Below are 133,869 nucleotides of genomic sequence, written 5' to 3'. Positions count from 1 at the left end.
CAAATGTACGCGACTCCAGTTCGGAGTTAGTGTGGCCCCAGGGCTCTTCCAGAACCTAATGGAGCGATTATTACAGGGCCTACCAGGAGTGGTACCATACTTCAACGATGTATTGGTATCAGCTGAAAACTTAGAGGAACTCAGGGTAAAACTAAGGAAGGTGTTGGGCATTTTTAGGTCTGCTGGGCTTAAAGTTAAGCTCAACAAATGCCACATTGGGATGAAATCTGTAGAATTCCTAGGATACCAAATAGATAGGGAAGGGATCCACCCCACGGAGAGCAAGGTACGGGCCATTAGAAAGGCCCCAGCCCCCAAAAATAAAACAGAATTACAGGCATTCTTGGGGCTTGTTAATTTTTATGCGGTATTCTTGAAGAATAAAGCAACAGTAGCTGAGCCGCTACATAAGTTGCTAGCAAAGAAAGCTGTGTGGTCCTGGGGCAGAGAAGAGGCTAGGGCATTTGAGGGGGTAAAAAACCTTTTGTCCAGCGATAGCCTCCTCATCCAGTACAATGGCACGTTGCCACTAGTGCTAGTTTGCGATGCTTCACCATATGGGGTGGGGCCGGTGCTCAGCCATAGGTTACCGAATGGAACAGAAGCCCCTATAGCGTATTATTCCCGGACAATGTCCTCTGCAGAAAGGAACTACAGCCAGTTAGATAGGGAAGCGTTGGCCATAGTCTCCGGGGTTAAGAAATTCCACGAATACTTGTTCGGGCGAGATTTCGAGATAGTCATGGACCACAGACCCCTTCTAGGGCTTTTAGCGGGTGACCACCCAACACCCATGGCACTTTCTCCCAGGCTGACCCGATGGACTATTTTCCTAGCGGCATACTCATACAAATTGCTCCACCGCCCAGGAAAAGACTTAGGGCATGCGGACACTCTGAGCAGATGCCCTTTACCAGAGACAATTGAGGACCCCACCCTGGGGACACCCATCTTACTAATTGACTCTTTGGACTCTGGCCCAGTCACATCCAAGCAGGTGGCTAGGGCATCTTATAGAGGCATTACAATACGGACTGTAATCGGTTGGGTGCAAAGGGGTTGGCCCGCTGCGCCGGGCGAGCGTTTCAAAGACTTTGCGAAAAAACAATCAGAACTGTCTGTTCAAGGGGGGTGTCTGTTATGGGGGGATAGGGTAGTTATCCCAGAAAAATTACGCGAAAATGTGTTGGAACTGTTGCATGTGGGCCACCCAGGGATTGTGTGGATGAAGAGTTTAGCGAGGAGTTATGTATGGTGGCCCTTAATGGATAAGGACATCAGTGACAGGGTAGGGAAATGCCAATCCTGCCAAGAGTCAAGGTCGCTACCCCCTACAGCCCCAGTTAGAGAGTGGGAGAAACCCCACGGGCCTTGGTCCAGGATTCACATAGATTTTGCGGGGCCGTTCCATGGGCAGACCTTTTTAATTGTAGTAGATGCCTACTCAAAATGGTTGGAAATAATCCTCATGAAAAGCACAACGGCCGAAGCAGTAATCACAGTCCTAAGGCATCTATTCGTAACACACAGCCTGCCCAACACCCTAGTCTCTGACAACGGCCCGCAATTCACGGCAAACCAGTTTGAGGGGTATTTAGCGAGAGAGGGCATCAGACATGTCCTCTCGGGGCCTTTCCACCCAGCGACGAACGGCCTTGCAGAACGTTTTGTTCGGAGCACCAAGGAAGCGCAATCTAGGATAAGTCCAGGCGACTGGCAAACGAAAATAGACACTTTCCTGGCCGACCAACATAGGACCCGTTGTGTCACAACTGGCCGCAGCCCAGCAGAACTCTTAATGGGCAGGAAACTCAGGTGCCCGTTAGACCGACTAAACCCAACTTATACCCCAGACGGGTACAAGGGTATTCAAGGAAAAACCAGGGAAATGACAGTGGGTGACCAAGTATGGGCACACAACTATAGCGAGGGCCCAACATGGTTAAAGGGGGAAATTCTGGGCATAACCGGACCCAAATCATACGTAGTAGACATGGAGGACGGCTGGGTATGGAAACGCCACATAGATCAGTTAAGAAAACGTATACCAAACAAACTAGAAACCAAACAACCAGGCCCTGACTACCAATTGTGTGAATCTGCAGCTGACTCAAACCCGAGGCGAGCGGAGGACTTATCTGATTCTGATGAAGTCCAGCGACGCCAACCAGTTCCTCCTGAAGGCAACAGGAACGACTCAGCCAATAATCCAGGGCCGGACGGCCTAGAGGAGGAGATGGGAGGAACAAACAGTCCCTCCGACCAGCTCGACTCTCTCCCAGAGAATGAACTGCGCAGGTCAGAAAGAGTTAGGAGACGCCCTGTCTACCTGCGTGACTACGTAGAGAAATAGCATGTAAATATTATGTAAATAGAGGTACAAAGCGTTCTGGGAGGGAAGGAGTGTAATGTATTTTGAACTTTGAGAGGGAATTTTGGGCGGGAAAATTGCACATTGCTGATTGGTTGAAACCTCGACCAAAAGAGTATTTAAAGAGGGGGTTTTGCCGGTTGTGCTTGCTGGAGTCACAATAAACTAAAGAACTGTTGTCACTCACTGGTCTCCTGCCTCTTCATTGCCGAAACCTAACAGCCTCCATATGTCTAAGCAGACAACATGAATATAAACTGAGAGCTTTTGCAGATGACCTGGTGATTACTTTAACAAACCCTTTAAATTCTACTATATGTTTGTTGGAAATAATTGATCGATATGGGAAGGTTTCAGGGTTTAAGGTAAATCAGAAAAAGACAAAAGTGATAATAAAAAATATGGCCAGACAACAGAAAGAAAAATTAGAGGAAATAACAGGATTTGAAATTGTAAAGAAGGTTAAATATTTAGGGGTTTATATTAAATCATCAAATGTGAAATTGTATAAGAATAACTATGAGGTTTTATGGCAAAAAGTTCAGAAGGAATTGATTGTTTGGAAAAAATTGCAATTATCATTGCTGGGGAGAATAGCTGCTATTAAAATGAATGTTTTACCTAGATTTTTATTCCTCTTTCAGATGATACCAATAATTAAGAAAGATAAGAATCTTGAGGAATGGCAGATGGGAATTAACAAATTTATATGGGAAGGTAAAAAAGCTAGGGTTAAAATGAAAATAATTCAAGATTCTTGGGAAAGGGGAGGTTTAAAAATGCCCAATTTTAAATTATACTATGAAGCAGCTGCTCTCTCTGCAATAAGTGATTGGTTTAATTTAATGGAGGAAAGAATTTTGAATATAGAAGGTTATGACTTGCTATATGGATGGCATGCATATTTAATTTATAACAAAAAAGTGGATAAGGCCTTTAAAAATCATGTGTTAAGAACTGCTCTTCTGCATGTTTGGAAAAAATACTCTTATAAACTAAATTATAAGGTTCCTATATGGGCAAGTCCTAGACATACAATAGAGAATATAAATATAGAACAGAATCAGGAAATGATTACATATAAAGATCTTTTGTATACTGAAAGAGGTAATTTGCAATTAAAATCTTTGCACGTACTAAAGAAGAAGGAAAAATTATACTTGGTTTCAATATGAGCAACTACGTGCTAGATGGAAGGAAGATCAGAAAATTGGTATAGAGCAGAACGAGGGAAATTTGGTAAAGCAAATTAGAAATCAGTCTCAGGAGCATATAAAGAGATTGTATAATGTGTTACTTGAAATAGATTCTGAAAGGGACTTGGTAAAGGACTGTATGATAAAGTGGGCACAAAATTTTCAGGAGCCAATATTATTGGAAAGTTGGGAAAAAATTTGGGTTAGAAATGTTAAATTCATGCAGACACAGAATTTGAGGGAAAATTTTTATAAAATGTTTTATAGATGGCATTTAGATCCTAAGAAATTATCGTGTATGTATCCAGATATGCAAGCAAAATGTTGGAGATGTAATTGTGAGGACGCTACATATTTTCATATTTGGTGGACTTGTAAGGATATAAAGGCCTTTTGGATAAAAATTTGGTGGATTTTACAAAATGTTTTGGAAAAAGAAGATAAAGTTCCTGCTGCAATTTTTCCTGTTGGGAATTATTACGGACTGTACAGTAATTGAGACTAAACTGATTTTAAATCTAATAACAGCAGCAAGATTACTAATAGGACAGTATTGGAAGAAAAAAGAAGTACCTACAATAGAAGAATGGATATTGAAAGTTGCCAATTTGACTGAGATGGCGAAAATATCAGCCTTTTTGAAAGATAATATGCAAGAAAGATACTTAAAGGAATGGAAAAAATGGATTGACTATATTCAAAGTAGATATCAGTCTAAGAATTATCAGACTGCTTTTGAATGATTATTTTGTATTATTCTTGATTGTTTTCGGGGGAAGTTAGGAACTGATGAGAATTGTAGGAGTATAATTAAGTTGGGATGAAAAATTTTTAGCATATGTTTGTTTTATTTTTAACTATACCTTGTGCTCGTTCCGGGAAGTCGAGGGGAGGGGGGTTGTGAAGGGAGGGGGGAGGGGAGGGGGTGGAAAGGGGGGGGGGAGAAATTTTCTGTAAAACTTTTTGAATAAAAAGAAAACTTTATCAACTGAGAAAAGGAAACATGGCTGATTTCTATATGCATTCAATATTTTTTTCAATAACTTTTGGAATATGTACTCTTCTACTTTGCAGGTCTCATTGTGGCCTCCATATGTCTAAGCAGATAGTAGTAATGAGAATGACCTGAACTTCCACAAAATTAGGCATAAATGGACTTATTCTTTCCATATATCCTAATGGGATTCTGGAAATACAAGTATCAAATGTCCTCATGGGGGGAGCTTGATGAGGAAGTGAGGAAATATTTGTTTTGATTTAGAGATGCAAACTACTACATAAAAGGAAAGGCTTTGGTTTTATTAGTCACAATGTCTGCAACTGGTCCAATGAAAAACTGTACAAAAGAGATGGATTGCATCCATCAAAGAAAGGGACTGAGTTACTTAACAATAAATTCACAGATTTTCTGGATAAACATTTAAACTGAACAGTGGACAGAGAATTAATTGATACAGAAAATTTTTCTCCCCAGCAATTCAAAATTAAAAGGGTTATCAGTGCATGTAACATAGATATCTGTGTAGGTAAGCAGCCCTGCTATCAAGCAAAACCAAGCATTTAATAGTGAATGCTATACCATGTGCACTAAACCAACAGGTGGCAAGAAAGTAGGGGCAGTCAGGCACAACACAGGTTATGTAGACAGTAAACACAAAGTCAATCCAAATGGACTCAAATGTCTATACACCAATGCACAGAGTATGAGGAATAAACAGGGTGAATTAGAAATTCAAGTAAATGAGGGCAGATATGATATTGTTGCCATTACAGAAACTTGGTGGGATGAAACCCACAAATGGAAATACAGCTAGAGGGATATAAATTATTTAAAAGAAATAGACCAAATAAAAGATAAAATCTAGTCGATCTTAGTTCATGTTGTTCTCTATCTTCCACCTTGTCACCCACTGCACCTTCTTCTTTTTCAATCATCACTAACAGTTCTCCTTCTTGTAGTTCAACCAGTGTAACTTCTCTGCTTGTCTCTATTTCTTTCTCTTTGAAATGTTCTGCACAAAATGCTCTGGCTTTATCAATTGAATCTATCCTATATTTTTGTAGTTGCCATGTGAACACCAAGCCTTCTGGTATCAGCTATCTGTAATTCACACCTTTCTGCAGTAGTATTTTAGTCAAAAAATGGTATTCTCTTCTCATCTCTTTCACTCTTCTCAGAACTTGTGTCAAAACCACAATTTCCTTATCCTTATATTTCAATGTTTTGTATGTTGCAAACTGCAATATTTGCGCTTTGATCAACTTTTTTGGTAAATCTTATGTGGACTTCTCTTTGGATTATCTCTGTAGATTATTTCTCCTTGCATATCTTGTGTATACTCGAAGTACCTCATCCATGCTGTCCATCATCTTTTCTTTTCTTATTTCTAAAGCTTTTGCTAGGATTTCTACCATTTTTTTTCTGCCAAATTTTCTCCCTTCTCTTCTTTTATATTTTGGAATCTTAGATAAAATTCTGCTCTGTCTATCTCCCATCCCAGTATTCCACTCTTATATCATTCAACCTCATCTAATCTACTATCGATATCTCTGATTTTTTTTATCTCTTTGTTCTTTTTCCTCAATTTTTTGAAGTCTATCCTCATATTTTTTTCCACCTTTGGAAAATATTTGTATATTTTCCACCTTTTCATCATTTTTTTTTGTTCTTTGCTCATTTTTTTCTGATTTCTGTTCAATATTTTCCACTTCTGTTTGTAATTTTTGAATTCCTTGCCAAATCATCTGTAGTATGACTTCCTTTTCCTTCTCTCGTTCCTTGTCCTTTTCCTATTGTAGCATCGTCTGAATTGATCTTTGTCCTCCTGATGGAGACAACATGGGAGTTGATGTGGCAAGACCAAATGTTGTTGCTTTTTTGTTCATTTTAACATAATCTTCAGGTTCTTCTCTATTTTAATCCACTTATATGCAGAGAGAGAAAAATTCTCCCAAGTAGCAATAAAAAAAGGTAAAGCCAAAAAAAGCAACAGGAAAAATAGAAAGGAAAAGAGGAACAAAAGGAACAAAAAAGAAGTTCTTTACATTCTTATATGTCTTAATCCAATTAATCCAATTAATCAAAAATGTATTTGCCACTTTCACAATTTTCAATCAAAAGGGAAGTGGAAAAAAGAAAAGGAAAAAGAGAAAAAAGAGAGGAAAGAGAAAAAGAAAGGAGAAAGAAAAGCTAAGGAGGGAAAGGAGAAAGTTCCTTTTGTAAATTCTCCCATATTGTTTGCCACTCTCTTTCCAGAGTCACTGTTATCTTCTCCTTTTTAATTTCAGACTCCTATTACTTACAATTCTCAGAAGAGCACCTGAATAAACAAACTTACAAAGTGTCTTTGATGCTCTCCCCACTATCTTGTCTGGAATAAACACAGAGTCCTTGAAAGATACACAACTGCAACTTTTTTGCACCAGAAAAAAAAAGGAAACAATATTTCCAATCCACTAGATGGCAGTGTTGCTTACTTTTTTTCTACTTTCCCTCCTTTAATCTTCAATACACAATACAGAGATGTATAAAAAACAAAGGAAAAAAAGAATTAAATTCAATACAAAACCTAAAAAATATATTCTAAAAAGGCACTGAGAATGTTAAAATTTAAAAAGGTAAGGACGGAGGTTTTCAGTTCAGTCCAGGTTAACAAGTAAAATTGCCAAAGGCATCCACATAAAAAAGAAAAAATTTAAAGGGCAAGGGAAAAAAAACTACCTTTAACACAGTCTTAATTCCGCTGCCTAACTTCTTCTATCATCAGTTTTAACCTTCTTTTTTGTCTCAGGGTGCTCTCTATTAATAATTATTTTAAAAAGAAATCTCTCACCATACCGGCACACTTTCTTTCATTCTCTTTCACTCCGGAGCTGTCCCAACTTCAGCAACTTTAATGGCCGTTTCTTCTCCACCAAAAAAAAGGGGGGGGCTTCTCCTGGATCAACCAGGGACTTTATGGTGTCCCTGGATCATCAGGATGTGCCCTTCTCAATCACTGTCTCTACGGGATGGTGAAATCCAAAAAGGACCATCCAGCAGAGGAGATATCGATGGTGATCTTGGAGCTCCAAGTTTGCCCGTCGTATCGTCATGACAACAGCTCCGCCCCTGATGGTACTATAATCTTAAACCTCTCTAGAGCTATGTCAGGCATCTCCGATCTGTTCTCAGAACTGTACCTGAAACCCTTATAAATAATCTACTTGATTCCTGATCATGTGAAGACAATCTGATCCAATTTCATTTCTGGTCCATTCATTACTGAGTAAAAAAAGAGCTTTAAGGTAATGTTTCAAGATTCCCAATGATTCCCCCATTACCCCAACTTTGGCATTCCTCTCACCCTTAGTGGTGTGTGAAGCTAGATGCTTGCATTGCTGGGATAGTTAGAAATGCACAAACATAAACAGAGTTTGTCTGTAAGTGATCAACAGAAAGAAGGTGAGGAGGGCAAACAGAAAAACAGCAGCACAGTAAATATGTCCCCTATGTATAAAACTTTAATGAACTGAAGAAAAGGAAACAAATTGCTGTTCTCTATATGTATTCAAGAAGTAGTTTCAAGAAATTTTGAAATGTTTACTCCTCTAATTAACCCTAGATAGTCAATCAATTAAATGATTATATTAATTAATCTAATTAATGCAGTCCTGGGTCGCATTAACAGAGGGACAGAATTAAGATCACACGAAGATCTAGTACCAATTTATAAAGCCTTAGTAAGACCAAATTTACAATACTGTATCCAGTTTTGGTCACCATATTATAAAAAAGATATTAAAACTCTGGAAAGAGTGTGGAAAAAAGCAATAAAGATGATTAGGGGACTGGAGGCTAAAACATATGAGGAACAGTTCCTGGAATTGGGTATGTCTAATCTAATGAATTGGGTATGTCTAATCCCATGATTATCTAATGAAAAAAAGGACTAGAGATGTCCTCTAATATTTGAGGGACTCCTAGAAAGAAGAGAGGGTCAACCTATTTCCCAAAACATCAGAAGGCAAGACAAAAAGCAATGGATAGAAACTAATCCAGGAGAGAACAACTTAGAACTAAGAAGAAATTTCCTAATTGAGAATAATTAACCTATGATTTCAGAAGTTGTGTGTGCTCCATAACTAGATGTTTTTAAGAAGAGATTGGATAGCCACTTCCCTGGAATGGTATATGGTCTCCTGCTATCAGGAGGAGACCATATACCTCCTCAAGGTCCCTTCCAACTCTGTTATTCTGTTTCTAGTTAGCAAGTCTCTTTCTGACCTTCATATGCAACTTTCTAACTTTCTTTTACAAATTTGGTCATAAATGGACCTATTCTTTCCAAACATCCCAGTGGGATGGTATGCTATGGAGATACAGTCATAGAAATGTCCTTCTTGGGGAAGCATGAGAGGAAAATGAGGAAATAGGTTTTGTGATGTGGGGATACAAACTCTACCACTAATGTACTCATGCTGCATATTTTGTTATCATTGTGGTTTGAAACACAGTTACCAATACATATGGACCATCTGTTAGGTCACATAGTCTAGTCTGCTGGTGAATGACATTATTTTTCTGCCAGGATAAAAAATTCTATTATACTATTATTGTATTGTTATTATCTATTATGACTTTGGAGAAGGAGTTACTCCTCTATTCATCACCAAAGATCTTGCAATGCAGAAATGCTAAGTCAAAATCATGGTAAAGGAGAGAGAGAGAAAAGCAATACATGTCTTGCTGGGAACCATTTTTATTTATTTCTTTATATATTTATATGTTGATGTGTATGAATGCATAGGGAGCAACAGATTAAAACTGCGTATAAGTGCTCATGTGCACCAGATATATCATTGGACCCAAACCAGTTAGTTCCTTCTGTTCTATTTTTCTGAGCAAACTCTCTTGAGGCGACCAGTTGTGTAATGCTCATGAATGAGGAAAGGGGATACCTGCTCAACAGGAATATTTCCTGGGGCACTAATTAACAGACCCATAAATACATGTTTATAAACAAAAAGCCATTATTGTTTGGCTGAACTAGAAAACTTGGACTGGAAAACGCACAAACTTTTGAATATGTACCACGCTTTACATCCATGAAGTGACATCGACAGGTTGTACCTGCCAAGAAAAATAGGAGGCAGAGGGCTAATGCAAATCCATCAAACTTTGGAAGAAGAAAAATGAAGTTTGAATGATTATGTGAACCAAAGTACAGCAAAATTGCTGCAGGCTGTGCAAACAGAGAACATTATAAAAACAATAGAAATAAAGGCAGAATTTAAGGAAAAACATCTGGATGACAGATTAAATAGATGGAAAACCAAAGCTTTGCATGGACAGCACTTGAAAAACATTGAAGGAAAATGTGATGACAACTTTACATGGGCATGGCTTAAGATGGGAACCATCACGAAAGAAATTCTGAAACCAAAGCATATAATTTATTGACATCGCAGTACCAGGAGATGCCAGAGTCGAAGAAAAAGAACTGGAAAAAATCATGAAATATCACAACCTGGCCATCAAAACTACACGGCTATGGATGAAACATGTAACACTGATACTTATTGTCATCGGGGCACTTGGTATCATGTCCAAGAATTTTATAAGATACATCAACAAATTGCAGTTTCCTGCAATAACACCAGCGGAACTGCAAAAAACTGTGCTACTTGGAACATTGTATATCTTAAGTATTGATATACATGGTAGTTTAAGAGTAGTTATTCAATATTTCAGTGTTCCATTTTTCAACCTCTAATCTTTCCATCTAATTATTACTTATATGAAAATTATATCTGCTAATATCCCCCCATTTCTTATTTCTACATCTATTCTAGCTTCTAGTCAGCCAACATTACTAATCCTAGCGTTAATACACACGTTTATATAATCTTTCATTATTCATTATTCATTCATTATTTTTTTTCAAACCAAAAAGCTAAAGGCTTCCCAAATCTATGGCAAAGAATTGATATTACTGTGTAGTAGATTACACAGCACATACACAGTTTAAAGGATAAAATAAAGTTTAGACACACAATTAAAAAAAAAACCCTAACTCCCAGCAAAGAGCCTTCTTTCCAGACTTTTTAAAAAAAATATGAAAGCTGTATTGCTATTCATTCCTTGCCCTGGAGACAGCACTGCCTCATCTCACTTACATAGAAAATAACATCCGTATCCAGTGCTAGCTGATATTTAATATGCAGGATTCCTCATCTTATATTTGTGCATCTGATTTCTCTTTCCTAAGTGAAGAGCCTTGCATTTGTCTCTATTAAATTTTATTTTGTTGTTATTAGCACATTTCTCAAACCTTCCAAATATTATTAATTTCCTTTTTTTTTCCTACAGCACTGGCTATTCCAGGATTTTGCATTATCTGTGTGAAATTGGTATCCTTTTCTGTTTCACAGTTCTAAAACTGGACGATTATTTCCTGAAATCGATGGAAATATTCATAATGTGAATCCAAATGTTGTTTCAGATTGCTAAAGCTATCCTAAATTGAAAGATTTTTGCTGGGGACTGGTGTTTTGGTAGCATTATCATATTGTATCATGCCAAGAACTGCAAACAGATAATTCCAGAATCAGTCAGGATCAGGTTTATGTCTTAGTTTGTGGGGATTTTGTTTCCATTTTTTTGTAATGTGTAATTTGCTTTTGCTTTTTAATATTAACTTGCTTACTTAGACTTTTATGGTGACAAATTACTGTAGGCAAATCTTCCATGTCTTCACAATCCTTTAGAATGAATCCATGAATATCCAAAACAAAGAATAACCTGATGATCCTTTCTGAAGTCCTTCTGACTTCGTCTTTTCTTTCCTCAACCACCTTACCTATTTTGAAATGTTACTAAGAGTATTTTCCTCTTCCAAACATATTATGCTATTTTTCCATATTGTTAATGTTGAGAGAGAAAGCAAAAAGAAAATGCTTTCAATTTAGTTCAGCCTTCTCCAGACTATCGTCCTCACAGTCACAATGACCACAATTTATAACAGTGGTCACAATTTGTACCAATACAGATTGCAGGCAGTTGGTTTAATCATTATACATTTATAGTCAGAGAAATATGTTAGGGTTAAATGTGATATTTTCTTTTGTATCAATTATCATTTCAAAGTATTTCCATAACAAAACTGCAAAAGAGAGGTCATTTGCATGAATAACCCTTAGCTGCAAGACTTGCTTTTCAACATGCTCAACAGTCCTCTTCTCAAATGTTGCATCTGTATAGATTATAGATAAATCTATAGAAAAACATCTCATATTAGCAGTGGAATGTGAAAAACTATGTTTCAGAAAGAATACCTTGTAATTTGAATGCTTGCAAAATGCCACAGCCATTCTGGATTTTTTGAAATGACTTAGCATTTAATGTGCACTTTGCTCTTAAAAAAGCCTTTATAATAATAATTTGCTTGAGCCAAATGAAACCAAATGTTTTTCAACACACAAGACTTAACAATATTACCTAGTTAATTACCCTGTAAGGCCTTTTAGATTTTTATTCAGATAGACAAAGAAATTGTGCCATGGAGATGATGTGATTTTTTTTTTCTTGAATCAAAGAGGCCTCATGATCTCCTTTGATGAAGTCAAAGCTAACTGACTTTGATGAAGTCAAAGCTAACAGCTTTTTGTCTGTTACTTGCTCTGTAAAGCTGCATCTAAGCAGAAACCTCTGTCCTGCCAAAGTAGGTGACAGGCGCATTCTCCTGTCAGGGTTCCAAGTAATACACCATAGCAAACAGAACTCTGAGGCAAGCAGGTTCCTCAAAGAACAGGTTTCTTGGACATATCATATTGGCACAGACTGGTGAAAACAAACTCTAAAGGTTCCCATGGTTTTCACCTAATTCAAAGTAAAGGGGTTTTTTTTCCTCTTTTCCAAACAATCAGTCAAATGGTTCAATCAAAGTGCTGTCCTGTTGCTTGGAAACTTCACTCCTCCTCTTTTCAGCCATCTGGGGGAATGTCTTTGGTTCTCAGGGGAAACCATTTTGTTTTGGCTACAAAACCCCAGCTATCTTTATTCCCCTCTCCCTATCCCTCAGCACCATTGTGACAACACTGAAGTCTCCAAGATGGCCTCAGTCAGGCCAGCTTCAGATTGACATTTCCCACACCACCTGCCAAAGGTTTTCAAGAACAGTTTCAGGAGAAACTGCTGCTGGAGAAACTATTCAAAAGAGATGCTGTGAAACAAATTAAAGCCATGCCAAGCAACATTTTCTTAAGGAGAAATAAGAAGGCTATGTGGCATCATGAAATCATTTGGAGACAGGCTGATTGAAACCACTTTGATGGCTGGACATAAGAAAGACTTAAAGAAACTCTTATTGAAGGGCCACCTACAGAGTGCAAAACCTACTCTGCTGTTTAGTTGTTGTAACCCAGGTCATTGTAATGCAGAAGCTTCCTCTATCTTCAGTTACCTGAGGAACTGTCTCTCCCAATAGGATTAACCTACCCAACAGCCTTGGCAAAACAGGTATGTTCTGGAACTATCGGTCAACGAAAATTTCCTTGTTTCCCAACTAATAGTCCCTTTAAAGTCATGTTTATCTCAAAAAGCCATTGATGTTTGTTTCATGGTCCTGTAATCTTAAACTTCTGTATATTTTCTAGAGCTATGTCAAGCCTATCCAATCTGTCCTAAGGACTGGACCTGAAGCCCTGTAAACAATCTGTTCCTGATACAATTTCATTTCTGGGTCTACTCATTATTTAGTTTAAAAAAACACAAGTAGCTCTAATATTTGCTGATGTTTTTGGGAAATAGATGGAGTTCCAACTAGAAAATAGATGGATTACCAAAAGAGTACACCCGGCAAATTTCATAGATCTCAAAGGGGTTTTAAGCGGGACACTTTTGACAATCTGAAAAGTGTGGTTTTTATTTTATTTTATTTTTTTGCTTTTTTATTTGGATGGTGTAACATTTGCATGAAAAATAAGTTTATATTTAATTGCTACAGTGTCTGAAGTAAATTAATATGTTTCAGTTGTATATATTGTCAAACAATTATTATAGTTCAGTCATATACAAGACACAGTTTATCAGTCTTTAAAACAATCATTAGACACCAACTGATTTAATATAACGTGACCCAACGGAGAGGATGCGCAACTTGGGTGTTCTCTTGGATGGGTGGCTGTCGTTTGACGATCATTTGGCGGCCGTCTCCAAGAGGGCCTTCCACCAAGTACGCTTGGTGCGCCAGTTGCGCCCTTCCTTGACCGGGATGCCTTATGCACGGTCACTCATGCCCTCGTAACTTCCCGCCTCGATTATTGCAATGCTCTCTACATGGGGCTGCCCTTGAAGTGCACCCGGAGGCTGCAGTTAGTCCAGAATGCAGCTGCGCGGGTAATAGTGGGAGCAACTCTTTGCTCCCATGTAACACCACTCCTGCGCAGTCTGCACTGGCTTCCTGTGGTCTTCCGGGTGTGCTTTAAGATTTTGTTCACCACCTTTAAAGCGCTCCATGGCTTAGGACCCGGGTACTTACGGGACCGCCTGCTGTTACCGTTTGCCTCCCACCGACCCGTACGCTCTCACAGAGAGGGCCTTCTCAGGGTGCCGTCCGCCAAACAATGTTGGCTGGCGGCCCCCAGGGGCAGGGCCTTCTCTGTGGGAGCTCCCACGCTCTGGAATGAGCTTCCCCCTGGTTTACGTCAAGTGCCTGATCTTCGGACCTTTCGCCGTGAGCTGAAAACACACTTATTTATTCAAGCGGGACTGGCCTAAAATTTTATTGGGTTAAAATTTTATTGGGTTATTTATATTTTAATATTTTAATTCGTTTTAAATTTGGCCACTTTATAATATGTTGTTTTAATTTCTTTTAATATTGATACTGTGATTTTTATTTGGCTGTACACCGCCCTGAGTCCTTCGGGAGAAGGGCGGTATAAAAATTGAATAAAATAAATAAATAAATAAATAAATTTTGTATTTAGCCCAAGCATATTGAATCAGTAAAAGATCATCCTTGTTTTTTTCAAATATAAGTCCACAAACCCAGTTTCTCATACGGTAGTACTTCTAAGAATATTGTATAAAGTTAAAATCTCCAGTACAAGTTATATATTGCGAGCTTGCAGAATATAGCTTAGAGAAAATTCTATGAAATATTTCTTAATTGAGGCAAAACATGTAGTCAGATCATAGGTAAAAGTAGCTGTCTTTGCTATAAAAATTACTGTATTTGTATTCCACATCAATTTTAAGATTGCCTTCAAATGTAATAGGTACCCCACATGCTTTATTTGTTACTTTCTCCTAATTATTGGACACAAGATTCCATTGAACTTTTAATGGCTTGTATAAGAGGGTAATGATTCTTTTTTTTGAAGTCCGTGTACAAAGATATTACATCCGTGTCTTTGGTGTCCCTAAACAGATGGAAGGTAAACTTCTGCAGTAGACTGCTAAAGAACAGGAAGAGCTCCATCCTAGCCAGGGCTTCCCCTGGACAGGCCTTCTTCCCTGCAATAGCAAACAGGAAAACAAAGCTTATTTAGGAAGTACAGCTTCTGGAATTGTCTCTGATAAAAGACTAATGTGGATCAGGTAAGCATATAAATTTGCAATAAAATCTGTTCCAGAGGCTTGTACCTACTGAGAATCGCATGAAAGCATCTCTTTTCCTGAACTGGCCCTTTTCATCCAAAAAATGATCTGGACTGAACTTCTCTGGAGTTTCCCACTGGAGAGGTTCCAAATGTATAGAGCAGAGGATTGGCACAACAGCCATGTTCTAGAGAGAGAGGAAGAAACAGGTGACATTATGGATAGTACTTCAAGTGGAGAGAAAGTCTTTGGTTCCCATTTACCTAAAATAAAATAGGACAGTTGGGAGCCCTCTATAAACGTTTTGTGAACATGGAGGGAAGGACACTACATTAGTTTAATACATATTTATTCAAACTGCCTTGGATGTGAAAGATTTCTTGATACATAAGTCATTTTTTTTTTTATTCCCCAGAATATCTTGACAAATAGCTATATCACCACACCTTGGGAATGGTATAACTATGGAATTTTATGTCACAAATTGTTGCCCATGGAAGGTTCTCAACACTCATTTTATGATAACGTTGAGCCTCGTGGATCATGCCATTTGTGAAAGGCATCTTCAACCGGTCCTCCATGCTTGGAGAGTGGTTTGCACCCTCCATCTCATCAATTTCCTGTTGCACCTTAGCTGTGAGAGAAAAATAAAATAGTAATCAGGAGAAAAAAAATACTGTTCTAAATTAATTTCTTAAATCATTATATCTACATGTTATTTAGTATTTCTTATCAGTAGAAACAAGCATTTATTCCCCTAAAATCTTCATAGCCCCCCCCACACATACACACAAAAAAAAACCCTAGCTGTTCAAGCTACAGCCAGTTGAGCAATTTTGGGCAGTTTCATAGATTAAGTTTAATTATATTCTGTAATTCTTTATCATTGTTTTCATCTATGTCCATAATTATACATTCCTGTGCAAAACCATTTTATCATTGCTTGAAGCAGTATGGGTCAAAATGTTAGAGATGTTATCTTAAGCTAAAAGGGATGTTACATGATCTGCAAGAAAAGGTTAGGTCAATATACTAAAGGTTTATTATACTATACTGAATGCACTAATTCATACTAGGATTTCATAAAGCAATTATTCAGTTAATGTAATTGGTTAATCTGCTGTATGACTGTATGGGGGAAAATGATAGCTGTTGTTAATGCATTCAATCACAGTTGCCTCTTCATGATCTAATGGATCATGAAGAGGCAACTGTTCACCAGAATTGTCTTCATGAAACCTCAAGATCTGATGCAAGACCCATTTGTTCCAAGGGTACATTAGCTGGATTAGGAAATGTAAAAACAAAACAAAACAAAAAACATTCTAGAAGATGATGTTGGCAAAACTTTTCCCAAGAGTTCTCAGCAAAACTGCAGAAATGCAGCTGCATTGAGTTTAATTTACTCAATAACATCTTTACTTTCTTTTTCCTAGCATTAGTAGTGACGGTCCTAAGAGTACTGACATATTTATGTGTTTGGGGATATTTCTGTACCTTGAATGTGTGGCAATTTAGTCATTGTTAGGAGGGTGCAAAACAAAGCCTGGCTTGTGGTTATTGCCACAGCAGTAAAGAGTCCATACACATTCTTCACAAGACCTTTAGGAGTGTAGATACCCTCAGATGAGTTCTGCTCCTAAAAAGAGCATAGACAGATAATCAGAAGAATAAAAATTCTACTTGGAATTTTTTATTTATTTTATTTATTTATTTGTCGAGTATGTATTAGATAATATATATAAGTATAAGCATGAATTGAAAACATAAAATGAATACAATTATAGGAACATTAGGACAGGGACAGTAGGCACACTGGTGCTCTTATGCACTCCCCTTACAGATCTCTTAGGAATGGGGGGAGGTCAACGGTAGCCAGTCTAAGGTTAAAATTTTAGGGGTTTTGGGATGAAACCATAGAGTCTGGTAGTGCATTCCAGGCATTTCATTTCATTTTATTTATTTATTTATTTATTTATTTATTTTATTTTGTCACAATGGTATATATAAGCATAAGCATGAAATAACTATATGACATATAAGCGTATATATAGATATAAGCATGAAATAATTATACGAGTTGGATACAATCAAGGGGAACATTAGGACAGGAACGGTAGGCACGTTGGTGCTCTTATGCACGCCCCTTACAGACCTCTTAGGAATGGGGTGAAGTCAATAGTAGATAGTCTTTGGTTAAAGCTTTGGGGATTTTGGGAAGAGACCACAAGAGGTAATGCATTCCAGGCATTAACAACTCTGTTACTGAAGTCATATTTTCTGCAATCAAGATTGGAGCGGTTGACAATCGGTTGACGGCACAGCTGATTGTCATACTTTTTAAAGCATTTTTTTACTACCTGTTCAGGAGAATGGTAGCAAATATTATCAGCATTTCACCCCTGGATGGATGTCATCTTTTAAAACAACAAGGAATTGTGTATGAGAACTAAAAACAACTTTTCAGTCAAGAGATTAAAAAAAATGCAGTGAAACACTAATATTAGGAGACATATCCCCTCCAGTGAAATTCCATGTTTGGACTTCCCTGACTAGTTAAGAAATCAGTGAGTTCTAGAAACAAGCAGGTCAGGAACCAAAGGAGTTATGAAAGAAGGAAATGGTTCTTTCTTTTCTTTTTTCCTAGGAAAAAAGCCCAGCCAGGAAAGGTTTGCTGAGAATCGATTTATATTTGAATAGCTCAGTCTAGATTTGAATGTCTAGATTTGGTATCTCATGCTTAGTAGCTCATCACATGTAGTCTTCACATTTCTGATTTGGCATTTGCACACCCAGAGACCCATTAGGAAAAATGGGGTTTTAGGAGGGGTATCAGAGAGGAAAAACATACCATTCCTTGGAAATAGTAAGAAATCTTATTTGAGATTCCACAATCTGCTGATTCTTTATGAAGGCTGTATCTTTGTAATCAAATCGATTGCCAAAGATCACTGCACAGATCACATTAGAAACAGTACTTGCACAACTTCTTATTGGGTCAAAAGGCTGCCCTGCAACAAAGGCCACAGAAATTTGAATGTGATTAGTGAATGTAAACCTTCCCTTCCATGATTCTCACTACAAACTTTCAACAAAAAGTAGTTCAGACCAAAGACGTTGAGATGATTATTTTTTAACTCTTATCTAAAAATGGAATATGAATGCAATATTAAAACACTACAACCACTTTAATCAAGATACCATTTCCATGTTTCACTTTGAAATCCACCAAGTTTTCCTTTCTACCCTTAGATCACCTATCTCATTCATCCATAAGGTCCTTTGCTAGTTGCTGATTTTGCCTGGTGTTTGATTTGGCACTATATTCAAAGTATTTTAAGCAACTTTTTTCCTTCTCCTTCCAATTTTAACTAAGCACTCTGTTCCCTCCATCCCTCTCTCCTTCTAATCTATCCAACACTTTTTTTAAAAAAATAATCCCATACACTTTTTTCTATTTCTTTTCCTATTTCCTTCCAGAAGAGTTTTGTCCACTGAAGACGGTTTTCCAAAGAGCTCTAACTCCCTGAATAAATTCTATTTCTACCCATTTAATTCAATCCCTGCTACAGTTCTCTATGTCTCATACAGCCTATTCTTATCCCTGTTTTCCTTATATCCCTTAGTTTACCTCTCTCAATTATCCATAAAGTGTTTTGCTGGTTAATGAATTTGCTTGATGTGTGATATGACATGTGTGTTCTCTTGGATAATGCATCCAGCATAACATTTCACTACTTTTGAGCAAACTTGTAATTTTATGAAGCCAAATACTGATATTGGATAGAAAAGAGGGAGAAACAGCTCGAAAGCTTCCTCTGTGTACTTTTCCTTTTGCTTCTGAACAATATTTTAAAAATTAAAGAGAGAGGGGCACTCACTCCCTATCTAATTTTTCCTTATTTTGTGCACGTAAGTGCAGAGTATTTGAGATTCAGTGTAGAATCTAGTTTTCTTACAAATTCACATAATACCACAAACCCTTTCCATATTTTTTAACCTTTTGTGGCATCCATTTCCTCCACCAGACAAAGGGCTTCCTCCTGCACCCTCTCAGATATTCTTTTCTTCCCCAACCCAAAATCTCGCAAAGTGGACAGTGTGAACTATTGCAGCTCCTTCCATTTCTTCTCATCAGTATTGGCCATAACTGAAACCAAAGACACAGGAAACAGATCACAATGTTCTCAAATTTTGCAGAATGGCAAAAAAAATATGCATTACACTTTTTTCCTGTCCACTTTTAAAGTAAACAAGCCTTCATGCTTGAGTTACTAGTTAGCTGAACTGCACAATTTTCGTCTTTCCATTCTTGATTTCTGCCATATTAAAAAAACAATGAATGAAGTTGTGGAATTAATGTCAAAGGTTTCTGTAAGTGTGGTATGGTGTAGGAACAAATCCCTACACCAGACATAGAGAGAATTGTATACTGAAATGCAATTTTCAGTGAGCCAAAAAAAATTTGAGTCACCTCAGTTCAGGTATTTTTGTGCATAATAAAAAGAACACAGTCTCAAGCTGTATTTGCTAGGGTATGAGCCAATATGTCACTTCCAAATATTAGAAGCCTCATAGATCTTCTCCAAAGCAATCTGGCCCCAACACAGTATTTGCAACCATTGTAATTGAGTCCATTGTCTTCTTCTTTTCATCTTTCTCACCATTACAACCCTCACTAGAGAGTTAGGCCTTTGCACAAAGTGTCTGAAATAAGAGAAATTGGTCATTTGCGCTTCAATGAGAACTCTGAGGGTATATGAAATTAACTTTCAACATTAGTCCACATAACAGGACCCAAAGTATCTTTTTTAAAAAATGTTTTGTGAGATTTAAGGTGAGATTATATTTTCTTGGAAGTAAATAACAACCTGGGCAGACTTCAGGAGTGAAAGGAAAATGGTAAAAAAAAAATTCCTCCCACTTCATGAAGCATAACAAAACCAACATCTTTACAAAATCTCATTTCAAGTGAAACATTCATAGCTACAAGTAATATAATTGGCAAATAAATAATTTCAAATTACTTATTGAAACTTCAAGAAAAAGAAAAATAAGAAAATGAAAGAGAATGAACCTTTATTTTGGAATAGTCGTCTCTTCAAAGGCATTTCAGTTCGCCCACTAAATTCTTCTGCATGATCTGTCAAAGCATCTTTTACAATCTCTTATCCATAAAGAGCAACCATTGGTTTTGACCTGATCCAGACAGTAAATATAGGTCCATATTTTGCAGCAAGCTAAAGATAGAATTAGATGAAATTTCAGTTAATTAGGTAATAAAGCATTTTTGTGTGAAATATTCTAAAGTATGCTTGAAATACTTCTTAAATTTGCTAGAGAGAAACCTTCAACGTGTTCAAGCAAAAGTTGAATAACTTTTAATGCCCAAAAAATATAAAAATATGATTATGTTCCATTACATGGCATATATCTCCTAGTTAATGAGTGACAGAAAATATTATGTTGGCCTTCATGGATATCTGTGGATTAGTGAACCTATCTTGCAGATAATAGTATGAACTGCTACCGGTAAAACTTTGCTTTAGTTGCATTTCTGATCTGCTAGCCCCAAAGTAATAAAATGCAGCAGTTCTGTTTTTACCAATAGCATGAAATGTTATATTTTACAAAGGAAAAACTAAGCCTGATTCAATCTAGTCTTTCTTTAGCTTACTAAAAATCTATGTGAAATTAAGAAACGTACCAAAGACCCATAAATGACTCAAATGCCTATATACTAATGCTCAAAGTTTAAGGAAGAAACAAGAGGAACTTGAAGTATTCGTACATGAAGATGGTTATGATATAGTTGCCCTCACTGAAACTTGGTGGGATGAAACTCATGACTGGAATGTACTAATGGAAGGATACAAACTATTCAAAAGAAACAAACCTAACAAAAGAGGAGGTACAGTTGCATTATATATAAAAGATCACTACATCTCTGCAGAAATACACAAAACCAAGGATTAAAAACCTCCTAGAATCCATATGGGTCAATGTAAAATGGAAAAAGAATGACATTGGTATAGGCATATACTACAGGCCAACCAACCAAGCAGAAGAAATAGAAGAATTCTTTGTTAATCAATTAACAAATATTAACATACCACAGTAATAATTGGAGAGTTTAACTATTGTACTTTTTGGAGTATAAGACGCACTGCCGCCCCCCCTAAAACTGGGTGGAAAACATGATGCGTCTTATACAGGAAGAAGGAGGGGACAAAGTTCCCCCTCGGTGGATCAGTGGCAAAAAGAAAGTCAAGGCATAGAAGGGTGTACTGCAACATGGTGGATTATATTGGCTGTTGAAGAAAAAAGATTAAGGGTGGTTTTCTTTTCCTTTCTGCAAAAAACTTAAAAATAAGAAGTCGAAAAATCAGAAAGTGGGAAAGTGAAAAGTGCTGACGAAGCCGAGGAGGTGGAATCTTGAATAAGGATTGACTGTCGAGTATCACAGAGAGAGGCAAGTGAGACATCTGCTGGCCAAGGAGAAAATTGACACAGACAAAAGTATAGAAAGAAGGGAATCCTGTAGTCTAAGACTTGCCTGACTATAAGAACAATATAAATCATTAAATAAGAATGTGTGAACTTAAAGGACCGAAAGAATTTACTTAAAAAAAACAAAAACACTTGATTGTATTGCGAGGGTTAGAGACAACCTACTCCTATTGATTTTGTCGCATAGATTTATATATGTATTAATGAGGAGCGTAATTTCAAATTAACCAGTGGCCACTTCAGTGGGAAGTAATCATTAATATTAAGTGACACTATAATATCTCATTCCCCCAGCAATCTATTCTAGCTTTGGATTGTTGTATGATATAGGTACTCAAGAACTACTGTATGATATAGGTATTTAAGAATTACAAGATACTATTTCTGTGAAAATTGCTTTATATTCATTTATATTTACTATAGCATGTATTATAAGATACAATAACTGTTACTTTGAAAAACTTAGTTATATCAAACTTTGATATAACTAAGCATGAAATAGATAACTTGTTAGCTCTGGTGTGGTGGAGGGAAATCGAAGAGTGGAAAGCAAGTGGGAGGGCTGGATCAAGATGTTGTTAAAGATAACAACTATCCCTAATCTAATGAAAATTGGCACAGGAAGGAAACAAACAGCCCACACCACAGCAGTTGACTCATGTCTGGCTAGACAAATATCTTTATAGAGGAAATGATGCAATGAGAAAGAGTCAATTCATTCAAAGATTTACAATTAATGTTACAATCAATGCAAGACATGATGTTGAAAAACCATGAAGACTTGAAAAAAGAGATAGGGGAAGTAAGGAGTGATACTGGAGAACTAAAAGAAAAAATGAAGTCAATGGATGGGAAGTTTGAATGTTTCCAGCAACAAATTATGAAGAATGAACAAAAATTGCAAGAGATGGAAGAGAGAATGGGAAAGGAGGAAAAAAGAGTAGCTGAATGAACAAAAGATTAATACAAGTGAATAAAGAGTTAGAGATGACCATTATCTTCCTGGAAACAGAAAAAGCAGCTCACTTCCTACGTTTCCAAACTGTAAGAAAAGGAAAAGGCAAAGATTTACCGGAGATGTTGGGAATTGGAAAAGAAGAGATGGATGAGATTTATAGGATCCACATCAATTACACGAGATAGCACAACCTCCCCAAAGAAGTTCACATTAGATTTGTAAAAAAAATCAATTCGATATGAGATATTGCATAGAACCAGACACGACCCATTAGAGAATAGAGGAAGACAATTAGTAGTACTCAGACAAGTGCCTAGAAGGGTGGGAGACTTAAGAAGGCCTTACCAATATTTGACATCTAAACTGACTAGATAATATAATATAATATAATATAATAATATAATATAATATAATATAATATAATATAATATAATATAATATAATATAATATAATATAATATAATATAATATAATATAATAACAACAGAGTTGGAAGGGACCTTGGAGGCCTTCTAGTCCAACCCCCTGCCCCAGTAGGAAACCCTACACCATCTCAGTCAGATGGTTATCCAACATTTTCTTAAAAATTTCCAGTGTTGGAGCATTCACAACTTCTGCAGGCAAGTCGTTCCACTTATTAATTGTTCTAACTGTCAGGAAATTTCTCCTTAGTTCTAAGTTGCTTCTTTCTTTGATCAGTTTCCACCCATTGCTTCTTGTTCTACCCTCAGGTGCTTTGGAGAACAGCCCGACTCCCTCTTCTCTGTGGCAACCCCTGAGATATTGGAACACAGCTATCATGTCTCCCCTAGTCCTTCTTTTTATTAAATTAGACATACCCAGTTCCTGCAACCATTCTTCATATGTTTTAGTCTCCAGTCCCCTAATCATCTTTGTTGCTCTATATAAAAATTGTTGCTCTCTATATAAATTTTAGATGGTTGATGCCGGAAGGAATCATGGTTTCATTGCAAGAAAAAGATATAGACTAGACACGATAGACAAAGCAGAAGAATTTTACAGGCAGAACTTTGGTATTGAAGGAGAAAGAGAAGTAAGAAAAGTCAGTGATAAAAGAGCGCAAACCACGGAAGTGAAGGAACCACAAATTAGAGAAAAGGAAAGCGAGAGAGGAGACAAAATAGATAATGGAAAATATGATGAGGGTAGATTCAAAGAAATCAAAGAGGCCAGATCAACAAGGGTGACAAGACCAAGATATATAGGTAGACACTGGCAGGAAGAGGTAGCGATTCTATCCCTGAATGTGAATGGTCTAAATTCCCCCTCAAAAAGGAAAAAATTCTTTAATAAACTTAGTAAGATGAATTTGGGTATAACGATATTACAAGAAGCACATATAAAGAAATAGCATCAATATTTATTAGTCTACCCTAAGTTTGCATCACTATCACAACAGAAAAAGGGAGGAATTGTGGCATATATCAAAGAAGGAATTCTGGCAAAACAAATTTATAAAGATGAGGAAGGCAGGATACTAATAGTAGAGGTAATTCTGAACCAAAAAAGAGTAGTTCTTGTGGGAATTTATGCCCCGAATGAGGGGCGAAAACAATTCTATAAGAAGTTACATAATGTTATTGGAGAAATAGAAAATGATAATATTTGTATTTGGGGGGACTTCAGCACAATAGTGGACAGACATTTAGATTATAAAAGTGACAAAATAAGAAAAGGAATTAGAAAAATACTACCCAATACTTTTTTCAAAATGGCAGAGGAATTGAACACTCAGGATAGTTGGAGAGAGAGAAACTTGGGGGAAAAGCAATACACATACTACTCGGATCGACACTTATTGTGGTCTAGAATTGACTTAGTGGAAGAAGTAATTGACAAAAACTTCTGGGCCAACCACAATCCCATTAAAATTAGATGGAAAGGACAAAAGAAAACAAAGAGGTGGACACTGAAAAGAGCAATTTTAAAACATAAAAAATTAAATTAAAGATGGAAGAGCAAATGCATTTGCTCTTCAAAGAAAATAAGAAAGAAGACACAAATAATCAATATTTATAGAACATGGCAAATCTTATATGAGAGGTATTGCAATTGCCTACATGGCAAAAGAAAAGAAAAAAACAGCAGCAAAGAAGTCTCCAGGAAGAATTTAGTAGATTAGAGGTAGAATTGCAAAAGAAACCATGAAGATGGGAATTGAAGCAATAAACATAAGCTGAATGTTACTGAGAAAGAAGATCTAGTGCAGCAAATAAAATGTACGGAACAGAACTTCTTCGAAATCTTAATAAACTGGGACGATGGCTATCCTATAGCCTGAAGAAACAAACGAAGAGATTTATGTAGCTGGATTTTGATACAAAGGTATATATGGAATATGAATTGTAGTTGTAAAAAGGAAAATGTGATGGAAATGTTGGAACCAGAAAAGTCACACTATGTCCAATGTTTTAATTGTATATTTAATAAAAAACTTTTTAAAAAAAACCAAATGTGACTGGGTGGACTTTGGAAATCTCTTCAAGGTTGGTTACATTTTAATGTTTATAAAACGGCAGAACCCAACATTAACTCAGTCTTTTACTTTGAAACATATTCTGATGCGCCTCCATAATTTTTATTTAACACCCATTTGACAAACTGTATTTTCCTGGCTCTATTGTTGGTTAAGCTACTCTCTATTTAGTGCCTGTTTGATCCAGCCAAGTCAAATACTCCAATTCCCCATCATATTAATATCATTTACACGGTCCATTATGAGGAAGAAATGGGCCTTCTTTTACAAACCAGAGATAATCTTCTGCTTGTTTTATGAAGAATTTTCTCTCATGGATGTTATGTGTCGTATGCCAAGAGTTACATACAAGATCAGTAAAAGTATTTGGTCCTTAGGAAGAGGCCAAAGTGTATCTCCAATAGTCACATTCATTGTTTGGATATGGCCAGCTTTAGTGATGGTCAAAAAAGACTTGTTTATGTAATAACTGATTTAGCCACAGCAGCACGTTCCTTAATTTCTTTCAGAAGGATCAGAACAACCAATTTAATAGTACTTGGAAGTTTCAGGCAGCCCAAAATATTGAAAGAATATTCTGAAAGGTCTAAGACTACAAAATCAGCTGATATTTATGGTGCTTACTACTGACATTTGATAGCAGAGAAACTCAGCAGAAAATTTGCTGTTCAGTATTCTGAACAGTCACTCTGGATCAATGAAGTAAAGCTCTTTCCATTGATTATTCTCATTTGTTACACTGTAATCTGAATATTTCCAGAGAGAATGAGGTAGAAATCAGGATAAAGATACATCACAGAATCTGCTATCTTTCTGCCTTTCTCCCATTCCCGCTTGTGCCATTTCCCCCCCATTTGGATCGCTTTGTCTGAGAATATGGCATGATAGTTCTGCATTGCAAAAAAAAAAAATTCTAAAAGAATTTTGGTTAGCAGTTCTCTTTTCCCTTCTAGATTTTTATTAAGTTTATTTAAACAATACATTTTTCATTTTGAAATGGAAATTCTTCAAGATTCCCAACAGAAGCTTCTTTTTCCACTGCCTGGATATACTTAGGCAAAATCCAGATCAGATTTTTCACATGTTTACAACTAGACAGATTTTTGAAATCATCCTTCCAGATTTTGCTGTATTTTTGCAAAAGGTGAGAAAAACAGCAGAAGACTACGTTTAACAGATTAACAGATTAACAGAGTTGGAAGGGACCTTTTAGGTCATCTAGCCCAACCCTCCCCCAACACACACAAAAGCATTTCTGACAAATAGCAATCCAATCCAATCTCTTCTTGAAAGCCTCCAGTGATGAAGTTGCCATAACTTCCAAAGGCAAGCTGTTCCATTGTTGATTGTTCTCACTGTCAGAAAATTTCTCCTTATTTCTAGGTTGAATCTCTCCTTGATCAGTTTCCATCCATTATTCCTTGTCTGGCCTTCAGGTTCCTTGGAAAATAGCTTGACCCCTTCCTCTCTATGGCAGCCCCTCAAATATTGGAACATTGCTATCATGTCTCCCCTAGTCCTTCACTTCACTAGACTAGCCATGCCCAGTTCCTGTAACCATTCTTCATATGTTTTAGTCTCCCTAATCATCCTGATTGCTCTTCTCTGCACTTTTTCTAGAGTCTCAACATCTTTTTTTATAGTGTGGTGACCAAAACTGGATGCAGTATTCTAGGTGTGGTCTTACTAAATCTTTATAGAGTGGTATTAGTACCTCCCTTGATCTTGATTTTATCCCTCTGTTAATGCAGTTTAGGATTACGTTGGCTATTTTTACTGCCACTGCATGCTGCTGCCTCACATTAAACTGGTTGTCAAGACTCCAAGATCCCTCCCACAGTTACTGCTATTAAGCCTGGTTTAGATTTGTACTTTTAGCTTAAGTGTAAGACTTTATTTTTCTCTACATTGAATTTTATTTTGTTAAATAGGGCCTGGTGCTCAAGTCTGTCAAGATCCATCTGGATCTTGAGCCTATCATCTAGGGTGTTTGCTATTCCTGCTAGCATAATATCATCCTCAAATTTGTTTAAGTTCCCCTTCTATTCCCTCATCTAAGTCATTTATGAAGATATTGAAGAATACTGGGCCTAAGACGGAACTTTGTGGTACCCCACTGCTTACTTCCCTCTATGTAGACGTACACTCATTAAGGACTACTCATTGAGTATGGTTTCTCAGCCAGTTACAAATCCATCTGGTGGTGATGCCATCTATCCCACTTTTTTCTAGCTTACCAAGAAGTAGGTTGTGGTCTACTTTGTTGAATGCCTCGCTCTAAGTATATTATGTCCACACTATGTCGCTGGTCTACTAATTTAGTCACTATGTTGAAGGATGAAATAAGATTGGTTTGGCATGATTTGTTTTGCTTTGTTGCAGTTCTATGAGCAGCAACAACAACACAAATTATGTTTCTATGGTTCAATGTCAATTTTTCATTGGGACTTACATCTGCAGTGCTCACACTAGTCATTTGATTTATCTAGAAAAAAAGCTAGTCACTTTGATCTTTTGTTATTTGCATTTCTCTGGATTTTTCCTGCCATGTAGAAAAAACTCTACATGTACACAGTATGAATGTGAATTGCTAACTAACAGAATGCATATATGTTGTAAAATGGATATTTGTTCAGGAAGAACATGGCTAAAGATTCTCTATCAGGGAAGACACATCATCTTTATCTATTTTTTAAACATAAATTGGGATTTCTGTTAAATTGTTTTTAATTTATATTTTCTTACATTGATCCACCCATCCACCCATCCACCTCCCCCCAAAAATACTGGGAACTGGGATCCAAATGCTGGATAAGGAACAGATCTGAAGTCAGATAGTTGTTTTCCAGTAGAAGTCCAAAGACCAGGAAACATCAGTTCAATACCCCACTGATGCTGGGATGGCTAAATTAGGGACATTGGTGCTTTTTCTTTTTGAGCAGGCATCTTGATCATCTTTGCTCTGGCCTGAGTTGCTGTTGGCATGGTTCTTGAGCTATGTGCCCACTATAATCTGGCCCACCCATGAACTGAGTTAGTTAGACACTCACTCACACACACACACACACACACATTGTTCTGCTCATTGTCATCTAGAACAATCTCAAATGTTTAATTGCTGGCCAGATCCTCAGATCAACAGCACATTTCATCTGCCTCTTCAGCTTCTGCCTCAGAGAATTTAGAGAGGATCACAACAGTCCAGGGGGGTCATCACTTAATTACCAAGTGCCTACACCAAAGCAAATGTGTGATGGTATGGTGGGTAAACTGTGGTTTCTGGAAGGAGAAGTCGAGACCCTCAAACATTCGATATATGGGCTTCATGCAGTTGGTCTCTGGTTCAATTCAAATAATTTCAAATTTTAAACAGCTAGCAGAAACGAATAAAAGAAGATCAAAAATCATTTTGATCAAAGAATCAAACTGAATTTGAAATATTTTTGAAGGGTGTTTGTTTTATTTTGGTCACTAAAACGGTTTTGATCATCATCAAATTCTATAATCACAACAAGGATATCCTTGAAGGCATTCTGCATCATATATCTGTGTAAGATTCATGTAATTGGGTTGCTGATTAATTCCATTTTGTAGACAGAAACTTCTTGAGTCAATTTATTTCCCTTTTGACAGGAGATTTTATCAGTAGAGGACAAAAAAAGAACAAGAACCCTTTGAGGAATCCAGTAAACGTGAAACAATATTTTCTGAGGAATGGCTTCCATTTTGAAATCCTAAGATGTATTTTTGCATTTTGTACATCTGGAACTATATTTTTTTAGAACAAGTTTTTATTGATTTTTTAGTTTCCCCCTCTACACACATACATGATTTATGAACAGAGTATTGACCATATTATATCTTATACAATTCAATATATTCAAATACATTTTACTTAGTTACAGTTTTTGCAAAAATATTTGTTTTTCATAGTTTTTATTCATTTCCTAATATTCCCTTGCTCATTTTATTAAGTCACATCTTCTTTCGCCCTCAAGTTCTAATTTCTCCATTTTTATTCATGTTCATTCTCTTTCATTCTTTTTTTTAAAAAACTACATCTGGAACCATTGATTTTCTGAAATTATATATTTTAATTCTTTATTATCTACAATAATGAAGTTATTTATCAGAGTTTAGATATAGCAAATATTATAGTTCAATTATATATAATACTCAGTCTGTCAGTCTTTAAAACATTAGATTACCATTAGATATCAACAAAAGATGACTCGATCTTGCATTTAGCCAAAGTGTACCAATACAAGATCTTCCTGTTACCTTAAAATATAGATTAGTCCACAACATCAATTTGCAATAAAACTTCTGAGAGCCTTGTATGGTTAAATATCCAGTAGGGATTATATATTGAAAGTTTGATGAGTATAGCTTGGGGGGGAAAGTTATTATTTCAGAAGGATTGTTAATTGTGCCAAAATATATAACAGATAATAAAACAGAAAACAGATAAGAAACAGAAAAGAGATAAGAGGTCAGAGTAGCTACCTTTGCTATAAATATTATATTTGTATTCCACATCATTATTAAGATTGCCTTTAAATGTAATAGCCATCCCACATGCTTTATTTGAGTATCTATTAAGGTAGGTTCTTTCTCCTAATTATTTACTACAAGTGTCCACTGAACGTTTAACAGCTCGTATAAGGGGGTATTGATTATTTATGAAGTCCGTATACAAAGACATTACATCCGCATCTTTAGTGTCCCCAACCAGAGAGAAGGTGAAATTCTGGAGCAGGGCACTGAAGAACAGGAAAAGCTCCATCCTAGCCAGGGCCTCCCCTGGACAGGCCCTCTTCCCTACAAGAGCAATGAAGAAAACAGAGGTTATTTAGGAAGTACTTGCTGGAATTGTCTCTGATAAAAGACTCACATAGATCAGGTAAACATATGAATTAGTAATACAATCTGTTCCAGAGGCTTGTACCTGCTGAGAATGGCATGAAAGGATCTCTCTTCCTGAACTGGCCATTTTCATCCAAAAAATGGTTGGGATTGAACTTCTCTGGAGTCTCCCAATGAAGAGGGTCAAAATGTACAGAGGAGAAGACTGGCACAATAGCCACGCTCTAGAAGGAGAGGAAGAAACAGATGTCATTAGATGATACTATTTCATAAGGAGAAGAAAGTGCCTTTGCTTTCCACTTGCCTAAAATAAAAACAGGCAGTGACTAGCTATCTGCTGAACCTTGAAGAATGAGGAGGGAAGGAATAGATATTTATTTCAATACATATTTCTCTAAATTGCTCTTTTATTCAAACTGCCTAGCATATCAAGGATCTAAGTCATTCTTCCCTTTCTTCCCTAGAGAACCTTTATAAATACTTGTATCACCATACCTTGGGAATGATGTAACCACGAAACTTTGTGTCACAAGTTGTTGCCCGTGGAAAGGTTTCAAGGCTCCCTTTCTGATATCGCTGAACCTCGTGAATAACAGCATTTGTGAAAGGCATCTTCAACCTATCTTCCATGCTTGGAGTGCGATTTGAACCCACCACCTCATCAATTTCCTGTTGCACCTTAGCTGTGAGAAGAACAGATTGAGATGAGATTGACAGCCTTGGCCATGCTGAGTACCTGCAGTCCTTTGAATAGAAATATGTGTTCCAAAGCACATTCAGGGAAGATGATTCTAGTCAAGACAATGGCTCCTTCTCAGAGTCATTTCTCAGCAGAGATCATTTCAACTTTTCTAGTCCAAGATGAGATTCATATTATTTATATCTCTGTTCCTTTACTAGATATCTTGAGAGGCAGTAAGCATGAAACATTTCTGTGTGGGCTTTCTGAAGATTAAAATCTCCACCCAAAATGGGATAAACAGTAGTCAGGAGAAAAGATACAGCTCTTAAACTAATTTCCTAAACTGTTTTTATATGTATGCATTAATATTTATGCCAGCAGCAAACAAGCATTCATTCCTCCAAAAATCATGAGCCCCATTTCCAAAAAGCTAGTGGTTCAATCTATAACTAATCAAGCAATTTTAGAAGGTATCATAAATTAAGATTAATTACATTATGTAACAATCTTTATTATTTTTCATCTATGTCATAATTAGACATTTCTGTGGAAAACCATTTTACCATTGTCTGAAGTAGTGCAGTTCAAAAAGTTGGAGATGGTACCTTGAGTTAAAATGAATGTTCATTTAAATTATTGCAAAAATGATCCTCAAGAAAAATTATACTATACTAATTTCAGTCATTCATACTAGGATTCCATAAAGCAAGTATTAAATTTATGTAATTGGTTGATTGGCCTATGGCTGTATTGGGGTGGGGGAAGAGATTGTTGTTAGAGCATTCAATCACTTGCCCCAAAGGTGTTTTTTCAGGAGGCAACTGGACTTTCTTGTTTTTTTTTGGAAGACATTTCTCTTCTCACCCAAGAAGCTTCTTCAGCTCTGACTGAATGGTGGGGAATGGAAGGATTTATATTCCTTGCAGACAGCTGGTCATTTGCATCCTTTTAGAGAGTCATTGAGGCACTTGGAGGTTTATCTGTGTCCTCGGGGTCACCTGAGTAGTGCAAATGATTCCTGTAGTCTGCAATTTTTTCTGAATTCTAGATGAATGGATACCAATTGACTAGAATTGTCTTCATAAAATCTCAACATTTGATGGGAAACTCATTTGTTCTAAGGGCAGGTTAGCTAGATTGGGAATCTAAAAAAAAAATTCTATAAGAAAACAGTGGGAAAATACTTCCCAAATGTTCCTAGGAAAAATGCAAAAATCCAGCTGCAATGAGTTTACTTTAGTCAATTCCATTTTACTTTCTTTTTTTTAAAAAAAAATATGTTTTCTTTAAACACCATCATTACTTTCTTAGCATTAATAGTGGCAATCCTAGAAGTACCAACATCTTTATATATCTGTGGGTATTTTTATACCTTGAATGTGTGGCAATTTACCCATCGCTAGAAGGCTGCAAAGCAAAGTGTGGCTTGTGGTTACTGTCCCAGCAAGAAAGAGTCCAAACACAATAATCACAAGATCTTCAAGAGTGTATATACCCTCAGATGGTTTCTCTTCCTAAAAAGAAAATGGAAAGAGAAACAGATGAACAAAAAAATTTTATTTGGAATTGAAATAAAGTCATTCATAAAACTCTTCCTAGTGACTCTTTCAATTAAAGGAAATATAATTCAACCAGAGTGACTTTAGAACATATTTTATTTATTTATTTTATTTATTTATTTTGTCAAATACATATTAAATAATATATATAAGTATAAGCATGAATGGAATACATAAAATGAATACAACTAAAGGGAACATTAGAACAGGGACGGTAGGCACCCTGGTGCTCTTATACATGCTCTTTACAGACCTCTTAGGAATGGGGTGAGGTCAACAGTAGACAGTCTTAGGTTAAAGTTTTGAGGATTTTGGGATGAGACCACGGAGTCTGGTAGTGCATTCTAGGCATTGACCACTCTGTTACTGAAGTCATATTTTCTGCAAACGAGATTGGAGCGGTTCACATTAAGTTTGAATCTATTGTATGCTCGTGTATTGTTGTGGTTAAAGCTGAAGTAGTCATTGATGGGAAGGAAATTGTAGCAGATGATTTTATGAGCTATGCTCAGGTCATACCGAAGGCGGCGTATTCTTGTGAAATATTTCTGGACGCGCTCAATTGTATTAATGTCCGATATGCAGTGTGGGTTCCAGATAGATAAGCTCTTCAATTCTAAAATATTTTGGGGATCATTATTTCACACAGAGAAAGAAACAGCTTGCCTGTCTGATCTACTCATCAAATATTTACCATAAGAATTAATACTCTGGTTTTGACTAACATTGTTGGAGCTGGCCTAAACAATTCCCAAGGTGCATGCTTGGAAAAGAATCTGTTCCATAGAAATTTACTTGTTACATCTGACAGACTAATCCTAATAGAGATTGCTTCTGCAAGGTGATTCTAGAAAATGCTACTTAATTATCTTTGTATCACCTATTGTGATTGTAGATTTCTCAAGAAACACCTTCTAAAATTTAAATCAGTATGGGAAGAAAGTATTTATGCATACTCATTTTTTGAAGGAAAATTCTGCTTTCTTAAAGTTAACAGAGTTCATTTTTATTGTTTCACCTAATTTTCAGAACTGAATGGCTACCTTTAGCAACAATTATGCCTGGAATTGTAATATATGCCAACTAATGGCAATGAATGGTTTGTCCAAAAGTAAACAAAAAAGGGGGGAATAAATATTTCTATAGTTCTTCATTTAGAATGAACTAGTTCCATCTTAGATGCATAATAGAGATATTTAAACGATTATGCAGATATGATATCTATACCTACCTTCTCCAGTCTAAGAAGGAAGCAATCGATATAATCACGCAGGTTCTGGGGGTCCAATGTCTTTTTGTGCAAATCCACATTCTCACGGACATAATCAAGGACACTGTCAATCTCACCAAAAATTTTTCTGTGTGGTCCAGGAAAGAATTCCACTATTTTTGGAAATGTATTGTATACCTGTTATAGAGTTCACATTAAATACTATAGCTTATTAGACCATTATGGTGGAGGATTAATGCCCCAAATATTCAAAAAATAGCTTTTACTCTGATATTGCTACTCTGACACTCTGTCAAGGGATTCCCCCACTGCTTTCTTAGCCTCCCACATCTCTTCCACAAAGGGATAATTGTAAAAATGGCCAAAATCCTCCAAGAGACGAAGATAGAAGCTGGCTGTGTACATAAAGATAGGCGAGCTGTCTAACAATTCCATGATAAGAAGAGATATATCTGTCCAGAATCTGACATGGCCCAAAGGAGTTACGAGAGAAGGAAATGGTTCCCTATGAAATAAGCCCAGCCAAGAGATATTTTGCTGAGAACCAATTTATGCTTGGATGTCTTGATTTCAGGAGTGAAATGCTCCCTGTTCGGACCGGATCGCCTGAAGCTCCACCCACCCATCCGGTTGTCGCTACTTCCTGGTTTTAACCAGGAAGTAATGTGTTTTTTACCCTCTGCGTATACGCAGAAGGTTTTGCGCATGCACCTGCACTTCTGAACCAGTAAGGAAGGTAAGTAGATTTCATTCATGCTAGATTTGCCTTCTCCTGCTTAGTAGCTCATCAAATCTAATCTTACATTTCTGACACACCTGCTAATTAAAATGGGGGTTCATGACAAAAAAAGGATCAGGTGGATTAACATACCAGTCCTAAGAAACTAACAGAGTGTCTTAGTTGAGACTCAAAAATCTTCTGGTTCTGTATGAAGGTTTTATCTTTGTAATCAAATCGATTGCCAAAGACAACTGCACAGATCACATTAGAAACAGCACTTGCAAAAATTCTTCTTGGATCGAAAGGCTGCCCTGAGGGGAAAAAAACGTTTATGAGTGGGATCGGTGAATGTGGATCTTCCCTTTCTCAAATCTCACCTCAAAACCACAATAGAAAGTGATTCAGGTCTGAGAAATTGGAATTATTATTCTTTCCCACTTTCCTAAGAATGGAATATAAACACAATATTAAAATCCTGTTTTATTGCTGTCTTCTTCAGTCAAGAATTGTTTTCTCACTCCTCCCTTTGCCTTTTTCTGCTCATGGCAGGTTTTTCCACCTTGTCCCTTCCTGTCTTCATCTCTTCAAAGGTTCTGCCTCCTGTTTTAACTGAGCTCTCCTGCCTTACCCTCCCTTCCTCCTTCTAAACTCTCTCTTATCCTGTTTTCTTTCTATATTTCTTTAAATAGTATCATTTACTAGTCATTCCATTATTTCTCCCTTCTCATTCCAGAGGTTTGTCCATTAAAGATTATATTCAAAGGTGCCACAATTCACTAAAGCGGGGTGTCAAACAGAAGGCCCGGGGACCGAAGCCAGCTTGCAAAGAGCTTAGATGTGGCTCGTGGGGCCACTCTGGAAACAGCGAAGGACTTCCCATTGTGCCTCTGCCAGTGAAAACGGAGCTCAAAAAGGTTGCTGGCAGAGGGTTGCAGGAGACCGTCCCAGCCAAAAACGGAGCTTGGGAGCATGTTTTCACTGGCAGAGCACTCAGGCTACCACAGGCATCCCCAACACAAGTGACATCATGCTGGTCACACCCACCCTGGCCACGCCCCACCCCACCCCACCCCCAAGTTCAAACATAACCCTGATGCGGCCTCAGTGAAATCAAGTCTGATACCCCTGCACTAAAGGACTACTGTTTGTGACCCCTTAATTCAGATCCATAGTGCCTTTTAGTTCTCCTCATGCAAACTGCCCATAAAAGCAAATCATTATCCATGGTTTCATTTCTGCCTTTAAATTACTATCTATCTTTGCTGGCTGCTGATTTTGCCTGGTTTTTAATATAACATTATGTTTAAGTGGTTTTTTAAAGAAACTTTTTGCTTCTTTTTCAAGTTTTAACCAAGCACTCTGTTACTTCTATCCTTCTCTCCTTCTAACATACCAATTTAAAAAAAAAAAAAGAAATCACTTTTTTTCCTATTTCTTTTTATCTCCTTCCAGAAGTGACATGACCACAAGGATGGCTTTCAAAGCTGCTTCAACTTCCTGAATAAATTCTATTTCTGGCCATTTAATTCAAATCCATGTTGCCTATTCTTATACATGTGTTCCTAACCTCACTTAGTTTACCTGTTCATAAAGTTTTTTTGCTGGTTTCTGAATGTGCTTAATGTGTGTTACTGCATCCAGCCTAACATTTCACTAGTTTGGGCAAAGTTGTAATTTTATAAAGCCATAATTGCCCCATTAAATAACTTCCTAGTATTTCTGATCTGTCAGTGCTTCAGCCACAGTAAGATTTCAGTAATTCTGTGCAAGGTTGTAGTTTTATCAAGCCAAAAGGTAACACTAGATAAAAAAGAGGGGGAAACAGTTCTATTACTTTTCCCTTTGCTTCTGAACAATACCATGAAAATAAAAAGGAGGGGGGCATTTACTACCTATATAAATTTTTCTTTATTTTGTGCACGTAAGTGCAGAGGATTTGAGATTCAGTGTAGAATCTAGTTTTCTTGCAACTTCACATAATACAACAAATCCTTTCCAGATTCTTTTCTTTTTTTAACCTTTTGTGGTAGCCATTTCCTCCACCAGACAAAGGGCTTCCTCCTGCACCCTCTCAGACATTCTTTTCTTCCCCATCCCAAAATCTCGCAAAGTGGACAATGTGAACCGTCGTAGCTCCTTCCATTTCTTCTCATCAGTAGTGGTCAGACCTGAAACCAAAGACACAGGAAACAGATCACAATGTGATATCAGTTCTCAACTTTTGCAGAAGGGAAAAAAATTATACATTACAAATTTCCCCTCCCCACTTTTAAAGTAAACAAGCCTTTATGCTTGAATTACTAATTAGATGAACTGCACAGTTTTCATCTATTCATTCTTGAGTGCTCTCATATTAAGAGAAGAATGAATGAGGTTGTGGAAATCATGTCACAAGTTACTGTAAGTGTGATATGGATAGGAACAGATCCCTAGACCAGTCATGGACAGAATTCTATACTAAGTTGCACACTTCTCAGTAAGCAGAGGAAAATGGGAGTTGCTTTAGTTCAGGTATTTTTGTATAGTAGAGGTATTGTTCACAAAAAGAAGTCACTTCCAATTGCTCCCTCACTTGGTTGCTTCATTATGTACCATCAAGCCACTGTCAATTATAAGCAACCACATAGATTTTGTCCATTACAGCCTCTCTCCAACCTAGTTCTTGAGGATTTTGATATACTTGTCATCATTGTAACTAATTCCATCATCTCTCCTTCCTACCACATTTCCCACAATTACAACTCTCTCTAGAGAGCTAAGCAATCTTTGCACAATCTTTCTGAAATATGATCATTTGAGTCTAGTCATTTGTGATTTGAGTGCAAATTTTGGACTGATTTGTTCAATGATTTGTTGTCTTGGGTATCCATGATTTCTCAGGAATCTTATCTGGAATCTTCTCCAGCATCAAAGCTTAAAGGCATTCAATATTTTCCCTATCCTGCTTCTTCAAAATGTAAATTATTTTGAAGGTAAATGAAATTGATATTCAACATTAATTCAGATAACATAAGCCAAAAAGTGTCTTCGTTGGTAAACCATTTTGTATGTCTTCCCAAAGGACAATTTAGAGGTCAAATTATTGTTATTGTTATTTGTTGTTGTTGTTTTGCATGTAAGTGACAATCTGAGCAGACTTGAGAAGTGACTAGTGGAAAGGAAATGGTGAAAAAACATTTCCTTCCTTTTTCAAGAAGCATGATCAAATCTACATCTTTACAAGACATTTCAAGTGAATCTTTCACAACTATCAATATTACTAATGGCATTCAGATAATTTGTACAGAAAATTAAAGAAAAACAATAACTAATAAGAAAATGAAAGAGGATCAACCTTTATTTTGGAACATTCGCCTATTAGCAGGCATTTCAGTTCGCCCACCAAATTCTTCTGAATGATCTACCAAAGCATCTTTTACCACCTCGTACCCACAAAGAGCAACCATTGGTTTTGATCCATTCCAGACAGTAAATACAGGTCCATATTTATCAGCAAGCTAAGGGTAGAATTAAATGAAAATTCAGTTAATTAGGTGACAAAGCATTTTTGGTTAAATTATTATAAAGTAGTTTTGAAATACTTCTTAAATTTGCCAGAGCTTCGATAATTTTTAATACCTACAAAATACGTCAATATGATTATGATCCAATGCATGGCATTTATTTCCTAGTTGGTGATTGACCGGCCATGTTATGTAGGCCTTCATGGGTATCTGTGCATTAGAGAACCTAGCTTGCAGAGAATAGCTTGAACTGATCCAGATAAAACTGTGCTTTGGTTATACTTCTAGCACAAAAGGACTAAAATGCAGAAGTTTTATTTTTACCATTAACAAAAAAAAATATGTGTTGCAAAGGTAAAACTAAGCCTGAAAACTATTTTGATGAGAGCTTCTTAAAGTTGGTCAAGTGATTATTTGCTGTGTCAAGGAGAGGCCTTGGGACTTATGGTGAAGATTTTTATAGTAACAGTAACAGAGTTAGAAGGGACCTTGGAAGTCATCTAGTCTGACTCCCTGCTCACGCAGGAGACCTGTATTAGGGATTCGAACCACTGAACTGCCGACCTTTCTGATCAACAAGCTCAGTGTCTTAGCCACTGAACCACCTAGTCAGGATCAAGATAACCAACACACCCAGGGAGAGATCATTCTCTCTGAGAAGAGTTTTTTTCTAGACTGTTGTTTTTTCAACTTTCCAACAGAAGGAACCAGCATTCCTTTAGTTTATATGACTCTCCTAGGTTAGGGAAAGTTCTAGAATCATCTCTACTCAGCAATGGTCTGCAATCAGCTTCAGGAGCTGTGCTTAAGAGCACTAGTGAGTCGGCGGCTGGGGGGGCAAGGCTTCAATCACTTTGTCATTTGAAAAGCAGCAATTTCGGAATTTATTTTTCAAATGGAAATCAAGTTGTGACTTTCATTTCTTAATCACTTTTAAGGACTATTAATCTTTATTAAGCTAGAAGAGACTTTCTTTAGTCACAGCCTGTTATTCCTTTTTGAAGATCTGTGCCATTTTGGAGATTTCTTTATTGTTAAACAGCAAGGAAGAAAAATACTGAAGGCAAGCTAAAATAAGGAAGTGTGGAGTGTTTTTTTAAAAACTTTGAAGACCTTAGGTCTTCAAATGCTATTAAACACTTCTATAGAGGCAGAGGACAATTAGTCTCCGCTGCCTTAAAACTCTTTGAGGCTAAAACATTTGTGCAAATTCTTTATGGGGCACAAGCAGGAATCTTCGCAAAGAAAGACTCACTAGAAATCATACAAACTAAATTCCTGTGAGCCATTTTAGCTGCACCCAAAGGAACACCAAACACACAGTTAAAGATTGAAACAGGTATGCCTCAAATTCAGGTAAGAGCCTGGAAGCTGATGATTACCTATTGGCTAAGAATTAATTTCTTTCCAGAAGGACTGACCTTCTGTACTGACCTTCTAGTATTGACTGATAAATTCCCCTCCCTCTGGAAACAGGTGATAGACCATAAGCTAGGCTGTTATGGGCTCTCCCAGTATTTTTAATAACCCTAGGCTTTGACCAAGCTAAACAAGTAGTCATTAATAGAATAAAAGACATGGAATTCCATTCAGAAAGAAATAGTATGCCTCTCCACAGTATTAAACAGAATTAAACAGGATGTGTGTGAATCATCAAGATATTTAACATAACATAACGTAATAACAGAGTTGGAAGGGACCTTGGAGGTCTTCTAGTCCAACCCCCTGCCCAGACAGGAAACCCTACACCATTTCAGACAAATGGCTATCCAACATTTTCTTAAAAATTTCCAATGTTGGAGCATTCACAACTTCTGGAGGCAAGTTGTTCCACTTATTGATTGTTCTAACTGTCAGGAAATTTCTCCTTAGTTCTAAGTTGCTTCTCTCCTTGATTAGTTTCCACCCATTGCTTCTTGTCCTGCCTTCAAGTGCTTTGGAGAATAGCTTGACTCCCTCTTCTTTGTGGCAGCCCCTGAGATATTGGAACACTGCTATCATGTCTCCCCTTATCCTTCTTTTCATTAAACTAGACATACCCAGTTCCTGCAACCGTTCTTCATATGTTTCATATTTAAAGGACCTGATTTTCCCGATTTTCCCAAAATATAGAATAGCATTCTCCAGAGCCAGATTTAATATCCTCCCTTCAGGGCAGATATAATAAGACCCCAATAGCAGAACGAGTATGTATATGTGGTAAAGAAGAAGTCACACATGTCTTACTGCATTGTGAGTTATACCGTGCTTTTAGGTCAATGCATATTCTCTCCTTACTAGAGAGATTACCAGGGAGGGCAGACAATTTTTATGTAGACTATTTCCTCTGGGACACAAACCCAGCTACTATGCTTGCAATAGCAAAATTCTGTGCTGCTGCAATGACCACAAGGAAAAATTCAGTTACAGGACTAAAGACTTGTACCAATTTTTCGTAGATATCTCAAACAATTTTTAGAGAATCTATATTTATACACATACTTATCCACTTAGGTACATGTGGGCACATCAGGTACATGTGGGCATAATCCATACTGTATGATACAATGGATGTTATTATTTGGATGTTATTATTTACTATTATTATTGGTATTATCTTTTAATATTATTGTAAATAGATTCTTGTCTTTTGCTGGTCTATGACCATAATAAATTTTATATATATTCTAACTTTGATGGCGAAATATAAGAGTAGAAAGTTGTGGTTCTAGGTTCCCATTTTTAAGTGATTTGTAGCTGTTTTGCTGTAGGTGGTTAAAACTGTCTGATTTTTATGAATCCTGATTGGCCAGCAATTTTTAAGTGACATAAAAAGAAACCCTACTCTTTGACTAAAGAAGAAGTTAAGAAGATGGAGAAACAAATTATTAGAGATGTATTTGAAAAATTCTTAAATAAAACAGACCAGCTATGTTCCAAGGATGTTAAAATAAAACTATTTAAACTACTTCAGAGATGCAATTATATGCAGAAAGTTATCAAACCATGCAGGCAATTTCACAAGTAGCTGACAATGTCAAGGAGTCAATTGCAATTTTGGAATATAAATCTGACACCAATCTTTATCATGATGATATACATATAAACCTCCCAACACAACTGAAAGAAGAGTTTCAAGAAAACCTGCAATTTTCAAGAGGACAAGTTTGTGACTTTTTCTTCATTGATATTAACAAGGTTGAAAAATCCTTGAGAAAAAGAGAAGTTTATAATTACTTGATTAACATTCCAGAGAAGAAAAAATATTTTATTCTATGAAGATAAGCTGGAAGGAGTGATTTAAACTTAATGAGTCTATTGGAATCAGGATGGATTTTTATCTGTTTGATATTTGTAACTGAAAGAACACTTCAATGTAAATTGTGTTTGAAAATGCATTTTTTTTCTTTATATATAATGCTTATAGTTATTCCTATAGATTGTAAAATATTACTGTTAGTGTATTGGAAAGTATCTATGTTAAGAGGCAGTTAAATAAAAATATGTATTTTCTTAAAGAAAAGTTTAGCCTCTGAAAATGGATGAATACAAAAAGAAATAAATTATTTTATGAGGATAAGTTGGAGCGAGTGATTTAAATTTAATGAGTTAGTTGGTGTTAGTTGGATTTTTATTGGTTTGATCTATGTAATTGAAAGAAAGCTCTAATGCAGCTTGTGCTTTGTATTTATAAAATGACTTTGAAAATTGTTTTTTCTTTTATATATAATTTTTGAGTAATATTTAAAGCTTGTGAAATATTACTGAAAGCAAATTTTAAACTATGTATGTTAAGAGGAAATTTTTAAAAAGATGTATTAGAACTTACTGATTTTAGAAATGTTTTTAAAGAAAAGTTTAATGTTTTAAAATGAATGGGAAAAAGTGCTTTTTTTCCCTTTAAAAGTTAAAGAATTAGAAAGGATATAATGAATTTTGTTAATCAAAATGGTGGTAGTTTATAAAGTGCAAACAGAAATATTACTAAACAGAATAACAGAGTTGGAAGGGACTTTTTATTTATTTATTTATTTATTTATTTATTTATTAAATTTTTATACCGCCCTTCTCCCAAAGGACTCAGGGCGGTGTACAGCCAGAATAAAAACAAAGATATATACAATTTAAAACAACATTTAAAAAGAGCAAATTTTAAAGGCTGATTATTAAAATTTAAGTTAAAAAGTTAAAAGTATTAAAAAACCCAATTAAAATACATCACTAATTATGCCAGTCCCGCTTTAATGAATAAATATGTTTTGAGCTCACGACGGAAGGTCCGAAGATCAGGCACTTGACGCAGGCCGGGGGGAAGTTCGTTCCAGAGCGTCACTGCCCCCACAGAGAAGGCCCTACTCCTGGGGGCCGCCAGCCGACACTGTTTGGCGGACGGCACCCTGAGGAGACCCTCTCTGTGCGAGCGTACGGGTCGGTGGGAGGCAAAGGGTAACAGCAGGCAGTCTCGTAAGTACCCGGGTCCTAAGCCATGGAGCGCTTTAAAGATAGTTACCAAAATCTTGAAGCGCACCCGAAAGACCACAGGAAGCCAGTGCAAGCTACGGAGCAGCGATGTCACGTGGGAGCCACGAGCGGCTCCCGTTACTACTCGCGCAGCCGCATTCTGGACTAACTGCAGCCTCCGGGTGCACCTCAAGGGCAGCCCCATGTAGAGAGCATTGCAATAATCCAGCCTAGACGTAACCAGAGCGTGAGTGACCGTGCATAAGGCATCCCGGTCAAGGAAGGGACGCAACTGGCGAACCAGGCGAACCTGGTAAAAGGCCCTCCTGGCGACGGCCGCCAGGTGTTCATCAAAAGACAGCCGTCCATCCAGGAGGACGCCCAAGTTGCGAACCACCTCCTTTGGGGCCACTAACTCGCCCCCAACAGTCAGCTGCGGATGCAGCTGACTGTACCGGGATGCCGGCATCCACAGCCACTCCGTCTTGGAGGGATTGAGCTTGAGTCTGTTTCTCCCCATCCAGACCCGTACAGCTTCCAGGCACCGGGACAGCACTTCGACCGCTTCGTTGGGGTGGTCCGGGGTGGAGAAGTACAGCTGAGTATCATCAGCGTACAGATGATAACTCACCCCGAAACCACTGATGACCTCACCCAGCGGCTTCATATAGATGTTGAACAGGGTAGGCGAGAGAATCGACCCCTGAGGCACCCCACAAGTGAGGCGCCTCGAGGACGACCTCTGCCCCCCTGTCAACACCGTCTGCGACCGGTCAGAGAGATAGGAGGAGAACCACCGATAAATGGTGCCCCCCACTCCCAATCCCTCCAACCGGCGCAGCAGGATACCATGGTCGATGGTATCGAAAGCCGCTGAGAGATCTAATAGGACCAAGGCAGAGGAGCAACCTCTGTCCCTGGCCCTCCAGAGGTCATCCACCAACGCGACCAAAGCCGTCTCCGTGCTATAACCGGGTCGGAAGCCGGACTGGAACGGGTCTAGATAGACAGTTTTCTCCAGGTGCCGGGGAGCTGCCATGCAACCACATTTCTACAACCTTCGCCACAAAGCGAAGGTTGAGACTGGACGATAATTACCCAAAATAGCTGGGTCCAGGAAGGCTTCTTGAGGAGAGGTCTCACCACCGCCTCCTTCAAGGCGGCGGGAAAACCCTTCCATCAAAGAAGCATTTATAATCCCTGAGCCAGCCTCGTGTCACTTCCTGAGCAGCCAGCACTAACCAGGAAGGGCACGGGTCCAGTAAACATGTAGTTGCATGTAACCTCCCCAGCAACCTGTCCATGTCCTCGGGAGCCACAGAATCGAACTCATCCCAAATAACCTCAACAAGACGTGTCTCTGTCATCTCAGCTGGATCCTCGCAATCTTGGTCCAAACTATCCCGAAGTTGAACGATTTTATCGTATAGATAACCATTAAACTCCTCGGCTCGTCCCTGTAAGGGGTCATCCCGTCCCTCTTGATGGAGGAGGGAACGGGTCACCCGAAACAGGGCGGCCGGGCGGTTATCTGCCGATGCAATGAGAGTGGAAACGTAGGAACGCTTCGCCTCCTTCATTGCCACTAGGTAGGTCCTAGTAAAGGACCTCACTAGTGTCCGATCAGCCTCGGAACGGCTAGACCTCCAAATACTCTCTAGGCGTCTTCTTCTCCAAAGAACTTCTTTGGAGTTCTTCTAGTCCAAACCTCTGCTCAGGCAGGAAACCCTATACCAGTGTTGTTAAACTCGTGGGCCACGGGCCAGATGATCATGTGCAGGCCACACCCATCCCCAGTTTAGCAAAGGGGGGGAAGTTGTGATATGTCATATAATGACAATGTGTCATCGCAAGTTTGACACCACTGCCCTATACCATTTCAGACAAACTTCCAGTGTTGAAGTATTCACAACTTTTGGAGGCAAGTTTTTCCACTGATTAATTGTTCTAACTCTCAGGAAATTTCTCCTTAACTTCTTGGTTGCTTCTCTCCTTGATTAGTTTCCATCCGTTGTTTCTTATCCTGCCTTCAGTGCATTGAAGAATAGATTGACTCCCTCTTCTTTGTGGCAGCCCCTGAGATATCGGAACACTGCTATCATGTCTCCCCCGTCCTTCTTTTCATCAAATTAGACATACCCAGTTCCTGCAACTGTTTTTTATATGTTTTAGCCTCCAGTCCCCTGCTCATCTGTGTTGCTCTTCTCTGCACTCTGCACTATTTCCACAGCAAGGAAGAAAAAGCAGAGATGGTTAAATTGATTGCTTTGTTCAAAGAAGATAATATATTTAATTATGTTATTTTTATTTGGAAATAAGTTCTGGATTTTGTCCCTGTGATGAAAGAAAATGAAACTTTGATTTTGATTTTGCTAATTAGGTAGATTTGTTGTTACAGAAATGGCTAGTGTATACTAATGTGCAAAAGTAAAAAAATTAAAGAGGCTGCAATCTTGTTGTCTTCTACTGTTCTAAAAAGAGTTGGAAGTCAATGCTTTTTTTTCTTTTTCCCCTTTAACCTCATATTTTCTCTTCCCTTCATTTTTTCCTTCCTCTAGTTGCCCATTATTTTTATTTTTATTTTCCTTTGTATTTTATATTTTGATAAACTAATAAAAAATTGAAACAGAAAAGGAATAGGCACAGGTTGAACTGACTTTTCAAAATGTAAGAATTATCTTTCTGTAATCCTCAAAAGTCTGCCATTGATGTATTTGGTTTATTCATTAGAAGCCGTGATGGCGCAGTGGTTAGAATGCAGTACTGCAGGCTACTTCTGCTGACTGCCTGCTGCCTGCGATTTGGCAGATTGAATCTCACCAGGCTCAAGGTTGACTCAGCCTTCCATCTTTCTGAGGTGGTAAAATGAGGACCCAGATTGTTGGGGGCAGTATGCTGACTCTGTAAACCACTAGAGAGGGCTGTAAAGCACTGTGAAACGATATATAAAACTAAGTGTTATTGCTATAAATAAAGAAATCTGTAAGGACAGGCCATGACAAAATGGCTCAGAAGAAAAGGAAAGAAGTGAAAAAAGTAAGAGTATTGCAAAAGTATTGCAAAAAGAAAAACTTATGTATTTCATGAAAAATAATCACCTATACAGTAGATCAATTTCCCAACAGACTGAATGGAAAGTGGATATAAGGAAAGAATATATAGGAGTGCTTCAAACAATGTGCAAGGAATTATATTACAGAGGGCCACTGAAGTAGAAGTATACGAATGGGCTGTTTGATTTTTTTTTTTTACAAAAAAAGGTTACAGATGAAAAAACTGCAAGGAAGAGAATAATTGATTCATTTGAAGGATGGAAACAGGAACTAAATGCTACCATTCATGAAGATAAACTATCTCTGGTAACCTAAATGGGCTTCAAGGAACTAGATTTCCATACTATAGGAAAGAGTTTGTGTTTCTGTATGTCTTTGTTGGGAATGGCTCTTGCGCATGCGCAAGATGGCGGCCCGGTAAAATGACTGGAGCCGACGATGGACGATCTGCAGCAGGCTTGCGCCCCCCGGTCAGTTGTGATCCCCCCAGCAGCCGTGGGAGAGGTCCGTGGACTCTCTCGGACTCACGGCTGCTGAGAATGAGACCGGAGGACGAGGGCGAGCGGTGGAGCGGCCGCCATCTTATGGGGCGTGAGGTGAGGCCGCGGCCCGTCTGTTGTGGAGAGATGAGGCCGCGGCTTATTTTCTTTTATTTTCTTCCCCTGCCGGACCATTCTGCGGTGTTCCTGACTACTTTGCCTGTTCCGCCCTTCCCCTGGCCTCTTTGGAGTGATGTGGGAGTGAAGGGCTGTGAATGGTCCCTCTAGGGGCCTCTCTGCCTGAGATCTCCGGCCTGGATGAGAGGCTCAGCTCCTTGCCACGGTGAGATCGGTGGCATTTTTATATTTTTACATCATGCAGGCCTGGAGGCCTGCTTTAGAGATGCTGGGCCTGGCTCTTTGGAAAGGTCTGGAAAGGTCTGGCCCTGGGGAGTGGGCAGACCTTGGATAGGACCAGGAGCCTTAGGAGCTTTAGGAGTGGATGGCCGGCCTGGAGAGGTTCCTAGTTTTTTGGACTATTTTTTTGGACTATTCTGGCTGAAAGTAGTGGGTGGTGGGCGTGGTGGGCGTGGAGGCTCCCCGGCCTATTTTGGACTGCTCTTCCGTTGATTGTAACGTTTGCATCGTCATCTGCATTCTGTTTGGTCATTATAAGACTCTTTGGCCATGAGGGTTCTTGGAACTGTTATGGAAGATACTGGAAACCAGCTTGTGAGCTGCTGGAGGACCTACTTGAACCTACTCGGAAAGATCTACTTGGAAAGGCCTACCTGGAAAAACCTATTGGAAATATCTGTGGACACCGCTGGCGGTGATAGAAGTGCCACCTTTTTCACCCTATGGATTTTAGGACTGAGCTTTGGGCGGAATATCAATACCTTTGCCATCATGGATGTTATTCTGCCTAGTTTACACCATCTTCCATCTCTAAGCCAGCCACCATTTGAAGTATCACCAGATAATGGTTATTCATCGGATGAATTTTGTGTAATATTCTGCCATCCTGGGACAGTTTCACCTCTCGGCGACTTTTATTTTATTGTATTTATTTATGCGATATTCAGCGCCGGAACTCTTGCACCTGCGAGATGCCCCTGCCTCGCAGGAATGGCCCACTTCATTACCAAGGGCCGGCCTCTATGACGGGTCTTGGGACCCACAGTGGTAGCATGCGAAGAGGAAGAGCCTTTGGGGTTTTTTAGATAGGGCATTTTTAAGGGGTGGGAGGGTAAGGGCGGGTGTTGGGGGAAACCCGTCGGGAGGGGGTCCAGTTCCTGCGTGTGCTCATGTAAGTTAATAGGTTCAAGGTTACGGGGGTTGTGTTCCGCCTGTTGAGGGTGGTTTTATTTGCACGGTAAGTGGGAGGCAGATATGGCGGAAGTGGGGCTCACATTGTTCTATGGGGCGCCGATGTTTGCAGGCGATCGCGCGCCCCGAGCCCTCAAACTTCTCCCGTTTCCCGGATGGTCAAGATCCTCAGAGCCTGGGCCTTCAGCTGATGCTGTGCAACGCACGGTCTGTGGTCAATAAGGCCCCCCTAATTTATGATCTTATCCAGGGGGGTGCCGCGGACCTTATGGGCGTTACGGAGACCTGGTTGGGCACAGAAGGGGGCGTGCCCCTTGTTCAAATGTGCCCACCGGGTTTCCAAGCATTCCATCAGCCGAGGGCCCAGGGTAGGGGTGGGGGGGTGGCGGTTGTGATTAGAGAGAGTCTGGAGCCGAGGGAGACCACTGTACCTCAGATTACCGGGTGTGAATCTCTCTTTGTGAGGTGGGGTCATAGATATCAGATGGGCTTGTTTGTCACGTACCTGGCTCCTTGCGGCGTGACAGCAGCCCTGCCCGAGCCCCTGGAGGTGCTTGCTGGAGTGGCGGTGGAGACCCCCAGACTTATAGTCATGGGGGACTTTAACTTGCCATCAACCGGCATCGTCATCTGCATTCTGTTTGGTCATTATAAGACTCTTTGGCCATGAGGGTTCTTGGAACTGTTATGGAAGATACTGGAAACCAGCTTGTGAGCTGCTGGAGGACCTACTTGAACCTACTCGGAAAGATCTACTTGGAAAGGCCTACCTGGAAAAACCTATTGGAAATATCTGTGGACACCGCTGGCGGTGATAGAAGTGCCACCTTTTTCACCCTATGGATTTTAGGACTGAGCTTTGGGCGGAATATCAATACCTTTGCCATCATGGATGTTATTCTGCCTAGTTTACACCATCTTCCATCTCTAAGCCAGCCACCATTTGAAGTATCACCAGATAATGGTTATTCATCGGATGAATTTTGTGTAATATTCTGCCATCCTGGGACAGTTTCACCTCTCGGCGACTTTTATTTTATTGTATTTATTTATGCGATATTCAGCGCCGGAACTCTTGCACCTGCGAGATGCCCCCGCCTCGCAGGAATGGCCCACTTCATTACCAAGGGCCGGCCTCTATGACGGGTCTTGGGACCCACAGTGGTAGCATGCGAAGAGGAAGAGCCTTTGGGGTTTTTTAGATAGGGCATTTTTAAGGGGTGGGAGGGTAAGGGCGGGTGTTGGGGGAAACCCGTCGGGAGGGGGTCCAGTTCCTGCGTGTGCTCGCGGCGGTAAGTTAATAGGTTCGAAGGTTACGGGGGGGTTGTGTTCCGCCTGTTGAGGGTGGTTTTATTTGCACGGTAAGTGGGAGGGGCAGATATGACAGAAGTGGGGGCTCACATTGTTCTATGGGGGCGCGCGCTCGATGTTTGCAGGCGATCGCGCGCCCCGAGCCCTCAAACTTCTCCCGTTTCCCGGATGGTCAAGATCCTCAGAGCCTGGGCCTTCAGCTGATGCTGTGCAACGCACGGTCTGTGGTCAATAAGGCCCCCCTAATTTATGATCTTATTCAGGGGGGTGCCGCGGACCTTATGGGCGTTACGGAGACCTGGTTGGGCACAGAAGGGGGCGTGCCCCTTGTTCAAATGTGCCCACCGGGTTTCCAAGCATTCCATCAGCCGAGGACCCAGGGTAGGGGTGGGGGGGTGGCGGTTGTGATTAGAGAGAGTCTAGAGCCGAGGGAGACCACTGTACCTCAGATTGCCGGGTGTGAATCCCTCTTTGTGAAGTGGGGTCATAGATGTCAGATGGGCTTGTTTGTCGCGTACCTGGCTCCTTGCGGCGTGACAGCAGCCCTGCCCGAGCTCCTGGAGGTGCTTGCTGGAGTGGCGGTGGAGACTCCCAGACTTATTGTTATGGGGGACTTTAACTTGCCATCGACCGGCATGTCATCTTCAGTTGCTCGGGAGTTCACGGCTTCCATGACAGCCTTGGACCTGACTCAAGTAGTTGATGGCCCTACTCACAGTGGGGGTGGCACACTGGATTTGATTTTCATCTCTGGTCAGTGGTTGAAGGATCTGGTTTTGAGGGATTTAGTCATCGAACCTTTGTCATGGTCAGATCACTCCCTCCTTCGCCTAGACTTTCTGACCGCCACTTAACACCGCAGGGAGACAGAACCAATACGTTGGTTCCGTCCCAGGCGCCTGATGGACCCGGAGAGGTTCCAGATGGAGCTTGGGCCGTTTCCTGAGAGTCTGGCTCACGGCACGGCCAAGGAACTTGTCGCGGCCTGGGAACGGGCCGCGGTGGGGGCCTTGGACCGTGTCGTGCCTTTGCGGCCTCTGACCGGCGTAGGTCCCAACCAGCTCCCTGGTTCTCCGAGGAGCTGAGGGGGATGAAACGCTGGAGAAGACGCCTAGAGAGTTCCTGGAGGTCCAGTCGTTCGGAGGCTGATCGGACACTAGTTAGGTCCTATACTAGGACCTACCTAGTGGCAATGAGGGAAGCGAGACGTCGCTACGTCTCCTCCCTCATTGCGTCGGCAGATAACTGCCCGGCCGCCCTGTTTCGGGTAACTCGCTCTCTCCTTCAACAGGGGGAGCAGGATGACCCGTTGCAGGGACGTGCTGAGGAGTTTAGTGGTTATCTATACGACAAAATCGTTCAGCTTCGGGACGGCTTGGACCAAAATTGGGTAGATCCAGGTGGGATGTCTGAGAGCCGTCTTGTTGAGACTATTTGGGATGAGTTTGACCCTGTGGCTCCCGAGGACATGGACAGGTTGCTGGGTAGGTTGAATGCCACCACATGTTTACTGGACCCGTGTCCCTTCTGGTTGGTGCTGGCCGCACAGGAGGTGACACGAGGCTGGCTCCAGGGGATTACGAATGCTTCCTTGTTGGAGGGGGTCTTTCCGGCCGCCTTGAAAGAGGTGGTGGTGAGGCCTCTCTTCAAGAAGCCTTCCCTGGACCCAGCTGTTTTAGGTAATTATCGTCCGGTCTCCAACCTTCGCTTCACGGCGAAGGTTGTAGAGAGTGTGGTGGCATGTCAACTACCCCAGTACCTGGAGGAAACCGTCTATCTAGACCCGTTCCAGTCCGGTTTTCGGCCCGGTTACAGCACTGAGACGGCTTTGGTCGCGTTGGTGGATGATCTCTGGAGGGCCAGGGATAGGGGTTATTCCTCTGCCTTGGTCTTATTAGACCTCTCAGCGGCTTTTGATACCATCGACCATGGTATCCTGCTGCACCGGTTGGAGGGATTGGGAGTGGGAGGCACTGTTTATCGGGGGTTCTCCTCCTATCTCTCCGATCGGTTGCAGACGGTGTTGACAGGGGGGCAGAGGTCGGCCCCGAGGCGCCTCACTTGTGGGGTGCCTCAGGGGTCGATTCTCTCACCCCTCCTGTTCAACATCTATATGAAGCCGCTGGGTGAGATCATCAGTGGTTTCGGTGTGAGGTACCAGCTGCACGCTGATGACACTCAGCTGTACTTTTCCACACCGGACCACCCTAACGAAGCTATCGATGTGTTGTCCCGGTGTCTGGAAGCCGTACGGGTCTGGATGGGGAGAAACAGGCTCAAGCTCAATCCCTCCAAGACGGAGTGGCTGTGGAGTCATTGGCCCCAATGGAGAGGGTGCGCAACTTGGGCGTCCTCCTGGATGGACAGCTGTCTTTTGAAGACCATTTGACGGCCGTCTCCAGGAGAGCTTTTTACCAGGTTCGCCTGGTTCACCAGTTGCGCCCCTTTCTAGACCGGGATGCCCTATGCACGGTCACTCATGCTCTCGTGACATCTCGTCTGGATTACTGCAACGCTCTCTACATGGGGCTCCCCTTGAGGAGCACCCGGAGACTCCAGGTAGTTCAGAATTCGGCTGCGCGGGTGATAGAGGGAGCCCCTCGTGGCTCCCACGTAACACCTCTCCTGCGCAGACTGCATTGGCTGCCTGTGGCCTTCCGGGTGTGCTTCAAGGTGTTGGTAATGATCTTCAAAGCGGTCCATGGCATAGGGCCGGGCTACTTACGGGACCGTCTGCTGCCACCGAATGCCTCTCACCGACCCGTGCGCTCTCACAGAGAGGGACTCCTCAGGGTGCCGTCGGCCAGGCAGTGCCGACTGGCGGCACCCAGGGAAGGGCCTTTTCTGTGGGGGGCCCACCCTCTGGAACGAGCTTCCCCCAGGACTTCGCCAACTTCCTGACCTTCGAGCCTTCCGTCGCGAGCTTAAGACACATCTATTTATCTGCGCAGGACTGGACTAGAATTTTAATTTTAAATTTTATATGCTTCAATTTTAAATCTGGTTTTAAATGGGGTTTTATTAGTTATATCTCTATTTTAAATATTTGGCCTGTGCAATAAGTTTTTTAATTAATGTTTTACTTTGTATATATATATGTGTTTTTATATGCCTGTAAACCGCCCTGAGTCCCTAGGGAGATAGGGCGGTATAAAAGTATGAATAATAATAAATAAATAAATAAATCTAGTGATCCTCTGGATTTTTGCAGCCCAGATGAAGTTTATTAGGACAGAGGTTGTATCTGCATTTCAACAACCTGGAATTAAACAGGATAACTAGAGGAAGAGGAAGTTTTGGTGAATTTGATGCTAATTCAAATGATACAAATTTGAGGGTCACAGATTTAATTTTCTAACGTTTCTCTTGTTACTATATATTTTAATGAACTTTGAAACCTCCATTGCAGCTTTGTCAGATTGTTACAAGGTGACTTTATACTATAATTCCCGTTGAAGATACATATGAGCCCCAAATAAAATTGGTTGTTTATAGAGTAAATCAAACTAATACAATTAAAGAAAGTATAGGTATCTTTCAAAGTAATCATCAGAAACTTTGAAGAAGTACAATGGTTAACTAGCCTTACCTTTTGATAATGTTTATACAAAGGTAGTACATCTCGCTGAAAGAGATTTCCAAGAATAGGCCATGGAGTAGGTCCAGGGGGCAGCTGCCCCTTTTTCTTGTACATTTGGAAAGATGAGAAAAGGGTGAAAAATATGCAGAGAAGAAGCAAAACTCCTGTCCATGTCAGCTCCATCCTCTTTTGAGTTATTTTCCTTTTCAAAATTGCCAGAAACTGTTTAAATGAGACAAGATTGAAAGAAGAAGCCTAACTGAAGCCCAATCGCATTTAAATAACATATTTCTCTAATCCTTTTTTTTAAAATCAATGTGTTCTTTTACTGCCATCAATGCAGGTTAATCATTTACTAACATCTCCACCTTTGTACTCTGGGTTCAAATAAGTTCTTGTTTTTGTACATTTGGTGCAACAATATGGAGTACATATAAGCTGAGTTTCCAAGGTAAAAATCCTTTCAGAAGAAAATAGTAACAGAATAACAGAGTTGAAAGGGACCTTTGAGTTCTTCTAGGCCAACCCCCTGCATAAGCAGAAGACCCTATTCCATTCCAGACAAGTGGCTGTCCAGTCACATCTTAAAAGCCTCCAGTGATGAAGCATCCAGAATTTCTGAAGAAGGGGTGAAATGCTACCGGTTTGGGCTGGTTCACCTGAACCAGTAGTAAAAAAATGCTTTAAAAAGAAAAAAAGTTCCAACGATCACGCATCGCTCAGCTGATCTTCTCTGGAACCAGTAGTTAAAATGCTTGTTAAAAAAATGCTTGGTGTACACTGAACATGCGTGTGCAGGCAGCATGCATCTGGCGCACACTGCGCATGCGCGGGCAGTGAACCGGTGGCAACTGGCAGAGGATTTCACCACTGTTCTGAAGGAAAGCTGTTCCACTAGTTAATAGTTCTCACTGTTAGAAAATTTATCCTTAGTTTATATATACATACACTACCTGGGAAAGCCAGGTCTTCTGGCCCTTATGAAAGGTCAGGAGGGTTGAGACTGACACAGGTACAATGGCAGAGAAAGCCCTTTTCCTGGACACTGCCAGCCAGAATAATTGGGCCTGCAACATGCCAGCCGAGGTGGGATAGGCCAATCCAGTGTGATGAGACAGTCCCTCATGTAGTCTAGACTGCTTTAAAGGTGATTACCAACACCTTGAATTGCACCTGGAAACAGACTGACAGCCAATGCAGCTCAAAGAGTAGTGATGTTATATGAGCCATTCTTTGGACCCCAAGATGTTAGATGAGCCGTTCTTTGGACCCCAAGAACTGCCTGAGCCACTGCACTCTGCACCAGATGTAGCTTCTAAACGCTCTTCAAAGGTAGCCCCATATACAGCGTATTACAGTAGTCCAATTGTAAGATATCTAGTCCTAAACAACAGAGCCCAAGGATTCCTGATCCAGGAAAGGCCACAATTGGTGCACAACCAAGAGTTCTGCAAAGGCTCTCCCACCATGACTGCCACCTGCTCTTTGGGTAGGAGTTGCGAGTCCAGGAGAACACCCCCCCCCAAAAAAAATTGTGAACCAGCGTAGTACGACCTCATCCATATTCAAAGTTGACAAAGTCCCAGATATCAGGGCCTCATGTACCCAAAGCCATTCGATCTTACCAATATTCAAAATCTGTTATTCTTCATTCAGGCCCCACAAGCTCCAGCCACAGTATCATTTCGGTTACCAGGAGTGGCAATATAGAGCTAGATATTGTCAGAAGTCTGCAAATACCTGAACCCGTAGTAACAGATGATCTCACCCATATGGATTCATATGGAGGATAGAAAGAAATGGATACAGTACCAAGTGTTGTGACCCAGACCCAAGTAGGTAGCAACAAACTCCGTGATAAAAGAAACTTTATTCAAACAGTTGGGAATTACTTCATTCCCAGCATCGTGTAACTCAAAATAAAACAAAGGCCTCACAAACATACATTCTTTGATTATCACAAACCTGAGTCCAATTAGGCAAACTGCCAAAGGCCTTTCCTGATAAATGTCCAGAAGTCAGAGCAGAGAATGGAGCAAAGAACACAACTACAACCTTGTTTTCCAGCAAGCTGAAACACCAGTGCTGGTCTTGTTTTAAACCGTATGGGAGGGGCCAATCATCTCTTGGTCCTACTCCCCAGTTGTCCTCTCTGCTTGAGCTGCTCTTGCCTTTTGGCAGCTCTTCTCATGCGAGCATTAGGAACAGGCTCCTCCAGTTCCTCTTCCTCACTATTATCAGGCTCTGGAGGCTCTGGAATCCGCACCTCACTTCCCGATGGCCCTGGCCTCACCTCCACCTCATCGCTGTCCGATTCCATTGCCAGCACCATAGGCTGCTGATGGACCACAACACCAAGCCCTGCAGAACGCCACACAAAAATGGCCAAGGGCTGGATCGCTCATTCCCTATCAACACCAATTGGAACCAGTTTTGAGAAAGGAGCCGAACTAGCACTAAATTGTGCCACCCAGCTGTAGCCCCTGCAGCTGACCCAAAAGGATACCATGGTCAATAGTATTGAAAGCCATTGAGAAGTCAAGGAGAGCAAGGATGGTTGCAATACCCCGATTGTATCTTCGATATTCACATTCACTGTTTGGATGAGCCTAGGTTTAGCGATGGCCAAAAAAGACTTTTTTGCAAATGTAATAATTGATCTTCTCCTGGGAATACTTAAAACAAAGTATGATAGAAAAATAAGATATCTGATTTTACACATATTAACAGCGGCAAGAATTGTGTTCATGGAATATTGGAAGGAACGTAATATACCATCAGAAGGATTGATTATTCAGAAGATATATGATTGTGCTGAAATGGATAAACTTACTCTAAAACTAAAAGAAAAAGACGATTGAGAATTTTATGTGGTTTGGGAAAAATGGTATATTTGGACAGCTAATAGAAATAAAAATTGGAAATATACCTAAGGCTATTGAGGATTAGATATTGAATGTATATAATGTATATATCGTATGGAATGTTGATCCGAAGCATATAAAAATGACACAGTCTGTTGATTATGTACTAGAGTTATGTAAAGGAAAAAAATTTAATAAAAAATATTCAATAGATAAATAAATAAATAAATAAAATAATTGATTTGGCCGCAATAGCACATTCCTTAATTTCTTTCATAAGGATCAGAACAGCACATTTAATAGTGTTTGAAAACCTCATGCGATCCAAAATATTTGAAGAATGTTCTGAGAGGTCTCAGATTACCTCTGACTACATTTGCTGGTATTTACTTACTTCTGAACTATGATAGCAGAGAAACTCAACAGAGAAGTTTTTAAGATTCCAAACAGCTACTGCTTTTGCCATTGCCTGGATGTAAAGGTAAAGGTTCCCCTTGCACATATGTGCTAGTCGTTGCCGACTCTAGGGGGTGGTGCTCATCTTCGTTTCAAAGCCGAAGAGCCAGCACTGTCCAAAGACATCTCTGTGGTCATGTGGCCAGCATGACTAAATGCTGAAGGCACACAGAACGCTGTTATCTTCCCACCAAAGGTGGTCCCTATTTTTCTGCTTGCATTTTTTACATGCTTTCAGACTGCTAGGTTGGCAGAAGCTGGGATAAGTAACGGGCGCTCACCCCATTACTAGGGATTCGAACCGCTGAACTGCCAACCTTTCAATCAACAAGCTCAGCATCTTAGCCACTGAGCCACCACGTCCCTGGATGTACCCTGGATGTACCCTGGATGTAGGATTCCACAATCACAAAGTCCAGATCAAGTTTTTCACATGTCCACAACTAGACAGTTTTTCGAAATCATCCACCTAGATTTTGCAAGCAATAGTTTTGTGAATATAAAAATTATAAAAATTAGATTATAGCTACAGTAGATATAAAAAGTCTACACACCAGTGGTGGGTTGCTCCTGGTTCACTCCGGTTCTGTAGAGCCAATAATAAAAATCTTCTGGCGTTCGGAGAACCGATAGTAATGGATGGATGGCCACTCACCCGAACCAGTTCCCTGATCATCAGAAGTTTTGGGGTTTTTTTTACTTTTAAAAGCATCTTTTCTTCAGCCAAAAAAAAGGCTTTTAAAAGTAAAAAAAAAACCCTCTGATGATCGCATGGCTGAGCAGGGATCATCAGAACCCTTTAAAAGATTTTTTTTAAACAACCTCTTTGGCTGAAGAGGTCATTAAAACAAAAGGTTTTAAAAGGCTCCTCCAGCTGAGTTAAGAGCTTCTGGCCTGCGATTAGGCAACTTCAGCTGGGATCGTCAGAGGAGCCTTTTAAAATCTTTTTTTCCTCTGGCCCACCCAATCCCCCCTCCTCACTTACCTCATTACAGCTTCTTTTGGGCTAGCTAAGCCATGCTTTATATCAGTTGCATCAGCTAGAAACTGAATCTGCCTGCCTGGAATTCATCTCCTCAATGAGCAACTGCTTTGCTGGCTGAGGAACTCTGGGAATTGAAGTCCACAAACCTTAAAGTTACTAAAGTTGGAGACCCCTGATCTAAAAAATATAAATAAAATAAAATAATAAAATATTTGTGCAGCTGTCTGAGATTTGGTGTGTTTCTGTAGTGTTTCACTCTAACTACACAAACACACAGAATCTCACAAAGCTGTATGTGGCATTTTGTGTGTGTGTGCGTGTGTGAGTCAGTTGTGTTGTGTTGTGTATGTGTAAAGTGTGAAAGATGGTTTTTGAGCTTTTTATGGCTGTGTGAAGTTCCTGCTTGTTGCAGGGGCCATTTTGGGTGAAGTGCAGCTGCTTTTACATTGTGTGTGAGTCAGTTGTGTTGTGTTGTGTGTGTATAAAGTGTGAAAGTTGGTTTTTGGTACCTCTTATTGTTTTGTATACTTTATTTTTATTATTTATTGTTATTGGCCACGCCCACCTAGGCATCTGACCACCAAGCTATGCCCACCAATTAAGCCATGCCCACAGAACCGGTAGGGAAAATTTTTAGATTTCACCCCTGCTTTTTTCCAAAACAAAAGGCAAGACAAGAAACAATAGATGGAGAGAAGCAACTTAGAACTAGGTATCAATAACTGTGTTTGTCAGTTTTGAATCTGAAAACCAAGAAACCAATTTAATATACTAAGACCCTAAAATGTGCACAGATTTCAGATCCAATGAGGGGGATATTCATAAGAAATCTCCTTTCAAACAAAAGTTGAAAATCTGGTAAGTTGAAACCATCCTCAATGTAAAGTAACTTCAGTTTGGCTAAGAATATTCAAAAGGATTTAACCTGCCATCCAAAAAGTATCATTAATAGGGTGTATTGGAGTCTATCTTGAACCTCACCTTAATCTTGATTCATTTTGATCTTGGCATTTCATAAATATTGATTTTCCCAATAAGAAATTGCAATAGGGCCTGTTCATGAGCGCATAATTTATTCAGAGGTAGACATAAAGCTCAAAAATCAAATTTAATCAGTCAAGTTTATTACAGAGATTGACCAGCAATTAATAAAACATAAATTTTAAATACAAAGTAAAACATAAAGAACTGGGAAAAGACTAAATATATACATAGAATAAAAGCTATCCATGCAAACCTTAACATTTTAAAATAAGGGTAAACTAAAATATCAATGATAAAATTACATTTACTTAAACATTCCAAATTGAATTAGGGATATAATAAAATATTAATATGTTAAGAAAAAAATTATAAACTGACAATTTCCCAACAAATTTTAATAACAGCAACTGAACTGCCACAGAATCAATAAGATTTGTTTTGTTAATTTAAAAAATCCAACTATTATAAGTCTAAATTGAGAAGCCTGACCTGAAATAGTGAGACAGTTGATCAATAATTATAATGATTGAAACAAAATGACTTTCAATGTGTATGCCAATATGCCTCACCCTTGTAATTATCTGTCATTTCTTTATGTGTTTTAATTGCTATAGTGAAAAAAAAAACTGGCAACATTATGAGTGACAAAAGGCTTCTTTTCTCATTGTCAGGGGAAACGGCGGTCAGGTCTGGGAAAATCCTCTTGTATGCCTCTGGACCGAGTCTGCAAAAGGAACATTTTCCATAAGCCCCGCCTCCTTTAGCCGTTCCCCAGCTTTTCGACTCGGTCCCTGCCAGGACCACAGGTGTCGTCAAGTGCTCCCTATATCTCAATTAATTTAGTCACATTTTTTTTTTAAAAAAAAAATTTTCTCAATTTGATTATTTTATTTTATTATTTTATTATTATTACCTATCTCCAACAAGTTGAGTTCCAGCACGAAAGGGCTTTTTAGCCCGAGACGCTGACAGCCGGATTTCTTTTTTTCTCTTGGCCTTTGCTCAATCCGGTTTTCTCTCTGGGCTTGCGTTTTCACTCTCACTCCAAAACGCTCCCAGAAGGCTCGCTAGTCTCCATCACAGCGAGTGGGCTGCAGCCAGGACTTTTATTTTGACATCGCTGCTAGCCCCGGCGCCTGGAGGCCCCGCACCGCTAATTTTAATCGCGCCTGAAGCCTTTGCGGCTAGCAATCTTACCAGACCATCGAGGCTGGATAATTGAGGGCTTGGCTACAGAGGAGAGAGAGAGAGCCATCGCAATCGCGTTTTTTAGCCTTTTAGGCTAGCGATCAGCCCTAAGCCTCAATCGGAGACTGCAAGGCCAGAGACGCTTCAAGCCTCATTGCCCCACTGGATTTACTGCGGACAGGAAGGTCGGAATAATAGCACTATTTTACCTCAGTCCGTTTGTGCAGGGGGCCCATTGAATTTTTGGCGGGCTAAGCGACAAAATGGTGGACGCCAGTCGCACTAAGAAGACCAAAAGCTCCAAAATGAAGGAGCGTAGCCGCCATTTTAGTGATCCAGGAGAGGGATCTTCAGTGGCCATTATTCCTTCTCCTGCTCCTGAGGCCCCAATACTAACATCCAATCCAGCTAAGGCTAATTCTAGAGTAGATGAACGCCGACATAAGGCGATTCAGAAAGTCATTGACAAAGCCTTAAAAAATTCAAAGACCAATTCTGGGCCCAAAACTATGAGCAACCCTTCACAGAGGGTTTCAGACCCTTTAAGCGAACCACCCCTTCAGGCAACTATCTCTTTGAGCTCAGGGGCATGGTCTCCTGACCGTTCGGGGGCGCTGCCTTTCCCATATTCCGAGGCAAGCCCTTTATTCCAAGCCATACCGGCCCAAACTGAGGCAGCACCTTTATTTCAGGCCCTACTGGCCCAACCTCAGGCACCCCTTTTTTCCAAGCCTTGGCATCCCTCCAACCCCTACCTGGGCAAATGGAGAGGGCTCATCTGGGCCAAACCTTACCTTCTGCAGACCCTCAGGCATCCTCAGGTCAGATTCAATTGGGACAATTCCCTGCCTTGACAATGATGGCTCAACCAAACCAGGCCCCCCTTCCTCAGCCCCAACAACAGCCATTACAACTACCAGAGTCTTTTGGGTTTCTCATTTCGGAGGCTATTCGCCAAGGCGTTGCCCAGCACCTACATCAGGGGTCTTCTACCCAACTCGCTGGTGGCCAGACACGCAGGCAGTACTCTGAGGCTAGGGGAGAGCAAGCAGGCCAAAGACACCATCGGGACCAATCCCCAGATTCAGTTAGTCAGGAGTCCTTATCCGAAGAGGAGGACACCAGAGATTTGACCCTGTCAGACAACGAGGGTCTAGGCCCAGACCAGCCCTTGTTTGTGGGCTTATTCAACCCCCATCTATTCAGGTCATTACTTTTTAAGGCCCAGGCAGCCACTGGCCTGGGGATCCAACCTCCTCAGTCTACACCCCAGGATACACAGGGCACATCTGGTCATTTGTTCGCTGAACCCACGGTGGTATCAGAGGCCATCCCGGCCCCAAAACTTTTTGTTGACGTAATTCAGCGGCAATGGCAGTTTCCTGGCTCTGGTTCCAATCCAAATGCACAGGATAAGAGGTTTTACAATGTGGCCCCCGATCTAGATAAATTACTTCAAGTTCCAACAGTGGACCCACCTGTAGTTGCTCTGACTTCTCCGTCACGTGTCATGGGTCCGGCAGATGAGACCTTACAGCCGGAGGAAAAACGGGCTGACCGTACCATAGTCAAGGGCCATGTAGCATCCGCATGGTCTGTCAGGGCATCCACAGCTGCCTCGTTTTTCAGTCGGGCCTCTCTAATCTGGCTTAAACAATTACAGAGTAGAATACCTACTACAGATGTCCGTTCACACCAGGACATAAATAAGGTGGTGGCCGCGTTAGAGTTCTCGGCCGATGCCACCCTTAATGCAGCCAGGTTCTTGGCCAAGGCCATAGGCTCAGCGGTGTCCTCCCGCTGGCTTCTTTGGCTCCGGAACTGGCAAGCCGACACCAGAAGTAAATGGCGTCTGGCGGCTTCCCCCTTCGCTGGGGACAATCTCTTTGGGGCCTCGCTCGACCCCATAGTAGTGGAAACCAAGGACAAGCGGAAGATCCTTTCATCCCTATCCAGAAGAGGGGAACTTCGTCACCAGCCTTATCCTCGTCCACAGCCATTTCATGGAACAGACTTCGGAGGCTCGTCTTCGCGATCTCACCGCTACTTCTCGCCCAGAGGGGTTCAACCTCGTGAGGGGCAGGTCAGAACGGGCTCCCGTTTTCCCAACAGAAAACCCTTCAGAGGGGGGAGGGGTAGAGCGTTTAGACGCTCTAAGTGATTCTGTGTCAGATCTTCCCATTGGTGCTCGTCTATCCCATTTTTATGCGCAATGGGAAATCTCAACTTCCGACACTTGGGTTAGGAACACCATTCACCACGGTCTTTCCCTGGAGTTTTTCTCCAGCCCCCCAACAACTTTCTTACGCTGCCCGGTCTCACGCAACCCTGCCTCCAGGGCTCTGATTTCGGAGGCCATCCGACATTTGGTAGACATTAGGGCCATACAACCAGTACCACCTGATCAGAGAGGTCGAGGGTTCTACTCACGCCTCTTTGTGGTACGCAAGTCGTCAGGGGGCTGGAGGGCCATTCTAGACCTCAAATCTCTTAATCGGCATATTACCTATCACAAATTCAAAATGCATTCCCTACGTACTATTTTAGAGTGTGTTCGCCCAGGGGACCTCCTCTCTTCTATCGACCTAATGGAGGCATACCTTCACATCACCATTCTACCTGCCCACCAAAAATATCTTCGTTTTTGTTATCGTAATCAACACTACCAATACAGGGCCTTGCCCTTCGGGCTTTCATCGGCCCCTCGGGTTTTTACTAAAGTTTTATCTGTCCTACTGGCACACATCCGTACTTTTCCCGTCAGGCTTCAGGCCTACCTGGATGATATATTGATTATGTCATCCTCCCCGTCATCAGCAAACAGAGATGTACACACTACTGTCCAGGTTCTTCAGGACCATGGTTTTTCGATCAACTGGGACAAGAGTCACCTAGTCCCTTCTACCCATATTGTTCATCTAGGGGCTCAGATAGATACAAGTCGGTCCATGGTCTTCCTCTCGGAGGACAGACGAATCAGTCTCGCCAACCTAGCGGCTCATTGTCAGTGGGTAGGGCCCATTTCCTTGCTGCAATTGTCACAGCTCTTGGGGAAAATGGTCTCCACCTATGACATCGTCCCCTGGTCTCGTCTCCACAGCCGACCCCTACAATGGTTTATGCTTCCACATCAGCGGAGGCGCAACAGCTCCTCCCTCAGGAGGGTTGCTCTTCCCGCGGACGTTCGAGCATCTCTGGACTGGTGGACATCTCAGGCCATATCACAGGGAACCTATTTCAGAGAACCCTCTCGATTGACGATCACAACCGATGCAAGCCTCTTCGGCTGGGGGGCTCACCTGGGACCCCATCTGGCTCAAGGTCAGTGGTCGCAGCAGGAAGCACGTTGCACCATCAATCTGCTAGAGCTACGGGCCATTTTCCTAGCCCTCCAGGCATTCTCCATACAAATCACAGGCCGGGACGTGTTGATTTTAACGGACAACACCACCGCGAAGGCCCATGTGAACCGCATGGGGGGTACTCATTCGTACTCCCTTCTGCAAGAATCTCTTCAACTGGGACAGTGGGCCGAGTCCCACCTCAAATCCCTGAAAGCCTCACACATTTCGGGCCTAGCCAATACTACGGCGGATTCTCTCAGCCGAAGTACCATCGATCAGGCGGAGTGGGCTCTGACCCCCTCCTTGTTCAACGAAATATCTCGCCGTTTTGGCAAACCGCTGGTGGACCTGTTCTCATCGGCCTCCAACCATCAGCTCCCCAGATACTTCACACGGTTTCCTTCCAGGGGATCAGAGGCAGTGGATGCCCTATGCAACACATGGCCACGAGGCCTCCTCTACACCTTCCCTCCTATACCCCTCATTTCCAGAGTAATCCGCAAACTCCTCGAGGAGAGAGCCGAACTGATTCTAGTGGCTCCTTATTGGGCCAGGAGGCCTTGGTTTGCGGATCTACTGGCCTTATCGGTGCGGGAACCTTGGAAGATACCAGCAAACAAAGTGGCCCTTTGTCAGGGGCCCCTTCGGCATCCGGACCCGCAATGGTTTTGCCTAGCCGTCTGGAGGTTGAGCGGCAACTCCTAATGAGAGCCAACGTACCATCCAAGATCATTCCTACAATTCAGGTAGCCCACCGTGACTCTACATCCCGCATTTATCAAGCGACCTGGCAGACTTTCGTCGCATGATGTGAAAGCCGCAGCAGGGCGGCAACCTCGGCTTCCGTCGTCAATGTATTGGAGTTTCTCCACGATGGTTTCGAGTCCGGCCTCTCACCAAACACCCTGAGACAACATCTGGCGGCAGTATCTTCAATACTCACCTGTGGATCCTCACACTCACTTTCCAGGGAACCTCTTCTACGTGATTTCCTCCGTGGAGCCACTAACCTGAGACCACCAGTGGTTCACCGTTTTCCTTCATGGAAGTTACATAAGGTTTTGTCCGCACTAACGCGGGCCCCGTTCAAGCCATTGAGGGAGGTTTCTCTCCGGTTCCTGTCTTTCAAAGTATCTTTCTTGATAGCCATTACATCGGCCCGCCGAGTTTCTGAACTTTCTGCACTGTCTATTTGACAGGATCTGTGTGTGTCTCATAGGGACAGGGTGATCCTTCGACTGGATCCCACCTTTCTCACCAAAGTTAATATGATTTTTCATCGCACACAAGAACTCATTCTTCCAAACTTTTGTCCGAACCCTCAACGACCGCAGGAATTCGCCTGGCACAATCTAGACGTTCGGCGGGCACTAAAGATATACATTTTCCGAACAGCATCGATACGTCGGACCGAAGCGCTCTTCGTGTCATTCCAACCTACATCACTAAGGTCTAAAGTTAGCAAATCGGTCTTGTCCAGATGGATCAGAGCTACAATTGTCATTGCCTATGAGAGACAAGCTCTTCCAGTGCCTAGGCATATTACCGCTCACTCTACCAGAAGCGCTTCTACATCGGCAGCTTGGGCAACTCAAGCATCTCTGGAAGAGATATGTAAAGCGGCAGCATGGTCTACCCCGACGGCGTTCATCCGTCACTACCGACTGGACGCTTACGCGTCTTCTGATGCTGCCTTCGGAAGACAAGTCCTGCAGGCGGTCCATAATGATTCAGATTGACTACATCGGCCTTTCCTTCCCCCCCCGGAAGGACATCAAGCTCTGGTATGTCCCAGACCTGACCGCCGTTTCCCCCGACAATGAGAATGGGCGTTGGCCTACCTGAACGCCCCTTCTGGGAGAGGGAGAAACGGCGGTCAGTCCCACCCTTTTCTGGAAGGCCGACTGTTTGGGTGGGCACCGGGGTGGGAGAGCACTAATTCTTTCTCGTTACAGGACGACACATCAGTCTGCATTCAAGCACTCGCCGAAAAGCTGGGGAATGGCTAAAGGAGGCGGGGCTTATGGAAAATGTTCCTTTTGCAGACTCGGTCCAGAGGCATACAAGAGGATTTTCCCAGACTTGACTGCCGTTTCCCCCTCTCCCAGAAGGGGCGTTCAGGTAGGCCAATGCCCATTCTAATAGAGTAAAAATGGTAAAGAAATGTTCCTTTCTACTTCTTTTTTTTAATAATTTTTATTCAGCATTTACATCTTTAACATTTTTGTTACATTTTTACAGCTTTCCGATACCGGCATCTTTGGTAATATCTATTTTATCTTTTAACCAACACATACAATTTATATATAACTTGCTAATTCCTATATTCACTACAATTTATACTTATCTATTACACATTAACTATTTCGTTCCTCTATAATATCTTCTCTGACATTTATACATTTATACATTAATTTTAGATTCTTTCCACTTCTAAAATCAGTCAGTAAAAGAAGAATAAAGGTTTGCCGGTTAGTAGGGGAAATATAAAAGCATGGGAAAGATATTTTCCATGTCACCTGTGCCACAAGGACAAGTTTTTTCACACATGGGGATTCAGTATATCTCACTTTGAGTCACTGTGGACTCCAATAAGGAGACCCATCAATATTTCCTAATACATTGTGTGGAGATTTAAAGACCTATTGGAGTCCCTTGAGTTATATACACAAACATATAGAATGTATATTTAAGACTGAAATAGAGTTAAAACTCTGTATTTCATTTGGAAGTGTATATTTTCTAGAAAATGTATTGAAAGCATCAATTGTTCTCCTATTTTTCACATCTATAGATAGAAGGCCCTGTTCATTCTAGAAAATGCATAGCTGCTTTAAGGTGCTGCAGAGGGATGCTAGTCCCAGAGTCCTTTCTCCTCTGCAGCTTCTTGTTGGAGATTCAATATCATAGCTGTAATGCCAAATTGTATGCAATATTACACATCATAATCATGTCATTTTCATGGTAACTTATTCCTAGTTGTATCAGTTCTTTTCTCTTGAGCTAAATGAAGCCTCTGGAGTATCTCTTCTCTTAAAACTTCTTAAATTCCTCTTAAATCCAGCATGCTATCATAAGTTCTCATGAATGCCAAAATAGTATGTTCTATGGTAGTGAATATGCCTTTACTAGGAAAGAAAATTTAAAAGGAAAAGTATAGGAGAAATTTATAGGAGTAAAAGGAGACATTTCCTGACAGTTAGAACAATTAATAAGTGGAACAACTTGCCTGCAGAAGTTGTGAATGCTCCAACACTGGAAATTTTTAAGAAAATGTTGGATAACCATTTGTCTGAAATGATGTAGGGTCTCCTGCCTGGGCAGGAGGTTGGACTAGAAGGCCTCCAAGGTCCCTTCCAACTCTGTTGTTGTTGTTGTTGTTGTTGTTGTTGTTGTTGTTGTTATATTAGACTAGTTTCACTCAAAATCCTTCAATATCCTGAAATTCTTCTTTAAAAATTCCATCTGAAATTTCCCCCCACCAAAAAACCCCCTCCATTTCTTTCCTTCTCTTGATTAGTGTTCAACGTTTAATAGCTCGTAAAAGGGGGGATTTATTATGTTTGAAGTCCATAATCAAAGATATTACATCCATGTCTTTGGTATCCACATCCAGATAGAAGGTGAACTTCTGGAGCAGAGCACTGAAAAACTGTTTCAAAATAACTATGTGCCTCTCTGGAATAATATCAAAAAGGATTTATTAAGATGGGATAAACTGTATTTATTCTTATTGGATATAATTTCTATAATTAAGAGAAATGTTTTACAAAAGATGCTGTTTTTGTTTCAGATGTTACCAATACTTGCAACTCATATCCATTTAAATCAAAGCAGATGAATATTTCTAAGTTTATATGGCAACAAAAAAACCAAGAATTCGATATAAACTACTTCAAGATGCTAAAGAAAGAGGGAGTTTGGGTTTACCAGATTTAACATTGTATTTTAACATCTGTTGTTTGATCAGGCTAAAAAAGTGGGTGGACCTCCAGAATAAGATGCTGCTTAATCTAGAAAGTCATGAATTAAGATTTGGATGGCATGGTTATTTGTTGTATGACAAGATTAAAGTAAATGTTTATTTTAATAATCACTTTGTTAGACGTGCCATTCTACAAGTTTGGAATAAATATAAAACAAGGTTTTCTATGAATATGCTTCTTTGGCTGTCGCCCCAGGGAGGTTTTTTTAGAAAAAAAATCATGGCAAAGCCAGACTGGTGGACTTATGGTCAGATGATATCTTTAATTTTTGGTAATCCTATCTTCACATCTAAGGAATTGTTAGAATCAGAAGGACACCGTTGGTTTACTTACTTACAATTGAAAGAAAGATTTAAATCAGATAAAAAGAGTTATGGGCTTGACTTTGTCAGAAATGAATTGGAAAGCCTGGAAAGATAGTGATGAACATATTATTGCTAAGGTCTATAAATTGTTATTGAATTTGAATTTGGAAAATGAGTATGTAAAGCATTGCATGATTCAGTGGACAATGAATTTTGGATATAATGCAGTGTTTGAACAATGGGAGAATATGTGGACAAAAAGGTTTAAAATATATACAAAATTATAATTTAAAAAAAAAAATTCTGTAAGATGGTGTGTTGCTGGTATTAACACCAGACAAGCTGTCAAGAATGTATAAAGATATTTCATTTCCAAATGAATATTGGAAATACAAATGTAAAGAAGGGACTTTTTATTATTTATAGTGGACATGTGAGAAAGCAAAGAAATATTGGAATAGGATTCACAGCTTAATACAGAAGATTCTCAAAGTGAATATAAAGATAAAACCAGAAACTTTTCTTTTGGGTTTAATGGAAAAAGACTTGGAAAAATATTGGATCTTTGATGTTATATATGTTGATGGCAGCAAGACTACTGTATGCACAAAAACAGAAGGACACTTTGATTCCCAAAATGGACGAATGGCTGCAAAAGTTGATGGAGTTAGCAGAGATGACTAAACTAACTGCTTTGATTAAAGAAAATGTAAAATTACTTTTGTTTCTCCTCAAAAACTGCTTTTGGATTTTGTGCTTGAGGGGGGGAAAATGAAACTTTGATTTGGGGCTTTACCAATTAGATAGGTTCTCTATTATAGAAATAGTTTATCCAACAGCATTTGACAAAATTTTAATGGGGGCGGATGAAAAATTGATTAAAATGTATATATAATTACTTATTGGACTATAAAATGGAGGAAGAAATAGTCAAAGAAATGATGATTGCTTGGGCAAAAAAAATCAGTTATAATATAGAAATAGAGAAATGGCAAAAACTTTGGGACAGAAATTATAAATTGACTATCATTTCGGCATACAACGCAAACCTCTATAAAATATTTTACAGGTGGCATTTACCACCTGCAAGGTTGGCAAAAATGTTTAGCAATTTGTCTGCCAAATGCTGGAAATGCAATCAGACCCCAGGTACTTACTATCACATGTGGTGGATGTGCAAGAAAGAAAGAAAGAAAATATTGGTAGAAAATGCATAGCTGGCTGGAAATGATAATTAAACAAAACATTGAGTTAAAACCAGAAACATGCCTCTTAGGTATATTAGCAGAAGGCTATGATAAGGGGACCACATACTTAGTGTTACATATATTGACAGCAGCAAGGATCATATATGCTAAATACTGGAAAAATGTGAACACCCTGAAAAATTTGGGACTGTGCCGAAATGGACAGACTAACTTTAAAAATTAAAGATAAAGAAGACTCAGAATACTATCGGACATGGAATAAATTTTATGAATGAATAGAGACAAGAGGTAGAAATTAGAGAAAGTAAGATTATGAATGTTAATATTGTTAATATTAAAAATAAAGATGTATATAATTATAACCATAGTAATAGATAAAAATGTAAATCTATTGTAAGAAGAAAAGTAGTTTAAGCTTTTTGACTATATTATTATTATTACTGCTGCTATATTATTACTAATGTTATTAGTTTGCGTGTTAATATTTACTATTAACTTTCCTTTGCATTTTTATTACTTGTAAATGGTATACTCTGCACTGAGTATACATGAGTTGCAAGAGAGGCACCAAGCAGGTTAATTAGGGTGCACAGGGAGTAGTTTGGGGTGGAAAGGGTGTGTGGAAGTTATGGGAGTGTGTGAGAAGTGTCATGCAAGTTGAGAAGGGCATCCAGGAGGGATGGCACAGGTTGGGAAGGGTTCCCAGGGTTGCTTGGGAAGGAACAAAAGGTGCTGTGGGTCAATGGTAATGCACAGGGGGGCAGAATGGGTTGGGAAGGGTACATGAGGGTCAGGAAGAGGTGTGCAAGGAGGTGATGCAATTTAAAAATGGTGCCTGGAAATGTTTGAGGAGTGTGCAAGAGGTACCATGTGGGTCAGGAAAGGTGTGCAGGAGGCAGCATGAGTCAGGGCGGATGTATGAGGGTCTGTCTGTGTGGGTCAAGGAAGCTACACGGGAAGGCAATGTGGGTCTGAAAACATCTTGCCCATATAATGAGGTGGCCCTTCAACTAAATATTTACTATAAGGAATGGCCAGATTATAACAATGCATATTTTTGACTGAGTTTTTGACTGAGGTAATCTTCTATCTGATCATAGAAGCTTGGCTGTTTCATCTGAGAGACTAATCAAACTTGCTTATAAATTCCAGGAAATTGTGCTTGATCATCTTCATATGATCTATTACGAATCTAAAGAAACATTCTGTAAAGAATGAATTAGAATGGAGAACAACATTCTATACATACTCATTTTTTAAAACAATTAGCTTTTCTATGAATATAGCAACCTTATTTTTAAGGAAATGTCCTTTTACTTTATGTGTTTATGTGAACCATAAACACAAAGCTTTTACAGTGTCCCAGTATAACAGATATAGTGCCCTTGCTGACCTAAATAGGAACACTAAAGTGACCAATCAAGGTAGTTGTGATACTGATAACTCAAACAATCAAGGGATTATGGTTCAAGATGAAGAACTTACTTTGGAAAAGTGTGAACCTACTTTGGAAAAGTGTGTATCAAGTATTACAGATCGGTCACACAAGAAGAGCAAGGTATCCAAAAAGAGAAGCCACCTTCTGATTGGTGATTCAATTGTAAGGGATGTAAATTTAGGAAAGGATATGGAGGTTTTGAAAGACGTCAGGTGTCTACCTGGTGCTACTGCCAGCAGAGACAAGAGACGTATTCTTAAGATAGTCAAGAATGCCAGTAAGGATTCTGATGTTGATGCTATTATACACCTTGGCACAAATGATCTGTCCCAAAAGGATGTGCTTTCTGTGCAGAATGATTTCCAGAGCTTAGGGTATGAACTTAATAGCATAGGTTGTAGGCTTAACTTTTCAGAGGTTTTACCAGTACATAAGGAACAAAAAGGTAAAGGCCAGCGTGTAGTGGAGTTTAATGTGTGGCTAAAGGAGTGGTGTAAAAGGGAAGGCTTTGGTTTTATTAGTCATGATGTCTGCAACTGGTCCAATGAAAAATTGTACAAAAGAGATGGATTGCATCCATCAAAGAAAGGGACTGAGTTACTTAGCAATACATTCACAGATTTTCTGGATAAACATTTAAACTGAACAGTGGGGACAGAGAATTAACTGATATAGAAAATTTCTGTCCCCAGCAATCGAAAACTGAAAGGGTTATCAGTGCATGTAACATAGATGTCTGTATGGGTAAGACTACCAACCATGCTATCAAGCAAAACCAAGCATTTAACAGTGAGTGCCATACCATGTGCACTAAACCAACAGGTGGCAAGAAAGTAGGGGCAGTCAACACAGGTTATGTAGACAGTAAACACAAGATCAATCCAAATGGACTCAAATGTCTATACACCAATGCACAGAGTATGAGGAATAAACAGGGTGAATTAGAAATCCAAGTAAATGAGGGTAGATATGATATTGTTGCCATTACGGAAACTTGGTGGGATGAAACTGACAAATGGAACATACAGCTAGAGGGATATAAATTATTTAAAAGAAATAGACCAAATAAAAGAGGAGGTGGAGTTGCACTATATATAAGAAATAACTACATCTCTACAGAAATAGAGCACAACAATGATGAAAATCATCTTGAATGTATTTGGGTCAATATAAAAGGGTGAAAACGATATTGCCATAGGTCTATACTATAGGCCACCCAACCAAACAGAGGAAGTAGATGAACTTTTGCTAGTCAGCTAACTAAGGTATGTAGGAAGCACATCACAGTAGTAATGGGGATTTTAACTACCCTGACATCAACTGGGAAACAAACTCTGCACCAAGTGGAAGATCCAACAGGTTCCTAACAAACCTAGCAGACAACTTTGTTTCCCAAAAATAGAGAAGGCGACAAGGGATCAGCCATATTGGACTTAATTCTCACTAACAGAGATGAAATGATAGAAGGTGTTGAAGCTACAGGAACCTTGGGGCAAGTGACCACGCAATATTGGAATTCAACATTAAGCAAATACAAGTAGTAGAACAAAGTCAAACTAGAGTCTTGGACTTTAAGAGAGCTAATTTCAATAAACTTAGAGAGATCTTGAGAAGGATTCAATGGATGAGAATCCTCAGGGGGAAAACAACTCAAGAAGCTTGGGAAATTTTGAAAAGTGAGATTATAAAAGCACAGTCTAACACAATACCAATGAAGAAGAAAATAGTAGATCACAAAAGAAACCAGCATGGATGCATAAAGAACTATCTGACAAATTGAAAGACAAAAGGACAAATATAAAAAGTGGAAAGAGGGGCAAATAACTAAGGCAGAATATCAGCAACAGCCCGAGCCTGTAAAGATGAAGTGAGGAAAGCTAAGGCTCACAATGAACAAAGGCTAGCGACAAAAGTAAAAATAATAAAAAGCTTCTTCCAACATGTTAAAAACAAGAAAAAGTCAAGGAAACAATTGGCCCATTGCTGGGAGAAAGTGGCAAGAAGATGACAAGCAACAGGGAGAAAGCAGATCTACTTAACTCATATTTTGCATCTGTCTTTACACAAAAGGAAAAACAATCCAACCTATCAAAAACAGCACTACAAAAACAGATTAGAAACACAAGTTAAAATAGGGAAGAAGATGGTAAGTGAACACCTGCCTACCCTAGACGAGTTCAAATCACCAGGACCGGATGGATTACACCCCAAGGTTCTGAAGGAACTGGCAGACGTGATCTCAGAACCACTGAACTATATCTTTCAAAGATCCTGGAGCACAGGGAGCTGCCAGAGGACTGGAAAAGAGCTGATGTAGTTCCCATCTTCAAAAAGGAAAAACAGATCCAGGAAACTACAGACCTATCAGTCTGACCTCAATACCGGGAAGATTCTGGAAAAGATAATCAAGCAACGAATCACCGAACACCTAGAAGCAAACAAAGTAATAACCAAAAGCCAACATGGGTTTGTCAAAACAGATCATGCCAGACTAATCTTATCGCATTCTTTGACAAAATGACAAAATTAGTAGACCAGAGGAATGCTGTTGATATAATTTACTTGGACTTCAGTAAAGCATTTGATAAAGTAGACCATAACCTACTACTAGATAAAGTAGAAAATGTGGGTTAGACAGCACCACCACCAGATGGATTCGTAACTGGCTGACCAACCGCACTCAACGTGTAGTCCTCAACGGAACTACATCCACATGGAGGGAAGTATGCAGTGGAGTACCCCAAGGCTCTGTTTTAGGCCCAGTACTCTTCAACATCTTCATCAATGACTTGGACGACGGGATAGATGGGGAACTCATCAAATTTGCAGATGACACCAAGCTGGCAGGAATAGCCAACACTCCAGAAGATAGGCTCAAGTTACAGAAAGATCTTGACAGACTTGAACATTGGGCGCTATCTAACAAAATGAAATTCAACAGTGAAAAAAGTAAGGATCTACATTAAGGCCAACTTAACTAAATGCACCAGTAGCGCATATGTGGTACCTTGCTCAATAGTAGTACCTGTGAGAGGGATCTTGGAGTCCTAGTGGATAACCATCTAGATATGAGCCAGCAGTGTGCAGCAGCTGTTAAAAAAGCCAACACAGTTCTGGGCTGCATAAACAGAGGGATAGAATCAAGATCACGTGAAGTGCTAGTACCACTTTATAATGCCTTGGTAAGGCCACACTTGGAATATTGCATCCAGTTTTGGTCGCCACGATGTAAAAAAGATGTTGAGACTCTAGAAAGAGTGCAGAGAAGAGCAACAAAGATGATTAGGGGACTGGAGGATAAAACATATGAAGAACGGTTGCAGGAACTGGGTATGTCTAGTTTAACAAAAAGAAGGACCAGGGGAGACATGATAGCAGTGTTCCAATATCTCAGGGGCTGCCACAGAGAAGTGGGAGTTGGGCTGTTCTCCAGAGCACCTGAGGGTAGAACAAGAAGCAATGGGTGGAAACTGATCAAGGAAAGAAGCAACTTAGAACTAAGGAGAAATTTCCTGACAGTTAGAACAATTAATAAGTGGAACGACTTGCCTTCAGAAGTTGTGAATGCTCCAACACTGGAAATTTTTAAGAAAATGTTGGATAACCATCTGACTGAGATGGTGTAGGGTTTCCTGCCTGGGCAGGGGGTTGGACTAGAAGGCCTCCAAGGTCCCTTCCAACTCTGATGTTATGTTATGTTATGTTATGTTACTTTGATTTCACACACAGAATACCAAATAGATGGTATCTCATGCTCAGCTTATCTGGAGAATAATATATTTATTTTTAGCAACAACAACAACTATAGCCAGAAGAAAGAAAAATATATGCCAAGAACTAGCCATGTGGGAGTTGTCCAAGAGCATACTTAATGGAGAATACATAATTTTATATATATTATATATACATACATGTGTGTGTGTGTGTGTGTGTGTGTGTGTGTGTGTGTGTGTGTGTGTGTTTTCTGAGGTTTTCGCGGGTGTTTGTATGTAGGTCTTTGATTATTTGGGTTTTCTCCCACGTAAAATTGGAAGTGTCTTGGCGACGTTTTGACGAAGTCTCATTTGTCATCTTCAGGCTTCAGCTTCGTGCTTCTGGGAGCAATGTGTGATTGCAGCTGTTTCTTTCTTTTTAACTGCTAGTGGGGGTTTGAACTGATTGGGTGGGAGCTTGGCTGTGCTCTGATTGGATGGGGGGTTTTTATGTGCTCTGATTGGATGGGGTGTGTGTCCTGTTTGGGTGGGGGCTTGGTTGTGCTCAGATTAGTCTGAGTTGCAGGGGGATTTGAGCTGGTGAGCTGCATTACTGTTGTTTGGCTTCGTGTTTGTGGTCGTGCTACATCTTCATAGTGGTTGTCAGTCTGCTGCATGGATGGATTTGAGGGGTTTGAAATGGCTAATGTTGCCGCTGCGGTCTGGCTTCTGGTCCTTGGTCGTGCTTCATGATCAGTGTGGCTTTGGGTCTGCTTTCGGGTGGATGTGTGGTGGTGACATCCTGTGTGGACCCGTGAGTGTGGGTCTGGTGTCATTCCTTGTGTTAGGGACTCGTTTGTCAATAAGGGCAGGTTTCCAAATGGCTGGTAGGCGGGAGGTATCATCTCATTTGTTCATGCTGTGTGGGCGTTTTTCTATCTCGATGACTTCTCTGATTATTCTGTTGTTAAAGTGTTCAGTTTTGGCGATAGTTCTGGTCTTTTTAAAGTCAACGTTGGTTTGTCCAATATATGTGGTGGGGCAGGCGGTGCCTGGGATTTCATATACTCCTTGATTTTCTAACTCAATTTTGTCTTTGGGGTTTCTTAGGATGGTGGATATTTTTCGGTTTGTGCAGAAGGCTGTCTTGATGTTGTGTTTGTGAGGATCTTGCTGATTCTGTCTGTGGTCCCTTATATATACATTGGACAAACTAACAGAAGAATAAGTGCACGCATTGAAGAGCACAAGAACTCAGTCAAAAAAGAGGAACCAACTTCTTCCCTGGTCCAACACTTTAAAGTTACAGGACATGATATTGACTTTAAAAAGACCAGAACTATCGCCAAAACTGAACACTTTAACAACAGAATAATCAGAGAAGCCATTGAGATAGAAAAACGCCCACACAGCATGAACAAACGAGATGATACCTCCCGCCTACCAGCCATTTGGAAACCCGCCCTTATTGACAAACGAGTCCCTAACACGAGGAATGACACCAGACCCACACTCACGAGGTCCACACAGGATGTCACCACCGCACATCCACCCAGAAAGCAGACCCAAAGCCACACTGATCATGAATCACGACCAAGGACCAGAAGCCAGACCGCAGCGGCAACATTAGCCATTTCAAACCCCTCCAATCCATCCATGCAGCAGACTGACACCCACTATAAAGATGTAGCACGACCACAAACACGAAGTCAAACAACAGTAATGCAGCTCACCAGCTCAAATCTCCCTGCAACTCAGACTAATCTGAGCACAACCAAACCCCCACCCAAACAGGACACACCCCAGCCAATCAGAGCACAAAAAAACCCCCATCCAATCAGAGCACAGCCAAGCTCCCACCCAATCAGTTCAAACCCCCACTAGCAGTTAAAAAGGAAGAAACAGCTGCAATCACACATTGCTCCCAGAAGCACGAAGCTGAAGCCTGAAGATGACAAATGAGACTTCGTCAAAACATCGCGAAGACACTTCCAATTTTACGCGGGAGAAAACCCGAATAACCAAAGACCTACACACACACATATACACACACACACACACACACCACACACACACACCACACGCACACACCACACACACACACACCACACACACACACACACACACACACACACACATATTGTACATACCTTCTCTACTTTGATAAGGAAACAGTCGATAAAGTCACGAGGCTCCTGAATATCCAGTGTTTTCTGATGAAGTACTATTTTTTTATGGATAAAACCACAGAGTTTTTCAATATCAGCAAAAGTCTTTGTGTGTTGCCCAGGAAAATATTCCATTATTTTTGGAAAACTATTGTACACCTGTAGCAAAGTTCAAGTTAAATAGCATATATTTTAGACTATTATGGCAGCATCTTAATGCTCCAAACATTCAGAGATTAATTTTTACAGTGAAATTGCTAATTGTCAATGTTCACATAGATGCCAAGGTCAAGAAGGCAAGAATTGGATTTCACAAAAGGTATCTGTAATGGTAGTCTCAAATAAATAGAATAGAATAGAATAGAATTTTTTTATTGGCCAAGTGTGATTGGACACACAAGGAATTTGTCTTGGTGCATATGCTCTCAGTGTACATAAAAGAAAAGATATGTTCAAGAATTCAAAGGTACAACACTTAATGATAGTCATAGGGTACAAATAAATCAATAGAGAATCTGGGAAACTGTAATAGGAATTTATATTTTGGGCTGAGTTTCATTTGCGAGATAATCTGTCAATTGATTCACCGACTATTTTTCTACCCTACCCATAATCTCTCACATTAATGAATAATAGTGTAACTGCCCATAATCTTTGAAATTGAGAAGAGAGTGTGTGATTATTAGCATAAAGATAACAGCTGGAAAGAAATTGGGGGGAGAGAGAGGTCAATAATTTAATAAAATAATTACTGTTGCCAACATTATTTGGTATGTATGTGCCATGCACTTTTAAAAAATGTATAATATACATTGTTTTTCATTTGTATGGAATACTGCTATGTATAGCAAAGGTAGCATGGAGAGAATAGGCAGTGAAACATTAGGAGGCATCAATTACTCCAGTGAAATTTCATGTTTGGACTTCCCTGGTAAGTTAAGAAATGAGTAAGTACTAGAAAAAAGCAGGCTAGAGCCCAAAGGAAGAAAATGGTCCATAGGAAATAAGTCCAGCTACAGGAAGTGTACCTCAATCTCTCTGGATGCCTAGATTTAGCTTTTCCAGATCTGCAGTTCATTGCATCTAGTTTTCACATTTTTGACTTAAGCATTTGCATCACTGCTAGTAAAAATTAAGCTTCAAGATAGGAGGTGCGAAGTAGATGAGTAACATACCATTCCTGTGAAATTACTGCAGAGTTCTAAAAGAGATTCCACTGTCTTTTGGTTCTCCGTGAACATTTGATCTTTGTAATCAAATCGAGTGCCGAAGACGACTGCACAGATTACATTAGAAACAGCACTTGTACATTTTCTTTTTGGTTCAAAAGGCTGCCCTGCAAGTAAAGTCGTAAATTTTTATAAGTGAGATCAGAAAATGCAGAGCTTTCTTTCCACAAATCTCATTAAAAACCTAGAATTTTTTTTAAAAATCACATCATCTAAATCCTCCATGATCTTTCTAAAATGGCGCAGTCCAGATGGGTAAATTCTCTGGAATCCATTAAATATATATTATAATATATGAAAATCTATATAATCCTAAAAATCTTGTGATTGTAACTTCAGCTGGATGAAATGGTGTATCATAGGCAAAACTTTCAACCGAGATACCTGAAATGGGCTAATCTAGAATGCTGAGACCCATTACTCCTGTGGCAATAAAATTTAGGAAAGTTCTTGCTATTTCAGCAATGCTGTACTGTTGCTGCCTCTGTGCTGCTACAATCAAATGATTCTCATTTACAACATTTCCTGATACTTACCACAGGTCAATGGGGAAGCCTGGCAGGCAAAAGTCAATGGGGATCGTGTGATCATGGCTAATGGTAGGAGTGGAACATTGGGAAGCTTGTAGGGAAGGTCGCTAATTGCTAGGGTAAGTCTGCCACATCTCCACAATCTCTGCCAAAGGATGATGCAACAGCTCACAGGGTTGTCTGGTACCATGGTACCTTGCTACTCGACTGCTTTGAAAGTCATCAAATTTGGTACTCAACACATTTTGATGGGAAGGAGGCCGGGATGACACCATAGTGACATGACGCATCTCCACGGGGCTCTGTGGGATCGCACCCATGCAAGGAAGTTCTGATGGACCTAATTCGCCTCGGAGGGGTGATGAAGTAAGAGAGCACACTATGTTGATCTCAGGGAGTTTGCAAACTCTCTGATCAATCTGGAAAAGGCTCTGAATCCGGCAGGAAGAAAACAACGGCCATTGCATGCTGGACTGAAGCTGTGGCAGCTGACTAATGAAGAAAGTGTGAAAGATTGAGGAATAGTATCAATGATCTGAGTGAGATATTTCTAACTTCTAATTTCTATTGAGAAACAAGCCACATGGAATTTAGCCTGGGTGAAAGTGGGACATTAAAAAGAGAAGGTGGAACTGATTTTCTTCCACCTCCCAAGAAAAGCAGCGAGCAAGCCTAAGAGCCATTTTTAAAACCGGAAGAAAGTTAAGAGAACTCTTTAAAAGAGTGAAAAAACTTGGAAATTAGGAAGCTGGACTGGTAACCTCAGATATAATATTGCCTAACTTGGAAACTTTTGGGGACTATAAAATTTGGACTTAGGGAACCTTCCTGGAAAAAAAAACTTGGACAGGATAATACAGTATAAAACAAAAGGAAGAAAAGGGAGAGAAACAGAGCAATATTGCCACCTACAGGCAGAAGGAAAGGAAAAGAAAGAAATATAACCTTGAGAGGCAGAAAAGGATAAGTCTGGCTATCAAAACAAAGAACACCTGCATCAATAAGCTGTTCATGTTAGATAGCTGAGACAGAGAGTGAAACTTTTTAAGTGAGGGAGACTTTTTAAAATAGTATAGCTCTTGGAACTCAAGCAGATAAAGCAAATAGAAGCTGAGAAGAGCAAAATATTTTCCTTCTTTTTTACTTTATGCTCTATGAACACTCCCTTTGAAGATATAAGACATGGAAAAAGAATTAGATTTTTTTCTTTAAAGAGAATAGAAAAAGAGAGACCTTATTACAAAAATGTATGGGATACAGCTAAGGCATATATTAGAGATATTAGAGGTAACTTGCAGCGTATGCAGCCACGCCTTTTTTGTTCCTTTTGTCTGTTAGTTGCTAATAAAGAGTTATTGCTTTACCGTCACGCCTCCATTCCTTCCTTCATTCCTGGAATGAAGCATAACTTATATAGAAAAGAAAAGAAGAAGAAGAACAAAACCAAAAGATATTAGAATATAAGAAGCTAGAGAACTACCAAAAAAAAAAAAACAACCACTAAAAAGAATCTTAAAAAACCAAATGGAATTAATAAAACATAAGTTGAATCTAATAGATAAAGAAGAATTAGCACAAAAATTAAATGTGCTACACAAAATTTCTTTGAAAATGCAAATAAACCAGGAAGATGGTTGGTATACAAACTGAAAAAGGAGAAAAAAAACCCTGATACACCAATTAATAGATGCCAAAAGAAACCTTCATCATCAAAATGACAATAAAAAGAAAGTGATCCAAAACTACTATAAAAAATTATATGATCAAGAGATAGTTTTAGAAGATAAAATAAAACAATATTTAGAAAAAGTGGAATTACCATAACAGTGAAAGCTATGTTAGATGAACGTATAATAATGATGGAATTAACAGGAGCAATTAAGAGACAAAAGAATGGCAAAGACACCAGGCCCAGATGGTCTACCTGCAGAACTCTATAAAGATTTAAAAAATACTTTAAGTATATCAGTGTTGGAAGTGTCCAATGAAGTACAGCTAGAAGCGAAAGTATCAAATTTATGCATATATTACTCTCATGCTGAAAGAAGATTTACAACAGATAAAAAACTACAGAACTTTACTTTACTTTACTTTATTGAATGCTGACTATAAAATATATGCCCCCAAAATTGCAGAAAGACAAAAAAGGTTCTTAAATCAATTTATACATCCAGATCAAAATGGATTTTTACCTAAGAGACAAATTAAAGACAATATGTGAATAATTTTAAATACACTGGAGTACTACAAAGCACATCCAGGGAAGCAAATGGCATTGATTTTTCTAGGCACCCAGAAAGCATTTGACAATGTGAACTGCAGTTTATGCTAGCACAGCTAAAAGATATGGACTTTGGGGAGAGATTTATTAACATGATTAAGGCAATATATTATAAGTAAACAGCAAAGGTGATGGTAAATGGAAACATGACAGAGAAGATTAACATTAAAAAGGATACAAGACAAGGATGCCCCTTGTCTCCTCTATTATTCATATTGACACTGGAAGTATTAAACAGAAATATTAGATAAGACATAGAGATAAAAGGTATGGAAAGAAGGAAAAATATAAACTACAGGCATTTGCAGATGATTTACTCTCCATTCTGGAAGAACCACAAGAAACAGAGCCTAAATTAATAAAAACCATAGAGGAATATGGTGAAGTGGCAGGATTGAAAATAAATAAAGAGAAAACTAAGATATTAGTTAAAAATCTTACAGACATGCAGAAAAAAGAGTTAATGAAGAGAATAGATATCCAGATTACTAAGAAAGTAAAATACTTAGGGATTCATCTTACACCAAGATGTGTAACTATAAAGGAAGATAATTATTATAAACTGATACAACAAATTAAAGCAGATTTGGAGATATGGAAAATTCTGCAATTATCATTGATAGGAATAATAGCTACAATACAGATGAATATACTACCGAGATTACTACTTTCAAACAATTCTATAAAATTGAAAAAAAAATACTTCAAGGAACTCAATAAAGTAATATTAAGATATATCTGGCAAGGGAGGAAAGCAAGAATAAGCTTAAAAATGCTGCAGGATTCGTGAAATAGAGGAGGTTTTGGGCTACTGAATTGGGGATTGTATTATCAGGCTGCAGTACTCACATGGGTGAAAGAATGGATTGAATTGAGGCATACAAGACTATTGACTTCGGAAGGACATGATTTGCAATTGGGCTGGCATGCCTTCTTATGGTATGGGAAAAATAAAGTGCATAGTTAGTTTCAAAGACATTATATTAGGAATGCATTATTGTTAGTGTGGGAGAAAATTAGAGTACAACACTACTTGAGGATACCAGTTTGGCTTTCAACAATGGAAGAATTGATTCACCCAAATGTTATCAATATGGAAAATATTGTTAGGTATAAAGATATTTTGAATAAAAAGGGGGAACTCACAACAAAACAAGAATTGAGCCACAAAGGGATTGAATGGCATGGTATTCACAAGTGCAGATATATTCTAGATATGAGAAATATGTTAAATTATATGGGTTTTATAAAGAATTAACAGAATTAGACAAGATATTGACAGGGACAGAAGAAAAATGTACAGATACTTATTGGGCATTAAATTGGAAGAGGAACAAGTGAAGGAGACAATGATAGCATGGGCAAAAAACTTTGGTTATACAATAGAGTTAGACAAATGGCAGAAGCTGTCGGACAGGAACTATAAATTAAAAATGTTAACTGTATATAAAGAAAATTTGTATAAGATGTTTTATAGATGGCATTTTACCCAAGCAAGGTTGGCAAAGATGTTTAAAGATAAGTCAACTAAATACTGGAAGTGCGACCAGATACCTGGATCATATTATCATATGTGGTAGACTTGCTCAAAAGTAAAAAAATATTGGACAAAAATATATACAGTACATGGCTGGAAAAAATGATAAAGCAGCTTATTGATTTAAAACCAGAAATATTCCTGTTGGGGATTTTATCTGAGAATTACAGTAAAGGGGAATGTATACAATTATTCACATATTAAAGGCAGCTAGAATTGTATTTGCACAAAATTTGAAAAGTGAAGAGATCCTGACAAATGAGTGTGTGATCAGGAAAATATTAGAATGCAGAAATGAATAGACTAATGCTAGCAATCAAGGAGAAAGAACAAACTGAATGTTATACGATATGGGACTTATTTTATCAATGGTTAGATAATAAGCAGGGAAGCTAGAAACAGGGGGGGGAAAAAAGGTTTGTGAAATAAAGTAGAGATATTAAGAGAGAGAAGCAAATATTATGATTATTATGTTTAATATTACTTTAATATAATAAAATTAATGCTAATGTAATGAACATTGTTGTAAATTTTGACTATTATGTTACAAAGATATTTGTATCCGGACGACACACTGTTTAATTGAAGATGGAATTATTACCGTATATACTCGAATATAAGCCGATCCGAGTATAAGCCGAGGTCCCCAATTTTACCCCAAAAACTGGGGTAAACTGGGGACTCGAGTATAAGCCGAGGGTGGGAAATGAGGCAGCTACCGGTTGGGGAAACCCTCCCTCCCTCAGCTGAGAAGGCTGGCGGCTCCCCCGCCCTGCCCTCTCACTGCACCGGCAGGGCTTCCCCGCGCTAATGCAAAAGCCCGCCAAGTTTGCGCCGTCCGGTATAATGTAAAAAAAAGAAAAAAAAAACTTGAGTATAAGCCGTATATACTCGAGTATAAGCCGTATATACCCGAGTATAAGCCGAGGGGACGTTTTTCAGCACAAAAAACGTGCTGAAAAACTCGGCTTATACTCGAGTATATACAGTATATTAAAAAATAAAAAATTGTGCGGGGAACACATTTTGGAGCGAAAATTTTGTCCTGGTACTCATCATTTGTTTGGTACTCAACACACAAGCTAGAACTTGTCAGTGTCAGTTGCCTGGTGACTCACTACATTATTCCTTATGGAAAACATTGCTCATTTTTGGTACTCATCATGCCTCCTGGAATTATTAACAACGAATACCAAGGTACCTTGTATATATAAAATATATGAAAGCTTGCATTACATTGCCACCATCTTACTGCTGTATACTGCTGTCTATATATTTTTTTCTCATCGCCTGGGGCTCCTCACTCTGCATTTTTCTGCTCATAGCTGGTTTCTTTTCTTTTACTTTGTTCCTTTCCTGTAACCTTCCTTCTCTACTTCTTTGAATTCTCTGCCTCTCTTTCCAATTTTAACTGAGCTTTTTTCTTTCCATACCTCTCTCTTTATAATCTAGCCAACACTTTTTTAAAACAGTCCCACACTCTTTGTTTCTATTTCTTTGCCTATCTCCTTCCCTACAGTCCACTGACGATAGTTTTCAAAGGTAATAAAACCGAGTGAATTTTATTTGTGGCTTTTTAATTTTAAGTCTATGTTGCCTAACAATCTTCATCCCTCATTCCCTCATGCAGCATATTCTTAACCATGTTTTCCTTACCTATCTCATTTAGCCATAAAATGTTTTGCTGGCTGCTGAATTTACCTGATGGGTAATTTAGCATGATCTTAAAACCTGGTTAAACATATCCATTTAAAAAACTGTGATTACCCCATTAAATGACTTCCTAGTATTTCTGATCTCTCAGTTGCTGCAGCCACACTAAAATTTCACTACTTCTCCGTATCCTTGTAATTTTATGAAGCCAAAACCTGACAGTGGGTAGAAAAGTATGGGAAACAGCTTGAAAGTTTTTTATATTTTCCATGTGTATTTTTGTCTGTGCTCCTGATCACCAGTGTAAAAGCAACACAGTAGGAGCTTGTTGCTACCTATCTTTCTTTTTCTTTATTTTGTGTACTTAAATGTAGAAGTGTGGTGGCACAGTGGTTAGTATGCAGTATTTCAGACTACTACTGCTGACTGCTGGCTGCCAGCAGTTCACCTGTTTAAGTGTCCCCGGCTCAAGGTTGAGTCAGCCTTCCATCTTTCCGAGGTCAATAAAATAAGGACCCAGTTGTTGGGGGCAATACGCTGACACTGTAAAACACTTAGAGAGAGCTGTAAAGCACTGTGAAGTGGCAGAGTCCTATTGCTAATGCTACTTGAGTTTCAACTCAGAATCTAATTTTTCTGTAACCTTGCACAATATAAAACCCCCTCTCAGATTCTTTACAAATGAAATTATTCCTCTGCAGGAAGAAGCTTTGGGCTTCTTTGGAAGACCTTGCATGCTGCCCATTTCCTCCACTAGACAAAGGGCTTCCTCCTGCACTCTTTCGGACATTTGTTTCTTCCCCATCCCAAAATTTTTCAAGGTAGATATCATGAAATGTCTCATCTCCTTCCAGTTTCTCTCATCAGCAGTGGCCATACCTGAAAGCAAAGACATAGGGAAAATAGCATGATTGTAAGTTTTCAGGTTTTAAGAAGTAGCAGGTTTCAGTATAAACAATGGTTACAAGCACTTTCCCCCTTCAGATCTTTGCCTTGCCAATAGCTGTGATAGGTCACTGCATTGCAATAAATTATAGATCATAAAATCTTCTCTCCCTACTTTCAAGAAAGCACAACTGGCAGCTTGAAATACTAATTAGCCAATACAGCTTCCACTAATTTATTTATTAATCCATTTTCAATTTCATCCATTTTCAATTTATGTAGCTACCAATATCAAAAATTTATTCTGGACAATATTAAAGATAAAAATAACACAACTGCAATAACAATTATAAAATTTAAAATATATAGTAGCTGAGAAAAGTACATTTTCTTAGTCATTATCAAAACCATGACACTGTCAACTCGCAAATCATCCCTGGCCTATGGCAACTCGAGACCTTCTGCAATTGTGATATAGACAAAATAATATGTATATTGAATATAGAGACTGTTCTTTACTGTCCTTGCAATTTTCAAAAAGCAGAAGAAAAAACAGACCCACTTCAACATATGACTGTTTTGGTGCAGTATAGACACTCATTGGCTGACAGAATATATTTTCTTTTGAAGGTATATGAAATTAATTTTCAGTAATAGCCCAGACAACATCAGCTAAAAAACTCTTATTTGAAAAAGTATTTCAGGGTCTCTTTTCAAAGGGCCAGTGTAGAAATGAAAGCTCTCTCTCTCTCCCTCCCTCTCCTTACATACCTTATAATGGATCAGTAAAAGGGCAGATGATAGAGTTTTATTCTCTCTCCTACACCTTTGACCAAATTAAAATTTCCGCAAAATCATCTTTCCAGTAAAACTTTCTAGACCTTAATAGCATAATTTTAGATGCACATAATAGCTTTCAAAGAAAAAGAAGAGCAAATAAGGAAGTGCCAGAGTACCAACCATGATTCTGGAATATTCGCTGAATGGTGGGCACAATATTACGTCCACCAAATTCTTCTGCATGATCTATCAAAGCATTTTTTATGACTTTATGTCCACAGAGCACAACCAAAGGTTTTGATCCAATCCAGACGGTAAATATAGGACCATACTGTTCAATAAGCTAAAGGTAGAATTAAATGAAAACTTGGTTAATTAGCTGATGACCCATGTTGGCGTGAAATTATTCCCAAGCATGTTTGAAATACATTTTAAATTATTGCAAAGAAACCTTCAAAATGTTCAAGAAAGTTCCAAAAATACTTAACATCCACAAATATGATTAGATTCATATAACATTGTAGGTCTCCACTAGTTTGTGGGATATGGCTAATAGTATGGGGTTTATATAAAATGTAATTGTTTTTAAAATAATATCAGAAAAAGCAAAAAGCAAAAGAAACAAAGCATAAAATTATATATACTATCAAGAATACATAACAAGTGCTTTAAAACTGAAAAAATATAATATGTTGACTTTTATGTTCAGTGCTGAATTACACTAGTACACATAGAATAGTACACATCCTAGTACACATACAATAGCATGTGCTGAACATGATAAAACAGAGGTTTGGTTGCATTTGTGATATACAAGAAAAAACTCCCTAGTAATGTTTTTCTCAAGATCAAGGAATTTTTCAAGTAGCATAATAGTCCAATCTATTCTCTCTTCAATTTATTATATAGATCTATGTGAAATTTACAACTGACCAACATTATAAAGGGTACTGGACATCAAAAATTATGGGCCCAACCCAGGGGTGAAATCTAAAAATTTTCCCTACCGGTTCTGTGGGCGTGGCTTAATTGGTGGGCATGGCTTGGTGGTCAGATGGCTTGGTGGGCGTGGCCAATAACAATAAATAATAAAAATAATAAACAAAGTATAAAAAAACAATAAGAGGTACCAAAAACCAACTTTCACACTTTACACACACACAACACAACACAACTGACTCACACACAATGTAAAAGCAGCTGCACTTCACACTTCACATAGCCACAAAAAGCTCAAAAACCAACTTTCACACTTTACACACACACAACACAATACAACTGACTCACACACAATGTAAAAGCAGCTGCACTTCACACTTCACATAGCCACAAAAAGCTCAAAAACCAACTTTCACACTTTACACACACACAACACAACACAACTGACTCACACACAGTGTAAAAGCAGCTGTACTTCACACTTCACACAGCCACAAAAAGCTCAAAAACCAACTTTCACACTTTACACACAACTAACACACACACACAATATGCCACATACAGCTTTCTGAGATTTTGTGTGTTTGTGTAGTTAGAGTGAAACACTACAGAAACACACCAAATCTCAGAAAGCTGAACAAATATTTTATTTTATTATTATATTGTGGACTTCAAATCCCAGAGTTCCTCAGCCAGCAAAGCCAGCCAGTTGATCACCGAGGAAATAGATTAGCTGAGCGATTGATTCTGTCTGGCTGAAACTGAAACTGCTTTCGGGCTGGAAGGAGAGCCATGCGTTCATCAGTAATCAGGTAAGTGCCTTAGAATCTCTACTCTTACTTTTTGAAAATATGTTTTCTACAAGTAAGAGTACAAGTAAGGTTCTGCTGTTTTTTACTTTTAAAGGCCTGTTTCGGCTGAAGCAAAACCGGCTTTTAAAAGTAAAAAAAAAAAAACACCTCTGCAGATGGTGTGGCTCAACAGAGGCAGGGGGGGAGGGGCCAGGGATTTTTGCTACCGGTCCTACGAACCAGCAGCCGCCATTGCTACCAGATTGTGCGATCCCGTCCGATCTGGGAGCATTTCACCCCTGGCCCAACCATAAGGAAAATTGAAGATTCAACATGGAATGTATGAAAAGTAAAAGCTCAAGAGCATGAGTTAAAGAATGAAATGAAATACTCACACACATACATACTGTGTGTTTGTGAGGAATACCAAGACTAAAATGGATGTAACCCATTAGAGTTAAGATGGTCCGATCTTATAGAGTGGAGAATAAAAGTACAGACTTATGTTTAAATGAAATGGCAGTACCATGTGTTAGACAGTGTAAATTGGTGTTATATTATACCAGTGGTGGAATTCAGCCGGTTTTCACCAGTTCACTAGAACTGGTTGTTAACTGTTTGCTCAGATCACTGAACTGGCTGAAGCCTCGCCCCATTTGGGCCTCCGGAGGCCTCCCCCAGCCTGTTACAGGCTGAAATGCAGCTGCCATGGGCCCGATCCAACTATCTGAGGCCCAGTTCAAGCCTTATGAGACCTCCCCCACCCTGTTACAGGCCAAAATGGAGCCGCCGTGGACCAGATCCACTTATTCCTCCCCACCCCAATTCCCATAGCTTTACTGTACTTTTCAAAGAGCTGCAGAAGAGGCTGCAGAAGAGGCTCACATGGCAGAGAAGCCAAAGTCTTTTATTCAGAAACTGGAGATCTTCAAAAAGTAAGTAATCCATGGGAAATGGGGTGGGGAGGAATAAGTGGAATCTGGGATGCCAGCAAAGCAGGCCCAGTTTGTGGAGACCTGGCGGGGCAGGATAGGGGTGAAGCAATTGTAGAGACCCCAGGGGAGCATGAGGTATCTCAGAGGCCTTAAATGGCCTGCTCCAGCACTAGGTCCCACATATTGTTCCCAGCCTGAGATACCTCATGTGCCTTTAATGACTGGTGCATTCTATTAACCAGTGCATTGGGGAAAGCACGGAGTGATCATGTTCATTTAACATGATTCAATCAAACGAATCCCCAGGTAACAAGTGTAATTGGCAGGCTCTATTACATTTGTAACTGGAGGATTACCTCCATAATGAGTGTGAGGGAGGGTCTCAGGGAAGTCCTGGCTTAACACCACATGAGTCCCGTGTCATGCCCACCCCAGCCACCCCACCCAGCTGGTCATTAGGACAGAGAATTGGTTATTAAATTATTTGAATCTCACCGCTGGATTAGATGACAGACATAGGAGATAGGATATATGAGACAGAGAGAGAGATGGGGGTGGAGAGAGAGAGGGAGAGATAGATGAGAGAAAGAGAGAGAGAGAGAGAGCCAGCCAGCCATTAGTGACAAGGATAGGTCTTGGGAAAAATGAATCTGGAAGAAACAGGAAGAAGTGAAAGTAAAACAATTGCTAAGATATACATTTCTTATATAAAATCCTGAAAAAAAACGAAAGCAAAAATGCGTTGTTTTACAATTTCTGGTATCATTAGCCTTCTTTCACTCTTCAAGTTAGGAATTAAACTTTCCAAGTGACCCAACTTTGCCTGTTATGGCTTTCTGTTTCGATCAAATTTCAATATCCTCAAAGAAAACCATAAATTGTCCATTGTGTTACAATTCATCACCTTTCAACTTTAAGTAAGTATTATGCTTTGCTATTTTGTAGTTCCCCATTATATTTATACTCATTGGTGGTCTTCAAGAAACTGTATTATCACTAGATTGCAGCAAAGAAATTCTGTATGTTTTTGTTGCCATCTAGTGATTATCCAGATTTTTGCAACCCATATAAGGTAGTCTTAGTGTTTGGTTAGCTAGGACAGAAGGTGTGTTTGCATTTCAACAAACTGGGATCAAGCAGGATGGCTAAAGAAGGAAGAGATTTCATTGAGTTTGATAATTCAAATGAAACAAATCTGAGGCCAGACATTTAATTTTCTAAAACTCTTATTATTACTACTTATTATCCCTTTTACCAAACGTTATGCTTTTATCAGGTTGCTACAAAGCAATTCTATGCTAAACTACTGCTGAAAATATATACACGAACAGTTAACAACAACATCTCTAACTACTACAACTAGAGAAAGGAAGTAATATAGATAGACTTCAAAGCAATCATACCTTTTTATAGGATTTATACAAAGGTAGTACATCTTGCTGCAAGAGGTTCCCCAGAAGAGGCCATGGAGTAGGTCCAGGGGGCAACTGCCCTTTTTTCTTGTACATTTGGAAAGATGAAAAAAGGGTGAAGAGTACACAGAGAAGAAGCAGAACTCCTGTCCATGTCAGCTCCATCCTTCTCTGAGTTCCTCTTGAAAAATCCAAGAAGCTGTTTAAATGAGACAAGGTTGAAAGGAGGAGGCTTCCTGGACTCCCAATCACATCTGATTGGGAGTCCAGATTCTCTCTGACCTTTCACATACCTCCTTGTTTATTCTTTTGCATCAAGGAGAGTTACTTATCAACATCCATTCCTGTAGGCAGAAATAAGTTCTTGTTTCTGTATTTTTGGGGGGCAAGGTACGGGGTGGGTTGAAAACTGAGACATTTGCCTTTTATGTAGGTGAGAAGTTTTTCAGAAAAAAAGATTGCTAACCACTTGTGCATAGAAAAATTTTAACAAAAAAAAAATGTGTCACAAATGAATTTAAACCCCATTATTACTGAGAGGGGACATGCCTAAGAGATCGGTAGTGGGTAATTCAAACATCTCTGATAAAACAAGTGTAATAAGGCTCTGTAATATTGAATTGTAAATACAAATTTGTGGGGGGGGGGGACATGGGCCACATAGTTTTAGTATTTCTAAGCTGTAAAACCTAATTGCATGAATAGGGCAGTGTGACTCACTTGTGAACTTGTGACTAGCCCTGCAACATCCTACTCAAGGTTACCCAAGTTCTCCTTCCAAGTGGAAGGGTAAGGAGCTTCAACAAAATCTACGTCTTTGTCTTCTTATTTACTTGTATCTGTGATCTTGGAATAGTCCAAATCTGTATTAAATATAATGAAAAATCCTTTACAATAGTTCATTCAAAATAATCCCTCTTCTTTGAGGAATACCATATTGTTTCTAGAAGATCCTCAAGAAATAAACCTTCTGGTAACAGTCTCTTCACTACCAGGGGAAGGATAAACAGGAAAACTGGGTCAATAAATGAGAAACCAGCAGCCGTCCAGGACTACACCCTTTGGAAGAGCCCAAAATCACCTCTATCTCATTCACATTCACTGTTTGGGAAATGCCCAGGTTTGGGTGTTTGCTTTTGCAACCAAGGAACCCAGTATCTCTGGAGATAACCAATTTTGCCATAGTAGCACAATCTTTAAATTCGTCTGAAGGACAGCAATAGCACAATTAAAACAGGGCTGTATAAAAAAATGCTTTGAAACTTCAGTTGGTTTCACAATAATAGAACTTTCTAGGAATTCTCAAACTATTCTATTCCTGTGTTATTGAAACTGATGAGCAAAAAAAAATCAGCACAAAATTTGTTGTTTAGCACCACAAGAGATTCTGAATCAATGAGGTAAAGTTCTCTTCATTAATTACTTTCATTCTTTCCATTTTTACGTGCACATTTCTAGAAAGAATAAGATAGAAATCAGAATAAAGAGATTTCAGCATTTCTAGGCTGCTACTATTACCGTTCTTTAGTAAGTATCACCTTTCCTTTTGGATTGCAGTATTGAGCATGAGTTGCAGTATTGAGCATGAGTTAAATTCAGGAACTGCTTCTCTTCCTACCAACCACCTTCATGTAGTATTCCAACATTTTGAGCCCGTTCAGACTTTACACATGCTTGCAAATGGACAGGCTTTGGAAATGATCCTGGATAGGTTTTGCAAGTGGTAGCAGTGTGGCAGATTAGAAAATTCAAGCGGGAACAAGGTTACAACAGCGGTAGTAACAACAACAATAGCAGCAGCAACAACAGAAATAGGGATTCATTTGTTTTAATTCAATCACTCTTTTGGACTTATATCAACAGCATCCATATCAACCATTTGGGTTACCTAGATATAACCCAGTTATGTTGCCCAAGTAAGAGTAGTAGGTTACTAACAACCTTGAACTATTCCACGGTAAAAACTCCCTAGCAAGAGAAAAGGAAGGGGAAAATGTTGGCAGAAAGCTTCTAGTCAGACAGAACGATACCCAACTCACCTCACAAAGGAGTTGTGATAAAGCCTCTTCACAATATTTACTCTGGAGAACACCCTTTGGAGACTAGCAGAACTTAACTTCTGAGCAAGCGTATCTTGAACTTGTCCCTTGGAGACAGAAGTCTTACTCAAGGATACCCTTGAAAGGATATGATTATTTTGACCAATATGTATCAACCAGAACCAAATCTCGGTTTTAACCTAAGCAGCTCCTGCTTTACTATGTAAATTAGGCTTTCTAATCCAGAGATGACAGAGACAGCCAATACGTATAATCCAGAGATGACACATCCCACCAAATAGGATCGGTACAAAGTATACTGGAACCTAATTTTACTACTAGTGTGTCTCATGTACAGTAAATATAAAATTATATTGAAGCTTTACATATAGCTTCAGCATGTTTACTGAAAATTTCTGTAACAAATCCAGGCTGTATTTCAAACTTTCATAAAAACAAAACAAGAAAAAACTTCAGGGACTAATTAACTAGGTTTTTATTTAATTTTGTCAGCTTACTGGGAAGCATGGGTTTATCTTTAACATCTGGGTTAGATCAAAACTACTAGTTCTTAGCATGATGTGGCTTCCACCTTTCTTTCAATACTTAGGACCTGGGAAAAATGAAGGATTGGACTGTATCTTACAAGTGGCCCAGCATAACCAATGGAAAGGGAGGCAAGGTGACTGAAAAGAACTAGGGATGATGAGTATCTTTTAAAAAAAAATTTCATACAAAAGTCATTTTACTCATTATTTATTTAAAATTATTATAGCTACCCATTCTCATTGGGGGGGGGGCTTGCAAACAATAAAAACAGTTTAAAGTATACCACCCCATAGGCAACCTACACCAAAATAAACAAATCACAATAAATCACACCAAACTAGAAGCCCCACAAACACAACAACCCCAGTTTCAGAAGATGCTATACATATTTTCCTGGGGGGGGGCGGTAAAATACCAACTTCCCAGGTCCCATAAAATGACAATATTTAATAGAAAGGACCTGGAGCATGCTCATTTTGCCAGAATGCACCTGCCGGAAAAGAAACAGCCTGTAAATATTAATAATAATAATAATAATAATAATAATAATAATAATAATAATAATAATAATAATAATAATAATAATAATAATAATAATAATAATAATAATAATAATAATAATAATAATAATAATTTAATTTGTATACCGCCCTTCTCCCGAAGGACTCAGGGCGGTGAACAGGCAGATAAAATAAAAACGATACATTTCAATAAAAACAATATTTAAAAAACTTATTCCAATAGCCTAAATTTAAAATACAGTACAACATATAAAATAAACCCCATAAAATCCATATTTAAAACCCTATTAAAAAACCCTATTAAGCCAGTCCTGCTCGAAAGAATAGATATGTTTTTAAGCTCACGGCGAAAGGTCCGGAGGTCTGGAAGTTGTCGAAGTCCTGGGGGAAGCTCATTCCAGAGAGTAGGTGCCCCCACAGAGAAGGCTCTCCCCCTGGGGGTCGCCAGCCTGCACTGTCTGGCTGACGGCACCCTGAGGAGGCCCTCTCTATGAGAGCGTACCGGTCGGTGGGAGGCATGTGGTAACAGAAGGCGGTCCCGAAGGTAATATTGTTTAATATTATTTATAAAAATATTGAACAGATTGTTATAATATTGTGTCATATCTCCAGCCGGCCAATGAACACCCATCAGAACCTTTTACCACGTTTCTTAAATATTCAGGCATTCCACAGCTGCATTAGTTTTGCCTGCTAGGATTGCAAAGCCTTTGTTAATGGGATGCTATCAGATTTCAGTAGCAGTTAAAAGTGTTCTTTAAAAAAAAAGAATTTATTTATCCATTTTTCTTTAACATATATAAATATTTAATAGACAGTGTATTGTCCGGGTCATTTTACATATATATATAATAATAGTAGTAATAATATTCTTTACTTGTACATTTAAATTTAAAAAAAAAAAAGGAGGGATTTCACTTAACAGTGATTGCTGACAGAATGTTGCGGTTTCAATTTTAGGATTGGAGGGAATTACGGAAGTTTGCTGCTGCCGCCTGTTGGACCTCTCTATATTACCACAGAGTCAATCTTTTGCATCATGGCAGGCAATCAAGGGGTTTCCAATCCCTTACAATATCTGGGGGTTAACTAGGAGTAGGTCAAAGGTCATAGGGTTTCCAAATGCTGGCTTAAAAAACAGGAAGTTTCTTTTTTTCTTTTTTAGTTTTATGTGGCATTTTTTTATGATAACTATTAGTTCTATTTAGTGACCCTTTTAATGTTTATTTTTTCCTTTGCCATTACTGGAAATTTAAATAAATATCATTTGGCCATATGTGATGGTTTGTGAAGAGAAGAAAGACAACCAAATAAGCCTCTACAAAGCTTTTTGGAGGGAGGATGGGGTTAAGGGAAAAGGGAAAAATAATAATTAGGCTCAACTTGAGTTCGGAATACTAAAAATCTAATATAATCAACTTCATTTTTAAATCTAGTTTTGATAAAATCTTAACAGATCTGTAACATCCATCTCTCTTCATTTCCTATCATGTGACTTTCACTCTTAGAAATCCTTCCTTCTATTGAATCACAAGCAAATTTTAGTCCATCTCCCAGAAAAGTTTACTAGCCACTTTTATTCCAGCTGAAATTAATTGCTCTTTTTGAGGAGAGAGAAAATTTCCTAATTTTTATTATTGCCACCAATTCTCTCTCCCCTCAAAAAAATATATCATAATTTTAATGCAATCGGAACATATGCATAAAATTAGTATTAGAAAAATGCTTCCATTTTATACACAATGAATGCAAGTTTAGAGCACATCATTCTCCGTTCTATGCACTTTGAACAGGCAGAGCTTCCTCTAAACCATTTCTCATGCTGGGCAAGTGTTCATCCCATGGAGAGAAGAAGCACAAATCACAAAAGTTCTGTTTTACAGTTTATGATATTGATGCTCTCCCAGAGCTTTGATGGAGCCTATTCTCCATTTGTGGGACCTTTCGTCTAATTTGCCCTAAAGTCAGAAGTCTCTCAAATAGATTCCCCCTGCAGCCCTTCCAACAAACCTGTGATGGGTTGCTCCCGTTTCACCTGGTTCTATAGAACCAGTAGTAAAACCGGTGGGAGACTCCGCCCGCCCACCCCGTTGTCAAGGGGCTTCTGCACATGTGCAGAAGCGTGTGCGCGCTCCCGTTGCGAACCTGTAGTAAAGGTAAGTAGAACCCACCCCTGCAGCAAACCTCATCTTAAATTTTCTAGTCAGGTTCATAATCCCTGTAAAATCTTTCTCCATATTACATTTTCCTGGTTATATAAGCAGCCTCTTGCCTCCCAGCCTCTGAGTTCATGCAATCTATTATTTTCTCCTTTGCAACACAAACATGTATGCACACACACATATTTAATATTGCAATCTACAACTATAGTTGCCCCTCTTGGCAAAAGCTCATGACTACATGAACAGATGGATAAAATTTACTTTTTTCTATATGGAGCAGAAGATTGCAGGGGCTATGACAACAATATTATGAACATAACACTTTCTGCGTATTCCTGGTCAATGTCTGGAGAAAACACGGAACAGTTACAGTGACAACAATGTGTTCCCAGTATTTCAAGGCAGACAGTGTAGTCCAAATCAATAATTTGGAGGACAGATTAGCCAAAGAGATATGATGTGGAAACAGACAAACATTCATCATTGCTAGATAAACCACAAAAAGCAAGAAGTTTAGCTACCTAGGCTATGGTTTAGAGGAGATGGTTGAGGTTTGACATACCCAAAGTCAAGAGAGTAGCCAGCATGGACAGCAATATAATTACCATCTTCATTTTAGTATAACATGCTAACAAGGCCTTCTTGGTACTTCCTCACTCTTCTATGCCTATAGCAATAGAGTGTATGCCAAACCGACAGAAATCTCTTGTCATACAATCCTTGCCCTTTCTTTTCAAATATTTGATAAGGGAAGCAGAACTGAAGCAAATATTATAGTCCATCCACAGGGGCATTGTATCCCTGCCTTATTCACCCCTTCCCAGTCCTATTTCTTTCTCTAATCTTCAGTTCTAATCTTCAGCATGGTTACAGCCATGATAAACAGTATAAAGTTACTGAGTAACTGTGCAAATGTTGAAAGTAAACAGAAAGGAAACAAAGTACAGTTTGTTGACCTACTTAAACTATCCTTCTACGTTTTTTTTAATTAAAAACAGTTAACCCGTTCTATGAAATAGTTAATACTGAACTTATTTCTAGTGAATATTTGCCTGCTACACCTAAGCAGCTAAACTGATTCCAATGGTAAGAGTGTGAAAATTCAAGCCAGGGAGGAGGAAGGGTGATAGCTGAAAACATGCCAAATTTGAAGAATTTCACAAGGGTTTCTTTCTCTTGACTACTTTTATTTAATCATTATCTTACTTTTTTAAAAAAATAGATGGATGATAGGCAGGCAGACAGATAAAAACCTGCTATTCTGAAGAGTAAAGCATTCAAAAATAGCATTTATTTATTTTATTCACTGTTGCTGTTGACAGTTCTTAGCTTTTTTCCAAGCCACCATAACTAGTGTTGAAGCATGCTGTCAATTGTTCTTGTTGTTTAGTGTATTTATATTCCATCTCTAGCCTAAAGTAGCTTGTGCGGGAGAAGGAGTGTCTCCCCTGATTTTATTCTTATCATAGCCATCCTGGGCGAGGAGAGAGTGACTGGCTAAAAACATCCATTCAGTGAGTTCTGTGGTTGAATAGGATTTGAACCTGGGGCTTCCTGTCCAAGTCTTCCTGTTGAAGATTACTTCAGCTTCAATCACAACAATACACGAGCACACAATACATTTAAATTTAATATGAACCACTCCAATCTTGATTGCAGAAAATATGACTTCAGAAACAGAGTTGTTAATGCCTGGAATGCACTACCAGATTCTGTGGTCTCTTCCCAAAATCCCCAAAGCTTTAACCAAAAACTATCTACTATTGATCTCACCCCATTCCTAAGAGGTCTGTAAGGGCTGTGCATAAGAGCACCAATATGCCTACCGTTCCTGTCCTAATGTTCCCTTTGATTGTATACAATTTCATATAGTTATTACATACTTATGGTTATATATATGCTTATATATCGTATAGTTATTTCGTGCTTATGCTTATATATAATTTTGTGACAAATAAAAATAAAACATTCATCCCTACAACTTACTGATAGTCTACAGTATCTGGAAGACCACAAGGGAGGGAAGGAAGGAAGGAAGGGAGGGAGGGAGGGAGGGAGGCAGGCAGGCAGGCAGGCAGGCAGGCAGGCAGGCAGGCAGGAAGGAAGGCTCAACAATCTAAAAGGAGGTGTAAAGAACTGGCAGTATGGTTTCTTCAGTCTGTACTGTAAATGAAAAACAGCTGAGCCTTCCTACTTTGAAGAAAGATTTTGGCTTCCTAGAATTAAAAAGCAAAATACAAAAAATGACCCTAAGGTGCTTTTCCAAGGAGCAACTGAACTTTCTTATTTTTCTATAAAGATGTTTTGCTTCTCATCCAAGAAGTTTCATATCAAAGTTTTCATATCAAATGATCTAAGTGCCAAAAACCACTGCAACTACGTAGCAAATACATAGCAAATACACTGCAAATACAAAGCCCATTGCAACTACATAGCAAAAAAGGCTCTAAGAGTTGTAAACCTAATCTTGCGTAGCTTCTTTTCCAAAAACACTACACTTCTAACCAGAGCATATAAAACATTTGCTAGACCAATTCTAGAATACAGCTCGCCTGTCTGGAACCCTCACCACACTTCTGACATCAATACAATTGAACATGTCCAGAAATATTTTACAAGAAGAGTTCTTCACTCCTCTGAAAACAACAAAATACCTTATCCCACCAGACTTGAAATCCTAGGCTTAGAAAACTTAGAACTCTGTCGCCTTCGACAAGACCTAAGTTTAACTCATAGAATCATCTATTGTAATGTCCTTCCTGTTAATGACTACTTCAACTTTAATTGCAATAATACAAGAGCAACCAATAGATTTAAACTTAATGTTAACGCTCTTCAATCTAGATTGCAGAAAATATGACTTCTGTAACAGAATCATCAGTGCTTGGAACACTTTACCTGACTCTGTAGTCTCTTCTCATAATCCCAAAAGCTTTAACCAAAAACTTTCTACTATTGACCTCACCCCATTCCTAAGAGGACCATAAGGGGCATGCATAAGCGCACAAACGTGCCTACCGTTCCTGTCCTATTGGTTTTTTTTCTTCTTCCTATATATGTTTATATGTTTATATACTATATAATCTTTTTGTATGATGTTGTGACAAAAATAAATAAATAAATAAAACAACCATGAGCTGTGGATAACAGAAAATGACTTTTTGCTGTTTTCTTCTGCCACCTACTGGTTCCTGGTGGAATAAAAATAAATATGAGCTATTATATGCCATATGTTTGAGGGACTAAGTTATATCAAGGAAGCTGTTTGGGAAAAAAAAAACCTAAGCAACAGAAAAAAAACAGAAATGCATGAAAAATGGGAATAGAAGAGAAAAAAGACTACATAGAGAAAAAATAATAATATTAGAACTCAATATCTGCAGGGTAGGCAAGGGAGGCAAGTGATGTAAAAAGTTTCCCGTCTCATGAAATATATGTGACAATTAAGCAAATGCTGAGACTCACAGTATAGTCTCACCTCAGACACTGATACAGGTATTGTCAGCCTCCACTCCAATCTTCATATAGTTTTGAATGATTATATCAGTAGATAGAATGTAAAATGTTTATTTCTGTATTATAAACTGTTAAGGAAATGAGATGTATCATGCCTCCGTCCAGGGTGAGGGAAAGGAGCCTATTATGTGTGTCGGCTGACATAACAGGGGGGAGGGATGATTAACTATTGAGTGTTATCAGCGCGCGCTTTTCTAACCGACACTTCATTCCTAAGTTGACTGACATCCAGAGACCTGTGGAAGAAGATTACCACGAGGGGCCGTGAAGGAGTTGGCATTGGACCAGACCAGCCTGACCTCCTGGAGGAGGAGGGACAATTGGGGGGATATGATATGTTAGCCATATTTTGTCTCAGTTCCAGCTTTGCTTGGCTGCCACCAAGACTGTAAAAGTAAAAGTACTTGTTTTCATTCCAAATGGAGTCAAGGTGATTTCTTTCCTATTTACCGTCGGAGGTAGCCTGACAGGTATAATCTCAGAATTTGCATGATGGTATCATTTTGGCAAGTCGCAAGTGCCAAGGGACTCAGATGAGGGGAACTCAAGCTGAAAACTTTACTTAACCACAGAGATCACTGGGTGACTATAAGCACATCATTCTCTCTCAATCCATTTTATTTCAAAGGATTGCTATTGTGGGAAGATGAGATAAATCCTTATGTGCCATCACCTTGAGCTTCCCAAATTCTTTAAGCCCACAGACAATCATCCTTGTCTCCTGATCTGCTCAACCAGACGTGGTCTTAAAGACATTATAAACAATAATAAAGATCTGGGCAGGAAGTGAAGAAGCTGGAGAAATAGATGCTGTTTCTTTTACTCCTTTTCAGTCAAAACACATATAGATCAGAAAGCAAGAGAAAAATCTTGTTCAGGTAATAACTAGCTAGGCCGATGGTACCAATAGGAAGTGTGTTTCTTGAACCATGGGGTCCATTTCTATGTTGAAGGAGTTCTGGCAAGGGATGGACAATGACTTACAAGGGCTGAGAACATTGAGAGGAATTTTGGAAAAGCCAATCCTTGGAAGGGGAGAGAAAGGAGCCCAGGAGCCCAATACCATGTATTGGGAAGGAACTGGGAATGCATACTCATCCATGTAGTCTACTATTGGAATGTGAAAGTACCTTACATATATTTTCTGAGGACAAGTCCTCATAGTAATGCCTCCATATCATAAGCAGCCCATTGCTGAAGCAACTGAAACCAATCCAGGCTGCTCTGCATGAAAACTGCTTCCCCAGGGAAGATGGAAGATCTATCCAGAATATCTGACACATGGAGGAGGAGGCTTGAGGTGGTTATGAGGTCTGCTATTGGACCACTTCCTCTCCTCTCCTCTCCTCCCCTCCCCTCTTCCCTTCCTCCTTTTCTCCCCTCCTCTCCTCTTCTCCTCTCTTCTCTCCACTCTTCTCTCCTCTTCTCCTCTGTCATCTCCTCTCCCCTCCTCTTCTTTTTGAAGATTAGATGACTGATTACCCTAGACAGCAATAAGCCTTGAAATTGAATAACCAATCTTTAGCTAAACAGATGTAACTGAAAGTGTAACTAAAAAGAGTAGGCTCTTTTGCTTCTGTGTGGTAGGTTACTCACATCCTCCCCTTACAGAATGTTCTTGTAAAAAAAAATCACTACATCTGGTACAGATATGGTTTTCAGATACATTTATTTTTCTCTCCTACCCTTTTGGATAATATTGAGTGTACAGCATGTATGCTGTGATTTGACACAAGTATCAGTTATGTTTTCTCAAACTCCACTTCTTCTGTGCTGTTCTTCTGTTCAATATTTATCCAACAGCTACGCCTTGTATAAACAAATCTAGATGACTTCTAGATACCTGCCAAAAAGAACAGAATAATCTTTATTTACATCTATTTATATATCACACTTCTTAACTGTCCATCTCCCTCACAGAGGGGCTCTAGAAGGCATACAATTTAATAAATAAAACATTAAAAGCTGAATAATTTAAGATTAAAACATTTTGCTTCCACTTAGTAGCTAATAGGTCAATATCATGATATCCTCATGAGAGTAAAAGAATTAAAATGGAAATGGGCTGGATAAAATGGAAATAGCAAGAAGAACTGATGAAAGGTGAATTAAGGCAGTTATAGAACGTAACCCACTCAGGGGTGGGATTCTAGCGGTTTGGACCAGTTTGGGTGAACTGGTAGCTCTGACTATCAGCTGGGAGAGAACTAGCTCGCTCCGACGATCAGGTCAGCCTGCCCAACCGCTCCTGCCCTTTACTTATCTTTATCTTCTCAGCTGATTGGTGCGGCAGAGCGGATTGCTGCACCTCAGCTGTGTTACTCCCAAGTGGTAACATAGAAGGTTAGTATATGTTTAAACTGTGCACGCCGCACAGCGCACAATCATTGAACCAGTTGTTAAACTGGCAGCATCCCACCACCGAACTTGCTACTTGCCACTTGCTAAAAAGTGTCCACAAAACCTAAAACAAGATGGAGTGACGACTTCAGCAAGTATTGCAGGTCCAATTGGCAAAAGAAAGTTAAAGACCATATTGATTGGAAACATGCAAAAGAGGTCGTATCCTGCAGTGAATAGACAATGGCTAGAATGATGATGAAGTCAATTTATTTGTTTGGTTGTTTGTTTATTAAATTTAGACACTCCTCCATCTTACTTTCAGAGCAGCTCTGTGACAGGTCAGTAAACATTTTTAAAACATTATGTGGGTGCATCTCACAGCCCTCCGAAGGTGACACTTTTTTCACACACACTAAACTTTTTTCTTGAACTTTTATTCCAAGAATATATATACTGCAATTGAGTTGCAATTGCAAGAAACTAATTCTTTGCTACCATCTAGTGGTCATTAAGAAAAGATATTAACAGTGATGGGGGGGATGATTGCGTGGAGCGCCTGCATCCTACAAGCGCATGTTCTGTTTGGTGATTGGTGGCAACTTTTTCCATGGTTGATGATACTTCACTTTCATCCAGAGAAATGTACCAAACACTATTCTTAAAATGTTGCATGCATGAACAGCAGCACAGCATGACCCTGTTCCACATGTGTGGTAAGGCTACACAGTGGGGACAGCACATTTTATGATAATATGATTGTTTTCCAGCCCTAGGATAGAAGGAACACATGACAGAGGAGCTGTACCCCTGTACAGATGTTTAAATACAGGGAGGAATAAGTCAAATTATATGACCCAAAAGTTCCAGTGTCTCTATACATGGTATAGAGGGGACAAACAGAAACAATATAATTGGTGTTACTGATTCCTGGTGGGACAAAATTCATCAGTGAAATACAAGAGTTAAAGAGTATAACTTATTCAAAATGAAGAAGCCAGACAACATGTGAAGAAGAATGGTGTTAAATGTGAAGAAAATGCACACATGTACTGAGATCAAGGAATCTGAGTAGGAGAGTCCAGTCAAAAGTATTTGGGAGAAAATACATTGAAGGGAGAACAACAATACTACTATTGCTGAGGTATATTATAGACCACCCCATAAGGCAGGCATTTTTGATAATGCTCTCCTGGACTTGAATTCATGGAACCTTCAGGGAACAGAGACATAGTAATCATAGGAGACTTCAACCACCTGGACAGGCGATGGAAAACCAACTCAGCCAAGATTGTTACTCCCCAAAATTCTTAGTGGTCTTGCTCAATGCTTTATCTTCCAGTTTGTTTGTTTGTTTGTTTGTTTGTTTAAACATTTATATAACTGCCATTAATATTACTAATAGAGACAAAGTGGTAGAGGTAGTGGAAAGATGTAGGAACTTTGAGAGTGACCATGCCATATTAGGCTTCACTATAATGCCAGGTAACTGAACAAAGTCAGATTAGTATTTTAGACTTTAAGAGAGCTGACTTCAATAAATTAAGATAAAAAATAGAAAGTATTCCATGAATGGAAATCCTAGAGAAAAAACACTTCAGAGTGCTTGGAAAACTTTGAAAAACAAAATAATAGAGGTCCAAATGAAAACAATACCAGAGAGAAAGAAAAACAAGAGATACCTTGACAAGACTACCATGGTTGCACAAGGAGCTTAGCAATGAGAAGGACTATATAATATAATAATGGAAAGAGGTGCTTGGACCTAGAGCAGAATATCAGCAAATAATTTGAATCTGCAAGAATGGAATCAGGAAAGCTAAGGTTCAGAATGAGCTAAGATTTGCAACAAATGCAAAAAATAGTAAAACTTTTCTTTTGATATATAAGGAGTGAAGAAAAAAGTCAAGTAAATGGTTGATCCATTCATGGGGAAAAAATGGCAAGAAGGTGACAGGCAGCAGAGAGAAGGTATCAGGTTTTTTGCATCAGTCTTTATGAAAAAGAAAAAAAATAGTCCAACTTATCAAAAGCAGCAATGTGGAGAATAAAAGACAAATATAGGTCAATTTGGTTAAGAAAATGGTTAGAGAACCCTAACTGTTCTGAACAAGTTCAATTTTCCCAAACTGGAAATTCTCCTAGACCAAATGGTTTACACCCAAGGGTAATGAAGAAGTTGGCAGATTTGAACTCAGAATCACTTTGATTGCTCCTGGAGCACAGGAAAGCTGCATAAGGACTGGAAAAGAGCTGATATGGTTCCGATCTTTAAAAGCAGGGAGGAGACTGGATCTAGGAAACTATAGACCAATCAGCTTGACATTAATATCTGGGAAAATCCTGGAAAAGCTAATCAAGTACCAGGTTTGTGAGTACCTAAAAATGAACAAGTAATTACTAGAAGCCAGTATGAATTTGCTAAGAACAATCATCCCAAACAAATCTTGTGATTTTCTTTGATAAAGTAACTAAATTAGTTGGCCAAGGAAATACTGTGGATATAGTATGTTTAGATTTCAGTAAGGCATGTGATAAAGTAAACCACGGCCTACTTCCATGTAAACTGTAAGACAGAACAATGTGGAATGGAAAGTAGCACTACTAGATGGATTTGCAATTGGCTAATCAACTGCACTCAGCATATGATTCTTAATGGAAATACATCTATGTGGAGAAGAGCATGCAGTGGGTTTCCTCAAGGTCCTATATGGGTCCAGTGCTCTTCAACATCTTCATAAACAACCTAGATGAGGTGATTGAAGACTCCTTCATTTTTGCTCATCAGCCTTTGATGAAGGCACAACAAATTTGCAGATGACAAAAAACTGAAGGAATTGCTAATACTTTGGAAGATAAGAATCAAGATTCAGTATAACCTTGCACATTTAAGAATTGGAGTCTATTTAACAAGATGCAATTCAGTGGCAAGAAGAGGATGGTCCTGCCCTAAGGCAGAGTACACAGGTGCACAGGTATAAGATAGGTAATAGCTGGGTCAATAGTAGTGCCTCTGAGAAAGATATAGATTGTTGTTAAGTTTCTAAGTCATGTTCGACTCTTTGTGACCCTATGGACTATAGCATGCCAGGTTCCCGTCCTCAACTGTTTCCCAGAATTTGCCCAAATTTGTGATCGTTGTGACGATGACACTATCTAAATAGCTCAACTTCTTCTTGTCCCGTTCTTCTTTTACCATCAATCTTTCCCAGCCTCAGGGTCTTTTCCAATGAGTCCTCCCTTCTTGTTAGGTGGCCAAAGTATTTGAGCTTCAGTTTTAGTATTCAGCTTCTTTGTGGACCACTTGTGCTAAAGTATGAGTCATCAGTATACTTCAGCTGTCAAAAAAGCCAGTAGGGTCATGAGCTGTATCAACAGAGAAACAGTATTAAAATCAATGAAAGTGACAGTACTGTTCTATACCATACTGGTGAGGACGCATTTGAAACACTGCATCCAGTCCTGGTCATCACAGTACAAAAAAGAAGCCAAGATCCTAGAAAGAGTGCAGGGAAGAACAACTAAGATGATAAGGGCTCTGGAGGCTAAATACTATGAAGAATAGCTAAAGGAACTTGGCATGTTAACTTGCCAAAGACTGAGTGGAGACATGATAGCAATCTTCCAATATTAAAAGGGCTGTTGAAAGGAAGAAGCTATTGATTTATTCTTCATAGCACCTGAGGGTGGGACAAGAAGTAATAAGTGGAAACTCCTCAGAAAAAGATCCAGGAAATAAGGGGAAATTTCCTGATAGTGAGAACAATTAAGCAGTGGAAGAGCTTGCCAGCAGGAGCTCTAAGTGCTCCATTGTTGAAAGTTTTCAATAAAAGATTAGAAAACCATTTGTCAAAGATGGTGTGGAATGATTGGAAACCATTGTAGATGAGGGGTCCTCGGTGCTCTCTGAGCTTGGTTGTTTTCTTGGAGACATTTCATTACCCAAACCTCAACCACCTCAACCACCCGTTCAAAACCTCCAATCATCCAACGATCAACCACTCATTGCTCAACCAACCTTCCTTCTACCACCTGTTACAAATAACCCTCAATCAACTACCAATCAAAACTAGGTATGCACGCCCCTTACCTCTCCTACACCAAATACTACAGGTCTCAAATGTAAATTAATAAATGCAAGAAGTATTGTAAACAAATTACCTGAATTTATCCTCTTATTAAACAATGGTACATTTGACATCATATTTGTTTGTGAAACATGGCTAAACTCATCCCTCACTGACTCTATTATTTCAAACAAAGAATACCAAGTCCTTTGATCAGATCGTGAACACCGCAGAGGTGGCGGAGTAGCTATCTTTTACAAAAAATCACTGAACTTAAAAAATATTCAAGTTGCACATAAACTCTCTCCTCCTGAAACTATTGTATGTGACCTGTCCACCAACACCACACTTAGATTCATACTATGCTACAGAGCCCCTGACTACGACATCGCTCATGTAAATATGTTAACCTCACTACTAACGTGGGCTACCTCTTGCCCATATCCTCTCATCTTTCTGGGTGACCTAAATCTACCTTCTATAAACTGGATAACAAATGAATGCACAACCGAACCAATCCATACTACACTATACAACGCAGTTACAAATCTAGGTCTTGAACAACTAGTAACTAACAATACTAGACTCATGAACTGCCTCAACCTCATCTTTTGTAATAACTCAAACTCAATTAATGGACTACAAGTAAAAGAACCTTTTTCCAACAGTGACCACTGCATGATAGACTTTTGTCTAAACATATGCCCTCACATAAATCGTCACAACAATAGTACTCCAAACTACAATTTTAAAAAAGCCAACTATGACCTTATAAACAATGATCTCTCATTTCTTGACTGGCAAAATCTATTCTCAACCTGTATCACTGCAGAAGACCACTATAAAATATTCCTACTTGAAATCAATAAAATCATCAAACTATACGTACCACAAATCACCACCAAAATCAAAAAATAAAAAAAAAAACAAATTACCCATATCAATAAAAAAGCTTCAATCCAAAAAAAAATCCCTCTGGAAAAAAAACCAAAAAGGATTATGTAGCAAACTTCAAAAACCGCTACAGAAATATTTGCAACCAAATAAAAACAGAATGTAACATTTACCACACCAATCAAGAAGAAGACCTTCTACGCACTAATTCCAATCGTGCTTTCTATAATTTTGTGAACAATAAACTTAAAGAAACAAGATCCATTCCACCACTAAAAGAACCTAACAGCAAAGAATGTACTGATGATACAGTTAAAGCAAACCTTTTTAACACATTCTTCGGCTCAGTCTTTGTAAACAGCGATGGCTCATATCCGACATTCCTCAATCGTACCAAAAATGTTAACAACGACTTAACAAATATAGACTTCACAGAAGATAATGTTGAAAAAGCCCTTCGCAACCTGAAACCATCATTATCTATTGGACCAGATGGACTATGTGCATACTTTTTAAAAAAACTTTCAATTAATATAGCTGAACCCCTAAGCATAATCTTTAATAAAGCCTTTACAACTAGTTCCCTTCCAAAACTCTGGTTTCTAGCCACAGTCATCCCTATCTTCAGAAAAGGAGATCCCAGCCTAATTGAAAATTACAGACCTATCTCTCTATGTTGTGTCTCATGCAAAGTAATGGAATCTATCATAAACCAATCCATTACACTCCACCTTGAAACAAACAACCTTCTCTGTAATAAACAATTTGGTTTCAGAAAAAAATTGTCTTGTAACTTACAACTTCTCCACTGCAAAAACATATGGACTACCAATCTTGATCAAGGAAAAGCAATAGATGCAATCTACATAGACTTCTGCAAAGCTTTTGACTCAGTAGTACATGATAAACTTCTCCTCAAATTAAAATCCTATGGCATTTCGGGACCTCTTCACAATTGGATAAATGCCTTCCTGTCAAACAGACAACAAGTGGTCAAAATTGGCAACGCTATATCAAATCCTGTTCCTCTCAAAAGTGGTGTTCCCCAAGGTAGTGTTCTTGGACCAACGCTCTTCATACTATACATAAATGATCTCTGTGACCTTATCTCAAGTTATTGTGTTCTCTTTGCTGACGATGTCAAACTATTTAATACCCCTAACAATACTTCTACCCTTCAAGAAGACCTCAACTTTGTTTCTGATTGGTCTAAAACTTGGCAACTCCAAATCTCAACCAGAAAATGCTCAGTCTTACATATTGGAAAAAAGAACCTATCAACAAGTACAAACTTGATGATCATTACCTTACTGACGACCCCCACCCTGTCAAAGATCTTGGAGTTTTCATATCAAATGACATAAATGCCAAAGCCCACTGCAACTACATAGCAAAAAAGGCTCTAAGAGTTGTAAACCTAATTTTACGCAGCTTCTTTTCCAAAAACTCTACACTACTAACTAGAGCATACAAAATATTTGCCAGACCTATTCTTGAATATAGCTCATCCGTCTGGAACCCATACCACATCTCTGACATTAATACAATCGAACGCATCCAGAAATATTTTACTAGAAGAGTTCTTCGCTCCTCCGAAAACAACAAAATACCTTATACCACCAGGCTTGAAATCCTGGGATTAGAAAACTTAGAACTCCGCCGACTTCGACATGACCTGTGTTTAACACACAAAATCATCTATTGCAATATCCTTCCTGTAAAAGACTACTTCAGCTTCAATCACAATAATACAAGAGCAAACAATAGATTCAAACTTAATGTCAACCGCTTCAAACTTGATTGCAGAAAATATGACTTCTGTAACAGAGTTGTTAACGCTTGGAACTCATTACATGACTCCATAGTCTCTACTCAAAATCCCAAAATCTTCAACCAAAAACTGTCTACTATTGACTTCACCCCATTCCTAAGAGGACTATAAGTGGCGTGCATAAGAGCACAAAAGTGCCTACTGTTCCTGTCCTATTGTTCCCTTCATTATATCAATTTTTTTTTTTGAATTTATGTTCCGCCCTTCTCTGAAGACTCAGGGCGGCTTACATTGTGTTAAGCAATAGTCTCATCCATTTGTATATTATATATAAAGTCAACTTTTATTGCCCCCAACAATCTGGGTCCTCATTTTACCTACCTATAAAGGATGGAAGGTTGAGTCAACCTTGGGCCTGGTGGGACTTGAACTTGCAGTAATTGCAAGCAGCTGTTAATAACAGACTGCATTAGTCTGTTGAGCCACCATAGCCATTAACATAGCTGTTGCATACTTTTATATATATATTTATAATATATATATTATATTATATATAATAAATATATATATACCTATATATATTTCTTTCATGATGTGTTGTTTTTTATTTATGATAATGTTTGTCTATACTGTTATGACAAAATGAAATAAAAAAAAAATAGGTAGCATCATCAGTGCTAGTAGCTGATGTTGCCTACTTTGGACAATGAAAAGTCTGCAAGAAAACAAACAAGTTCAGAGAGCACCAAGGACCCCTCATTTCAACCCTGAGCTATAAATATTCTTCTTTATTGGCAGATTTTAAATGAGCCAAGAATTAAAAGGGACAGGTAGAGGAAATAAACAATGGGTATAAATAGCCAAAGAAGCATCTCAGCAAATAAATAATATCTGTAGAAAGGTAGTCAAAAAAGGTAAATATAGAAGGAACATACCTTTCAGGTATTTTCTTTCATGTTGAATATATTCTATCTTGACTATGTCAATAAAAGAAAGAAGAATGGATCCACATCCTGAAGAAAACAGATAATAATAGGTGACAGGCAGAGGAAATGCTCCTTAACTTCTATTTTGCTTGCTCTTTTCCTCAAAAAGATCTATGAACACATGAACCTCAGCAAGGATAGAAGGGATACATAAAAGGCTAATTTTATTTATTTTATTATTTATTAAACTAATTTATATAGCTGCCCATCTCATGCACAAATACCTTTGTATGGTGTTCAACAGTAGTTCATTAGACAATCCTTGATCATTTCATTCTTCTTTGTAAATATAACATAGGTTGGCATACTTTTCCTTCCCTCACAACCTTCAGAGTCCTGGTGAAGCCTTCTCATTCTCCTCCTTTTTTTTTTTTAATTTACATTTATATCCCGCCCTTCTCCGAAGACTCAGGGCGGCTTACAGTGTATAAGGCAATAGTCTCATTCTATTTGTATATTTACAAAGATTGCCCCCCCAACAATCTGGGTCCTCATTTTACCTACCTTATAAAGGATGGAAGGCTGAGTCAACCTTGGGCCGGGCTTGAACCTGCAGTAATTGCAGGCTGCTGTGTTCTAATAACAGGCTTCTAACAGCCTGAGCTACCACGCCCTACCACGGTCCACTCCTTGGTGGACTTGCAAAACTCTCTGCCACCTTGCTTGGGATGTAGATGAATAAAGGGAGCTGTGGATTCTGAGGAAAACTATATTCCCACTTTCAACTCCAGTATGTCCCCAATGGCCACTTGTAGAGAAGAAGAGGGTTACACAGGTACCCTTAAACCAGTTCTACCTTGCCAACCGTCATCCAAATCACTCTTTCATCTTTCCCTCACTGGCCATATTGTTTCAATTTTGTCCTTGGTTTGAAAACAACCAATGACCTGTCATCAGCCGAATGGGCATAGGGACAGAGGAAGGTGGGAAAGATGGCAGGGATACAGCTCTCTCATCTTCACTTGTGACACACAACCTATGGATTTTATAAGAAGTGTAATCAAAGGCATGGTGGCACTGAAACAGCTACAACTTTTCCAAATTTCATTTCCATAGGAATCATGAGACCTCTCATTCTGTAAGCGAGACCATTTGAGTTGCCTAGGTTCAATCATTCTTTTTGTGCACTTTCCAATGTCACCAAATTGAAGTTTACAAAGTATCAAACAAATACTAGACTTTTAGTAGAGTATAGATATACCAACTAAATCAGCTCAAGAAGATTTAGGCATTCCTGATTATTATGAACAAGTATAAAATTTCCAGGCCTGGTCAATTATATCCAAGAGTCCAGAAGAATGTTGTGGATGTTATCTTGGAGACCCCTATTATCTCTGATAATTCATAGAACTTGGGAGTAACGCTACAGTGCTGAAGAAGAACAGATGTTGTTCCTATGTTCTTCTTTTTTAAAGACGAACCAGGAAACTGATGTCCATTTCAGATTTAACTCTCCTTTGTTGATAGAGCAATGTGATAGACATAATGTATCTTGACTTCAGCAAAGCATTTGACAAACTCTCCCATGAGATCCAAGTCAAAGATAACAAAGTGTGGGCTGGACAATGCAATCATTAGACAAATGTAGAGCTGACTGAACAATTGCACCCACTGACTACATACCAATGACTCTGTCAAGTGGGAGGAGGTGATAAATGGCACATTGCAATACTTCACTCTAGGTCCTGTGCTATCCTATGTATTTATAAATTACGTGGATGAGAGCTTTTAAAATAGGGCTATATGTTTGCTGAAGGGAAAGAGATGGGAAGGGGTGGGTAGCAAGTACTTGAGAAAACAACATCAAATTGCAGGAAGACCTTTAAAAGCAGGAGCAGTGAGTGGAAACCAGCAAGATAAATGTTATCACTGGTTAATATGCAAAGTACTGCATCTAGTTATAGAAAAACCAAAGGCATGGGTTTAAAATATAGGGGCATACTGCCCAGCAATACATGTGAAAAGAACTGAGTTTCCTGATGGATTGCACACTAAACATGAATCAACATTATGCTGTATTTGCATCAACAGTAGTATCGTATGCCTCTCTCCATTCTATGTTTCTCTCATTACATCTAAAATATTACTTCCAGTTCTGGGGACTGTGTTTGGAAAGAACATTGACTAACTTGACCTCACCCATATCCAGAAGTTAGCAATCAAGATAAAGGTCCTGAAAGGAGAAAAATTACACACACATATATATGACATATATATCCTTGGGATATATATGAGACATCTCTTACTGCTAATAAAATACATTCTAATATATGACTACCTGCAATCAATATCAAACCAGTTTATAATAGCAGCAAAATATGTGATAAACTCAATGGACACAAAGTTTTTTTTATTATTATTTGCATTTATATCCCGCCCTTCTCCGAAGACTCAGGGCGGCTTATACTATGTCAAGCAATAGTCTTCATCCATTTGTATATTATATACAAAGTCAACTTATTGCCCCCAACAATCTGGGTCCTCATTTTACCTACCTTATAGGTATACGTTGGGTATATTTAACCTATGGAAGAGAAGATTGTGGGGAGTCGTTTGCATGATGGGCTGTCATGCAAAAGATGGGACCAAACTGTTCTGAGTAGTTCTAGAAGATTAGACAAGAAACAATAGTTTAAATGACAGAGAACTAGATTTTGGTTAGGTATCAGAAAAAAAAAAACCTTGAAAGAGCTGCTCAGTAATGGAACAGACAATTGGTAGTTAATTTATCAGAACAATTGGGACCAGAATTTTCATTGCTAAGTAAGATGGTTATTAAGTAAGTTGCACCCAATTTTAGAACCTTTTTTGCCATGATTGTTAAGTGAATCTTTGCAGTGTTTAAGTGAAACACTGGTAATTAACTAAATTCTACTTCCCCCATTAACTTTGCTTATTATAAGCCAGCTGGGCAGGTTGCAAATGGTAATCTATATGACCCTCAGTGACTGCAACCATCATAAATAATGCTGGTTTTGATCACATGACCATGGGGATGCTGCAATGATTTTAAATGTAAGCTGTACATCACATTTTTCCGTTCAATTGTATTTTTGAATGGTAACTAAACAACTGGTTGTAAGTAAAGGTCTACCTGTAACTCAAAAGCTGGTGGACTCTCCTTTGCTGGAGGTGTTTAAACAGGCTGAATGGTAATTTACTGGCAATATGTGGTAGTGGAATACTTCCACTGCATTGGAGAACTGGAGGGTTGGAAATTTGAAATGTTGAGTCCTTGGGATATATATGAGACATCCTTGGGATATATATGAGACATCTCCTACTGCTAATAAAATACATTCTAATATATGACTACCTGCAATCAATATCAAACCAGTTTATAATAGCGGCAAAATATGTGATAAACTCAATGGACACAAAGGTTTTTTTTTATTTGCATTTATATCCCACCCTTCTCCGAAGACTCAGGGCGGCTTACACTATGTCAAGCAATAGTCTTCATCCATTTGTATATTATATACAAAGTCAACTTATTGCCCCCAACAATCTGGGTCCTCATTTTACCTACCTTATAAAGGATGGAAGGCTGAGTCAACCTTGGGCCTGGGTAAGTTCAGTTAACTCAGGTGGTACCAAAGGGGGAACAAGCATACACAAGTGACAAGGATAAGGGTTGTAAAATATGCTTATCAATTTCACAGGTGACCGAGAGATTAGAAGGATAGCACATGTTTAATAGGGCAGGATTGCGGTTCAAAAGGATTTTGACAGCTGAAACAGATAGAAACTATTAAGATGAATTTCAGTAGAGATAATGCAAACTTCTACATTTAGATTAAAAAATCAAAGGCATAGGTTATACTGAGCAGCATTATATGAACAAAAGAATTTGAATGTGTTAGTGCAGTGTTGGCAAACCTTTTCGGCACCAAGTGCTGAAACTGGAGTGTGTGCATGTAGGGGAGCGCCAGAAACTGGAAGAGCTCCCTGAAGCACACACACCAGAAACCTGGTCTTCTGGTTTCTGAAGTGCATGCGCGTGCAAAGACCAACTGTCCAGCATTCCCATGCACACAAAGACGACCTGGCCAGAAGAGCAACAGGCAATGGCTGGCGTGCCCAGAGAGATGGCTCTGCGTGCCACTTCTGGTTCACCATCACGGTCTTAGTGCATCACAAATTGAGCGTCAGTGAACAATGTGATGCACTGCAAAAAAGCAAAAGTATTCATAGGCCACAGCAACATAAACGTAAGATCAAGAGAAGTTATGGTTCCACATCTACAATATTGCATCCAGTTGTGGCACTGGACATTGGGCAGATCAGTGACAAAGTACTTTGAGTCAGAGTACAGAGGACAGTCACCAAGATGATAAGAATTCAGGAAGAAAACACTTATGGGGAAAATTGGCAGGTTTTAGGTGGCCTGGAAAAATTATGAAGAAACAAAACAGCTGTTTTCAAATGTCTGAAGGGCTGTCATTTAGAAGGTAGGACAGAATTATCCAGAGTTCTTGCAAAAGACATGACATGAAACAGTAAGTTGAAATTACACAGGCTTCATTTGAGCATTTAAAAAGTCCTAATGGTAAAAGCTATTTAACAATGGAACAGACTGCTATAAAAAGTGATGGACTCTCTTGCTGAAGACTGGATGGTCATCCATCCATTGGGGATGCCCATTGTAATAGATTCTGCACTGGACAGAGTGTTTGACCAGATTATCTTCAAGGTCCCTTTCAATCCTTGCATTCTATGCTATATGAGTCTAAAAAGCCTGAAAGGACATTTATATTCATAGTGAAGCTAGAACTGTAAAAAATAAGACTTGTAAGCAACATACATTAAAAAGATGATTCAACAGCAACCTAAAAATAAATAGAATCTAATATATTTGTATTTGCAGTATATACATACTTATAAGTTAAGACAGAGTTATCCTTGCCACAACCGATTACAATATAATCTGTGTCCCACTCTTCTAACTCAGATGTCTAATATTTGCAGAGAGGTACAAATTTTTGGAGGAGGCATTGTGGCTTCAATTCAGATTGAAAACATAAGGAAATGAGACAATGGTTTCTGTAGAAGAAGCAGTATCAGGATTTACCTTCCAAACAATTTCAGAGATGGAAGAGAGGGGGAAAACTTGGTAGATTTGAGGTTCCTGTGAATAACAAAAGCATCATGCCATAGGTTTTGTCTCTTTCAAGAATGTATGTAACATCATGACACATGTAAAAAAAGGGAAGGGGCTTGTGTTGCAATTCTGCTTTTATCCTTCTTTTACCCTTTGCTGCCCCAAAAAATGTCTCTGCAAAGCCAGGTTACCTAACCAATGTAATGACACAGCATGACTTTGAGCCTATGGAGGCCTTACCCATTCCACAAAATATATAGGCAGATTCCTAAACAGAAACAAACAAACAAACAAACAAACTGAAGTGAAAGTCCCTTACTTTTCTCTGTGCTTATTTTTTTTTTAAGAAAAGATTATCCATACAAGTTTAGGGATCCTTCCTTCCTTCCCTCCCTCCCTCAATTAAAAGTCTTTAGCCCAGTCATTTCTGTTTGTATGTATTATTAAAAGATTGAGATACAATGATTGTCTTACCTGTATATGACATGTGGTACATCTGCTTTTTTCCAGTTTGACATTTTTTAAAAAAATCTTTAATATTGTCCTTAATTTTATAGCAGCAATTCTCAGATGCCACCATTAAGATTGAGCCCTAGGGCTTTTCACTGCGCCTCCCCATCCCTTGAGCCACATATTTATTTCTATTAAGAAAACCTACAGTGATATTAGCTAAATGGCATCTGATTAGAGTTAAGTGTTTATGATGGATTTTCCAGGATACGTATCTCCCTACCCCCCCAAAATAATGCTTTTCATACATTTGCCCACAAGTTCAAATAACACTTTTACAACTTATAGAAACAATTAACATACCATCAGAACTTATTCAGCACCTTGACAATTTACTTCCTATGGCTCCATGAGCTCTTTTGGCTTCGCATTATGACTTTCCTTCCTGATTCATTTTCCTTCTATGCTTTTGCCCAAAATCCATTATTTCTTCGTCCAAATTCAGTGTTCTTCAAATATAAAATGGAAGTATTTACTACCTGGTTAGATGGCAATAACTGCAGAAAAAAATGAAGCACCAATCCTAGTTTATTGGTAGGATTTGATGATGGAATTTCTGATCTCTGATGAACATCTATTATTAGGGTTTTTAATTTTTTTTTAATCCTTGTGTGCTGCCCAGTGTCTTTGACAAGCAGGCAGCTCTATAAATTGTCATTATATATAAATTAATACATACAGCCCAGTGTTTGCAGAAGTTAGTGCAAGACAGGAAAAGATAACTAAATGGTAATATGAAAGGTAAAGAAATAGCAAAAGCATTTGGAACCAGCATGGCAGGGAGCAGGGGCATCATCAATGTCTAAATAGTGAGTGTAACTAAGCAATTGGGACCACACCTCTTTTTAACATGTGCTACATACATAGCCTGCATTTAAAAGGGGGAAGGCTTTGATTCTCCAATTGCACCCATTGGTTTGTTATGACCTTCCCTGAAAACACCTCTAGTGGGAAGTCCCACCAACACTAGCATAAAAACTACTCCTGAACAAGAAGTAAAGATGGTTGAGAATATTTGCAAATAATTCAGATGCCAGTGTAGAGGTTGAAAATCTAGAAAAATTGTTTCAAAGAGTATCACCCAGTGAATTTGGCTAGAAGGTGAATTGTTGCAGAATCAAGAGAGAGAAGATGGAGGTTTAAGGGCCTAGCCAGAAAGCGGGAGAAGGGAAATGAACAATATGCAATTCTGTCCAAAAACAAATTGCCAAATTGCCATGGATGGAGGGTGTATTTGGGCTTGAGTTAGGACAGAGTGGGTTTTAGAGCTGGTCTGCACCCTTTAGAGCTCTCTACTGGTGGAAGGCTTGGCAGCAGGCGGAGGAGGGAGGAGAATAAATTCCATAAAAGCTTGCTAAGTCTTTGCTCTGGTGCATGCTTAGGGTTATCAGGGCAGCATCCACAACACAAGAGGCTACAATAATACAGTAATACGAATGTATTTAAAATGTTGCAGTTACCCAGGCAAGAACTAACAGCAACAGTTAACAGAGAGGATGGGCAGTTCTCATTCCAAAACCAGACCCGCTGTCCAAACGAAGTGGATCCGGATAAGCAGCATCCCTCAGAAAAGCGACCCAGATGTTATCTATCTCCAAAGGATGCCTCCAGATGTGAGGTACCACCACCCACCCAATAAGCAGCCTTTGTGGGGAAGGCTAGAAAGAAGGAATCTCGTGGCCATCTTGTGGCAATCACCCCGAAGCATGTATCCATCCAGGGCCAAACCTTTGCTGTGGGGAAGCTTCTTTGCAACTGCCCATCCTGTTTGCGGGTCAAGGAGAGGAGAGAGTGAAGACGTCCCCGCTCCCAAAAAGTGAATTCGCTGTATTCCTTCCCGAAGGCAACGATCGTCTCATTCCAAGACTTCCTGGTCTTCTTGACGGAAATCCCCGCTCTTCGGCCAGCCGGGTCAGACTCCGTAGCAGCGATGCTCATCGTTTTCTTCCTTTCTTCACTCGGCCGGAGTTAGCGGCTTCGAAGTGCTCCGCAGCGGCCTCGTCCATCACACGTCAGAAAGAGGCGGACAGAAGAAGAAGGAGGTGGGGGGGACTACAGTTCCCAGAGCCCCAGGCTGGGCAGCCGCAGTGCGAGCCGTTACTCCCCCTCCCCGCCCGGTGTTAGAGAAGCGCAGAGAATCAGGGCTGGCGCCGATGAGAAAGAAGGGAAGAGCCGGGATCGGAGCGCAGCACAGCACAGCACGAGCGGCCCGGTATAGGCCAGGCTCGAACGCGAAAGGCTTCGGGGCCGATCGGGCGTGCTCGTTCCGCGGCGGCTGCGTTTATTGAGAGAGAGAGAGAGGAGAGAGTGACGCCGCTGCGCACCGAGAGGATGCAGGAGGCTGCGCTGTTGCTGGCCGGCGGCTGCCCTCCTCCTTTCCCGCCGTTGCTGCAGTACTAGAGTCCTCCTTCGCTTTCAACCCTGCAGAAGAAGGGGCCATGTAACCGCCTTCCTCCGCCTCTCCCAGCCCGGGATAGCTACCGATCCTCCCACCTCCTTCGTTCCGCTGCGCTCTCCGGTCAAGGGCGCAACCATGAAGAAGCAATTCAACCGCATGCGGCAGCTGGCCAACCAGACAGTGGGCAGGTAAGGAGGCAGGAGCGGGGTGCAAAGAGGGAAATGCCCCTGGCTTCGGTTTGGAGCGCCCCTGGTGCACTGCGCCTTCGGGGAGTGGGGGCGTCCGTGCAGGACAAGTATTCTGCGGGGCGTGATGGTCGGTGGACTTTGCTGTGACCTCCGTTCCAAATTTCCCTTTGATTTTGCTAGTTAGTCCCTTTGGGGTATCCTTTCCTTTGCATCCATTCCTCGCAAAGCACAGCCATGCCCCCAATTCTCGGTCATGGCTGCTGCTGTTCTAACCAGCTTAGCATGTTCCAACTGGGTCACCCAGGTGTCTATTGGCTTCCAGTGGAAAGCCAGGTCCAAAAGGAGTCTTACTTGCCTAGTCTTTCTGCCCCAGCCTTTGGCCTCTTGCATTGGCTTGCTTGTCAACATTCTGCCGACAAGTCCACACCAATTAACCAAGCTCTTAATCAAAGAAATATTTAGCCTTTAGCTGACCTAGGCTCCCAGATAGGCAATTTCTGAACCCATGGCTCTCGATTTACAACATCTAGAGATGCTGATCCTGAGTTGCCCTTTGTGGGGGGAGAAAAGCAATTTTGACTTGTAGTAACATTGTTCCTCCTCCTCCCCCAAGTGGTTCTTGAAATGGTTGGGTCAAGTCACCAGGTATTTCATTGAATGAGAATGTTTACATCACTGTGAAAAGGGTGGGGAAATGTGAAATGCTAATTCTGTTTGGGTTTGGGTTTTGTTTTTTTTTAAATATGCAGTGATAAAGTCTGCAGGATTTGGGGAGGAGAGTTGTTTTAGTCTTGATTTGCTTCCTGGCAGCTGCCAGGTTGACTTTTAGAAAAAGCCATTGCAGAGCCCCTTTCCAGCAATTGGTACCTTGCTTTTGGGGCACTGGCACTGCAAGATTCTTTTTTAGCTGCTCGTGTGGCTGCCAGAATTAGACTCGGGTGGGAAAAAAGCCAGGCAGGCTCTGATGTGCTGGCTTGGCTTGAATCCAAAGTCTGGACTTGGCTTAGTGTGATTTCTCCTGCCAAACCTTTGAGAATTAGCCTATAATCAGTACAGAAACTGAATCCCTTTGCCCTCCCATCCAAGAGGAATGAAGAAGATGAAGAGTCTGGTAGGATAGGGTGGAGCTGAGCAGTGATTATGTTGTTACTCATGGGGAAAAAAAAATATCGGACAGTCTCTCTGGGCTTTGCTTCCTATATATTTTGCAGAATGACAGAAATCACAGAAAAATCATAACGCTTTACTTGCATTTAGTTGTCCAAATGGACAAGCCATCATTTATTCATGATAGTCTATCAGACCGATAGGCTTCCATTTTTACATTCCTGATTCCTCCTGGTAGCAGCTGGAGACCATCTTTATATTCCTTGTCTGAGCAGATGACAATGAATGATGCTGTTTCTTGCAAGCTTGAGCAAAGGGCTATTGAAGCAGTTCTGTCTGCCCACAGCTTGCAGGATTAAGGATGCTTTTATCCCTTCCTCCTTTGGAGGTAGATGGCCATTTTGCTGTGTTTCCTTTTTTGTTTTTTTTTTACAGCTGGTTCAAACTCAAGTCTTGGTTTTAATTGCAATCCTAGGAATGGCCCTGCTGTGTAGCTAGCTTTTGATCCATGTGCCTAAAGCTATTCCTCTGTGTGCACCCCAACGAACATTTCGTTTCAGATCAGAGGGAAATTATGTTGTCCCTGCAACAAAAGAGTGGGCTAGGCTTATTTTCCCTTCTTAACAGTCCATTTGCTTAAGATTGCCTTTCTGGAAGGGTCTTTTGGCTCTGAAAGCAGATAGCTATTGAAGCAAGGGCATAAGTGTGTTTTGATGGGGGTGAGGAGTGGGGGGAAGTAGAGCTGCTGCTGTTGGTAGGTCTGGTGTATAGGAATAATAGCAACTAATTTGCTGAACAAATGACCTAGATTAGATACTATGGTAGGAGATGACTTGATTAGGGACAGGACTGATGGGAACAGCAAGGCAACTGTAAAATACCCAGAGATATCTGGAACCAAGTAATGTTACTATTTAATCCATGTTACTTGCCTTACAAATCTAGATACCTCTAGAGCAATTCTAGAACTTAAGGAATTCTGTCATAAAACAGAATTTTTCTAACTTGCAGGTTACAGCAATTGCATATTAATGTTCCAACTTTCATGTTAATTAGAAACACACATAAAGACATGTATGTCGGGTGATAGACCCAGATATATGATGGTTTTCTACAATACCTGGCCTTTACCTGACTTTTCAAAATGAGCAGCTGTTTTAGGTATATTTAGATAAGCAGCTGATTCAAGTATCTGCAGAACCTGTGTGTATTTTGGTTCTCCCCTGTGTGTTAGCCAGATTTTTAAAAGCTGGAATGGGTGGAGAGACAGAAAAAGTCTTATTTGAAAAGAATGGGTGTAACCTAGCATCCGGGTTTAGTTAGTTCTGGGTTTCAGAATTGTGCAGATCTTTTAAAATCATAACATAGATTGAGAATCAATGGAGTTTGGAATTTGTTTTCTTAACTGTGCACTTGAAAAAATAAATGCCTATGGTTTCCAGAATTATGCTTTTCTGAAACTTTTTTGTTACAGAATTACTGACATTGCCAGGGAACTTTGTTTTGATTCTTGGCCTCTAGAAACCTCACTTTGGTTATTATGAGAACACAGACCTTTGCAGATCTAGCTAGTCTTTTCAGATCGTAACTGCTCATTAATACAATCACAAATGAAGGAATGGAAATTAATGCATATAAATATATGTTGCTTTTTTCTTTGAATAAATTATTAGAATACTACTACTTCTTAGATATGATTCCTTATCTTCCATTAGGGACTGTACTGCCCCCTAGTTACCTTATCTGAAATCCATGAGTTTTAGATTTGTTTTTCCATAGAGTAGGATGTATGGTAGATAACCTTGTGCCCTGCAGTCTGTTTGTGATACATATATATCATAAAGCAAGTGATGTGCCATAAAGCCACTTAGTTAATGCTCAGGAAAGAATGGGAAATGTTAGGGGGGGCAAGATTGTTGAAGAAAGTTCAATAGTAGTGCTGATGACAAACATAGATCAAATTCTGGGTAATTCTGGTTATAAGTGGCTTAAGTTTTTATATGTTCTTCATGATATATAAATAAGATGTTTGACCATGAAAAGACAAGTTTGCGTTGCCCTGCATTATTTCCATCATATTTTGAAACCTGGTCTTAGAAGGTCTACAAGATAGGAGTTTAGTATGCTGACAACAAGGTCCTTACCTTTGATATATCTCTAAATGAGTCACATCTCTGCGGTTGGGATTTCCAGAAATCTTTGGTTAACACATTAGAAAATCACATTTATGTTGGCTACAGCTTATTAGATGTGCTATAATAGCTTGCTAATACAAATACAAATGCTTGCCTTCAGAAATTGTGGGTGCTCCATCACTGGAGGCTTTTAAGAAGAACAGCCATTTGTCTGGAATGGTATAGGTCTCCAGTTTGAGCAGAGGGTTAGACTAGAAGATCTCCAAGGTCCCTTACAATCCTGTTACTCTATTATAATTGGAAACATTTATGTTTGATAAGCATTCAGAATTAAGTTGCCAGTGGCTTAAGTTCTCCAGGGGAATTCAGGTAAGATTTATTCTATTTACCTTAATATAGGCACTGATAGCATTAGTACTTAGACATATACCACTTCATAGTGCTTTACAACCCTCTCTAAGCAGTTTACGGACTCAGCATACTGCCCCCAACATTCTGGGTCCTCATTTTACCAACTTTAGAAGGATGGAAGGCTGAGTCAACCTTGAGCCGGTTTGGATCAAACTCCTGGAGCCAGCAGTGAGTTAGCCTGCAGTACTGCATTCTAACCACTGTGCCACTACAGCTCCTTTGATTCAGCAAACTTCATGTACAGAGACTGCACATATGTTGGATAATCAGATACTGGAAAAAAACAGCAAGAAGGATGGATAATGATATCTGGTTTGGCTCCTGCAGATGTAACATTTGATAATTGATTTCTTTTCCCTCTGCTTATTTCTAAAATGAATTCCTGTGTACTGCAGTATTTTAGATGGTTGGTTGGTGGTTAAGGCACACTACTAGACCATTCATTGTTTGCGATTTGGTACCGAAAGAGCCTTGATCACCATGACCTGAGTTAGGAGAGATAAAAACTATGTCCCTGTTGATTTTTCTTGGTCTTTCTGTGGTTTTGTGAGTGACTCTGTGGGCTGTAAATCCTGCATCCTGCATCTAGGGACCCACTTAGGATAACTTTTATGAAATGGATATGATTAACCATAGCATCTTCAATTCAGATGCTGTTGTTTTTTCATCCTAAATACTTTGGGACTCAAAAAACATCTTTAAAAAAATGCCCCTACCATTTCAGCTTGAGAGGCAAATGAACCTTTGAGAGGCTGGGGCTTTGGAAGCATTGGAATGCTGTCCCAAGTGAGATGCATCCATTCTTCCTTATCCTTGCTGACTTAAAACAATTTTCTCAGTGTGACATTTTAATTGCCAGGGGCTTTTTTCTCAACCAAGTTGTCTTCTGTTCCATTTTGTTATTGTTTGTTGCTCTGTTTGTCTAAATGGGATTCCAGAAGGGAGGAGACAGAGGGGAAGAGATGCTGCCCTTCCCCAGTTTCCCTGTTTGAATGGTATCTGCTGCTTTCTGTGGCTAGATCTGGAGTATTATTTGGTGTAGCCCATTGCAAATTTCTTGGAGGCATCAGACTATAAGAGATATTTCAATGAAACAGTTAAATATTAGTTTTCATACCAGATTATTTAGTTTATTATTATTCTCCTTAGCTATCGAATACAATCCGATGTAGAAATCTCTACCTCGTTACAAGTTATTTGCAAATTTTGGTGTTGTGCTTAGCAATCAGCAATCCTTTTTGTCTCCAATGCTTTGAAGTCCAGAGACAAATTAGGTGCCAGCAGCAAGTGGAATAATTATTTTATTCATTTTCATATCTCTGTCTTTCTTCATGGGCAAATAACTTGGAGCAGGAGTTTTTAAATATTCCCTTTCATAGCTTACCTCCCCAAGTGGATGGTGAGATTGATCTTCTGTTTGGCTTTTTGGACCATACACTTAGCCATTTATTCAATAGTGGTCTCATGCTGTCTGACTAAGTATGGAGATTAGAACAATAGAGATTATTAATTGCTCTAGGGTTAGAGCAATAGTGTTCAACCATACTGAAGATGGTTCCTAGCAAAGATAACAACAGTTTTTTTTTCAGACTTGTATTCATCTAATATTATATAGCTGCCCATCTCATCAAAAGCAACTCTGAGCAGCGAACAATAATCAAATAAAACAATTGATGCAGATGATAATAAATATAAAACAACCACAGATATAAAATGTAAAATTCGTAATAATAAATATTTTAAAAAATCATACCAAGAATTGCCTAAATCTTTCAAAATTTTGTCACAGTCACATAATTTTGTGTGGGAATGCAAACATCTGTAGAGGAAAGAAGGAATGCCTTGAGGGATATAGGAAGAATGGCTAGCAAGAGAATGGTCAGATAAAAGAGAACTGTGTCCAGAGCAGGAATGTAATGTGAGTAGACATCTCAGACGAGCCCCTCCCTAGTTGATGTAAAGGGAGGGAGATGGAAGTGAATTCAGACTTGCAAGATACAGTTACTATAGCTGTACAACAGACATAGAACAGACATAGAGGATGCTGAGTTCCTAATCTGATCTATCTTGAAAAACTGACAACATCTTGCAAAAAAAAATGTTTCTCTTGTAAATGTTGTGGTTTTTTTTAACTTGAGGATGCAGTGAAAGATGTTTCAAAGGAACCCTTACCCCATGGTGCCTAAAGATGCTGTGTTGCCAATTCTTATTTATTTATTTATTTATTTATTTATTTATTTTATTTATTTATTTTGTCACAACAATATATGTAGGTATCATACAAAAAGATTATATAGTATATAAACACATATATGAGTAAATATTAGGAGGTATAAGCATATATATATAGGAAGAAGAAAATAAAAACAATAGGACAGGAACGGTAGGCACGTTTGTGCGCTTATGCACGCCCCTTATGGTCCTCTTAGGAATGGGGTGAGGTCAATAGTAGAAAGTTTTTGGTTAAAGCTTTTAGGATTATGAGAAGAGACCACAGAGTCAGGTAAAGTATTCCAAGCACTGATGATTCTGTTACAGAAGTCATATTTTCTGCAATCTAGATTAAAGCGGTTGACATTAAGCTTAAATCTATTAATTCTTGCTTAAGTGGGGTTTCTAAAATATTTTGGTGATATTTTAGTGGTTTGCATAAAGAAAAGCATAATAACCACTGGATTAAATGTTACTAGAATGTATTGATTTTAACTGAATTCATAAGCATATTTCGCTTGTGTTCATCTTTTTGTTGCATTTGTGGATGGAAGGACTGAACCACAAGAGAAATAGGGGAATGTTTGTGGCAGCAGATCCTGTGGTCATATGAGATTGAACACATTACATTTTTCCTAGTTCTCTCTCACCTCCATTTCTGTTTTGGCCTCAGAAAAGCTTTCTCTATCGTGTTGTCTAGATGCCAACTATACAGCAAGCAGTTTTCTAGGAAGCTGTGGATAATGGAGTGTGTGCATGTGGGATAAACATTTCTTTCTTGAGGAGTACTTTTTTTACCAGGACTAAGCAGCTGACTTTTCTTTCCATTTCAATTATCTTCCTAGGTTGGAGGATGTTTCTTTGGCTTTAACAAAAATCTTCATTTATTCCTCACATTGCTAGGTGAACTCTTCTATAACAAGAACTAAGGCAGCAGGGAATCAAAGTAGACAAGCTTTCCATTTTTTTTCCACTCTCTTTTTCATGGATTGGAATACAATAATGTCATGGTTCTGTTGAATATGTACAATTGTTATAAAAAAAGAAAATCGTAATAGAAATAAAATAAAAAAAAAGGAAAACATGTTACCCCTCCTCTTTTCTGTTATCCTAGAATTTTCCTATTATACAATATTCAGAAAAAGGAGAGAGTGAAATGAAAAGGAAGATGTGTTCTAAAGAAGAAAGTTAATCTTTTTGGAAGGCTAGAATTTTTTTTCTCTACAACATACTTTTAGGAGAGAAAGTAGGGAACAATGGAGACATCTCTGTTGCATTTTCAGTGTTTGCTAGAGATTTCACTGATTGGATCTTTACTCAACTTTGAATTTTTTTTTAGTGTTTTTTTTTAGTTGAATAAACTAAGAGGTGAAAAATATAATAAGCAGGATTCCGGCTTGGCTGCCATCTTCTCTTGTGTGGAATTTGTCTTAAGCTTCAGTCCTCTTGATGAAATCTTGATGAGCTTTAACATATAGCAGGTGATGCAGTGCAGTGTTTTATTGGCGCTCCTAAGATGAGAAGTTATTGTGATGAGAACCAAGGATTGTGTGGTCCCATGGTGGATATGTGGCTTTCTTAATTGAAAGTTCTCATCAGACTGACCTATTTACACTACACGTGAAGCCTTATAACTGAACTAACTATAATCTATTGAAAAAGGTCATTATTAGTTGTTTAGTTTTGTTTATATAACTTGCTAAGTCAGAAACTGGCTAGTTTTTATTTGGCTTAGAATAATGTGTAAACCTGGTTTATTTCTGTACTTAGCCCAGAAGGATAAGGGTGGAGGGAAGAAAAGGGAAGCATATTATGAAAACAGTTGTGTTGTATCATTGTATCACTACAACACAAGCATTGTTCTGTCTTGCCCAGTTGCAGTCACAGGTTAGAGACTCTGTGAATATGTTGTTCACACCATTTGCATGGATATTTAAGATTATGTGTTAGTCACCCTCATGTCTGTTTTAAGCAGATCTCAGTTTAGCACTGGAGAATGGTGCATTTATTTATTTTGGTTATTATTGGAGTTATCCTATGCCCTTCTGTTTACAATATGTTAATCTCAACGCATCTTACAACATTATAACCTATTTAGATAGCGAGTATATACCGTACATTTAATGATAAATATATATCCACTTCCATAAAGACCTTCTGTCATATTTGGTATCTAGAAAAGCTGGCTTATTGTTTTGCTTTCTAGGAAAATAATCTTTCAAAAAATCTTACATTTAAAATCCCAACATCTTTTGGTCTTTTAAATTTGAATTTATAAAGCATCAAAATATGTGTTGCCCAAGAAATTATTCTGGGTTCCTACATTTTGCTAACTTATTTTTATTTTGGTGTGTAAATCCAGTGATTCCAGCTGGTAAACCGTGATTGTGGAGGTGTGAATTCAGCCATAAGGTACAGTACATGGACCTATTCATCTTTTCGTGTGTGTGTGTGTGTGTGTGTGTGTGTGTGTGTGTGTGTGTGTGTGTGTGTGTATGCTTACTTTAATTGGAAAGCTTACTGTCCATGAAAACATCACGATCTGTTCTGCTATTGAGTAGTGTTCCCTTGCTTAAATAGAGTAGTTCTATTAAATCAGCGGTGTCAAACTTGCGGCCTGCAGGTCAGATGCATCATGCGCTGGCCACGCCCACATGACGACAATGTGACATTGCGAGTCCTGTCTTAAATTCTGTTCAATAATTGACACATCTTACTAACTTCTGTTAATGGAGTTTGTCTCCTTTGCACACCTTTTACATTGCAGTTATTTTTCCCTCCTACCTTTTCATCTCATTTTAGACAGAAAAAAGAAAGGAGAAGACCGGAATGGAAGGAAAGCTCAATCTTTGACATACAGTTATAGTGTCTAAGTTTCCTAGCTATCATTATTTTTCATTCTTAAAAAGAAAATTTATAGTTCTTATGTTTCCAGTAAAATAATATTCTTCTTCATCATCATCATTTAAAAATGAATTTAATTATTCCAGAGAAAAGAGAGACTCATGAGACATGATCTTTCGCCAGATTTTCTTTTAATTTATCTTTAAGTGTTTGATGATGGCAAAATGTATCATTGCATACTAATGATTGCATGTACTGAGAATGTTGCATTTGAATTTAAATATAAAAGGCAAACACTTTCTGCCTGGGGAAACACTGACATACTTACAGTGAGCGTGTACAAATTAGCAGCTGTTGGAGAGCAGCCTCTTAAGGAGTAAACAGGGAGCCCCTCAGGGATGCTTGGAGGCAAAGAGAATTTCCCAGAAACTGTAGCAGTAACCTCTCCGGATTTCAGAAAGATGTTTGTAATAATGAAACTTAAAGGACTGAAAAGTTGCAGCTAACAATTAACTATGGTTCAACCCAGATCATGTACCAGTTTGTCCAAGACACTGCTCTAGATATGTAGGAATACATTCTCATTGGTCACCTTTTTTGAACAAGGTAGGAACATTGAACATTGTCTAATCCGCACATGGATAGAAAAGACTTATGCTTTAGAAGCCAAGATGACATAATAGTAAGTTGCAACTTCACCATTCAGGTAATGAGTATATTGTAATTGGCCACCATAAGATTGTAGAAGTGTCCACAAAGTAAGCTTGAACTCTCCCTTCTGCCCAAAAAAGTTGGAATCCTCCATTTAAGGCCAGTTGCCTTCCTCATGTTTATTAGTTTTCATCCCACACCAGTCATTTCAGATCAGAACATACATCCTACATTCAATAGCTATCTTTGAAGGATTGTCTATAGAGTGATTAATATAACTCAAAGTTTTGCAATAGAGTGCTATTGGGATTTTATTGTTAGATATTGGGTTAATGTGCTAAATACTGTGGGTGTTTCATTTCAACTGCTGTGGATTTTTAATTGTTTAATATTTTAGATTGTATTGTGGAGGCTTATGACTTATGGTATTCCATGAGAGGTTTAATTATTCTGAAAACTACCATGAACCTGTTTGGATCTGACCGCACACTGGTCCAATAAATAAACTAGCCAACTCTCAACCCAATTGTGTGATGCCTGTCCAATAGACTGACTGCTGGTTCATTGCTAACTGGATTGATCTATTGACAGAAAAAGGTAGAAAAAAGAGAAGAGTCAAGCTGGTTATCCTTTATTCTGTATCTATTCCAAGTTATATAAGGGGCAAAAACCGGTGGTGCTCAGTGCTCCTTTGATCATTATTCCCAAAATTGGAATATTTCGTCCCATTTTCAGTGGAAAAAAAAACACCATTGGAAACAATTAACTCCTAAAATAAACTTAACATCCTTTTCCCCCACCTGCCTCAATACCAGGGAAAATATCCCATCCATGTGAATGACAGGGACCTCCTGCCCAGTTGATGTAATTGCTTCTTTGCCTACTGCAGCTTTGTTGTGCAAAAGTCATGAATCCTTCAAGAAATTTTATGGAGAACTGTACATAGGCTTCTCCTTACTTCCACGTTTTCCATTTTCCCCATTGGTGCTTTCTTCATTTTTATTACTGAAGAAAAAAACTCAAGGTAAATTAGCTGCAAAATTATTATTTTTTACTTAGTAGCAAAAAGGGCCATCTGGAAAAATTTGGATGCAAAGGCAGCTTTGATTTCTTCTCTTTGGCTTCCTTCTCTTCCCTGCTCCTTATTTTGTTGACAGGTTTATACAGCTTTTTAATAATCTATACTGTCAGAATTAATTTAAAGTAACCCATCCCTATACATGGCTCTAGGAAAGCTAGAAGTGTTTTCTTGCCAATTGTGGTCTGCAGGAAGGCACACAGAGAGGATTTTTTTAAACAAAAAAACATCTACTACAATAATTGATTGGAATAAAACATGGTGAAAAGCTTTATTTATTGTTTTGGTGATTATAAAAATGACAGAAATGGGGGAAAAACCCAAAAATATATGCTTTGTTAAAAGAAAAAATACAATGAAAGAAAAAATTATCATTTTAATTATAAATAGTGAAAATTCTACACATATTCTCTAATGAAATTATTCAAGCACATATGTATTTGTAATAAATTTATATAATTGTCACTTTTTTCACTTACTGTATTTTGTATAAATGAGTCTGATATTTCATTATATTTATCCATATAAAATCAACATCTATAGGCAATCCATTCATAGGTGACAAGTAGTTTACTTCAATCCGTTGAGTAAAATCCACTTATCTTTTCAATGTTGCAATATCAATCCTTTGGCCAGAGCAAAGGAACAGAGAATCTATTACGTTGTCAGATCCCAAGTGCTAGGTATATAGTTCAAAAGAATATAGTCATCTGAAAATTTTAGCTTGTGTCGTACAATTATTTTTATATAATCCAATGTTTTCTCCCAAAACATAGTAAACATAAAGCATTGTAAAAACACACGTTTTATCATTTCCCACACTTTTGACCAATATTGTTAGCATGATGAAAACCTTGTGGAAGGAACCTTGATTTGTGGAGAGTTGTGCAATTTTGGACTTGATAATGGTGGCAGTAATATGGTTTGTGTATGTGCACACACCACTGCAAAAGTGTGAAATTCTTAATAAAATTGCAAAAACCATCCATTGAAACTTGTACAAGACATTCACTTTTGTGACGATATTGAACATTGTGTATTTAATTGGGTGATTCAGCAAGTTTTCTAAGAAATAGTTACTTTTACAAAGGCAGACAAAAATTTCTGCTGAGCCAAAGGTCTGAGTTCTATCATTCCAGTGGCTAGATAAATGAAAAACTATTTTATCTTCAGCAGGGGTGAAATCCAGCAGGTTTTGACAGGTTCTGAAGAATTGGTAGCAGAAATTTTGAGTTCGGAGAACCAGCAAATACCACCCCTGGCTGGCCCCAGAGTTGGGTGGGAATGGAGATTTTGCAATATCCTACCCCCAGGAGTGAGGAGGGAATGGGGATTTTGCAGTATCCTTCCCCTGGAGTGAGGTGGGAATGGAGATTTTCCAGTATCCTTCCCCTGCCATGCCCATGTATGTTCTTCTGCGCATGTCCAAGATGGCCGTCTAATGAGGTCTCGGAGCGGGCGTTGGTGAGATGTCCTGTGTCCAGAAGCAGCGTTGGACGTTTTAGCCAACTTGGCTCTATTTGGCCGGTTAGATCAGCTACTCAGCAACTGCAGGAGGGGTTTTTCGCCCTCGAGGAGTTTGCGGTTGCTGAGGGCTAGGCCAGTAGAATTGAGTCAGCAGAAAGGGCGGAAGGGCGGAAATGGCGACGGCTCTATTGGGGCGGGGTTGCGAGGCTCCGGCCTGCTTTCCCGGCCTTCTTTCCCGGCGGAGATTTCCTGATCGCCGACTGCTGAGGCTGGTATTCGGCTGGAAATCGATCGGGCCGACCTGCCTGCCTGGCCGGATGGATGATCTGCTTGGCGACCATGGGAGGGTTTTGCCCTCGAGGTATTTGTGGTCGCCGAGTTCCGGGTCAGGGGCAGAGCAGAGTCGGCGGGAACGGGGCGGTGAAATGGCGGCAGTTTCGATGAGGTGGGGCGGTGATGCCCGGCCTATCGTCCAGCCTGTTTTCCAGCCCGTTCTTAGGCAGCATTTATCCCAGCTTCTCCGGCCTTCTGGGGCGACGGTACTTGCAGTTTGGATGAGGGTTGTTTTGAACTGCCCCTTAACAACTCGACTCAGGAATCCCGGCTTAACCTGGGTTTAACTTTGGTTTAAGCTACCGATTTTCAGCATCCCGTCGAGCCCCCCCCCCACGGGCCCGGTGGAGTGGAGGATGTCATCTGGGCCGTTGGGATGTTTATTCAACCGGCTATTTCTACCTTTCTACCCCGATGGTCGGCGGAAGAGATTATGCTCAAGGACTGCTTTGAGAGCATTTATCCTGCTTTTATCATCTTGCTTTATCATCTTACCTTCTGTGGGCCATGCTTTACGCCCTCAAAAAAATGACTGCTGTATTACCATCAGTGACATTGGACGAACCCTTGTTATGCCCGATATGAGATATGAGATATTCTCCGTTGGAACTCCGTCGTCTGCGAGGTGCCCCCACCTCGCAGAAATGGCCCTCTACGTTATCGGGAGCCTATTTTAATGACGGGTTTTGGGACCCAGAGAGATGGCATGCATTGAAGAAGAACCTTTGGGGGTTTTTTAATAGGTTTTTAAACAAGGGGTTTTTAAAGGGGGGGAGGGGTGTGACGGGTAGGGGGAGAAGCCCGTTGGGGAGGGTATGTCCAGTCCCAGCGTCAGCTCACGGCAGCACTTTATTTGGTCCGAAGACAGGGGGGGAAGGGGGTGTTCCAAGTGTAGAGTGTTATTCCATCAGTACGGTAAGTGGGAGAGGCAGATATGGCGGAGGCAAGGGGCCGTATCGTTCTTTGGGAGCACGTGGTCGATGTTTACAAGCGATCACGTGCTCCGGCCCCTCAGTCCTTACTCGTTCCCTGGATGGTCAGGATCCTCAGAGCCTGGGTCTTCGACTGATGTTATGCAATGCCCGGTCCGTGGCTAATAAGGCTCCCCTGATTTGTGATCTTATTCAGAGGGAGTCCACGGACTTTATGGGCATTACGGAGACCTGGTTGGGCACAGAGGGGGGTGTACCCCTGGTTGAACTGTGCCCTCCAGGTTTCCGCGCATTCCATCAGCCGAGGGCCCAGGGTAGGGGTGGGGGGGTGGCGGTTATGATTAAAGAAAGTTTAGAACCGAGGGAGTCCACTGTGCCTCAGATAGCTGGTTGTGAATCCCTCCTTGTGAAGTGGGGCCATAGGAATCAGATGGGTCTGTTGATCACGTACCTGGCTCCTTGCTGCGTGACTACAGCCCTGCCTGAACTACTAGAGGTGCTTGCCGGGGTGGCGGTTGAGATTCCCAGATTTTTAGTCATGGGGGATTTCAACTTGCCATCGGCCGGCTTGTCATCAACGGTGGTCCAGGAGTTCCAGGCTTCCATGATGGCCTTGGACCTGATTCAAGTAACTGATGGCCCCACACACATCGGGGGAGGCACACTAGACTTGATTTTTATCTCTGGACAGTGGTTTAATGATCTGGAAGTAGGAGATTTAGTGACAGAACCAGTGTCATGGTCAGATCATTTTCTCCTTCGCCTGGACTTTCGGACCGCCGCTCACCATCGCAGGGAGACGGAGCCAATGCGTTGGTTCCGTCCCAGGCGCCTGATGGACCCTGAGAGGTTCCAGATGGAGCTTGGGCCGTTTCCTGAGGATCTTGCCCACGGCACGACTGAAGAACTAGTCGCGGCCTGGGAACGGGCCGCGGCTGGGGCTTTGGACTGTGTCGTGCCTTTGCGGCCTCTGACCCGGCGTAGATCTCAATTGGCTCCTTGGTTCTCCGAGGAGCTGAGGGAGATGAAACGCCGGAGAAGACGCCTAGAGAGCACCTGGAGGTCTAGTCGTTCCGAGGCTGATCGGACACTAGTGAAGTCTTTTACTAAGACCTATCTAGTGGCAATGAGGGAGGCGAAGTGTTTTTACGTTTCCACCCTCATTGCATCGGCAGATAACCGCCTGGCCGCCCTGTTTCGGGTAGTCCGTTCCCTCCTTCATCAGGAGGGACGGGATGACCCCTTACAGGGACGTGCCGAGGAGTTTAACGGTTATCTATACGATAAAATCGTTCAGCTCCGGAATAGTCTGGACCAAAATTGCGATGATCCAAGTGGGATGACGGAGCCTCGTCTTGTTGAGGTTATTTGGGATGAGTTTGATTCTGTGGCTCCCGAGGTTGCTGGGGAGGTTGCATGCAACCACATGTTTACTGGACCCGTGTCCCTCCTGGTTAGTACTGGCTACTCAGGAGGTGACACGAGGCTGGCTCCAGGGAATTATAAATGCTTCTTTGATGGAAGGGGTTTTCCCCGCCGCCTTGAAAGAGGCGGTGGTGAGACCCCTCCTCAAGAAGCCTTCCCTGGATCCAGCTATTTTGGGTAATTACCGTCCAGTCTCCAACCTTCGCTTTGTGGCGAAGGTTGTAGAGAGTGTGGTTGCTTGGCAGCTTCCCCAGTACCTGGAGGAAACCGTCTATCTAGACCCGTTCCAGTCCGGTTTCCGGCCCGGGCATAGTACAGAGACAGCTTTGGTCGCGTTGGTGGATGACCTCTGGAGGGCCAGGGATAGGGGTTATTCCTCTGCCCTGGTCCTATTAGATCTCTCAGCGGCGTTCGATACCATCGACCATGGTATCTTGCTGCACTGGTTGGGGGGCTTAGGAGTGGGAGGGACCGTTTATCGGTGGTTCTCCTCCTATCTCTCCGATCGGTCGCAGACGGTGTTGACAGGGGGGCAGAGATCGACCGCGAGGCGCCTCACTTGTGGGGTGCCGCAGGGGTCGATTCTCTCGCCTCTCCTGTTCAACATCTACATGAAGCCGTTGGGTGAGGTCATCAGTGGTTTCGGGGTGAGTTATCATCTGTACGCTGATGATATGCAGCTGTACTTTTCCACCCCGGATCACCCCAGTGAAGCTGTCGAAGTGCTGTCCCAGTGTTTGGAAGCCGTACGGGTCTGGATGGGGAGGAACAGGCTCAAACTTAATCCCTCCAAGACGGAGTGGCTGTGGATGCCGGCACCCCGGTACAGCCAGCTGCAGCCGCAGCTGGCTGTTGGGGGCGAGTTACTGGCCCCAATGGAAAGGGTGCACAACTTGGGCGTCCTCCTGGATGGGCGGCTGTCATTTGACGATCATTTGGCGGCCATCTCCAGGAGGGCTTTTTACCAAGTACGCTTGGTCCGCCAGTTGCGCCCCTTCCTTGACCGGGATGCCTTATGCACGGTCACTCACGCTCTTGTCACTTCCCGTTTGGATTATTGCAATGCTCTCTACATGGGGCTGCCCTTGAAGTGCACCCGGAGGCTGCAGTTAGTCCAGAATGCAGCTGCGCGGGTAATAGTGGGAGCAACTCGTTGCTCCCACGTAACACCAATCCTGCGCGGCTTGCACTGGCTGCCTGTAGTCTTTCGGGTGCGCTTTAAGATTTTGGTCACCACCTTTAAAGCGCTCCATGGCTTAGGGCCCAGGTACTTACGGGACCGCCTGCTGTTACCGTATGCCTCCCACCGACCCGTACGCTCACACAGAGAGGTTCTTCTCAGGGTGCCGTCCGCCAAACAATGTCGGCTGGCGGCCCCCAGGGGCAGGGCCTTCTCTGTGGGAGCTCCTACGCTCTGGAACAAACTTCCCCCTGGATTACGTCAAGTGCCTGATCTTCGGACCTTCCGCCGTGAGCTGAAAACACACTTATTTATTCAAGCGGGACTGGCCTAATATTTTTTAAATTTTTTAATTGGGGTTTTATCATTTTGGGGTTTGAAATTTTAAATTTTAAATTTTTTAATATTGGCCATTTCTTCTAATTTGCTCGGTTTTAAATTGTTGTCTTAACTGTATTTTTTCATGTTTTTTACCTTTTGGCTGTACACCGCCCTGAGTCCTTCGGGAGAAGGGCGGTCTAAAAATTTAATAAAACTAAACTAAACTAAACTAACACTAAGCCACGGCCACAGAACTGGTAGTAAAAAAAAATGGATTCAGTGGGTTCTGCTATGTCTGCTCCTAAATGTGGCTCTGACAAGAAGCATCTCCAAATACTTTTGTAAAAGCAATGCCATGAATAATAGGAGCCATTGATGAGGATGCCCCCTTTACCATAATCCCCTAGTTTGTATCTATGTATTTATTTATTCTACAATAGTTGTAAAATAATATCAATTAATAATCTGGGTAGTAAATAACAAAACAAGTTTTGGGTCAAATTATGTTAGGATAATAATTTGTATGGTATTATACAAGCAAGGAAAGAAGGGCCAAATGTAGCTCCATGGGAACTTCTATGAAAAAGGGTTGCAAATTTAGCCAATGATCCCTCGTAGTTCTCAAAAAGGAAAGAATTTCTAGCAGATGCAGAGATTTGGTTTGGATGGCAGACTCAATTTTTGGAAGGTGATACCTGAAGTATATATAGCACAGCCTTCCAATAAAATTACATGCAAAAACTACCCAAGTTTTATTATATAGTGTTATTTAATGTCAATTACAGCTATTTATGAATTTATTCTTTATAGGACAATTTAAAAGATTTTAAAAAGCAATTAAAGGGAAGACTTCACCTTAGATTTCTTATAGTCAAAACCATCCTTCTTCAAATCTGGCACACTTCAAATGTAGGCTAAGCATTATAGCATCCAGAGCCCCATCCCCAAACCAGGCAGTTGTTCTGGAAATTGCAAAACAATAATATTATATTACAATAATAATTACAATATTACATCAATTTTTGATACAAGAAAGAAAGAAGATAAACTGAAGCAGTAGTAGCAAGACTGGATGGATATAAACAAATGAATTTCAGTGTACCTGAACATCATTTCAATTAGCAACATAGCATAAGATTATATAAAGTTTTCATTGAAAATACGAATTTTGAAAAATGGGAGAAAGATGTGATCCTACACAGGACTTTGTGTAGGCTTTTTTATACCACAAACTTCACATGGCATTTGTGGTATAAAAGGCAAAAAAGGAAGAACAGCCAAAGATAAATCCTAAGCACGCAGGAAACATTCAGGTCAGGAAGCCAGAGGAACAGGGAAAAAGAGGATATTTATAAGAGAAATGGCAGTCTGGAAAATGGATGCAGCAGGACATGGAAAACTAGTAAGGATTTGAGGAATGTCATTTTGTGATATTGTTCCATTCCTTACTCTTCAGAGTTAGTGCCTTTCTATAAATTTAACAGTAGATAGAACTATTGCAATACGTGTTCCATTTACCAATTCCATTTGATTAACCATAACCCCTATCAAAAATATTTTGTTTTTTTGTGGGGCCAAATTGTCTTTTATGCCTGAATTTGCAACATTGTGGAACTCTTACAGTTGAAAAAATTCTGATACCGTTATATAAACAATATTTCTGAAGGAGAAGACCTCTAATATAGAATGTGTTATATTTATTGGTCTGATTTTCAATGGAAGTAGATTTTAAATTTTCTCCCTGTGCATCCATATACAGGGAATGTATATGATGAGAATCCCTGGAAAAACGTATAACCACCTTTTTCTGTTACTTTTCCCAATTTTTTAGAATCAGTGGAAGGAGGGACTGTTGATGGTCCATGGTCATTTTCCACAATCCTTATTGAAGCTTGAGAAAAATATATTTATATAAAAAAGGATATGTCAGAACCCTTTATCACAAAAGAGTGACCTGTACACATGCCCAAGTAATATGATGGCTGAGTCTGTTGTCAATTATTGTAACTCTGTAGATTGCAGTAGAGGCGGTATAGGTTTTCCAGGATTTGATGCTATTAATGGAAGAATTTAGGGATTATTTTGGGAAAAAGCATATTGTTGCATAGCAGGGCTAAACTGATTTTCAAAGGGGTGCTTCATTTCAGTTAAGATTGGAGTAAAACACTTTCTGTCAGAAGCAATGTACTGCTGCATGAAGTGATGTATGTGTGGTCCGTTCTTAACAATGGGACCAAACACACTCTAATTCACAAAGTTTTTTTGAGATAAAATGAAAGGAGTCTCCCATTACACCTGAGTTTTATACATAGATGCAGACACTTCAAATTATGGTTCCAAATTAATATTTAAAAATCAAAATTCATGCTTTAGTTTTACGCAAAATTTCCAGCCAAAAAGAGAATATAGTGATTACATTAGAAATGCCTTTTCCAATTTATATATGGCAATGCAAAACTTGAGGTGTGTAGAATAAAGCAATATAAAATCTGTAATTTGGGGGTAGAGAAATAAATTTATAGTTAACAGAGCTCTTATATATACACAGTGCATGCTGTGACAAGGTTCTAGAAAATGATTCCATGATGACAGAATGAAAAGAAGGTTTGTACCATTTTCCCCTAACATTTCCAAGGATATATCTTCAGAGGGGGAATGTGATGCTGTAGGTTTTGGAGCTGTCTGACTGAGAGTTGGTATGTGTCTTGAGTCCAAGAAAATGCCATATTCCTGAAACAAAATCATATTAGTTTTTCGTTCTTCCACTCTGTCTGATGTTAGCCTATAATTTGCTCCTTCCATCTGCCTTGGTCTTTTTGTATTTGGCTTGTTTTCTGAATTTAAAGATTGTGGTACCAGATATAGGTATATTGGGCCTAGGCTGGCTAGAGATTAGTATACAATTGCTATCTCTGATCAAAAATAATTGCAGTTGGTATGCCAGACTTTAGCAAGAAGATATATGAGATAAATTGGTTCCCTAGAGATACAGTTAAATGTCTAGGAAACTGTCTCGCTCCCTTATTTTTTAAAAGAGAATGCAACCATATCCCAAATGCATTGATAGCAATATTCTGTTACATCAGAAGAAAGCTTCAATTTACTGAGACCTAAATCAGAAACGAAAAGCATCCTTCAGTGCCATCAGGTATGCCCAACTCCCAAGCGTAAATGACTTCAGTGAATCAAAAAGTATTGCACAGACATTATAAACAATATAAAATTGCATCTTGAAATAGCTATGAGTTTTATCTTAATACCTGGAATCAGAA

The 133,869-nt window shown here is 39.6% G+C and overlaps 2 protein-coding genes and 1 long non-coding RNA gene across 8 annotated transcripts; all 3 read right to left on the bottom strand.

Moving 5' to 3' along the window:
* Window positions 1–14,864: 14,864 nt before the first annotated feature.
* On the bottom strand, window positions 14,865–87,627 carry LOC131190555 (cytochrome P450 2C5-like). The gene is made up of 9 exons (XM_058167892.1): window positions 87,452–87,627; window positions 83,564–83,726; window positions 82,448–82,597; window positions 75,664–75,824; window positions 74,471–74,647; window positions 16,649–16,790; window positions 15,598–15,785; window positions 15,197–15,338; window positions 14,865–15,067 (listed from the first exon to the last, which is right to left on the bottom strand). Exons 1-9 carry the CDS (start codon window positions 87,623–87,625, stop codon window positions 14,865–14,867), a joined length of 1,500 nt encoding a protein of 499 aa, XP_058023875.1. The 5' UTR covers window positions 87,626–87,627.
* Window positions 28,939–52,120, bottom strand: LOC131192456 (cytochrome P450 2C20-like). Its single transcript, XM_058171618.1, has 9 exons — window positions 51,880–52,120; window positions 37,510–37,672; window positions 36,194–36,343; window positions 34,326–34,486; window positions 33,455–33,631; window positions 32,037–32,178; window positions 30,478–30,665; window positions 30,065–30,206; window positions 28,939–29,937 (listed from the first exon to the last, which is right to left on the bottom strand). The coding sequence occupies exons 1-9, from the start codon at window positions 52,051–52,053 to the stop codon at window positions 29,738–29,740; spliced, it is 1,497 nt and encodes a 498-aa protein (XP_058027601.1). The 5' UTR covers window positions 52,054–52,120; the 3' UTR covers window positions 28,939–29,737.
* A 10,278-nt stretch (window positions 87,628–97,905) lies between the features above and the next one.
* LOC131190000 (uncharacterized) lies at window positions 97,906–114,440 on the bottom strand. 6 transcript variants are annotated; one of them, XR_009153192.1, is made up of 7 exons: window positions 113,377–114,440; window positions 112,220–112,413; window positions 111,377–111,433; window positions 108,801–108,910; window positions 106,255–106,332; window positions 101,784–101,953; window positions 97,906–98,090 (listed from the first exon to the last, which is right to left on the bottom strand). It is a non-coding gene; the product is annotated as an uncharacterized LOC131190000 (long non-coding RNA). The 6 variants fall into 6 exon arrangements; XR_009153190.1 differs by having other exon boundaries at window positions 112,220–112,365; XR_009153193.1 differs by having other exon boundaries at window positions 113,645–114,440.
* Between the last annotated feature and the right edge of the window lie 19,429 nt (window positions 114,441–133,869).

Source organism: Ahaetulla prasina, chromosome 2 (genome assembly GCF_028640845.1).
Source record: "Ahaetulla prasina isolate Xishuangbanna chromosome 2, ASM2864084v1, whole genome shotgun sequence".
Classification (NCBI taxonomy): Eukaryota; Metazoa; Chordata; class Lepidosauria; order Squamata; family Colubridae; genus Ahaetulla; species Ahaetulla prasina.
This window is presented reverse-complemented; position numbering and strand designations above follow the sequence as displayed.

What these genes read in the sequence shown, in the direction of transcription:
- LOC131192456 (XM_058171618.1), bottom strand. Translation starts at nt 52,053, where the DNA reads ATGGAGCTGACATGGACAGGAGTTTTGCTTCTTCTCTGCATATTTTTC. An exon ending in TGTATAAACATTATCAAAAG is followed by an intron (nt 37,673 to 51,879) that starts GTAAGGCTAGTT and finishes TTCTACCCTTAG; the next exon opens with CTTGCTGATAAATATGGACC. An exon ending in CTGTTAGTTTCTTAGGACTG is followed by an intron (nt 33,632 to 34,325) that starts GTATGTTAATCC and finishes ACTCTATAACAG; the next exon opens with GTATACAATACATTTCCAAA.
- LOC131190555 (XM_058167892.1), bottom strand. Translation starts at nt 87,625, where the DNA reads ATGGAGCTGACATGGACAGGAGTTCTGCTTCTTCTCTGTGTACTCTTC. An exon ending in GCAGTAATTTCACAGGAATG is followed by an intron (nt 74,648 to 75,663) that starts GTATGTTACTCA and finishes ACTTTGCTACAG; the next exon opens with GTGTACAATAGTTTTCCAAA. An exon ending in TAAATTGCCACACATTCAAG is followed by an intron (nt 15,786 to 16,648) that starts GTACAGAAATAT and finishes TTTCTCTCACAG; the next exon opens with CTAAGGTGCAACAGGAAATT.